At 31.2% G+C, this 142,715-nt stretch overlaps 14 protein-coding genes, 1 long non-coding RNA gene and 1 pseudogene across 31 annotated transcripts in view; 9 read left to right on the top strand and 7 right to left on the bottom strand.

The window, feature by feature from the left end:
* Positions 1-4,736, bottom strand: part of LOC114195872 (protein DEFECTIVE IN MERISTEM SILENCING 3-like) — a 5,462-nt gene extending 726 nt beyond the window's left edge. The window contains exons 1-8 of one of the 4 annotated variants that reach the window (XM_028086299.2): positions 4,556-4,728; positions 3,949-4,050; positions 3,679-3,822; positions 3,357-3,471; positions 2,708-2,945; positions 2,218-2,409; positions 1,803-2,123; positions 1,008-1,233 (exon numbers count right to left, since the gene is read on the bottom strand). In XM_028086299.2, the coding sequence (XP_027942100.1) occupies positions 1,008-1,233; positions 1,803-2,123; positions 2,218-2,409; positions 2,708-2,945; positions 3,357-3,471; positions 3,679-3,774 (1,188 nt within the window). In that variant the 5' untranslated portion in view covers positions 3,775-3,822; positions 3,949-4,050; positions 4,556-4,728. Of the gene's footprint in view, positions 1-1,007; positions 1,234-1,802; positions 2,124-2,217; positions 2,410-2,707; positions 2,946-3,356; positions 3,472-3,678; positions 3,823-3,937; positions 4,051-4,555 lie in introns of all 4 variants that reach the window. The other 3 variants (XM_028086298.2, XM_028086294.2, XM_028086295.2) reach the window with 3 other exon arrangements.
* Positions 4,737-15,974: 11,238 nt separating this feature from the next.
* LOC114196186 (protein IQ-DOMAIN 21-like) lies at positions 15,975-19,636 on the top strand. Of its 4 annotated transcripts, none has more exons than XM_028086747.2 (4): positions 15,975-16,386; positions 17,547-17,891; positions 18,201-18,572; positions 18,714-19,636. In XM_028086747.2, exons 1-4 carry the CDS (start codon positions 16,297-16,299, stop codon positions 19,335-19,337), a joined length of 1,431 nt encoding a protein of 476 aa, XP_027942548.1. In that variant the 5' UTR covers positions 15,975-16,296; the 3' UTR covers positions 19,338-19,636. The 4 variants fall into 4 exon arrangements, with proteins under 4 accessions (XP_027942548.1, XP_085522262.1, XP_027942547.1 ...); XM_085666136.1 differs by having other exon boundaries at positions 15,976-16,386; positions 17,580-17,891; XM_028086746.2 differs by having other exon boundaries at positions 15,980-16,386; positions 18,711-19,636.
* Positions 19,637-20,899: 1,263 nt separating this feature from the next.
* SS1 (glycogen/starch synthase, ADP-glucose type) lies at positions 20,900-27,562 on the top strand. Its single transcript, XM_028048611.2, has 15 exons — positions 20,900-21,326; positions 21,600-21,964; positions 22,096-22,173; positions 22,263-22,387; positions 23,208-23,289; positions 23,849-24,022; positions 24,221-24,302; positions 25,250-25,341; positions 25,423-25,485; positions 25,557-25,646; positions 25,953-26,077; positions 26,184-26,292; positions 26,367-26,422; positions 26,547-26,586; positions 27,072-27,562. The coding sequence occupies exons 1-15, from the start codon at positions 21,044-21,046 to the stop codon at positions 27,225-27,227; spliced, it is 1,920 nt and encodes a 639-aa protein (XP_027904412.1). The 5' UTR covers positions 20,900-21,043; the 3' UTR covers positions 27,228-27,562.
* A 1,383-nt stretch (positions 27,563-28,945) lies between these two features.
* Positions 28,946-30,344, top strand: LOC114164837 (SNARE-like superfamily protein). Its single transcript, XM_028049608.2, has one exon. It carries the CDS (start codon positions 29,387-29,389, stop codon positions 30,041-30,043), a length of 657 nt encoding a protein of 218 aa, XP_027905409.1. The 5' UTR covers positions 28,946-29,386; the 3' UTR covers positions 30,044-30,344.
* Positions 30,345-43,265: 12,921 nt separating this feature from the next.
* On the top strand, positions 43,266-47,457 carry TAP46 (2A phosphatase associated protein of 46 kD). The gene is made up of 9 exons (XM_028049199.2): positions 43,266-43,500; positions 43,578-43,700; positions 45,034-45,120; positions 45,252-45,356; positions 45,450-45,611; positions 46,004-46,039; positions 46,120-46,191; positions 46,535-46,812; positions 47,052-47,457. The coding sequence occupies exons 1-9, from the start codon at positions 43,420-43,422 to the stop codon at positions 47,296-47,298; spliced, it is 1,191 nt and encodes a 396-aa protein (XP_027905000.1). The 5' UTR covers positions 43,266-43,419; the 3' UTR covers positions 47,299-47,457.
* Positions 47,458-49,920: 2,463 nt separating this feature from the next.
* Positions 49,921-53,810, top strand: LOC114163812 (Ribonuclease P protein subunit P38-like protein). 2 transcript variants are annotated; one of them, XM_028048157.2, is made up of 5 exons: positions 49,928-50,171; positions 50,275-50,710; positions 50,979-52,162; positions 52,254-53,164; positions 53,365-53,810. In XM_028048157.2, the coding sequence occupies exons 3-5, from the start codon at positions 51,016-51,018 to the stop codon at positions 53,707-53,709; spliced, it is 2,403 nt and encodes an 800-aa protein (XP_027903958.1). In that variant the 5' UTR covers positions 49,928-50,171; positions 50,275-50,710; positions 50,979-51,015; the 3' UTR covers positions 53,710-53,810. The 2 variants fall into 2 exon arrangements, with proteins under 2 accessions (XP_027903962.1, XP_027903958.1); XM_028048161.2 differs by having other exon boundaries at positions 49,921-50,710; positions 50,985-52,162.
* A 10,661-nt stretch (positions 53,811-64,471) lies between these two features.
* LOC114196283 (uncharacterized protein At4g00950-like) lies at positions 64,472-66,458 on the top strand. Of its 4 annotated transcripts, none has more exons than XR_003606653.2 (3): positions 64,472-65,207; positions 65,841-65,966; positions 66,161-66,458. XR_003606653.2 is itself a non-coding variant. In XM_028086881.2 (3 exons), exons 1-2 carry the CDS (start codon positions 64,662-64,664, stop codon positions 65,423-65,425), a joined length of 609 nt encoding a protein of 202 aa, XP_027942682.1. In that variant the 5' UTR covers positions 64,472-64,661; the 3' UTR covers positions 66,161-66,458. The 4 variants fall into 4 exon arrangements, 3 of the variants coding, with proteins under 3 accessions (XP_027942682.1, XP_027942681.1, XP_027942680.1); XM_028086881.2 differs by lacking the exon at positions 65,841-65,966 and adding an exon at positions 65,363-65,425; XM_028086880.2 differs by lacking the exon at positions 66,161-66,458 and having other exon boundaries at positions 65,841-66,154.
* Positions 66,459-76,209: 9,751 nt separating this feature from the next.
* RKD4 (RWP-RK domain-containing protein) lies at positions 76,210-77,941 on the bottom strand. The gene is made up of 3 exons (XM_028049385.2): positions 77,668-77,941; positions 76,951-77,488; positions 76,210-76,590 (listed from the first exon to the last, which is right to left on the bottom strand). Exons 1-3 carry the CDS (start codon positions 77,763-77,765, stop codon positions 76,426-76,428), a joined length of 801 nt encoding a protein of 266 aa, XP_027905186.1. The 5' UTR covers positions 77,766-77,941; the 3' UTR covers positions 76,210-76,425.
* A 10,019-nt stretch (positions 77,942-87,960) lies between these two features.
* On the top strand, positions 87,961-92,560 carry LOC114196182 (protein ABIL2-like). Of its 3 annotated transcripts, XM_028086740.2 has the most exons (11): positions 87,961-88,028; positions 88,114-88,244; positions 88,913-89,044; positions 89,254-89,336; positions 89,439-89,589; positions 90,925-91,024; positions 91,306-91,398; positions 91,494-91,536; positions 91,623-91,711; positions 91,883-92,028; positions 92,122-92,560. In XM_028086740.2, exons 3-11 carry the CDS (start codon positions 88,940-88,942, stop codon positions 92,290-92,292), a joined length of 981 nt encoding a protein of 326 aa, XP_027942541.1. In that variant the 5' UTR covers positions 87,961-88,028; positions 88,114-88,244; positions 88,913-88,939; the 3' UTR covers positions 92,293-92,560. The 3 variants fall into 3 exon arrangements, with proteins under 3 accessions (XP_027942541.1, XP_027942540.1, XP_027942543.1); XM_028086739.2 differs by having other exon boundaries at positions 87,981-88,244; XM_028086742.2 differs by lacking the exon at positions 87,961-88,028 and having other exon boundaries at positions 88,206-88,367.
* A 1,717-nt stretch (positions 92,561-94,277) lies between these two features.
* On the bottom strand, positions 94,278-98,474 carry LOC114163798 (uncharacterized). 4 transcript variants are annotated; one of them, XM_028048124.2, is made up of 4 exons: positions 98,408-98,474; positions 98,222-98,287; positions 96,456-97,422; positions 94,278-95,146 (listed from the first exon to the last, which is right to left on the bottom strand). In XM_028048124.2, the coding sequence occupies exons 3-4, from the start codon at positions 97,358-97,360 to the stop codon at positions 94,666-94,668; spliced, it is 1,386 nt and encodes a 461-aa protein (XP_027903925.1). In that variant the 5' UTR covers positions 97,361-97,422; positions 98,222-98,287; positions 98,408-98,474; the 3' UTR covers positions 94,278-94,665. The 4 variants fall into 4 exon arrangements, with proteins under 4 accessions (XP_027903925.1, XP_027903924.1, XP_085522669.1 ...); XM_028048123.2 differs by lacking the exon at positions 98,408-98,474 and having other exon boundaries at positions 98,222-98,379; XM_085666543.1 differs by lacking the exon at positions 98,408-98,474 and having other exon boundaries at positions 94,278-95,140; positions 98,222-98,379.
* Positions 98,475-99,459: 985 nt separating this feature from the next.
* Positions 99,460-103,559, bottom strand: LOC114162242 (Tetratricopeptide repeat (TPR)-like superfamily protein). Its single transcript, XM_028046070.2, has 9 exons — positions 103,441-103,559; positions 102,816-103,049; positions 102,358-102,589; positions 101,606-101,756; positions 101,116-101,338; positions 100,940-101,031; positions 100,477-100,612; positions 99,967-100,298; positions 99,460-99,750 (listed from the first exon to the last, which is right to left on the bottom strand). Exons 1-9 carry the CDS (start codon positions 103,485-103,487, stop codon positions 99,500-99,502), a joined length of 1,698 nt encoding a protein of 565 aa, XP_027901871.1. The 5' UTR covers positions 103,488-103,559; the 3' UTR covers positions 99,460-99,499.
* A 14,282-nt stretch (positions 103,560-117,841) lies between these two features.
* Positions 117,842-120,932, bottom strand: LOC114163663 (carbamoyl phosphate synthase small chain, chloroplastic-like; annotated as a pseudogene).
* Positions 120,933-121,434: 502 nt separating this feature from the next.
* On the bottom strand, positions 121,435-127,062 carry RCF3 (RNA-binding KH domain-containing protein). The gene is made up of 8 exons (XM_028048912.2): positions 126,157-127,062; positions 124,869-125,342; positions 124,391-124,639; positions 123,736-123,951; positions 122,699-122,778; positions 122,504-122,612; positions 121,974-122,100; positions 121,435-121,837 (listed from the first exon to the last, which is right to left on the bottom strand). Exons 1-8 carry the CDS (start codon positions 126,814-126,816, stop codon positions 121,818-121,820), a joined length of 1,935 nt encoding a protein of 644 aa, XP_027904713.1. The 5' UTR covers positions 126,817-127,062; the 3' UTR covers positions 121,435-121,817.
* Positions 127,063-131,067: 4,005 nt separating this feature from the next.
* On the top strand, positions 131,068-133,244 carry PTAC7 (plastid transcriptionally active7). Its single transcript, XM_028046264.2, has 4 exons — positions 131,068-131,178; positions 131,265-131,312; positions 131,389-131,448; positions 132,638-133,244. Exons 1-4 carry the CDS (start codon positions 131,134-131,136, stop codon positions 132,971-132,973), a joined length of 489 nt encoding a protein of 162 aa, XP_027902065.1. The 5' UTR covers positions 131,068-131,133; the 3' UTR covers positions 132,974-133,244.
* Positions 133,245-134,075: 831 nt separating this feature from the next.
* Positions 134,076-138,208, top strand: TAP38 (thylakoid-associated phosphatase 38). 2 transcript variants are annotated; one of them, XM_028046226.2, is made up of 11 exons: positions 134,076-134,464; positions 134,660-134,788; positions 134,870-134,972; positions 135,122-135,232; positions 135,542-135,621; positions 135,734-135,787; positions 136,751-136,867; positions 137,338-137,392; positions 137,485-137,517; positions 137,611-137,657; positions 137,889-138,208. In XM_028046226.2, the coding sequence occupies exons 1-11, from the start codon at positions 134,157-134,159 to the stop codon at positions 138,010-138,012; spliced, it is 1,161 nt and encodes a 386-aa protein (XP_027902027.1). In that variant the 5' UTR covers positions 134,076-134,156; the 3' UTR covers positions 138,013-138,208. The 2 variants fall into 2 exon arrangements, with proteins under 2 accessions (XP_027902027.1, XP_085522253.1); XM_085666127.1 differs by having other exon boundaries at positions 134,648-134,788.
* Positions 138,209-142,501: 4,293 nt separating this feature from the next.
* The window catches only part of LOC146883932 (uncharacterized), a 947-nt gene continuing 733 nt past the window's right edge, over positions 142,502-142,715 (bottom strand). The window contains exon 3 of the long non-coding RNA XR_014984322.1: positions 142,502-142,715. This exon is cut by the window's right edge and continues 240 nt beyond it. This is a non-coding gene — a long non-coding RNA (uncharacterized LOC146883932).

Here is a 142,715-nt window from a genome sequence, read left to right as displayed (position 1 = left end):
CTGAAAATTATATAATGCTAAGTGCTTTGTAAAATTATTTCTTAAAGTCACTAATAAATATATAATGACAAATATAAGCATGCTTATATGATATTTTATATAAATTTTAACTATATTTAATGGCTAAAATGTATTTTGGGGTAATTATAATTTTATTTATTGGTTAATTTGAAACTCTTGTAATTTTTTATTTGTAGATAAATTATTTTAATTACAATGCTTAGTTTATTGTTATATATATTACTATTAATCTTATATCTTAAAATTCACAACCAAATTTAAAATAAAACCGATCTTAACATACACTTAAGCAAATGTCATACTTTCAGTATGCTGATTAATGTAACAGTTAAATCATATTGAAGTGTAATGCTAAAGGGCACAAATACACAGGTTAAAACCTCACAAAATTGGCTCATATATATATATATATATATATATATATATATATATATATCGTGTTAATGATATCATACGTTCACACCTAATTCATCAAGCATGTGAATCGAGAGGGGGCCAATAGTGATTACCATGATAGGCCTAACAAACTCAACCTAGGATATATTCCAAATGACTCTAATACCATATTAAATAATTTAGTTTAAGCCTAACCTATTCTCACAAAGTCAGTTTAATAAGATGAAATTTGTCAAACTATTATATATATATATATATATATATATATATATATATATATATATATATATATATATATATATATATATAATTTGGTTATATTTCTAAGTTGATGTATTACGTCTTGAAAAACACGAATTAGCATGTAAAAGAAGCCTATAGAATACTAAAAAAAGTCAGTTTATTAGAACTTCCGGTAAGCTTTCCAGCTTGGACAACAAACTAGAAGCTGACTAAAAGTTCTTGTAAAAACATAGCCTTAGTAGAAATAACTTAAACCGTTCTAAAACAATCAAAATGACTTGCGTTAGATCAAAACAACATATGAATAAATTCCCTAGAATTACATATCAAACTTCCAGATAGATTACCTGAGTTGCATTTGAGGAACTTTCCGCCAAATACTTAAGATAATCACCCTTCGTTTTGTTGAAATTGAGCCTTGCCTCGTCCAACAACGCCTGCACCCTTTTTACATCCCCCATAATATTTTCTTTCTTCTGTTTGACTTCCATCAACTGTCTGGCAATTTCACCGTGATGGTTATCAAGCTCTTTTGATCTTTCTGGTCGGGGGAATCTTACATCAATATCTTCCCTGCAAATTGCCCAGATTTTTTGACTTGGCGCATTTAACGATTGTATTCTTTTGAAAACAGATTACACCAACCAGCAGTTCAAAATGAAACTTACTTTATTAAGAAAAAAAAAAAAGGTTCTGAATTGAAAAACATAAAGCAGTTCTTTATCAGTGAACACAAAAAAAAATGTATCAGCTCAAGAACCTGAAAAACCTTAAATTCACAGACTCAATGACCATACTGTTGAGGTTCCATGTTGTGTGATAACGTATCAAGTCTTCCATAGTTCTTATCATGAGTTTGTATATAAATTACAGAGAAAGATAGAGATAATAGACATTGTTGGACCTTATTATGGATGGCATTATTATTGTATACAGCAGTTAATCCATCTGAACCACCTACACTTTGGAAATTGAAAAGTTTTCTGTGGTATACAATGGCAAGATAGATTATCCTTCTGTCATTATCTTGTGTTTTAGACCTGCCATATAATTCTAAAAAGATATCTATATATATATATATATATATATATATATATATATATATAGAGAGAGAGAGAGAGAGAGATTACACATAATGTTACCTATTGCCCAAGGTAAATACACCACAACTCCTAATTATCCCTCCATCCAAAGAAAGAGCTCCTTCACTTATGCATGGAAGTGCTTGTATCATTTCAGCCCTTGTCTTATATACTTGTAGACGAGAAAAGAGATTATAAAACAAAGTTTCTCTGAGACCATAACCATTGGGAGTTACAAAAAATAGGTTTGAGCTGTCTATATTAATCATATTCACTGCAAAGCCAAGAAACCCAGCTGGGCACTCCCCATTAGGCAATCTTGGGTTTAAAATATCCAGCTTCCGTTGTGCATCATCAACCACATGATTACCAGCATAAGGCCTAGAACATACAAAATGAAAAAATTAAAATAAAAAACTAATTTATCCAAAACAACAAATTAAAGGCATAAACACGAGACTCTAGGAAGTCATACCTCAGAGATTCAAGACATATGACTAGAAATCGACCATCCAAAGCCCTTCCAATAGAGGCACCTAGCCCATGAAGTCCATAATTTTTGTTTATGCAGCCTTCTGTATCATACATTTCAATAGCTTGAACCCCTTCATAAGTTTTACAAACAATTGCCAGCATAGTCTCCACTCCCAAATACTCTGAGAAAAGTCTGCAACCAAATAAGTAAGGTGAAACTACCTGCGTGTTCTCACATATTCATAAATAATAGTGACAACAACATGAGCATTCTCATTACTTGAGGTTGTATCACACAACATCATTTGACTAGGGTGAAAACCAAATCTTCTAAGAAATTAATTAGCAAATGATGTGAAATACATTATTTTTCATCATGTTTAAAGATAACATAAACACTCCAGAGACTAAGAAAAAGAAGCTATTACAAGTTTCATATACGTGCAAACCGTCACACAAGCCAGAAAGAAAATATCTTTTGCCAAATATACCTGCTAAGATTGTCATCCTCAACTTTTCCCAATGTAGCAACAACACCCACAACATCCTTTGTCGATGTTAGATGAGAAGTCTGAGCTCCATGATGAATCTTCAGCTCGCACAAGATACCAGCTGCAGATTTTTCATGTTGCAATATTTGTTTATTTACTTCCTCGTCATTTGTAGAGTGTGGATTGTCCATATTACCAGCTGTGGCCATACTTGAAGACTCTGATTTCCCAATAATAACTAAGAATACAAAAAGAAAAAAACATAAATGATACTTGAAAGTTTATTACATCCTAAACAGAAAATGACTGCTTTTCATATATGCACCTTAATTTTGAGTCAATACAAATTGTAAGATGTAATGCAATACGACTAACATCAACACTGCTCCATTTATAACCAAAAGTGCTGATGTTTAAATAAGCAGATAAACCAGTGATCCACTGACCAGCAACAATATAACTGAACTGAGATTTTACATTTTTATCAATGGAATACCTACTTTGTGATTGCATGCAGCCATATAAAAGCTTACAACACCGGTTCAGTTGATGCACCTTACAGAACAGGATCATAAATATTTTCTCTAAGTATCCTCTTGTCAACCAGCCAAACAGAGAACAAAACCCTTAAAATGAACTACAAATGTACCTTGCAAATGAAGAATGGAGTCGTCATATTTGCTTTTTTCAGAGTTCAAGTGATTTATTTTGTTCTCATGCTCCTTAATTCGTTCCCCTAACTTGCGTAGTTCATCTTCTAGTTTCTGCAAGTATTAAGAGGAATGAGGTAAGTTTGTATAAAGCATTGTCACTCAATTGAAACCCAGAGCATAACAAAAAAATGCACCTGACATAAAGTTGGATAAAACAAGTTGCATACACACCAAGAATTACAATGAAACTATTTTCTTAACATGCAATTAGTAGAAGAAAAGAGTAACCTTTATGTTAATAAAAATAGCATAAGCAACCTGGGTGTTTCGCATGATGGATTGTGCTAGTAGAATTTCTCCATTCTGCATTTCCTTTGCATCGACAGTATCTTCATTCAAATCCACTTGCATCATTGCTGAAGAAGCCCCTTTGATGGATAGTGCATTTGTACGAGCAGAAAGCTACACAAATAAAGGTAAATACAGACGGACAATGCTAACATGCAATAAAAAGCAGCAAATCAAGGACACTCCAATGTATCTAATTTGCAACCAGTAAAGGAAAAACAGACCTAACCTAAATATTACCGCATAAACATGCCCTGAAGGAATCTTACTATTTCTATCTTCTCTGTTGCAAAATCATCACCACCAACAATGTGTCTCATAACTTTCTACCTCAATTTTATCCTTGGACATACAAGCAGGGAGCGATGCATGTAAGAAGCAATAGACTGGGAAAACAATGTAGGGCATCTAACCTAAATTAAATAATTTGAAACACCCATTTTATCTTATTTTCAATTCTATACTTCATGAAGAGCAGGTATGAACAAAGATAACAACTCATGAATACAAAGTTCAGTCAACGTCATATAAGAGCAACATGCAACATGAATGCAAGTGTTAAAAAATGCAGGTTGTGCTTTAGAAATTTAATTTCACCTTTACAGACGAGGAATAATTATAGTTGTAATCATTACCATAAAAACCTAAAATTAAATAAGAAGAGATTGATTGTGACCACAAGACACTGCCAGAACAAAATTGCCCGGTCCATAATCTTCCAAACCCTTCTAAACATTGGGCTTGAGTTTTGAAAACAGAAAACTAGGTTGTGTATTGACAGAAAGAGTAGTTTATTTTACATTAACAGGAAAAGGAAAATTGGTGGAGAATGCATAGATAAACTAACCTTTTTGGAAGCAGTGGGTGTGGGTGGTTGAAACATGACTGAGCGAAAGAAAGTGCAGAATGTGAAGTTTAGAAATGGAAGAGAGAAGGAGAGAAAGAATCTCTCTTTCTTCTTCTGTCTGCTTTTTCAATTGTACTGTTGATTCTTCCCTCACTCATGAACTGAACCACCACTCAGACTGTTTCAAATTTATTCTAAATACTAATTTTCAATTTCAATAATTAACAATTCATTATTATACAAAAATTGTATTTATGCGATTTTTTTTTCAACAGATTAAAATAGGCATCGATCTCAATTATTTATCTAAATATGTCCACATTAACTGATACTAATTCTCAATTTCATTAATTAACAATTCATTATTATACAAAAATTGTATTTATGCGATTTTTTTTTTCTACAGATTAAAATAGGCATAGGTCTCAATTATTTATCTAAATATGTCTACATTAACTAATACTAATTCTCAATTTCATTAATTAACAATTCATTATTATACAAAAATTGTATTTATGCGATTTTTTTTTCAACAGATTAAAATAGGCATCGGTCTCAATTATTTATCTAAATATGTCTACATTAACTATATACATACTTAAGGCAATATTAATATTAATATGAAATTTAATATTATTGATTTTTTATTCTTACAAATATGCAAATAACAAACTTTTTTAATGCAATATGAGATAATTTTGTTATTAAGTTAATGGTTTTAAAACTTATTCGCAAAACAGGTTTTTAAACATCAAAAACAAAATAATGTTGGCATAATATAATATATAAAAATGGACTATATATATGAAATGTATATTGACATGGTAAGTTGGAGTTAAAAAACACTTGTATTATGATTAATGTAATTAATAATATATATATATATATATATATATATATATATATATATATATATATATTTAATGATAATAAAAAAATAAATATTCGTTATGTAATAAGAATAAGAATAAAATTGATAAGAAAATATGTAAAAGAATAGTTATATATATATATATATATATATATAAATAAAAATAATAAATTTAAATACATTTTGATTATATAATTCCGTGAATGTGCAGTTTTCGTTCCTATAAAAGTTAGTTTAATCATATATGTAATTCTTTAACTTTTTAAAATTACCCAATCGTATGCATTGGTAATATGTTTTTAATTTTTACCAGAAAATGATGATGTGTTGGAAATGATAACAAAATCAATTACTCTATGTGATAGCAATATTAATAATAACCATAAGCTTTAACATTGTTAAAATGTAAAATAAATTATTTATTTACTAACCACGATGAATGTGTTATGTTATACTAAAATTCCGTAATTTTGAAAACTTAAAAAAATTAAAGATTTCATTAAATATGTAGAGAAATTAAAATTGTACATTAAATACATGTAGAACTAAATATTTATTTAAATCAACTTTATATATAACTAATAATAATAAAAATAATAAAATTATTGCTATTATTATAATTATAAAATTAAATATAAATATTTTTTATATATAATATTATTTTATTTATATATATATTTTTTCTCACTTCTCTTGCTTTTAATCACTAAAATATTTTAATTTATAATCAATAAAAGATATTTAATTTAAACTTAAAGAAATGGTAAAATTAATAAAATAATTATCTTAATTTTAAAATAAATTTTTAAAGCATAAAAATATAATGACAAAAAAGTCTCTCTCCTCCTCTATATATATACAAAATAAAAGTATTTATAAATAACATTTAAAAGAAATTAAAAGATACATAGCAGAAAATAACTTAAGAGAAAAACATTAATGTTTAACTAATGTTTTTTGCGCGTGTTTATGTAACTTTTTTTTATAAATACTCTATAATTATGTTATTTGATTAAAATTTTAAAAACTATTTTGTAAAACATATTTAAAAAATATTAAATGTATATTTGCACAATATATAATATTTGACAACAATATAGTAATTATCTTTTAATTCGTTGCACTTAAATTAATAACTTCAATATCAAATACTATTTTTGAATATTTACATGAAAAAAATTATATAAAAATAATTAAAAAAAAATTAAAAATTTAACGTTTTTTCACTAATCAAAATAATCAGAAAATTATATAAAATTTCAATTTATTCTTAAAGTGTATCCAAAACTTTCATAAAAATATTTATCTTATATCAAATTTTAAATCCAAAACTGTAAATACTTTACTTAGTATATTAATTATGATACTTCTTATATCTCCAAATTTCAAGATAAAAAAAGAAATCTCCCTGAGTTTGTAATTTTTTATTTTGTTGTTAAAACAAAAGAAAAAGTTGTATTGAAATTTTTTATTATTACAAATGAAAACATATTTTAATTTTAATTGCTCTTTTGGATGAAATACAAATATAAATTTTGTCTAAGTTTTCACTATGATTAGAGTGTATTTTTTTTAAAACACATATTTTCATTATATATTGTCAAAATATATATATATATATGTACAGCTAATCAATAGAACATGTTTCTTCACGATGGCGATTGCGCGGCACTTGAATAGTAATATGGGGGTGCCCATAGTAGAATGCTATAAGTTAGTTATCAAGATTCTAAGACAAAAGAGAGAAGAACACTGAAACATAAGAAAATATATGGATTGTTCTTCCTGCACCTCTACAATATCTATAAACCCCAAATTTTTATTAAAATTCTAATAAAAAGATGAAAGGTATCTTGCGCCTCTTCATTTTGAATGCATTTTGTAATTTTGAATTTAATTATAAATCCAGAAGCATATTTCAAATTATATCATTTAAAATATATTTTAAAATATAAATTCAATTTGTATAAGTCAAAATATATTTTAAAATATATAATCTAAAATAAAAGATGAAAATATAAAACTGTATTTATACGAAATACAAAATTATATTTTAAATTGTGTAATTTAAAATACATTTTTATTTTAATTTATGCAATTCAAAATATATTTTTTATTTTATATCAACCTAAGCACGTGTTACTAAATATGTATATGTATGTCTTTTTAAAATATTTAAGCATTATTCAAATTTTAAAATAAATAATTAAATAATAAAATTGAAAAAAAAGTGTATAGATATTATTATAATATTTTATATTTCATGGGATTTTTATTGTAAATTTATTGAAAAAAATTATAAGAGAAAACTTTTTTTTGGCGATTCTTTTTAATAATTTTTATTGACAGTTTCTTTTTAAATAATTATTTCTTACAAAATTTTTAAATTCTTAAGTACTATAAATTTTTTTGCGAAAATTATTTTATAAAAAAAATTTGAACAAAAATTAATAGCAATTTCTTACAATTTTTTATAATAAAATTTGTAAATATTTTTTAAAAAAATTAATACAAAATTGTTTTTACGTAGTGATAGGTATAGATATATAGTTATAGATAAAATAAATATCAGTTATTAAAATAAAAAATATTATAAGTAATATTGTGTATAAAATATTATGAATAATTATTTAAATTTGAAAAAGTAATCAGTTAGAATTATTTTATAATGAGTAATTACGGATGAACTTAAAAAAAATATTACTAAAATAATAAAATTGAAAAATAATTTATTTTATTATGAATAATTATTTAAAATTAAAAAGTAGTAATTAATAGGGTAAAATTAAAAAAACAAAAGATTTATATATATCTCTCTACATATGGTTATTAATTTTGGAATATATAATTTAAAATGTAAAAGGTTGTGTTTTGAATTATAAATTTTGAAATAAAATAAATTATCCGGATGCAAATTAAAATTATGAAAATACATGGCTCATAGCAAATTTATGAAGGTAATACTAACCTAATTAGTTAATTAATATAATGTAATCCAAGGTACATCAAGCTTAAACTCATTGATTAGTAAAGGAGCAGAATGTAAATGTGAAAGGTGCATCTCACCAAACTTAATCATAACTATATCAGATGCATCAAAAAAAGAGGACACATAAATAAGACAACTAGCTTTCCCAATGCAAACCTTTTATCTTGTTCCCTTTCAATGCAAGCAAACAAATGTAACCAATATCTTCCATGCCCTAAGCCTTTTCTGTTACTAAATTTAGTTTCTTTTTTCTTTCTCTCTCTATCAACCAATAAATAAAGGTTAACATCGTCACACCCCAACAAAACAAAAAACAGAGAAAGATACACTTATGAGTTTTTAAGTAGTTTTTGCTATTCCTACAATATAATATTCTTTTTTACCATCACTTAATATGTCTTTTTTTTTTTTTCAAGTCTTACAAATATAATATTTTTTATAACTAGTTTAGATATATTTTTTGTTTTGATCCTAAAAATATATAATTTATGGTAGGCTACTTTAAAATTGTTATATAAGTAGTGTAGTGTAAAAGTAGCTCCTATATTTATGGTATTCTGGCCATGGTTGTTAAGTCCGTGAATTCTCTCTAGCACTGCGATTTGTTTGTTTTCTCTGGCACATATAATTCACACGTAAAAACAAATACAACAAAATTTAATATAAGATAAAATACAAAAGATTTAAAACTAACGTGGACAAATTGACACTTCTAACTTTGAATAATGAAAAATTCAACATTTAATAAATTGTAAAATTTTAATTTCTTTTCTTTTTGAATAAATTTTAAATTTTACAAAAATAAAATTTTTTAAAATAAATGAATTATTCTCTTAAATAATTTCATCTAACCACGTCATCAAGATGTATATGTAAAGATAAAATAACCTATATATGAAGGTGTAGGGATGGCAACGGGGCGGGGCGGGGCGGGGACGGGTTTCGCTATCCCATACTCATCCCCACATAAAAAATTCATCCCCATCCCCATACCCAAACCCAACGGGTATCAAACTTTTTTCCCATCCCCATCCCCACCGGGTAACGGGTATAATCTCGTACCCATACCCGTACTCGTGTTCTAACTACTTCAATATTAATTTTTATAAAAGAAAAAAAATTACGGTAAAAAAAACATAATATTATGAAATATTCAATATTAGGAGGATTTTCTTCGATGCCAAATACCTTAAAATAAATTATAATTGTTTATATTTTATATTAGAATACCAAATAAAATTTCATGTGAACCAAAACATTTATTAAATTTGCAAACTACTAACATTGATGAACTTAGTTGATAAAATTAAAAAATATTTCAAAAAAATATAAAAGAAAAACAAATATTCAAATTAAAATATATTTTAAATGTTTGTTTACTTCAATTTTTTAAATTCTAATGAATCTCTTTTTTATACACTAATAAAAGTTATAATATATCACTTGATCAAAATGACACAAAGAACAAATAATAAACATAATAATAAAAGGAAAACAAATATTCAAATTAAAATATATTTTAAATGTTTGTTTACTTCAATTTTTTAAATTATAATAAATCTTTTTTTTATACACTAATAAAAGTTATAATACATCACTTGATCAAAATGACACAAAGAACAAATAATAAACATAATAATAAAATTTTGACATAGATTTTGTATCTTTTGAACTTCAATATATGTTAGATAGTGAAAAAAAAAATATTCATAGCAATTACATTAAATTTTTATATTGCAGTAAATAAAAGTTATTTATACAATTAAAGTGAAAAAAATTACAGTATGATTAATAGTGAGTTATAAAATAACAAATAATTAGATAGAATATATCGAAATATTATTCTACATGATGAAAATAAACAATAAATAAAAATATTAAAAAACTAACAAATGTGTGTTTTAGAAATAATTTGAGAGACTATTGAAAGAAATCGCACAAAGGAAATCAAATGTATAATTAAGGTATGATAAAATGAAAAATACCTTAGAGAACTAATTATTAAATTACGTTTGAAGTGGTTAAAATTAAATAGAAATATCATTAGTGACCAAAAAATTTGTTAAATTACAAATAAATTAGTAATTAAATTGGTCACTAAATCAAGTATCGATTCGATCATTGAATCAGTCACTAATTTAGTCATTGATTCAAACAATAAATCAACTACTACCACCAATGACGAAAAATAGTGACTGATATGGATTACTGACTAAATCAATCACCATTTCATGTTTTTCTTGTAGTGAATTATCATATACTATTCCTAAATATCATTATATATATATATATATATATATATATATAATTTTAACCACTTCAAACAGAATTTAAAGTGAAAAAATTACATTATGATTAATAATGAGTTATAAAATAAAAAATAATTAGATAGAATATATCGAAATGTTATTCTACATGATAAAAATAAAAAACAATAAATAAAAATATTAAAAAACTAACAAATGTGTGTTTTAGAAATAATTTAAGAGACTATCGAAAAAAATCACACAAAGGAAATCAAATGTATAACTAAGGTATGATAAGACGAAAAATATCTTAGAGAACTAAGAAAACTTTTCAAATATCAACATATATACTTAATGGTTGAAAAATAACGAAAATTATTTTAATGAAACAAAAGAGTTCTTTAAATTAAACAAAAATTAATAATAATAATAATAATAATAATAATAATAAGTAAAGAATTTTTTTATATTACCTTAAATTGAGAGTATAAACATTCTCATGTGAAAGGAAAATTTATAATAAATAAAAATATTAAAAAATAATATAAATATTCAAATGTGAGGCATAATATTTTTTTTTATTAACATACATCATTTTAACATAATTACATAAAGGTTATGATAAGATAAAAAAATATATTGGAGATGAGAATGCGTTTCATGACAAATGAAATAATTAAAAGAAAAAAAAATAGAAAAAAAAAAAAATATATATATATATATATATATATATATATATATATATATATATATAGGAGTTACTTGATTAATTGTGAATATTTTAATAATTTAAACGAGAATGGAGATATGACGGGGACGGGTATTATGGCGGGTATATGTACATCCCCATACCCATCCCCATATCCAATTAAAAAAGTCGGGGATTCCCCGTACCCATACCCATACCCAGTCAATACGGGAATTCCCCGTCAAAACGGGGACGGGTTCGGGCAATACCCACGGAGACGGGTTTATTTGCCATCTCTATGAAGGTGAGTTCATAATACCATCAAAATAACACATTAAAAGCTAACCATACTGGTACAACTATTACTAGATTTTGTCTCATATTGAATTAATATTAAATTAACATCATTGCATTGTCCGGTACAATCAAAATTTCTTAATAATTTTCAATACTATAATTTATAATATGGACAACATTACATTAACAGTAAAACTAAAAAGTAATTCAATCTTTGATCTCTTATAATAAACAATAATTACTTTCGAAAAACACAAATAAAAAACCATATCAATCAATCTATGTATGCGTTTTTTTATAATAAAAAAATTAAAATTATTTTTGTAACAAATAAATATCACTGTCAATTTCTTCATAAAATCCATAGTAGTTGTTGATGAATCCCACATAAAATATAATACCATATTAATTTTAAATATATAATATAAAACATACTATAGCATATTGATTTTAAATATGTGACAAAGTATGAAAAAGACTTTAAACTATTATCTCCAAGTTAAAAAAAGAGTACAACATAATTCTTTTTTTAGATATTTAATAATTTTTTTTTTAAATAGAGAATTGTCTACCTCATGTACACTAGGTAGGTTCGTGCACCATCATGTGTAAAACTTTGTTTCTTCTGTAATTGTAATTCACATTCATTGGTTACTATAATAAGGTGTATTTGACACATTCTATATACCTCATTTTTCTCCTCTCACTTGGCCACAAGAAAGGACTTGTACCTTCATGTCATTACATTTTTACTTACCTTATTTATGTCCACCATCTTTCACATTCATTTGCATTGGAATTTATAGTTGAAGATAATCAAAATAGATTTATAAAAACATGTACAAAATACTTTTGAAAATTATTTATTCATGATATTTCAAGCAAGTTCCTTATAGTACAATGGTAATTTCTCATGAAGCTTTGAAATTGTAGAGCACTAAATACATTACCGAGAAACAAAAAAATGTTTTTTTTTCCTCAGCAGGGTAATTCAAGTTCTCCAAATACATATAATAGTTAAGTATATATAATATTAGTGCAAATTTTAGATTCTATGACCCATTTTAACGATTGTTGGAAGACAAAAGAAAAAACGCGATGACACACTTTTGTAAATAAATGTAACTTTTGATGACGATTAACCTAGAGCAGTCATTAAAAGTTAAAAATCGACAAGCAATATGTTTCTTATTATACGACTATGAAAAACGATTAAATAAAATATAATTATTTACTACTTAACAAAAAAAAATCAATGTTATTAATTAATATATAATCAACGAAGTTAGAAATTTTTTATTCACCAAGAGATATATCCGTCTAAAAAATAAAAACCCTCGATACTTAACAATATGAAAAATATATTATTCCGGTATATTCGATAGTCTCACGTCCGTTAGAAATTAAAGTTAAACGTAATTTAAATCTTTATTCATCTCTTCATCCTCTGAAACATCTTTTAAAGATGAAATTAGTAATGAAACTCCACACTCCAAAATAGATAATACTTAAAAAATACGATGTACATTTTTACTTTTTATTCCTTAAAACCTACTTACATCCCATCTAAAGAGTGAATTTTCTAACCCGCCTACAACCCAATCTTAAAGTATGTCACCTTTTGATATCACGTGCATGAATATGATCCAATGTATAAATTCGTTTTTTCTTCAAAGATTCTCAAGAGTAGACCCAGAAAGACACTAATTACTTTTTTGGTTATTATATAGTAAATTATAAGCTTAGGAGAAAGAAATGATAATATTACATATTGGATATTGGTGTCCATTCATTTTCACCTACCACTTCTTGTAATCTGTGTCTCCTTTGTGATTACTGAAATGGGAAAACTAGTTTTGGTTTGCATTTTAATCTGTGTGGTTTGGCAGATTTTTCATTAAATTGCGTGGGACCAATTGTCGAAGATGCAGAAAAAGAATGGACAAGCCAGCGTTCATGACGTGCGAGAAAGGGTTCATGCTCGTGACTAGTGACCTACTTCTCAATCACATGAACAACTACAAAAATAAATATATTAATTCATTCTTATTCACCTAAATATATATATTAGTATAAATGTATGTTACTATTATTGATGATTTCAACTCATGTGAAACTTTTTTTTTTAAATTTTCTACTATTTAATGTTGAATTCTTAATCAAGTTTCGTAGTAGCCAAATTATTGTGATATGATAAAGAAACAAAGTAGGTGCATGGATTATGAAATGCCTTCTCTAGAGAGAGAAATTTATATTCTCAAACAACAACAAAAAAAGTTTGCTGTCCTAATATACTCATATTTATTTTAAGTATAATTAAGGTTTTTCTATTTATATATTGGATATTCAATAAATTTAATCAATTTAGTCTGAGTTCTTTCTTATTTGTCTCAATTCTACAACTCATGTTTGTCAAGTTAAAACATGTGTAAAGTAACTTGAATGTTAATGAAGGATGTGTATTGAGTGTGTTTTTGTTTACTTGTACTAATAAGATACATCCCTATATGTTAAAAAAACATATAGCTTGTCATAATATAAAATAGGTTAAGATACCAAATAAAGATTTAAAAATGTTTTAAAGATCATATAAAATATTGAACACGAACAAAATATAAATAATTATTGTTTTAGAAATTTAAACTGAAATTTTATAATTTAGATATCCAACTTTTGTAAAAAATATTGGCTATTCAAAGTAAAAGTCGCGGTCATTTGAAATTTATTTTTTGTAAAAAAGTATCATCAATTAAAAATTTAGACTAATAAATTTAAATTGATTCATAAATTAATTAAACAAACAAGTAAATGAATATGGCAATGTTTTAATTAGCTTTATACATTGAATTAACTCGTGGTTTTTAGTTTGGAGACTAAATATGAACAAGACTTAACTTGTCTATTAACCTAATCAAATTTAAAGCTAATTTGAACACATTTAAAGTTTGAAATTAAACTCAATAGCACTTTTAAAAATGGGTTTGAGTTATGTTTAGATAATTTTAAGTTGGTTTAATCTCTTACATTTTTTTTAAAATACAATTTTTAATTTTGTATTCATAATAAAGTAGCATTTAATAGATAATATTTTATATTTATCAATGTTTTGAAAATTAAATTAAAGGAATTCATCGAACTAAAAAGTTTAATTGAACTAACAACAAATATAAAGAGATAAAGTAATTGACTCAGATAAATAAGTTGAACATATCATGATAAAGAAGATCCATAAAATTATTGTTTTAAAGTTTATGTGAGTTAAGTTCAGGTTTTTATTGGTATTGTCTCTCGATGATCTCTAGAAAAATTCATTAGTGGTATCAAATCTTGTTTGTCTTGGTGAGTGACTATACATGTACAATATGAATGAGTCGATGTTATAAGGGGAATGTGTCGATGTTAAAGGGATCCACCCTTGTGAAAGAGATTGTTGAAAATTAAAGTGAGTTTAAATCACATATCTTGTATGAATGAAAAAGTTGAGTATCTTGTAAGAAATAAAATCTATTAATACATTGTCTTAAGATTTTGAGTTAAAAATCATGTTTATATTTTACATAGATTAGATTCAAGACTCATTGTCATTCTCAATAAATTTCTTTTAAAAGATTCATCAAAATTTGAAATAATAAAAAATTGAATATAATACGATTTAAACCAATATAAAATTTGTCCAAAAAAATATTATTTAAATTTTTTCTTAAAAAATAACATCAACCTAAAATAATTTTAACATGAATAAAAATAACAATAATAATTTTGATGTTATTGTTAAAACGTTGATTTAAACTTATGAATGTAATTAAACATGAAATATTTTTAATTTGTAATTATTTTCTATTTAAACTTTGTATGTTTAATATGATTTCATATATTAATTTCTAATTATTTATTCATTAATATAGATTCATTTATATATTTGAGACCATTACACTGTAAATAAGTGTTATGAAGAGTTAAGTAAATAGCACGATTCTAAAACAGTGAATTTAATGAATAAATGTGACGTATTGCAAAAATGAATTTTCTGTATTAGTAAGTAAACATTGACCGCAAACCATTTATTTAATAGTTGATTAAGATTCTAATATATAAATTAAGAAAAATATTTACTTTTTTGATCATTTTAATATAATTTTAAAATGAAAATAAAGACAAAATAAAAAAAATAAAAAGATAAAAAAGTTTAATTATTCAGACAGCATTAAATGAAGTAGCTTGTTTGTAAATCGAGGAGGAGAAAGTTGAATTAATAACATTAATTAAGATTATAAATCCCATCTTATTTTTTCTGCTCCTACCTAGATTCTCTTTTCTCTCCCACTTTAGTGAATACGGTTACTAACAATCTGTCTCTTTCACTCACACAATCCCTTCTTTCTTTTTTTTTCCTCTCAGCTCTTCTGAATCACAACCACTCCTCTCTCATGAATCTCAAAAAGCCCAAGTATTGTCCAAACACCACTTCATAACATAACACCCCGCGTAACGTGTCGTGTCCTAGGATGTTTTTGGTTGTTCCATTCAAAACTTAGGATGGAAACAAATCACTCTGTGATGTTCCTTCCGGCGTGTCTGAATTTGTAATGCACGTGATGATTATGATGATGCTGCCTCTGGCGGCTTAAGAACCAGATCCTTTCCTCGACCATGGGGAAGAAAGGAGCCAGCTGGTTTTCCTCCGTCAAAAAAGTTTTCAAATCCTCTTCCAATAAGGACTCGCCGCTGCCGGAGAAGAAGGTTACCCGTTCCCTCTCTTTTCTCACAATTATTTTCTATTCGCAGTTTTTATCACATTGTACTTTTCTATTCTTTCTGTTTTCTTCTTTTTCATTCGTCTCTAAACTGGTTTTTCTGAACTACGATTCTCGATTTTCATTGGAGTTCCATAAGTATAATGAAGCACTCGCCATGCCTCTTCCTTTTTTTTTTCAAAAGAATCATTACCATTTTTCACTGTTTGTTTGAAGATTTCCAGAATCAATTACAATGGATTTTTTTTTGAAAGATTATGATATCATGTTTGTTGCCTTTTATCGCGATGGAAGACAGAGGGTGGGAGTTAACCAACTGATTCTATTTTATTTTTCTTTTTCCAACAACATTATTTGAAGACTAGTTTAAGGTATTGATTATCATACGATGAAATTCTAAGAATGTTTCATTCTTCCTAGAGGAGACTTTTTCATCTGATGTTATGTTAAAAACTAATCTGGTTAACTTTGATGAATATGTGTGCATCCGATTACCGTAATAAGATTGTTCTAATTTATTAATCCGTAGTTTTAAAACTATTAGGTCTTAATTAGGTTAATCATTTATAATTATATAAAAACACAGTGGTTAACCTTGGAGGGATTATTTATTGTATCTTAAATAGGTGGAGTTAATTGTGTGTATTAGGTCATTAATAGCGATTGAGCTTCGAAGTTATTGAATAAGTCACGCACGAGTCATGATCATGACCTTTTACTCAATCCCCAACAAACATAGAAGAAAGTAGAAACTGCATAACTGCAGCATAATTAATGCTATCACTGCGTTCTACCTTTCACATTGAAGGCTAATAGCTCCTTCGTATGTATAGTAAGCGGAATTCTTAGTTGTTGCTGTTGTCTTTTGTGCTTCCACATAAAAGGGGTGAGCGACCTGGTCCTTAGGACCATCGACCCTATACAGTGTGTAATTATGCGCATATATGGTCCCCTGTCATGTGAACATGTATCAAATAATTTTACTAGTATTCGTGTCACATACTTATCATATCACCCAACCCATCACATCATCCATCTCCACCCTCATGTGCTTCCCATGTCAGATCTCCATCATGTTAATTGAGTGCACACATTCTGTTTGATGTTTTGTTACTCCCTGATTTTTTCCAAATGATTGCTAATTAGGACACGGTTGATGTTGGGATTTTCCACTTTCAGAAAGACAACAAGAAGGAAGACCAATGGCGGCAGCAGCAGCAGCAGGAGGAGGCGCCAGAGGAGGTGTCCCTGGAGCATTTTCCCGCCGAGAGTTCTCCTGATATTACCTATGAAGGGAGTGCCACGTCAACACCGGTGACTGAAGACAGAACCCATGCTATTGCCTTTGCAGCAGCAACTGCCGCCGCTGCCGAAGCCGCCGTAGCAGCTGCTCAAGCGGCCGCTAGAGTTGTGAGATTGGCCGGTTATGGACGCCAATCCACGGAAGAAAGAGCTGCGATACTCATTCAATCATACTACAGAGGTTACCTAGTATGTCCTCCTTTGTCTTTCTCTTACAAACCGCGTAATTAGTTCTTGTCTACTTTGGGTGAAGTTCATGTTAATTGTTTCATATCAGAGTGTAGCAGGTGACTTAATTGGTTTGGTATGGACCACAGATACGCCACCCACCCCTTATAATTGCATGAATGACACTTGCAGTACAATATGATCGCATTCCTCTACTAAAACATCGAAGTTCTCGCTGATTTATGATTATAAATGATGAACTTATTGAGATATTAATTGAATTCAGTGTAGCAGAAAACTAAAGAAAACACAAAATTATGAATTGTGCAGGCTCGACGTGCTTTGCGGGCTTTGAAGGGATTGGTGAGGCTGCAGGCGCTTGTGAGGGGACACAATGTGAGAAAGCAAGCGCAGATGACAATGCGATGCATGCATGCGTTAGTCCGAGTACAGGCAAGAGTAAGAGCTCGAAGACTCCAGTTGACTCAAGAGAAGTTTCAGAGAAGAGTTGAGGAACAGGTGCAAAGAGGACTAGAGGAACAACAACAACCTAATTCTCTTTTGAGCCCCATCAAAATGTTAGACATGGATACATGGGACAACAGGCGCCAAAGTAGCCAACAGATTAAGGAGGATAATTTGAGGAAACATGAAGCTGCAATGAAGAGGGAGAGGGCTCTGGCTTACGCTTTCAACTGCCAGGTATTCACTTTTGTCCTTCCAAGAGAGCACATAACCCACATGCACCAAAATTATGAAGTAGTTTTGTTCGATCTTTAAGGAACATGTATCTAAGTTTTTCAATAATGTACCATGATGTCTTGATGATTTTGTATGCAGCAGCAGAAGCAAAATCCAAATGATGATGATATTGGAAGCTATGGCAATGAGCGTGAAAGAGCCCAAATGGATTGGAACTGGTTGGAACGCTGGATGTTATCACAATCACAGAACTCAAGGCACTTTGGGTCACGGGAGAGCCTTTATAGAACTCTTGCTACTGCAACTTCCACCACTGATGAAATGTCTGAAGAGAAAACAGTAGAAATTGACATGGCTGCAACTCTGGATTCAGCTCATGCTAACATGGGTCTCATCCACCGAGAATCTTTTGACACAAGCCCCATATCCAATAGGTACCACCAGCGCCACCACAGTGCAGGTGTACCTAGCTACATGGCCCCAACTCAGTCTGCAAAGGCCAAGGCCCGTAATCAAGGCCTGTTTAAGCATAGGGGCTCACCTGGGCCTCACTGGAACTCGTCCACGACGAGAAGTTCTGCTCTTGGGCTGGGCTGTGACTCATCTAGCTCTGGTGGGCCCACTGCAGCTCATGGGTTCCCAAGAAGTCCAACCCCAAAAATTAATGAAATTCGCCTCCAATCTAGACGGATTTCAAGTAGCAGCCCGGATAATGTTCACATTGAGGATTGGGCCCTTCCCCTTGGAACCGGTGGTTGGACTTGACCTTGTTAATTAATTTATTTTTCTAAGATCCTAATAATTAATAGCATGTTTTTCTAAATAATAGCATGCTCTGAACTTTGGTCTTTGACATGCAATGGTGCTTTAATGTGTCGTGTTGTTGTCGTGTCATGAACAATATAATCCCTCATCCTGAAACACCCCAAAACTGGGATTGTAATGTCTAGGAACCCATGTTGTTAAGAAAATGTTTGAATTTTGTTCTACCTAAAGGGAACTAATATATTTGCATGAGTGTTCTGTTTTCACTGAAAAAATGTACGCTATTTATTTGTGTTGAATACTACCATACTGGTTCTTCATAAGTCCATTGGATTAACAATCATTGTCTGAATGAAAACTAAAACGACAGTTGCATATTTCCAGAATAAAAAGCACTTTCACTTTTGTTTCTCTCGCCTTTTATTTCTTTCTTTCTCTTATTTTCAATCATTTGATAAAGAATAATTTTCACACACCCTACACCGCCAGTGCAATTTTTTTTCTTATCTAGTTGCATTGGGAATGAAACTTACGTTTCGCCTGCAAAGTTATTAGATAAGGGTGGAAGATTGAATGGATGAAGTATATCACAATAAATTAGAAGTAATTCACCAACATATACATTATGATATTATAAATATTATTTGTTATATATAATATACATAAGTAATTATTATTACAATATACTTTTTATCCCCAGAATTATTATTACAATATAAACAAATTTAAATATTAAAAGAATTAAAAAACATAAAATTTAACTTTTTAAGATGCAATACCCATTTAATTAAAGAGTAATGATAGACAAACACTAACTTTTATTCAACATCTATCCAATCCAATACTAATAAAATAATATTTTATTTTAAAATATAAACTAATTTAGAACGAATGAACTTAAAGAATAAAAAGTTTTTTTTTTCAGTGTGAATTTCCTTAATAAAAACCAATTCAATGAATGATGTAGACGTTACAATATTCTAAGTGGTTAGAGTCTTCGCGCATATTATGTTTCGATGTTCCAAGAGATGAAAAAGTCAGAAAAACAAAAATAGAAAAACAACTATTAAAATTAAAACTAATTAAAACATAGGTATAACTACATTTTTAACGTAGTTTTAGATTGTGATTATATGTGTGAAGACTAATAATATTTTAACACAGGTTACATTCATTTAACAATATAAATAAAACAATCATAAAAAATAATTAATAATAAAGAATAATTTCAAATGGCTATAAAATTTTTTCTACCTATCAAAGTATCATTATTCACGTGAAGTAAGGATACTTTAACATACATTGCATTTATTTGATAATACATATGTAAAATAATTATAAAAAAACTTTAATATTTATAATAATAATAATAATAATAATAAATGATAGAGTTAAATAAATGTAACAAATTTCTCTTTATTAAAATATAATTAACCTAAAAGTAGTGATAATTTATCACACGTTACTCATGTTTACTCGTGTAAAATGGAAAAAAAGGAAATCGTCCACGGTTGTTTATGGGTTTTTGGCGCTTTTTCTGGATCTGACTCGTCGTATCGTATCGTATGTTCCCTCTTTCCAAGCCTAAGTTGCACGTCATGTGATGAAGTGTGTGTAGTGTTTCAGAGCCTCTTTTTGTTCTTTTCTCCGCCAACTTTCCTTTGTGGTTCACGATCCCTTCCCTCTTGCATCAGACTTCTCTTCTCATGGACTCTCTGCAACTCCATGCTCTTCCACTTCTCCATCCACGCCCATCATCACCATCAATAACCCAACTGCGTTTCCCTCCTCCGTTAATACCAAATTCTAGAAATCTCAACTTCCGATCGTTTTCTGCTCACACCGGTGGTGCCGCTGCTTCGCAAGACGGACCCTTCGCCTTTGAAGAGAAAATTGTCACTGCCCCCAAAGATGATAGAGGTCTCGTGCTGGCCAAAGAAACCGACGATTTTGGCTATCTCGTTGGCTTCCGCTTGCTTCCTGAGACTGGTTTGATACCTTTCTTTCTTTCATTACTTTTTCATTCCCATATTAAAAAAGATTTCTTTTTTACTCATATTTTCATTTCATGCACGGGAAAATCTCTCTGGGCTTGTTCTAATTCCATTAAGTTAGTTAAACTCCCCTGCTTTTTAATGGGATTGGGAATATGGTGTATCAGTGTTATGTTACGATGACAATTGAAGAATAGTGTTGCATCCATCTAGTTTCATTTAGGGGATGTTATTTTTTGGTCTTGAAGAGTTTTTGAAACTGTCACAGGTCTTGACGAGTTTATGAGTGTGTCACACGAAAAGTCTATTAGCGACGTTGAAATACCTGGGATTAAGGAAACAGGTGGAGAGGAACCTGAGACTAGAGTGTGCTACAGCATTGTTTTTGTGACTGCTGAAGCTGCGCCATATTCCAAGACAGGTGGTCTTGCTGATGTTTGTGGCTCTTTGCCAATTGCTCTGGCGGCTCGCGGGCACCGTGTGATGGTTGTCACGCCCAGATATATTCATGGTACTTCTGCAGATGCTAAGTTTGCTGGGGCAGTCGATCTGGGTCGACGCACCAAAGTGTCGTGCTTTGGAGGTGCTCATGAAGTTGGCTTTTTCCACGAGTATAGGGAAGGGGTTGATTGGGTATGATGTCTAGAATTTTTGGTTTTAGGCTTTTGTTACTATTGAGTTGTCCATAACCATTTGACTTCTTACATCCTAGGATCTACTCTGTTTCTTAGTCGACGATGCTTAGAGTTGCAACCTTGTTTCAGGTATTTGTGGATCACCCCTCGTTCCAGAGACCAGGGAATCCGTATGGAGACATGTTTGGGACTTTTGGGGATAATCAGGTTTGTTCTTGTTAATTCTAGCTTTGATGCTATATTACCATTATACATTCAAGAATAATGATTAACTTCTTTCTTATTTGGTTTTACAGTTTCGGTTCACATTACTTTCCCATGCAGCATGTGAAGCGCCATTGGTGCTTCCATTAGGGGGGTTCACTTATGGAGAAAAATGTTTATTCCTTGCTAATGATTGGCATGCCAGCCTAGTTCCAGTGTATGCATTCCTAACTTTATCCACCGTTTTACCAGTCTCTCTTTTTCTCCCCCTCTCTATTCTTTTGCAAATGAAGAAATACAATGTGTTTTTCCCCAACCATATTATTTCTGTCAATGTTTTTCTTTGTTAAAAAAATAAAAGAGCAAATACACTTGCCTTGTTCAAGACTATCTTTCTTTCAATGGCTCCACTAAAGTCATGCAATTTGGTCTTTATTTTGGAAATTTTCATTTCCCTTTCTATAATTAGATGAATTATGGTCTCCTCTCATCACAGATGCTTCAATTGCACTACCTTCAAGAGATCAAGATGTGCCATACTTTAATCCATTCAGTTGTAATGTAAACAAACTTCTTAGGGACCCTTTTTCCCTCTGGGATTCTCAGCATCATAAAAAACCATTACAGGGATGTCTAAAACTTCATTTCATCTTATAAAAACCTAAAAGTAATTAGAGTTTTCTTCGTAACTAGCTTTCTGTGCCACTGAAAGTTGAATAGGAAAGAAAATGTCCTTAGAAGGCTTGTTCATAGTTGCTCACAGTCACTAAGAAGGTTGCTTATGTTAAAATGAACTAAAGTGTAGCTTGTTTCGTCACTCAAGGAGGGAAAGTACAATTTTTAAAATTATGGGAGTGGGAAAAGTAGTTTAAGCATCCCTTAGGTGGTGAGTGTAATTTGTCCATTTAGTTATAATTACGCTTCATTATGGCATGTGGCTTTCACATTTTAAAGTTTCCATTGGTGCTTCTTGTGATTTATCCAAGAAAATATTATTGTCTTACTGAGGATGAGACTAGTACTTGATTCTGGTGCAGACTTTTGGCAGCGAAGTATCGTCCACATGGGGTATATAAGGATGCTCGCAGTATATTAGTGATACACAATATAGCACATCAGGTAAGTTGTTTCGTTTTATTTTACTAGATAGAGATATTACTAAGAGCAGCGCAATAACATCATGCTTTAATCTCTCTGTTTTCAAAATGACATTTCAATTGTCACCAACAAAACAAGGGTCTCTATAAGTTCTATTTTATACTTACCATCTAGATGACAGATTGGCTGCCTCTTATCAGTGTTCATTAAGTCACATGCTAGAAATACGAAAGATGGACCCTGAATAGCCAATAATGATAAGTTCGTTGTTAAAAACTGAGATTATTACTTGTATCTAGGTGTAAGGACTTTATTAACATGTAAAATACAGTTTTGTTGGTTGTTGTCACATTGAAATGAATGATTTGAACATGATTGTGGCAGTGTGCATGCAAATCAAAGATGCTAATTTGTGTTGTGGACAGTCTTGGAAAATATTGTAGTCTTTGATATGTAATGCTACAAATAGGTTCCACAATGCTTTGTCAATTATAATGTATATTGATATTAATTCCGGAAGATTGTAATGTAATGTTTAGTCATTTATATCTGCAAAGAGGCTGATAAAATCATATGTCAGGGAGTGGAACCTGCAATTACATACGGTAATTTGGGGCTACCTGCAGAATGGTATGGAGCACTGGAATGGGTGTTCCCTAATTGGGCAAGGACGCATGCTCTTGACACAGGTGAAGCTGTCAACTTTCTAAAAGGTGCTGTTGTTACAGCTGACCGGATTGTGACAGTGAGCAAGGTCCTAATTCCGCAAACTACATATTCTGCTCTCTTCTGTTTTATCGTGTCAAATATTGGGTATTTCTTTACCACCCACCCTGAAGTTAAAACCACACATCAGCATGATATCTAACAAATTAACAATATAGAAAGACAAGTGTCTCGTATTTACTAGGTAATGATATGCAATGCATAAAGATCTGCCTCTCTTTTCCAGGGCTATTCCTGGGAGATAACTACCGGTGAAGGTGGATATGGTCTACATGACATATTAAATAGTCGAAAAAGTATTCTCAATGGTATGTTTTTTTTAACATTATCTTTCTTATGGCATAAATTCTGAAGCTCATCCTTTGAAAGATTTAATTATGACTGAAATTTTAGAGTCGGTAACATGTGGTTTATACTCCCAAAGCAACACTAATTCTATGAGAAAGTTAAACCCAAGCTTGGGCCAAATAATTATATTCAGTGCAAATTTTATCTCCTATGAAGTTTCATATTGCATATTTTATAAGCTTAACCTCAACGTTGCTGACAGTTTGACACTCATAAAAGTAGCTTTATTTCAATGTCTTAAGAAAACTAATTAATAGGGTGGTTAGTAAATTTTGCTATTCCTGTTAAACAGGAACCTTTTGATCCTCTCAATTTTACAAGCAATGCATATCTTAAGTATTTTTTTTTCTCTGTTTTGAATCAAATTCTATTCGAAAGCTCAAAGCAGTATTTTATGTTTACTCGATTTGATGGCAAATAACTAGTATCACAAGGCACTGATGTGACTAGAAGTTTTCTACTGAGTTGATTAGTATATCTAATGCAGGAATTTTTTGTTTGGCAAATGCTAATTTGTACTCACAAAGTTGAGTTTTCGTTTATTTGTTTGGCAATGTTTTGTCTTGATTTGTGCCATAGAATCTGTTGTAATGATACTGGCCTGTATTTTGAATAGGAAATTGTTGAAAGTAGCTCTAATCTATTGTCATAATAATATCACAATTTGATTTCACAAATTTATAATATCAGTAGAAAAGGAATTGTTATTTTCCTAAACACCACAAAGTCCAGAAGCTTCTTTTGTCATTATTCTTTTTTTTTTTTCATGATGTTTAATGCTTTCAGCTGTGCAAGTAGTTCTGAGTCAATGCATGTGAATTCGAAAGCAAAACAAACTATATTGTCAATTCCTTACTCAATAATGTGCCCTGATGCTCAAACTCATTACAATTCTATTATTGACTAGGGATCACAAATGGAATTGATGTCACTGAATGGGATCCAACATGTGATAAACATATTGCTTTCAACTACTCTGTTGATGACCTTTCCGGGAAGGTATTACATTTTCCCTTTGTCACCCTTCCTTTGTATCTTATTAGCTGAAATTGTTTTATCATAATTATTTGTAATGTACAGGCCAAATGCAAGTTTGCTTTGCAGCAGGAATTGGGTCTTCCAGTGAGGCTTGATTGTCCATTGGTAAGTTTGTTATCTGCCATGAATAATTAGTGCTCAGTCTTTCTGGTATTGACTATTGCTGAAACTTGCAGATTGGGTTCATTGGAAGACTGGACTACCAGAAAGGTATCGACTTGATCCGCTCGGCAATGCCAGAGCTCATGGAAGCTGATGTTCAATTTGTAAGTTATTTTATCTGTTCTATGAACACATGTTGTGGCAAATAGGCGTGGTGATATCTAAATGATAGGCTGTTTACTTGTAGAGTATAAAATATATCTTGAGACATTGCAGAATGTACAAACTAAAATTTTAACATCTTGATACTTGTCATAAAATAAATACTTGTAGAGTATTGATCATTTTTCAAATACAACCTCAATAATTTCATTTGAGATAAGTTGAGGCCATAACTTGTGAGTTATGGGGAATTGTTGTATGTTTGTGATCCTCCTATATGGTTGACAGTCTCTTGTTATTTATCGCAGGTAATGCTTGGTTCAGGAAACCCTATTTATGAAGATTGGATGAGAGCAACAGAGTCAACTTATAGAGATAAATTTCGGGGTTGGGTGGGATTTAATGTTCCAATATCTCATAAAATAACTGCAGGGTAATCAAAATATTTATGAATCCTTTATACAAAAATTTGAGGCCATTACAATTTTCCATACTGAATCTACATCAATATGCTTCTTAATGTATTCCTGGTTTGTCAGCTGTGATATCTTGCTAATGCCATCTGCATTCGAGCCCTGTGGACTGAATCAGTTGTATGCAATGAGATATGGAACTATACCCGTGGTTCATGAAACTGGGGGCCTAAGAGTAAGTCAAGAAAATATAAGAAATTGACTAGTTCAACATGATTTCTTTGCCTTAACGCCTTTCTCTTTATTCAGGACACTGTTCACAATTTTAATCCGTTTACTGAAGAGGGCAAAGCTGAAAGCACTGGGTATGTTGTCTATGAGCTTTGATGTTTTGTTCTTCTAATATCCATTGCAATGTTTTCTTAATAATACAAAAAATGAATATGCTCATCATATATTGTTTGACTTTATTTTGAACTTCACTGACAGGTGGACATTTTCTCCACTAACAAAGGAGAGCATGTTAACGGTAAGCTTGATTTCCTGCCATTCAAATTCATTGTTTTTATATTAAGCATACTTTAACAGCATCTTAATATTTAATCTTGATGATTCTATGTAATGTCTTTTGCACATTGTATATGTATGGATAATCATTATTTCTATCAAAACCTATGTAAACTTGTCTGAGCTCATCTGGTTCCTACCCTTGGTCTACTGAGAATCATGGCATGCTGCTTGGTCTAGTTTACTATAGCTGATGAAATGGTTCTTGGTAGGGATCATGAATCTGTATTTGGCATTCCTATCATTGGGTTGGTTTTCTGAATCTTGTGTCGGCCTCTAGATGTTAAAAACAGCCATATGAAGTTACTAAAACATCAAGGAATCTGTACCATGGTGGACATGTTGGAACGTGGAACTATTTGCTAACTTTTCTTATTTTTTTGTTCTGACAACATTGTTTCACCTGTTTTGTGACCATGATGTTAACTTTTTTACTACTTTTGGCAGGCTCTAAGATATGCCATTCAAACATACAAAGAACACAAGTCTTCGTGGCAGGGATTGATGATAAGAGGCATGACAAAAGACTACACATGGGTAAATGCTGCTACTCAGTATGAACAGATCATTGAGTGGGCATTCATCGACCCTCCCTATTGCTGAAATGAAGATGAATAAATGATCCACGCAAGGATTTCTTCAATACCAGGCTACTTAGAGGATTATGATGCTCATAATTAAGTGATAAAGGGTACATAAAGTCACTAGTTAGGTATGGAGGACTTTTTTTACACTGATCGAAACTCTAATTTGTAACCACGCCAATGGATAGTGCTGCTATAAGTTTTTGACCTTTTTGTTTTTGTACTACAAAAGGGTTGTAGAACAGGTGATGGGACACATTGGAATGTATGCCACGTGAGAATGTGTGTTTATTGGCACTGGTTAAAAGTGTGAAAAATTACGAGTGACCGACATGATTTGTAAGATGCGTCAAACTGTGTCTTGTGCATGCATCTATTCGGTATCATCCAGAAGCTGACCCACTTTTGCGTTAGAATCGTTTAGGCAAATCCCTAGTGGCCTGCAACCTAGTCATTTATGGAATATTTTTGTCTAATTCATTTGGCAATTATCCAAAGGGTTGAAGTTAAAACTTTAAGATATACGTTAGTCATATATAACTGGTTTTTGCAACGAAACTTGTGGGGATTGAAGATATCTAATATTTTTTGGTTTAGTTAAGGTTTAAATATCTCATAAATTTGATTATTTTAATTAAGTATTTGTTAATTTTTGTTGTACATTTGGTATTTAAGATTTTTATATAACTTAATTAAATTTATGAATTTTTTTTTAATTTCATATTGTTTTAATGTGTGTGTGTGTAAACATTTAAACTTAATTAAAAATATGCAAAGTTATGATTTTAGCATTGAGAAATAGTATGAACAAGATAAATAATGACAACATTCATGTTGGATTTTATTGGATATGAAATGTAAAACTTCATTTTGGGCGTTATGAGTATAAACGAATAACTTAAATTTAAACTTTAAAATTATTAAAATTTGGTTTCTTTATGTTTTTTAGATTTATATTTTTTCAGATTCATATTCTATTTGTAACAGGAATGAATTGCTTATTGTATTTAAATATAACATTATATATTTTGAATTAGTTAAGCAACTAAAAAACATACATGAGTATAATTTGTAAAGGTTGTTTTACTTTTATTATAGTTTTTAACTATTATAATTTATTTATATATTTGAAAAGAGAATTCAAATTATGAATATGATAATAATTATTAAAAAACAATTATTCATTCAACAAATTTTTTCTCAAATATTTTTCTTAAAAAAATAACAATTTTTAAGTAAAAAAAATTTCAAAGATCAATTGAAACTGAAAAAAAAATTGATTTGGGTTAGATTTATATTGAATTGAATTTAAACATTTAATTTGAGTGATTTAAAAAAATGAATCAAAACTAGTTGCAGACATTCACAATTTTATTCATCCATAATTTATGCATATAAAACCTAATCTAATCCAATATACTGTGAAGAGGTGTGTAACCAAACAATAGAACCATAGTTATTCTCTTATCTTCAAATCCCATAAATCTAAAATTGGTCCAACATCATTTATTCTATATTTAAATTCCTTTCTAAAAGTAGAACAGGTGTAGTTCTCTCTAAAAATAAAATATATACGCGACGAGAGAGAGACAGAGAGAACAAGAACTATTTTTGAACACAAAAGTTTTACTTGCTCTCATGCGAGCGGTTATTTGGGAACAAACAAGTGTGTGTTAATACTTAGTCATTGCATTGAAAGGAAATTGGTATTATACATTTACTATTTTGTTGAATATGGTAACACTGGAATCGTGATGGTGAAACATGTGACATAGTTGTTTATTGTTATTATTATTAAATGATAATGTAAATTGGTTTTGAAAGATTGGCGTAGTAGGGGGTAGTTTATGTTTATGTGCAGTTGATTTAGGTGTTCGATGATGGTAGATATAAAAAATAGAGAGAAGTGGAAAAGAGAAAGAAACGAAAGAAGGTGGGACAAGAGAGGAGAAGGAGAAGTTGGTAATTTAGAGGTTAGGAGAAGGACAGTTCGGTATGCGGTGTGGTTGGGCGCGGTGCATCGCATCATCGCCTACCCTCGCCACTCCTCATTTTTAGTAACCTCCATGCCCAAACCAAAACCCTAATCATTCAGATTCTAAGAAAAAAATAAATTAAATTAAAAAAAAAAAATTAAATCAAAATTCTTGATCCCAGCCTCAGAAGAATTGAATTGCCATGATTTCGAATCCGGAATTGATCCACTACGCCTGCATTGCTCGATCGGACACCATTCTGGCCCAGCACCAGAGCGAGAAGGAGCCGAACATGGAAGCCCTAGCGGCCCAATGCGTGGCCCAAGCCCCGCCCAACCACACCATCTACTCCCACACCGTCAACAACCGCAGCTACACCTTCCTCATCGACCCTCCCTTCGTCTTCTTCGTCATCTCCCACCACACCCTCCTCAAATCCCAAACCCTCCCCTTCCTCCACCGCATCCGCTCCTCCTTCCGCCAAACCCTACCCTCCTCCGCCCAACCCCACCTCCACTTCACCCCTCTCTCCTTTCAGCCCCACTTTCATTCCATCTTCGACCACGCCCTCACCAACGACTCCCAAGACCGCGGCCTCAGATCGGAACCCCCGCTCAACCCTCCTCCCCAGGGCCTCAAGAAGAAGAAGAGGCCCAACGATGCCCCCGCCACGCTCGATGTCTCCGACGACGTTACCCTCTCCCCGCCGCTCAAGCACCAGCCCCTCGACCGCCACTCCAAGGCCAAACACGTCTGGAAGAAACACGTATGGGTCCTCCTCCTCCTCGATTTGTTCGTCTGTGCCGTCCTCTTCCTCATCTGGTTGTGGGTCTGTAGCGGCTTCAAGTGCATGACCTAGTCAAACAAATTAAAAAAAAAAGGTTCTCCTTCTTGTTCTTGTTCTCGTTCTCCTTTCGGCTTCGGTTTTTTTGTCCCTTACTTGGGGATTCTTAGCTTCTTGTTTTTTTCTTTTTAATTCACACTTGACAAAGTTGCAGACTGCAGGGCATAAACATGCATGCATACCTGTTATGTATATGTATGTAACTGGGGGGTTCTGTTTGTTTCTTTCCTTCTTTTTTTTTTTTCCACTTTGGGAATTTCCTTCTTTTTCTTAATGGGATTTGCATATCAATTATGAAGATCATCTTAACTTATCACCGGCGTGCTCAATTGTGCAAGATCACATATTCCAGGTGTTGGTTATCATATACCTTTTTTTTTACTTGCTTAACATTGTTGTTACTTTAGCTTCAGCTTCAGCTTCGTTTAAGGTTTATCTCTTCAATTATTTGCTCTGAGATTTGGTAGATGTGATTGTTTCATGTGGAGGATGTAAATCTGTTTTAGAAATTGCAGAAGAGTGTAAATCTCATGTATCTCCTACCAATTTAGGGATCTATGATCGTCTCAGTTGTCAGAGGGTTAATTTCTCTGCAAGATCAGTTCTGTGATTTGTAAAAGGGTCAACAATTAAAATTGTAAAAAATATTGGGAAATGTCTGATTGGTGAGTTTAAGCACATGTTAAGGTTGGGTTAGGTTAGGTTGGGATTCTATACGTAGCTTTCATAGCATAGTGAGATAGAGCAGAAACAAAGAAATCTTTTTGTGGTAGAAAAACTGAAAGTTTGAGCTCTCCTGAACCAACCCAAATGAGATGAGGAAAGGAAAAGTTTAGCTATGGGGTCGGTGTGGTGGGACTGGGGAGTGAGAATTTCTGTGCTGGCACATTCATGTGTCCAACTATGGACATCTTTTAGGAAGTGTTCTTACATTGGTCCATGATCCACAAATGGGTTCAGTTTCAGGTGCCGTCACATTGACAAATGGGTTCGGTTTCTGGTGCCATCACATGGCTATCCAACACGTTGCAAGCGGATCCAAGCTTGGTTAAATTACTAATTATCTAACAAATCCTTAGGAAAAGAAATAAAAAAAATCTCAATTATTGCGCCAAGTTGGCACCCCAATGAACATTACACATTACCGTCTGAGCCATACCATGATCTGATTAACTTTTGCAGTGTTGTGTAAATACCCTTTTCCTTATTGATGAAGTCTTATGTTTGACATCAGTATCTAATCTCAATCTAACTTTATCTTTTCTTCATTTTTCTTTCATGTTAATGCCTGTAATATTATGCAGATCGCTTAAAATATATAATCAACTAACTAATCATGCATCATTTGGTGCTTATGGTACCAATTTCCAAGAGAGGGAAATGATTTTTCTCCTCCGATATGGAAAAACTAAACTTGTACACATATGCTGTTATTGTTCTCTAATCAAGTGGAAAAATTTTAAGATGGTAATCTACAAAACAAAATCCAGGATGTGATAATAATTGTATGACAAATTTATTTAGTTAGCTTTATTATATTTTTTTTTATCTACTTTTTTTTTCACTGTATTTTGTATTTATTATTTTGTTTCTGTTCATTTTATTTATTATCGGTCGTTTTCCTTCCACAAAATAGATCCATGGTGTAAAGTTTTTGTTTATTCTTCCTAGATTTAAAAGGGATGTAACATATATCTACTATCTTTTACAAGTACGTTAACAACTTATAGCTGCGACGATGTTAAAATATATTCAAAGTGTAGTTTGCCGACACCTTGTTCTCTAATTAAGGAATGATATGTTAACAAACAATAACTATAAATCATTAGGAAATCGCAATTTATAATGCACGAAAATAATTGAATGTGTGATTTGAAAGTATGGGCTGTGGGAAAAAAAAGCAGCAAAACTAGTTATTTTCTTCATTTGTTCATCCACAATATTAAAGTAATGATTAAAAGATAGCAAGAAAAATGCGTTTTTTCATTAAACGAAACAGATGAGTTAATTTTTTTAAAGTATGTACGCGTATATCTTAATGCTACCTAACTTCTTCGTATCCTGTGTTTAAATGACAACACCATTGATACTGCTTCATTTCATTGTGTTGCGTGCGACCACATCTTATTTAGCATATAAATTTCCGCAAATAATATCATACAAAATTAATAGCAATCGTATCTAAACTTCATCTTAATAATAGACAATAGGTTGTCTCGTAATTCTGATTTTTTTTTCTTTCTATGAATTGTCAAATAAAACTTTAGGACTATAGTTTGAGAGAGACTTTGGTTGAAATTATTGTGTTTTAGTGAGCGTACACCGACATTAACTATTTCTATTGAATTCTAATAATTTAATTCCTATAATAAATATTTGACTCTTTTTTTTGTGGACATCGTTCTCAAGTAACCATCTTCTCTTTTTTCTTTTCAAATTCCTCTAATTGGTCAAACCTAAAGTCTACAAACTTCTCTCCACCTCCGAGTTCCTCAAGACATCCTTATTGTCTTAGGTTACATGATTTTAACCTTGAATGAACCTTAACATCACACACAACAAAAGTGAATGGGTTGACAAATTCTAGAAACAAATTTGACTACAACAATTTCATTCCTCAACGTCAAATCAATTTCTCTTTCATGTCTTAATAATTATGCATAGCCAATTTGCAACAAAGAAAATGGATCGTAGGACGATTAAATTGTGTAAAATAGTTGGTATTGTAGGTTTGAAGGAAATGAAGAACTCTGATAATCGATGTGAAGATGCTTTATAGGATTATAGATGTAGTGTTGGTAGAGGTCAAAATGAGACTATTTACAAAAAAGAAGTCAAAAGAGGAACGTTCTTAGTGAAACCTATAATAATTACATTTTGTATGAAATTTGTGTTGATTGTTTATGTTTTGAATTATATGCTTGTGTATTTTGTAATTGCAATATCTATACTTTTAATACAATAGTTAAGAGCACTCTTTACTATTTTTATATATTTTATAATAATATTATTTATCAAACAATTTTGAATTCGAGGTTTCTTCAATATAAGCATGCGAAGGGATGATCTGAATTTGATATTTAAATGATCGTCATCCCCTCTTCTTCAATGGAATTCACCTTTTTTTTAATATAAAATATTCACCGATTCATCTCCACCATACAATATTAATTTAGGCAAAAATAAAAAGAACGAAAGAAATCAACTTGTTAGACAAATGTGATTATTTAAGTGATGCAAAACCCAGTCATATAAACATATTTAAATTTAAGTGCATGGCAATATTTTGAAACCAAACTTTCATTGTCATTCTTCCATGTAAGTTATAAATCTTTCACGAACAAATGTTCAAATTAAGAAATTCATGAATTCTAAAACAAAACATTGATTACCATTCTACCATATAAGTTATAAGACGTAGTATATTATTCCATGAAAAAGAATGAAAAATAAGAAATGAATAAACATGCAAATTAAGAAATAATATAAATATTGAAGATTCACATTCTCAATTTCATTAAAAAAAAAACAAGTGATTGATGTAATACGTACTTAAAATAGTTTGGACTTTGCGTCTTAAATCACAAAAAAGAAGTACTCCAAATAAGTGGAACAAAAATACCAAGTTGTCATCCTTAACATAATCCAACAACCATGTTGATAAATATTTTCAAAGCTTAATATTACAGATATATGTGATTTAGCAAATGCTATTATAACTTACAAAAAATAATAAATTTCTCTTTAACAAAATTCAAGAACCTCACTGTTGATAAATATTTTCAAACTTAATATTAGTTAAGAGATATATGTGGTTTAATGAATGCTATTGTAACTTGATACACAACAATCATAATATTAAGATATGATTTTGCATAGAGCTGTCAAAATGAGTTGGAACCTGCGAGTCAATTCAGCTCATCACGGCTTCGAATCGGATTGAGTTGAAATATTTTTACAAATTTCAATACGTGTTGATTTTTGATTTGGCTCACTTATGGTGAGCCAGGTAGGCTCACCAACGCGCAAATAAAAGATCACGGACGTATTTTTTATTAAGTTAGACTTTGCATTTTGGTCATGTTAAAGTTATTTTTTGTAATCAATACAAAAATAATTTGTAATTTTGTAATTTTTTGTAGTTAACACATATATATTTTATTTTAGAGAGCAGTAAATACAACGATGAAAGTTACTTAAAAATAAAAAATCTTATTAATATTTAATTTGTGAATAATAACAAATAAAACAAACAATAACAAAACAACAAAAAATGAAAAAAAAAATCATCAAATAATGACCAAACTGCAAAATAAATCCTACAAAAGACCTGAAATACTTTAATCTGGATCCAAACATTCTGTTCTAAATAACCTTGTAAGCTTCTTCAATTTGAAACTTGAAAGGTTGGACAAGGAAGTTTAATTTTTAATTAATTAATAATAGTAAATATTATTACATAATCAATTCTAAATATATAAATAATGGTTATCATGAAGTTTTTAAAAAATTAGTTTACTAGAAATAGAATGGATATGAATTATTTAACAATGAAAAATTAATAGTTATATGATAGTTATGTTTTAGATTTTTTAATGTAAGAAACAATTCCTGGGTTGTTAGTTAGCATTCCATATGTCCTAACAAAACATTCACTTAATAGTGTTAACGGTAAGACCTACTTTTTTGTATGCCCTTTGTTTTAAAAGGCTGTCCCAAACTATTGGTCTTAGGGCTGGCCGAAAAAGAGGAAAACAGACCTAAGTCTACCCTAGCTATAACGTCCTAAACGGAAATTACTTATAAAATAAATACAAATAAAATTTAACTAAACAACCTCATTTATTAGGAACAAATTCCTAAATGCGGGAAGAAATTTAAACTTAAAGTCCAACGCACCAAATCAATTAATCATAAAGCGCGGCAAAACCGAAATGTAATATAGGTGTCTATAAAAATTATTACATTAAATCCATAAAATGACAAAAATAAAAATCAGTAAAACTCCCAAAGGGGTCCTCTCTCCGTCTCTATGTCTCAGTCTGCCCACCTGCATCAACATATGCTCCCATGTAACAAGTTACATGATCATCGCCACACACATACAGATAGGGTGAGCTCATTTTAAAATAAACCAAACTAACAACAATAACAATTAAATACAACATCTAAACATTTTAAACCCGGGTTAGTATACTTCTCTCTTTATCCCTGTCTTCTCCATTTCCAACACTTGCATTAGGCGTCTATCCTTTCTATACCCTTTGAGAGAGATCAATGATCGATTTTTGCTGCACAAGTGTCTACTCACCCCTCCGACTAGACTACAGGCCACCACCTGATAGTCCACACGTGGGAATAACTTTGCCACAGCATCTCACTATGACACCAAGTGGAGTTCCCCAAAACAAACATAAGTTTGTAGTTGTTCCCAAACTACCAAATCTCTATCAGAATCCTCTGAAGAGGGCAATCATCCGAAACCTCGTCGTACGAGCCACAACCCACACATTTCACTGGACTTCCTAAACCACCAGGCTACAACCTAGAGTGGTCATGTGTTACCCCAATACAAGATGCACTCGTAACTAGGCCCCCAGCCAAAGCATCACATCATGATCATACCTTAAAGCGGTATAGAAAACTTTCCTCGCGCACCATCACTGGACCAAAACTGCCTAGTGCGCATCTCACGTCGCTAGGCGGAATTTAGCTCCAGACCGCCTGGCGAGCATCTCACACCGCTAGGTGCCAAGCACTAGCACAATATCACAGTGTTCCGTCACCGCCTGGCGCTTCCAACTCGCGCCGCCAGGCGCCCATCGCCTTCCAGGCCTCTTGCTTCCTTGCCCCGCTTGGCGAAACTCACCCTACCGCCAGGCGCCCTGCGCGCCAGTGACCACTGTCGCTGTTTGAGACTCTACCGCCTGGCGGCTCGCTCCGTCGCCAGGCGCCATACCAGTAGCGCAAGGCTACTGGTTTTTGACACTTTCAACAGATATCAAAGATCCTAATTCATACCACACACCAATGTATTGCTCAAGTGTCACACCAAGCACAATTCTATACCATATTATCATCCACACCATCCAATCATGCAAATAATAACTACCAATGTTGCACACACACTTCTTAAGATAACACAAACAATGTAGCATATTAGCCACACCCCCAATAAACATAAGTTTCATGTATCCAGACCTGTTTACTAAACCTAATTTGCACTTTACCTTTCATATAAGTCATTTTATTATTTGACCCAAATCTATAATCATCCAATTCCCTCTTATAGTGTCCAAATCATTGATTCTCCTGTACATGCATTCCTTATCCTATTCCAACATACAATTCTTATAGAGTTTAATGCTTATATCCCCATTATCACATAATTGGACCCAAATCAGTTTACCCCTTCAACAATTATAGTCAATTCCCTCATCTGTCAAGTTTTATTCTCACGTTCCATGTAATATCCCGGTCGGATATTACTAATTTAAGTAATAAAAAAAAATATGATGAAAACCTCATTTATCATACTTCGTTTCCCAAAAATGCGGGAAATTTTAAAACATTTATTGATCGAAAGTTATCCAAAAATCCATAATTTATGAAACTTCGATATAGTATCCAAATTCACAAATCAGTAAAATACTGTTTACAAAGTTCATAAAAACAATAATGATAAAATGCTAGTAAAAGTTTTTCCCAGCTAACCCTCTCTCTGATTCTATGCCTCACCAGCACCACCTACAACATCATCTGCTCCCATGTAACGCATTACACGATCATCGTCAAACACAAGCAGAAAGGGTGAGCTCATAAACAGTTAACATAAAAGTTAATAAAAAAAAATAAGATACACCCATCTGTTTTATTCTAGTTAATTTTAGGCCAAGACCTTAATCCTTAATGCTTTTCAACCTTCACAACACATAAATAGTTAGTCTCGGATTCAGGGTTTATGATGCTCACACGAACTTGCACGCTCGTGGTCCTGCCTCTACGAATCTCCCCGTTCGTAGTCCTGCTCTACGAACCTCCCCGCTCGTAGTCCTGCTCTACGGACCTACCCGCCCGTAGTCTAACACACGTGATCCACCAGCTACGTACCTCCCCGCACGCAGCATCTCTTAAGTGTGAGCACGGAACATACGAACCTACCTCGCTTGTATCCCCACATGAGAGTAATAGGATATGAACCTCCCCGCTCATATCATCATGTGTTCACCACCATCCATGAACCTACCCGCTCATGGCACAACATCCCCTAATCCAAGTCTCACATCACAACATGATAACGAAAACAAGAAAAGCACACTACGTTACACAAGGTACATACTCAAGCTGGTCTTAGGGATTCCAATGCTTCCACGAACATGCCCGCTCGTGGTCCAACTCTACGAACATCCTCGCTCGTAGTCCAACTCTACGGACCTACCCGCCCGTAGTCCAACATACGTGATCCACCAACTACGTACCTCCCTGCACGCAACATCTCTCAAGTGTGAGCACGAAACATACGAACCTACCTCGCTCGTATTTCCACACGAGAGTAATAGGATATGAACCTCCCCGCTCATATCATTACGTGTTTATCATCAGTCATGAACCTACCCACTCATGACAACATCAAGCATATCCCAGACGAGGACCAACACAACAAACCATGCAAAACATATCATAATGCACCCTGCCACTACACTATCGCCTAACATAGCATAAGTGCCACTAGGCGAAATGACAATACAGACCACCTGGCGGTTCCACATCACCGCCGGGCGCCACAACGTACAAGACATTCCTGTTTCATTATCGCCTGGCGGTTCAGTCTACAGCACTAGGCGCTACACCAGTAATGTGACACTACTGGTTTTAGGTACTCTAATTCATTTCCTAGAATTCAACCATTTAATTCTCAAACATCCAGAAATCAACATACACATTAATATATTCCAAATAACAACATCACAACACATATGCATCTTTCAAGTATAAGCACACATTCCTCTCTTTTATAATTCATATATACTTACCTCTTAAATCAATTCCAACACACACTCTATTTTCCCCTTCTCATTTTCCCAACCCTTTGCATGCTTACAATTCATATACCCCACAAAAGACACAATGAAAGTTATATACTTATTCTACATGCCCTCGCAATTCCATTACATTTAAAGTATAATTATCATGTTCCCATACTTTCCCAAAACCCGTCATGATCATACAACACTCGGTCATAATGATATCATCAATAGTGGCCTTATTCTCACACTTATAACATCTTACATTCGCTAACATATATAGGTTCATATATTTAACATGTCTCAGCAAGCACTACCAAAAACATACTCATTAATCATGCATATATATATATATATATATATATATATATATATATATATATATATATATATATATATATATATATATATATATACACACACACACACACACACACACACACATTCACCAATCAAAGTCATACCAGCACTTGATCACATTTAATCATCAATTAGTAATCATATTATTAGGGAATTCAACAACCAATCATGAGTGACGTATATCTCCCTCTTCAGACATCCAATTCAAATCTCCACCGTTCAAAGTGAAGAACAACATATTGTGAAACACCTTCCAAAATTTCACCTAAATCGGACGGTTAACAAAGCGGGAAATGCAATTTTACAAAAACTGCGCAGACCAGAAAAAATCGGTGGCGCCTGGCGGCATGAAACTAGCGCCGGGGGGTTCTTATTCCATGAAAAGTACCAAAAATAGCGTTTTTCGTGAATCAGAGCACCACGCCTCACTGGTATGGCACCTAGCGGCCAATGGGTTGCCGCCAGGCGGTTCCTGTTGTTCCAGGAACCCAGAAATCTTCCTCGCACCTACGAACTTTATTCCAATCCCTACAATTCTGATTCCCTTCGATGTTAGACTCCATACTCACAGCTCAAGTGTTTAGATTTGCAATTTATTTCATACAACTTCTAATTCCATTCCGATTACAACACATAATAGTCACATACAATGCATACCAACAAATTTCTAAAAATGGTGATGACTCTTATGCCAAACAACATAAACAACCAAGAACAACTTCACACCGCCTGGCGGAAATACATGGCCCGCCAAGCGGTTCATAACAGAACCCAGTAATTAGGTCACTCCTGATGCGTCGCCTAGCGGCATCCTCATGTCCGCCAGGCGGTTTTTGGGCGAAAACCCAGAAAATTACGAAAAACAGTGCAAAAGCAAGGGAAAATCCATGCAATCATATTATGGCAAGGCACATTCTTTCATACACATTACAAAATACCCAAAGTAGCTCCCCTTACCTGAAATTCACGCTCCAATTGGTCCTCTAGCCCTGGTCCTTATGATGTCCAAGAGTTTCCTTTTTCTTCTTCACACAAAACTCAATTCTACCTCTCCCAAAACGCCAATGACTCCTCTGCAATCCTCTCTTGCCAGTACTCTCAACTGCAGTCCCGTTTTCCAATTATGGCTATTCTCTACCTTTCTTGGCTGCCACTTTTGCAGCTAGGGTTTATATGTCTTTTCATTACCATGCAAAAAGAGAAACTTAGCCAAAAAGGAATTTAATTTTGTTCTTAGCCAGGTTTGAACCCACAACCACTCAATTGTCAAGTCAAGTGTTCAACCAAATTAATCAATCATGTTTCATGATAATTCTTAAAATTTTAGGATTACATTATCACGTCTCACATTCAAATATATATTAAAATAATACACAAGTTAAAATAACATACAAATGGCATATATAAGACTTGAACCCAAGTCCTCTCACATAATAAAATAATCTCAACCACTTGAGCTAGGACTTTTCCACATCATAATACTCCGTATTAAATATCTTAAAAACTCCTATTACCCGCATTTAATAAATAATTATTTAATTAATTATTTAAATTTCTCGGGTCTTACATTCCATATTTACCTACATAATTTTACATGCTATAGGTGCAATTAACTACATACTAAAGTCCTACTCGAAATAAAAACATGTGGTTCCTGCCTCTGCGATGTTGCCTGGCAGTAGTCATGGTACCGCCAGGCAGCGCATACTAATTCCAAGGCTGTCCAGGTTTCCCACCCTCATCGTGACCCCATCTAATCCCATACACACCATACAACATTGTTCATATTTAATTTCAATTGCACACCTTGTAAAGAGTTCATACTTGATCATATTGACATCAATTTTAATAAACAATGCATTCTCCATAGACATGCTTCAACCTAAACATTCCCAATTTTCCCAGCATGAATCATAACCCTAATATCATACAAGGCAACGAAATTCCATCAATTGAAACATTAAGAACCAATCACATTAAGCCAAACATACACATACGTTAACAATTCGATACAGACCTCCTCACGTCACTAACAATCCAACCAAAATTGAGAAAAATAGCAGCAACATCTACAGCGCCTGGCGGGTCACTCCCGGCCGCCAGGCAATTCATAATCCAGAAAATGTGAACCAGACCCAAATTCAAATATTTAACAGTTCCAACATGACCCATAACACATTTTCATATGAATCATAAATAAAACATGCAGTCAAAACCCTCCTCACTATCCTCAATTGCCATTCAATTTGCTATTCTATTTGATTTTCCAGCACCCTCCTCACTATCCTCAATTGCCATTCAATTTGCTATTCTATTTGATTTTCCAGCACCCTTGACTGCTCCTCTAGCTAGGGTTTCTCTTGCCCCTTCACATTCTTACCAAAACTAGAATTGATAAAAAGAAAGTTTATTGTCTTGTCCAAGCCAAGGTTTGAACCCATCACCACACAATTGCAATTCAAGTGCACAACCATTTCAACTAAGTCATCTTTCATGATAAAATTCATACTTCAAAGATTATATCCTACTTATCACGCTCCAATCACATCATCAGAACGAAAATAATAAAATAAAATAACACAAATGGCATACACAAGACTTGAACCCAAGTCCTCTCATACAATCAAAGTACTCTCAACCAATTAAGCTAGTACTTTTCCACGTTATAAAGGTTAACATTTATTGTCATAAAGGCTTCCTTTACCCGCATTTATTAAATAATTATTTATTTAATTATTTAAATTTAGTGGGTCTTACACTAGCTCACTTGTCTCTTGTACTTTCAGAAAAAAATCAGCCGTCATCCTCCCCTTTGCACTTAAAATTGAGCTCTGCTAGGGTTTAGCTTCCGCTCGTTCGTACTAGCTTAAGAGTTCGCTCCATCTCACGTAAGTTGGTCTTGAACCTTGATTTCCTTTCCGAGTTGATTTTCATGAGTTCAGTTAAAGTTCACGTGGTAACCCTATTATCCTTTTGTTCCACTGTTTTCCAGCTCCTAAGCCTCTACTCAGAGTTGTTGTGCTCTACGTTACTTGTCCAATCTTGTATTAAACCCTTCCAGGTAAGGGAAGCTAGAAGTAAGGGAAGCTAGAACCCTCCTGATTGTTTGGGGTGATTGTGGTTGTTTGGTGTAGATTTCGTGATTGATTGAGTTTTGCATGATGTTATGGATGTATGAAATAGTTGGATCATTGTTTGGGTATGCCAATATGTCTACTGCAGGTGAAAACAGTGGCGAGAACTGATAAACTCGCCCAAGCGAGCATGTCTCGCCTAGGCGAGATTAACAGGGGCTCGCCTAAGTTAATTTCCACTACGTTTTTGAGCGAGCGAACGTCTCGCTTAGGCGAGGAGAGTCTCGCCTAAGCGAGAATGCGTGCAAGGCCACTGTACTGGGAGTCGAGCTCTCGCCTAGGCGAAGGGAGCTCGCCTGAGCGAGAGTCCCTCTCGCCTAGGCGAGACCCTTCTGCCTGAGCGAGAAGCTGGGCGAGAATTGGCTAGCCCTAATGTTTTCCTTGATCTCAAATGTTGACAATATGCTTGTATGGGTATTATCTTTAAGAATATGAATTGAATGACCTTTATGAATGGGATGGTGTATGAGTGTGATTCATGAGTTTTAACAAGATGTGAGTATGATATTTGTGTGAGATGATTCATGGAATTGTAATGATGAGTTTGGTATGAGTTCGACATGAGACATGAAAGGGTTGGTATCAATGTGGCATGGTAATGATATGGGATGGAGTTCCATATTCATAGTTCGAGAATAATGAGTTGATATGGTTTGGCTGGTAATACGAAAGAAGTGAATCATGAGGAACTTGTATGTGATGTATATGTATATATGTGTGTATGCATGCTAAATCCGTTTGATTGATTAAGAATGATTGGTCCGTGTCAGTGCGTAATTCCTTGGAGTCTCTAGGTGGGACTTTTAGGATCGCGCTTCAGTGGTCGGGACGTAATCCCATGGCCCCTATTAGTGGGTGTCCATGGTGGTGCCCCATCTATATGGTCTGGTAGGATTTAAGGTAAGGTTGCATCCTGATGCTCTAAGGAGTTAGTTAGTCTCACTTAGAGCGGACTGACTCCTGCGGTGAGAGTAGCAGGAGGCTTGAAACTCATTAAGGGTTAACCTTGTGTGTGAGGGAAATTGATTCATTGTAACACTTGTAACACTTAGCTCGGGAGTGAGCCTAGGTATCCACCACAAGTGCAAGCATCCGCTGAATTCGACCAAGCTATCTGTATCTGGATGAGTTGAGTCGAGTCTTAGTGTATTGATTGAAAGGTTATCACATGCTTGGGTGGTAGATGTATATTGTATATGTATATTGAACTATGAAGGTACATTTGATTGCATGATAAAAATATAGTTGGCTCTAGCTTACCCTTCTCTTGTTGGTTGTTTTGTATGTTGTTCCTCTACCTTTGCGATGATCATCAATTTATTGATGAGAGCATATGCGAGAGGTAACCGTGGTCAAGGGGAGAGACGATTCCGCTGTATAGTCCACTTGGGCTGGACTGGAAGTTTCTTGTTGGACTTTTCTTTAAGGCTACGGCCCATGTATCAATTTGACTCTTGTTTTTTTTTATGTTCCCCTTAAATTTTATAACTTGTTTTCTTATGACTGCCTTGAGTTGTAAGGAGTTAAGTCCAAAACTTCCAGATTGCGTTATTATGTTACCTTGTGCGACGTTGTTGATAAAATAGTACGTCACATTAACTTATATTGATTTTTTTTCTAAGGATCAAGTTAAATTTTTTAAAATTAATAAATAAAATTTTAAAAAAAAAATATTGCGAGAATATTATATATCTGAAATGACGAGGTTTTACTCGTGTACCCTTCCACATACAACACAACAAAGAGAGAAAGTTCCCTTCTTTCTTTCTCGTTCTCGATATTTCTCCATAGTTCTATTTTTCTCCTTAAACTCTGTTTCAGATTTGCAAATAACACAAACAACCATCGGAGGGAATCCAAATCCTGCCGCATAATGGAGGACTTGCCGTTGCCGGCGCTCTTCGAGCAAGCTCGCAAGATCCACGCCGCCGCCACCGAGTCCGCCGTCGACCAGGTACGCTATTTGCACGCCCCTTTGTTCTGTTTCTGATTTTTGTTCTTTACTCGACATGCTTCGTTTTTGGGGTTCAGGAGGTTGTGAAGAAGGGGTGCCAGGCCCTGCATAGATGCGAGGACATGGTGAATAATCTAGGTTTGTTCTCTTCCAACGAGACCAAAGAGGATATCAGTACCGCCAATCTCAAGTACATTCTGGTTCGTACTTCTCATTATTCTCTCCCAAACCTAATTTTAATGGTTGCTTCCTTCCCTTGATTCTTTTTCTTCTTCTCCTTTTATATGTTTTAGTTTAGGTATGTCAAGTTTTAATTCAAGCGATTGTTTAATATATTCGTGGAAAATAGTGGCAGCATGAATTATCTAGTTCGTGTTTGGAAGAGTAAAGCAGGCTGTAGTGGTTTGGAGTTGTTTTTGCTTCTTAGCCAAAGAGCCGTCTGTTTAGGAGTGTTTTGGCTAATAGAATGGATTTTCTTGGACGGCCCGAATCATATTCAGTTTTTCAAACTCCTAGAGTCGTAGAAATTAAGTACATTGAGAGTGGTTAAACAATCCATCAAAACATGTGGGTTGAGGTTGATTAACTTTATTATGCTTTTAGAGTGAAATACAAGTCACTGAGCATGCTATGTAATAATTTCTCGTAACGTAATAAACTATTATACTTTTTGTTTTTCCCTATCTTTCTGCATGAGGTCCACCTTGACATTTTTAAATCTATACCCACTCCATTATAAAATATCGATTTGCAGTGCCCAAACAGTGCAGACAGTACTTTCCAATGCATTATACTTCATTGTGAAGCATCCTACTCTACTGATCTCAAAACTTGTTAAACGATAATTTATGTGTTTAACTACAACTGATTCGTACTGAGAATGTGTTAACAACATATCCAAAATGGAGGAAAATGATTAGTGAAGTTTCTTTCATTACCATCATCGAAAGTTAAAAATAATTTTTGTTGTGCCTCTATTTAAAGTTCTTGTTTTGAATGGTTTGGAATTTGTATTGCATTCTCTATTGAAGGTAGATTTCATGCAAGGTATTCTGTCAGTTTAGTAATTTAGGACAGTATTTACTCTCTGATAGAATGTAGTTGCTTTTTATAAAGTGCATTTGATAATGAAAATGTCTTCTTTTTGCAAAAAGCACTCTGCTCAAAATCTATTCAGCTTGTAGAAGGATTTAGTGGTGAATTTTCTAATGGAAAAAGTTTCATCATGGGAATGGTTGTTTACACTGTTTCCTGCTGTGCTTTACATAAAGGAATTTGCAACAATTACTAATGGAAAAGTGGTTAGTGGTTGGTTAGAAAGAAATCTATCATCACTATGCATTTCTTCAACTGATTAGTTGAATCGAGCATAATAGTATGTATAATGTGGTAAGGCTGGACGCATGCACTGCCCATGGGATATTTACTTCAAGTGTTTTAACTTCTAATTAGTACTGATTGTTAAACATAACTCAGCAGTTGAAATTGATAGCCTTTTACTATTCTTTTAATTTCATGTCATAATTTTCTCAGGTGCCATTTTATCTTGCGGAGTTGATGGAAAAAATAGCACAGGAGGACAGGTTACAGATTCTAAAGGCTTCCCAGGCAAAGTTAAAGGTGAGAGATGATGATCCATAGAAAGGAAACGCCTTTCATCAACAGCCAATTCAACATAATACGTAGCATTACTAATTAAACTTTTGAAATATTCATTTCAATCAAATCTTAGTGAAGACATCCTTTTGTAGGAATTTATCTCATTTTGTGAAGCAATGGAGCTGGTCCCAAAAGAGGAGTTAGAATCTTATATTGAAGGAGCACCAAAAACTGTTGTGGATCAGAGAGCTAGGAAGGTGTTATTTTTTCTTCATATTTTTTTGTTAGTTTAGTTATATAACATGATTTATATAGATTCAGGCACTGTAAGTTTGTATCCTGTTGTGCAGATTGCTAGGTTCAAGCGTCAGAGAGCTGCAGAATCAAAGTTGTTAGAAATAAAAGAGCGAAAGGAACGGCGTGGGCGTTCTACTAAAGCAGCTGCACTGTCCACACCTGTTGAGGCGGGAGAGGAAGAAGTATTGGATGATGACGGTGAAGAAGAAAGAGAGGTTTGTGTCTGACCTGCTATTTGTTTTGTGTGAAACTGTTAGTATTCTGTTACTACTATTTTGTGAGCATATGCTACATGCCTGTATAACAAAAAATATGTTTTAATTGATTCATTTGCTCCACACAATATAGGCTTAAATTCTTCTTACTTCTGACAGGACAACATATGTACTTAGCACCCACTGGGTATGTTTAAAGGGTTTGGATAAGTTCTTAAAAGTTGGTTGCTGGGACCTGTATTGGTTTTACATGTACTTGACTCTGGCTTGTGATTTATGAAATGGATTTTAGCTGTTTCAAAATGCCTGAAAGAATTTGTGTTTGTGATTGCAATATCGTGATTTCTATGAAGTATGAGTTATATCTGCTCATTCATTTATTTATTTTACAGGCTTGGACCACCACCATATCTTTGGCAATCTGTAAGGTTGGTTTGTACTTAGCAGTTTCTGTTTAAAACTTCTATTTCCATTGTTCTCATGTTTATCTTGTGCCATTTGAACCCAGGCACTAGATCTACTGGATATGTTGAAAAAAGAGGAAGAGATGCTTTCTGCTGTGAAGGATAGACAATCCAAGGTAGTAAAATGCTTGGTGTGTCAAATACTTCTGAAGCACTGATCTGTTACCTAGTCAGCTGGGGGCCTGTTGCTACCATTTTACATTGATATTATTACACAGTGAAATATTTAGTATTTTATGAAATGTTGTGTTAATCAAAACCTGAAGACGTGTTATAAAGTAGCAGAAATTGATACTCGTTAACTTTATTAAGACATCATAGCATGTTTCTCAAGCTAATTCTAGAACTCGGGCCAAATAATAGGCATATTTTACTTGAAATTGGAACAGAAAATTGTACATTCTTTCTGATTTAGGTTTAGTTTTATTTACTATTACTTGTGACTTTGCCATGTTTTAGGATGGGGCTGAGTTCTCCAGGGATGTTTTGGATGAACGTGCCAAGAAAGCAGAAGCTTGGCATCGTGATGCTGCAGTTCGTGCTCGGTACACTAAGCCCTCACCACCAATCACATGTGCCACTTTTGCCCAAGATGTTCTAGAAGGAAGAGCAAAGGCTTCAGAAGCACACGATCACAAGCACCAACCATTGATATTTGGACCTGCCAGCCTTGTGAATGGAAGCTTAACAACAGAGAGAGAAAGAATGGCAGCTCAGGTCTTCCAACCTAGTCATAGGTACGCATTATCCCCTTTATCAATAAAATGCACGCAGCCTTGCTAATGGAAGGCCTCGGAATGGGGAAATATTAGTGGGCTTTTAAACAGACATATATGCCTGAAAAGAGATGAAATAATTTTTATTTCCTTGTAACTTGGTTGAGTTTCACAAATCCTATGGGAACAAGGTTTAAGCTAATGATACTTACACTCTGCTTATATTTTTTGAGATGCTAAGTTGAATATTTTTTTGAAAGGATGCCAACTATGAGCATTGAGGAAGCTGGACTAAAAGAAATGGAAATAATGAATAAATGGCAAGAGAGAAATGTCAAACTCATGGAAGAAGCCAATTCATCTTGGCACAATGATAGGAAGTCAAAGCCTGGAGAAGACGATGATGAAGATGACGATGCAGCACAAGAGAAAGCAAGGGCTTGGGATGATTGGAAGGATGATAATCCACGAGGTGCAGGAAATAAGAAACTTACCCCTTGTGGGTAAACTCAGTTCTTCCCTGTCTTGTGAGTAAACGGGGTTAGGATAAATGTTTTTGGACGAAATCTCGTAATCTATAGTTGATATACTCGTAATTAGATTGTGTCAAGATTTTACGTGTACCATGATTTCATTTGATTACATGTGCATATTCTAGGAGTGCAACTATGGTCTTACTCTATCTTGCTCACTTTTTTTTTTGTAATTTGCACCAAAGGTATGCCTTGTTAATTGTTATATCAACCGAAGCTCATTATATTAACAAATCATGACCATCTTTCTTATCGAATTACTGAATAAATTTTTTATTATACCCAGAGAACCGATCCTTTTCTCGCTAAACAGCAAGAATTAACCATGGATCATATTCCCTCTCTTTGTTAATTTCTATTGCACTAGCCATCATGGTTCAGATTTTGCAGCATTGTGGCTGTAGAGTATTTTGGCTGCAGAAGACCAAGACCCTTTGGAGAATAAATTTCATCTGTTCATGTAGTGACACCTCAACTTCCGTTATCCAAAATTAGTTCTCATTTCACTGAAAAATTGTGAGAAGACAATGAAATTATTAATCCTACCTATTGGCCTACATATGTGTACAGTAAATGTGTGCGCATCTCTATGTTATAATAGAATATTGTATTTTCAAGTTTCGGCTTCAGTAGTTCTGTTCGATCATTCCACTACAAGCGTGCACAAAGATTTATGTATTTTGTTATGCATCATGATTTATTTTAGCTGATAGGTAGTGACTAAAACTACTTTTATAGGTAACCCATTTTTTTTTTCATTTTGTAGTACGCCTAACATATATTTGTTAGTTATACAAAAGTTAGAAAAGGGAATTTTAACTTATTCTCAGACCATAGAAAATTGCAAGAGATCTGCCTGGCACTTTCGCGAGATTCATCATAAAATTGTTATTTAAACAACAAATTATATAAAATAATTTATATTTAGATAAGTTAAGCACAAATGATTAACATATTAAACCGTCTAAATCTTATTGTGAAAAAAAAATTGAACGCAAGTTACTGAAGAGTATGCGAGTAGTTTTTTCTTGTTCCACCGATCATATTTTAATCTTTGAAAAAACCTTAATCTAAGCTCGTCGAGAACTAAACCTTTTACCTGCGGTGAATTCATCTCTACACAAAATACGTCTCCTTACATTTAAGAAAAAAAATTAAAAGAGGGATGTTAGTAGATTTCTTCCCAATGCCCAATTTATATACTTTTGAGTTAAATATATTTTTAGTCTTAAATTTTGATATTCAGTTTTTGTCTTCAACTTTTGATATATTTGTGTTTTCAAATTTTTAAAATAAATGAATATAATATTTTTAATTTAATTATGTTAATTTTTTTATAAAATAAATTAACATAATTAAATTAATAGAATTATAATTATTTATTTTTTAAGTTTATAAATCAAAAATATATCAATGATAAATTCTAATTTTGTATTAAAATAATATATTTTGACATTCACTCATCAACGATTCAACGCTGCTACCATATCAATTTGCATGGGCCCAATATAAGCATCACCAAAAATTCGAGATCCCTGAAGGGAACAAAGGCTACGATTTTCTTCCTCTTAGGATCAAAATTTTCTCACACTTCGTTGTCATACTAAAACTGCTGTACTCAATAAGGTGGATAAATATCACATCAGCCTTTAGCCCCTCCAATCTTCTTGTCTTTGAAGTTCTTAAATCAAAATTAAAATAAAGAAAGTACATTTCTAAAATTCATGTATGGGAGAATTTGAAGCCGGCATTGCCGAGTTCACACTCCAATAACAGATCTTGAATTTTCTGCAAAACGTTAAAATTTTACATAGAAACTGCAAAAGCTCCGGTGAGTGATCTTCAGGTCAATAATAAAGGCAAAAATATAATATATGATATTGCTATACGCAAACAATCATTGTCTTTCCTCTTGATTCCAATAAAAATAAATCTTATAAAAATATCAGTGATACTTATTATGTCTGGCTGACTCTCCTATTAATTATTGAATAATCATTGAAAGAGTCTTCTAAACAATTTATTTCCACAGGTTTATCATTGGTTGCTTCAACTTAAGAAAGTGGTTGTGACTCAAAAAACTCAAAGTAAAAAACATGACTTTAACTATCGAAAGATCATTGCAATGCATTACATAAAAAAAGAACACATTTTTACCATAAAATTCCGCAGAAGTTCTGATTTTTTTTTCCTTTAGTTGTTTTACTATGAGCCCTGACATTCATAATTGATTTAGTTTGTTGTTGTATAGCTTTTGTATAACAGGGTGCAGCTTTAACAGATCTCTACTGTGAAAAGGAAACAAGTTAAAGAGAAGCATATCCCTCTAGTGCATTTGGGGTTCATGATGACCCTTTAACAACTTTATTGCTTGGAATATGTTTTGAGAGCGACATTTATATATTTTTGCCCCACAACCATGAAGGATCTGAGATTGTAGAATTGGTGAAGAAGATATTTGAAGTTCCTAACTTGTGAAAGGTATTATATTTATATGGATGCAAACAATTGGGCAGTAATAGTGGGATTAATTGACGGATAAGATAACTGGGTGGTCCAGAAAAAGATATCAATTCACTTGTTTGTATTGTTGTTTTTATACTACATATACTACCAATCACAAGAGGGACCAATTTTTCAAATTGGGTAAACCAAGTTACGAAGCAACCCTTCTTCTTCTGGATTTGTGTTACTTGTATACTTATACGAAGAAGGGAAATTCAAAAATATACTTCTTGTACTTTCAAATAATATGATAAGATAACTTATTTATGTCAAATTTTTTATACCCTGGTCTTGCAAATCTATTATTAATTATTCTTCTGTATTTTGATCATCACTAGACAGGTAAGCGACTCTGATTTAATTGAATATTCCATAGGCAAATTGATTTTGGATATGCATTCTTTTTGTTGCTGAGTTTCTCTCTCTTGCAATTAATGGTGACAAGCATCCAGGAATCGTGTGCCTTTTGCTTGCGAAAATGGTGAAGGAGTGTGAAGAGAGGGGGTTGGTGGTGGTTGGAGAAGAAGGGGAATTAAATTAAAATAAAAGAAAGGGAGGAGCATGTGGGGTTGAAATAGGGCAGTGTTTCACTGAAAACCAGGGAGCACAATTCATAGTTTTCTTTCTATTCATCAGTGTAGAGTAGTAGAGTGCCCTTTTTCAACCGAATGTGCAGTGTTACACGTGTAAGAGGGCATCCATCTTTTATGCATATTTGTATGGTCCTTTCTTTGGAAGATAGCTTTCACATCAGTTACATGAGGTTTGCTGTTTGGTGTGACGGGTGGAGTTAAATCGTCCACTGGGATCATGCTTTTTCCCTAGCTGCAGTTTCTGCTTCAGTGGCTTGTTTTTTCCCTGGAAGTTGCAGCAGTGGAAGTGTAAGTTGCTGAATGTTTTTTTAAGGAAACTGTTGCTTTAGTCACATTCTGCACCCATCAATTTCACCGGGTATTGCTGTTCCTCAATTATTGGACTGGCAATGTACTAAGCCTAGTTGGTTCCCAATTATTGAATCATTTTGTGATCTGTTTTAAATCAGAAGTGGGTCTATGCTTTTCCCCATATATGTGGTCTGAATCATGTGAGTTGTAAGGTAATGTGGGACTTAAAGTTTGCTGGTTTTGTTTTTTAACTTTTGGTTTTCAGTTGCAGAGGTGCCAGAGAATCCGATCTCACAGGAATAATGGGTGAGGAGGAAATTTCTGTTTTGGATAGAGTTGGGTGTGACAACAAGAGTGACACTGAAAGCATGTATCCCATGTATTTTGGTGTTTCTTGTGCATTCTTTGCGCTCCAAGTGCTCGCAGAAGTGCCACAGGTTGAAGTTCAAAGATGGTGTAAAATCCGTGACACCATGCTTCAAGGGAGCGCTCAGCTCTTGGGGTTGGTAGTGTGGAGGCTTCAGAAGGGAATGCCGGAGGGAGGAGAGTGCCGACTCAAAAGGGCCGAGAGAGAAATCGAGAATCTGAAAAGGATGAGGCACGAGGATGCCAAGGCCAATGAGAAAGTTGTGGGAATCTTTGCAGCACAGGAGCAAAGTTGGTTGAGCGAAAGGAGGAGACTCCGCCAGCAGATTGGGGCTCTACTCACTGAGTTGAGAGTTTTTGAGAGAAACAAGGATGCTGCTATTTGTGAATTGAGTCAGAAATTGAAGAACATGGAGGGTTTGGTGGAGTCAAGAGACAAGGAGATGGAACAGGAGGAGCAGAGGAGGAAGGAGCTAGAAGAAAAGCTGAACAAGGTTGAGAGGGATGCTGAAGAAATGAGAGACTCCGCCAGGCGTGAAGCTCAAGAGCATTCTTCTGATCTAAGGAAGCACAAAACTGCTTTCATTGAACTGGTGTCAAACCAGAGACAGCTTGAGGCTGAACTTGGTCGCGCAGTTAAGCAAGTGGAAGCTACTAGACAAGAACTTGCTTCTGTGGTGGAGAAGAAGGAGGAATCAGATTTGATGGTACAGAAGTTGTCTTTGGATATTGCAAAGTTTCACAAAGATTTGGAACAGAAGGATAAAATTTTGTCAGCCATGTTGAGGAAGTCTAAACTGGACACTGCAGAGAAGCAAATGCTGCTAAAGGAGGTTAAGTTATCAAAAGCTAGGAGGAAGCAAGCAGAGCAGGAGACACAACGATGGAAAGCAGTTTCAGAAGGAAAACACGAAAGACATTCCTTAAAAAGCATGTTGGTGAACTTGAGTTCAAGGATGGATGTTTTCCCTAGTGCTAGAGGTATGCAGCATAGTTCCACAGGGTCCTCACACATTGCAAATGAACCAGACCAACCTCCCCCCTTTCCTGATCACTATGCGCAGCAAAGAATTGGAGATTTGTGTAAGACAAAACTCTTCAAAGTTCTATTGTATCTGATTTTATTTGTTGCCAGTATTTCCCTTGACCCTTTCTCTCATTATTTGGTGTTCAGCCATTCCTGCTAATGCTAAACGTTTGGAGGATTGGATGCGAGCTGAGGCAGAAAGGTATGCAACCTTGATCAAACAGAGGCATCATTTAGAGCTAGATGCTTTTGCTGAGCAAATGCAGCTCAAAGAAGAGAAAGTTGAGGCGTTTCGCTGGCAGTTGTTGAGGACAGAATTAGAAATGAAACAGATGCAGGCACATGTGGAGGAGCTGGTCAAGGATGTGACACAACTGAGACATGACAAGATGAGATTGGAGACCTTACTGTTGGAGAGAGAAGATGAACTGACTTCCCTGCAAGAGAAATTTGTATCAAAATTAAGACCCTTGAAAAGTAACTCAAGTTTCCCACCACAATCTTCAGAACTAGCACAAGATGCTGTGTGGTCAAAAGTGAAGGTTGTGAAGAGAAAGCCAGGTGAGAAAGTGCTAGAAATGATGGAAGCTTCAGTTGAGGAAGATTGTGAGAAGGAAGTACACTGTCTGCCCAATGACCAGCTTAACAGTGGTAGTTTACTTGTTCAATCTCCAGAAAACGAGATTGAAGAAGAAGAAAAAAATGTTTCCAGGGAGGATAGTGGTACTCCTACTCAAAACCTGTCTCCAAACAAAGTAGAAGCTGATGCTTCTGAGAAGATAGCATCTAGCAGCCAGACCCCCAGTTCAACAAAACAGTCCCTATGGAAGATGGATCTTCATGCTCTTGGAGTATCTTACAAGATCAAGAGGCTGAAGCAGCAACTTCTTCTAGTTGAAAGGCTAACAGGAAAACAAGCGAATGAAGAACAAGCAGAAACCAGTGATGATAGCAAAGTTGGTATGAAGGCATATCTGTCCTTGACTACTCTGCTGAATAAACAAGTTGCAAGATATCAATCCCTCCAAGAGAAGACAGATGATCTTTGCAAACGGATGGTAAGCATTAATTCTATATAGTTCCATTATCTTTATATTATACCCATGTGAACATTTTTGGCATCATTTTGATACCCTTTTATGAGATAGTAAAAATGGAACAATGATGCATTCATTAACTGCTATATTATAAATTCTAGTGTCCAACTCCATTTGGCATTGCGAAGAATGAATGAATGATTTGTTGCACATTATTTCAGCACGGGAATGAGCTGTATGCAAGCCGTGGAGATTTGAATGGTGCAAGAGCAAAGGAGAAAACATCAACACTGGAACAGTTCCTGGAGGAGACATTTCAGTTACAGAGGTACATAGTTGCAACAGGACAAAAGTGGATGGAAATTCAGTCGAAGATTGTTTGTGGGTTTGTTGGGGTGGCAGAAGAGATGCAGAAAAGTTCTGGCATTGACATGAACCGATTTGCCGACAGTATTAAAAACCTGTTCCATGAAGTTCAAAGAGGTCTTGAAGTTAGGACAGCTAGGATTATAGGAGATCTTGAGGGAACACTAGCTCGTGAAGGAATGACATGTTTGAGAAGGTAGCAACGAATTCATGTGTTTATTTGTCTATACTATACCTATTACTCTACTTAATAATACCAATCTGTATACAAAGATTCCAATGCAAATTCAAACTTGTATCATTTTTCTTGTCTCCTTGGTTGACTTGAACTAACTCATAGACCCACCTTATTAAAAGGTGACAACAAAAAACCATTCTAAACTTCACGTATTTTCCTTATCTTAGGGCCTTAAATATTTTTGCTGTTTGTTAGGTTGGATAAATTAATGAAGATTTTAGTGTTTCCTATTCCCATTTATAACATACTCCACCAAATATACCTACCTATCATTATGTCGCTGACACGCTCCACCACATAAAGAGCTCTACTTTTGTAAATAATTTATGCTAGGGAATAAATAATATAAAAACTCTGAGCATTTTCACTTTAAAAGTACTGTCTATGAAATACTGGAATATCATGACATTATGATCTTTCTGAATAATTAACTTTTTAGGTGGATCGGTGTCAAATGTCATTGGTAATAATTAATTTTCATATACAAAATTTAAGCTTCGGTAATATATATATGTGAGAAAGTTACAAGAATACATATACGCATATGTACGATAACTTCTAGGATTTGTTAACCGATTAAATATGTGTTTTCTTTTTTAATTTTTAATTAAAATTGAAATTAGTGTCTTTTTAAAATTTTAAATTAATTTAATCTTTATTTTTAAAGATGTGTAAATTTAATCTTTTAATCAAATTTTGTTAACTATTTAGCATTTTAAACACATTTCACGATAACATTGAAGTAAAAATATATAAAAGATATAAACAACTCAAATATTATCATGAAATAGTATTTGAAACGTTAAATAAACTTAACAAAATTAAGTTAAAAAACTAAATATGTGTATTTCCAAAATCGCGGAACGTTGGATCAATATTTTAAATAGAAACTTCACTTAAAAGTTAAAGAAAAAATCATATTTAACTTTTTTTAATAAAATAAAAAAGAGAAGAATGATAACTAAATAATAAAAAAATCAAGCGTTATGAGTTTAATATACCCTTCCACTCATAGGCCTTTGTCCCTACTTCTAACTTCTAATCACAAGGTTTTTTTTTGCTAAACTTTTGGTAATCGCATGAGTTTTGATTAGACTACGTGAAATATTTGCATTTTTATTTGATGAAATAAATAAGGTATGGTATATGATGGCTGAGTGATGTAAAAGTTTTCTCTTTTTCAAAAAAGTTGTGAGGGAACAAATCTCATATCTCTCTCTTTTCCCCGTCTAGCTTTCAATTTGGAAAGTAGAAGAAAAGCATTAAGGAAAAAAATGAACAGAAAAGTGTAAGCACCAAAATTTGTCCAAAAAAGTGAGTTTCATTTTGAGGTGGTGAAAGTGTGGAAAAGACGTGTTCATTACAACATACTAATCTCATCTTTATTGGGCCACTATCCATTGGATGAGCCCTCAAATTTATCTTCTTGGGCTTTCAAACCATACAACATTTAATTATAATATAATTTGGCTCAATGCCATGAATATCCTTCATCCTACACTTCAAATAAAAATCATGGGATATGAGGCTATTGTAGGAATTTGCTTTAAGAGAAAAACATAAAAGGAAAGGGAATATTGGATTAGCATTAAGTTGAAAATAACTTGAAAACAAACCCACTTTAATTTTTTTTTTTCTCCTTTAAGTGGCTTATCACTTCATCTATATCTGCTTTTTTTTCTTCTTCTTTATCCTCTTTGCATACAATGCTTATCTGTTTTCAGTGTCGCACTATGAAGAGAAAAAAGAAGCAATATTAATTTTGAGAGAAAAAAAAAAGACAAGAAAATAGCATACATTTATTCTTCCCACCAACTCTCTGATTATGGGTACTTTCATATTTTTTGATTAGAGTACAAAGATTTATCAGCTGATGTACAAATATATAAATGAGACCGTTTCATGAATCCTAGGCCTGTATTTAATAATATTGGTGATGTCTCTATAAGTGAATCATCTCCTCAAAGATTATTTATTAGTGGTATAGATTCATTTTAGTAACCGACTTAAACAAATACAATATGAAAATATAAGAAATATCAACATGTACAGACTCAAGCTAGATATAAAAATTGTTGGAATTCTAAGTTTAAATTTTACATCGAATAAAATATAACAAAATTGTGTACCATATAAAAAATAATAATAATGATATTTTAATATATTTTTGTTGATTCACATTTAATTCATCACTCTAATTACCTAAATTATTTATTTTTATTCTTTTAAGTTATGTGTGGTGATGATTAATTAGAATGATAAATTAAAAATAGATAAAAAAACAGGTCAAAATATTATTATTCGCAATAAAAAAATCATCGATATTTTATGTAGGTTAAATTTATTAGTGATATCTCATATATTTCTATTTCTGAGATTGGTATTTGTGAGTTATGAATAAAACTATTTTTATTTTATAAATTTGTACACAAACAAAAATTGTAATCCTTTTCAATTTTCGTCATTTATTTATTGTTATTTTATAGGTTAAGTAAAATGTTAATAATATATCATCTAAAACAATTTATTCCGCACATTCTTCATTCTTGATTGAAATTTTTTAAAAATTCAAATTGAATATATTTTACTTTTTATTTAATGAATCATCTATTCATGATTTTAATACATTTTATCTAATAATATAAGAAGATAGAAAAAGTATTGCTAATATTCAACCAGGGAGATATATTTTCTACGGTTTACTGCTAATATAAATTAAAATAATATATTTTTTAATATAGTATTGAAACTATTAAAACACACAAGTTCGCTTTCAAATGTATTCATTTTTATTTTCTTTTTATAATCATAATTTATTATAAAGTTTATCAATGAAGTAGTTGTTAATTTTTCGTAAAAATTAACGTATATCATTGAACTATATTGACAATTCGAATCATATTTATCACTTAAAAAAATTATCTCTAAATTATAAGTAGTGTCATCTAATAATAACTATTAATTAAATTATTTAATTTATGAGTATATGTGTAGAATGACATTTAAATTTATAATACTATTAGTAAAAGCTAACCAATATAATTATTTTTTATTATTCTTAGTAAATTAAGTAATGAAATTTTGTTATGACATCACTTCTACCAATTGATAACCTACTTTTAAATATATTTTGGTCATTAAAAAAATTAACTTTTATATTTTTAAAGCGAGATACTCAAAGATAATAATGAATATAAAGTGTGTATAAAATTTTATTGGATGTAAAAATAATAGTTCCCTTAGTTATTTTGTTCTTTGTTCTTATACACAGGACTACTGGTAATATTTAAAAAAATGTTGAAGCATTTGTAATGGATAATAACTTTGGTTCATATATGTAGTGAGAATCTGAACCTATAAATAGCCTTTAAAAATTCTTAAGACAGTTGAGCCGACACTATACAGGATTGTATGAAATTTTGGATCAGAATTTTCAGAATCACAAGTTAAATGTTTTGGACTGCTGAAAATTCTGGCATGGAGCTTTTGGAATCATAAAAGCATGCATGCATGCATATTTGGAGTGCAGCATGAGATTGGGAGACAGTGGTGACGATGGACTAGGTTGTCACAGTCACCAATGAATCAATAGGCATGTTCTGTTCCCTGTCGGTGCAACACTGTTTCTACTGCCATTAAGTTCTCAGGAAGATGAAGATGAAGATGAAGATGAAAGATGAAAGATGTTGTAGTTTTGGTTTACTTGTCAACCTAACCCTTATGCCACAATTAACTTGTCGGTGCTATCATTTATATTTTTAACTTGCTAAAAACTCAGAGGAAATTCTCTATATAAATAGTTGTCAGATTTATTACGATGGAGAAATTTGAAAACGAAACCTTACTGCATATGTATCTTCCTCAACTCCTATACTACTATTACAATCACTACTCTTCTCAAACTATATACGCATGTTACATCGTTATTATCACACATTTCATTGTACGTGTTGTGATTGGCTTTAATCGGCCCTTTGGAGACCTTGACGGAACCTTTACTATGATGCTCATATTCAAAAATTGAAATGTATTCTATTTTAATTGTTTATAATTAAATTTTCTTCATTTATTAAATAATTTGTTTGAATAAAGAAATTAAAATATTTTATATTTCAATCTTTTATTTGGCTAAAATAATTAATATTTTTGGGAGATAAAATTTCATTTTAATAATTTATTTTAAGTTTAAATATGTTTTGAGTTCATGATAAATTTGGAAACGGGCTTGACGATCCAAATGGGTCCAATCAGACAAAGTTAGTCGGAAAATCCAAACGGGCTAGGCTGGGTAGGCCCAACAATCCAGATAGACCTGATCAACCTGACGACCCATACGAACCGATTATGCCCGTCCAATTTATCGATCCAGTCCGACCCAATTCGTTTGAGTCGTCGGGCCTGTCCGACCTGTTTTTGTCGTCAAGCTGGTCTGATCCGTCTAGACCATCTGGCAAGCCTAGCCCGTCATGGTTATCGGACTTGTCAAGTCCGTTTGAGGTTAAGTTCAAAGTGTTAGGATATTTGAATTTCTTCTAATTTAGTTAATTGAAATATTTAAAATATATATATATATATATATATATATATATATATATATATATATATATATATTTTAAATGCTTTTTAATTTCTTTATCCAAAAACAAAATATTTTAGGAGAATGCTAACCAGTGCCCACTGGTTAAGGAGTAATAAATGTGTTTTGATATCATCATTTTTACATTGAAAGCTGAATTTATTAAATACAGTAATTAAAATAGTATAAATGTACATAATAAATTTTATAAAGACAAAAATACCCTTTTAAATGTGTAGACAATAACTTACTGTTACAAAACAAGTTTTTGGAATTTTTAAGGTCTCTACTAAAAAAAAATCAATTAAGTCTTAAATTGACACTTTAATTACTCTTTTTTTGTAATAATTTTTAGATGTTTAAGAGTATTTTATTTGTTGGTTTTTCTGTTAATTTATACTTTCTTATGTTATTTTTTTTTAAGTTTTAGATGTTTAACACTATTTTTTTGTTGATTTTTTGTTAATTTAAATTTTAACAACATTAAAACATAGTTATTTTATTATTTAATTAGTTTTTAAATTTTATTTGTGAACATTAAATAAAATATTAAATACATCTGTACAATATTTATGGACATTTTTGTCTTTTAAAAAAAATAAAGTTGCATTAATGGTTATTAGATCAAGTTTTATTTAATATTACACTTATCTATGTATTTTTGTAGGACTCAATGTATATTAATTATCCTTAACCAATGTCTTAAGGACACTGGTTAGCAAGACCCAATATTTTATTATAAAAAAATTTAAACTCTTTAAAAAAATAATTACTATAAGTCACACTCTTAGTTACAAATTCATATTTTATATATATGTATGTATTTAAAAATCTTGCATATTTGTCTAGAACCAAACAATCTGTCAATACACATACAATGGATTTTAAGAAAAATTTTGCTTAGTTTAGGACTTTTGGGGATTCTTTTGGAAATAGGTTTGGTTTGTCATAGCTAGGTTTTCTTGATTTGTATGGATTTTGATTTGGTCTATCATACGTCTATATAATTTTTGTAATATAAATTTATTCTTTAAAAAGTATATAATTATTGAAATATAGGATGTCGTATATGTTTATAATGATATTTTTGTATGAAAAATTGTCCATTAATGTGTGAGAATCAAGCTTTTCTAGAATAAGAATTGAACAAGTATGTTAATTATGAGATATTGTTAAGGGAAACTTCTAAATAGTATTAGTAATTAAAAATTAAATTTTTTATCTTATGGTTGACATTTACTTGGATTTTAAAAAATTATTTTATACACCAAAATTATCTGGTAAAGTACTTACTATTTTATAGAATATATAAAGTTCTATGTACTTGATTTATTCAATAAGAGCTTTATTTGGATTGATGAAATTCAATGTCTATAAAATTAATTAATTTGTATCTTAGTGTTCACATAATAATGTAACCCTCACAATAACTAAGAATACCACATGCAATGTATTTATATAAGAATTGTTACTGTCAACATCACATGCTCATGTGGTTTTCTTACTAATTTTGTAATCTCCAACACCATGTCTTGCTTTTATAAGATTCTGAAACGTGTTCTATTTTGTTTCTTCTCAAATTTATTTCCTTGTTTTACACTTGCTAAGTAAAGACTCTTATGGAAGACGAAGCATAAATTTGAAAAGTAAATTCCGGTTCTCGATCGTTATCGTAAGTAACAATGCTTAAGATCATTCAATAAAAAATGGAATCTTCTTCCTATTCATGGTTTTGTAAGATTGTAATATTGTGTTTAGTTTAGGATTGAGTCTTAATTCTTTTTTTTCATGAACACTAAATCTATAAATAGGACTATAATAGACTTTACGTTCTGATTTAGATTTTATTTTACTTTTGTGATTACCTTGTCATTTGATTTTCTTTTCCTGAGCATTCATAGTTAATTAGTGGAAAAAAAAAATCGTAATGTCAGGAAAAGAAAGAAAGAATGTCACGAAAAGTAAAGGGACGAAGATTTATAATACCAAAAGAAGAATCACTACAAATATATCCAATTAGCAACGAAAACGAAAAAATAACGTTGACTACAAATATTGGAGTAAATAATATTGGTTATGTGAACGCAACACGAAAATAGCCACTACCTCATTAACCTATATAGAATATAATAAAAATGGTTGCATGATCCCATAAAAAATGTATTTACTTTCTTAATCTGTATACATACACATGTAAAGTGCTCTTTTTTGTATAAAAATTATTCCCTTTGCATGTGAAAAAAGGAATGACTAACACAAGGAAATTAGAAAAAAAAAAAGATTATTTGTTGTGCATATGACAACTGATAAATGAGCGGAGATTATTGGACTTTTCAGCAAAATTCTGCATTATTATTTAGAACTAAGGTTGAATGGTTAAACATAAGTGAAATATTAACCCATGATTGATTTTTTATTTGCATGAATTTAATTAATAATTTTCTTCACTCTTGCTATCTTTGTTTAGACTTACTATAAAAATTAATCTTTTCGTATGCGTGAATTCAATTTTACCTCTAGATGATTCCAATCACTTTATTTATTCTTATAGTTACTATTATTTGTATGCTAATTCATTGTCAACTACTTGCTTTTTTTTCGAAATTTTATTAAAAACCACCAAACTTTACTTCCTACTATAAAAAAAAAGAAAAAGAAAACCCAACACAGAATAATAAAAAAGGTTATAAAGAAGAAATAAACATTAAAAAAATAACATTATAACATAAAAAAGAAGACTAAAATGAATCTAAATTATTTATATATTTTAAAATAATAAAATTCTATCAAAACATGGTTTTTGGCCATCGCGTGGGAACCATGGTTACAAATTACAATAATAAACCATCAAAAGATAACAAATAAAAGAAATAAAATTAGTAAATTGTGAATTCATCATGGAGTCTTTATTATCTCTTTGTTGTTGTGATCCTGTGTGGGATCAATTCGCACTAATTATTGAGAAATTTATAAAACCAAATTTCAATAATTTTGTTATACAAAGAATATATTTAACTGATTGAAAAAATTTATAAATTAAATTACTTTTCATAAAATTAAAATATCAAACCAAGTTTTATATTTTTCTATAATTTTAAAATTATCATGTTATATATAAAATAATGGTGCTAAAGAAGATAGAGTGAAAAAGACCTAGTATTAGTGCGTTGGTATTCTCTTATCCCTTCCTTTTGTTTCCTTTTCAACTTTTATGAGCTGGAACTTTTTTTTTTGTCGGATCCAACTTTTTTTCAGTGTTTATGTTACGTACCTTCCATCAATTCTTTTTGTAATATATATATGCCTTTTAATTATTATAGAATTTCAGATATATAGGATCGTGCATCTGCATTATGCTTAATAATTTAAAATTAATTTTATCCCATTTTTTTAAAAGAAAAAACACACTCATTGTCTTCATATCCAAAATCTATTAATGAAGCATGTAAAGTATTTAAAAAGATTCTGCTATCAACAATAACAAATTCAAAACTCCTTTACAGCCCTCAGATGAAATGAATAATTTGCATAAATTTTATTTTTATTTTTTCATTTCTACTTCATCATAAAGGCATGTACTTTTCTTTGACTCTGCTTGTGGCCATTTCATTTTGACAAGCTTCTCTCGTAATAATGGCATTCGGTCTGCATGCACATTAAGAATAAAACTCTTGTGTTTCTAAAATGTATCAAATAGAATTTGTCCACGTCTCTTCCTTCTAACTCAAAAACTATATAAAACTGGATCTTCTATTTAGATTTAGTACATGCTAAAAATCAATATATGAATCATTTCATACTTTAATTTATTAATATGATGTATAGTATATTTTTCATTAGAATGATTGTTCTTTTCTTTTTAAGCGCAACTTGTAATAAATTGCGGAAACATCTTAATCATCTTTATAATATTATTGAGCTGTGCGAAAATATAATCATATTAAAAAAATACATAAATTTTATTGAGTGTAATTAATTATAATATATCATGTCCAACATACCTTATTTTAAATTAATTGTAATATATCTTTATTTGAGAACATTATTATTTTTTAGATGGAATTGGTTCACCAAGAAAATAAAACTCCTCAGTATACGTATCTAGCTAACTCATCTTTAGGAAGATGTGTGCCTAACCTCATGATAATGTATCTTACAATATTCATAATTCAGTTTCATATACACTATTTCAACATAAGGACAAAACACATTTAAATAAAGAAATGGAGAAACACTAATTATACACCTACAACTATTCTTTTGATTACATTTTTATTATTCATAAATATTATTTAAATGGATTTTTCTTCTTAATTAGTTTTGCTATTTTAATTTTAAACCTTTGACAAATTTTAGTCAATAATAAAATATATATCATTGAAGTTGTTACTCACGTTGAAATATTTTATGCATTAGCCTATCGAAAAGGACAAAAACGTGTGAATAAATGTAATAATAAATTATTCATCCACCCTTCTTTTTCAACAATTGATCTGTTTTCTTCTTTTTCGAGTCACCAAATTCAACTTATAGCATTTTATTATCAATATTATTGCATAAAAATTGTTTATATTCATCATATGCTCTTCAAATTTGATCAAAAAATGTATTTATCCAGAAAGATTTGAACCTATGTCTCTAAGATGTAACTGAATTGAAAAAAAAAAAAGAAAAGAAGTTTAAGTGTGTGTTTAGTTCTACGTTAAATTGTTATAAAATTTATTAGAATTGATTTTCAAATGTAAAATTAGTACATGTTTAATTTTTAAAACAAATTAAAGAATAAAAAATTCATGTTGAATGAGAAGTAACAAATTATTACTTTTGTGTTAGAAAATTGATTCAGTCGAAATCAATTCTTCGCTGAACCAAACACATCTTAAGTTACAAAGAAATTCAATATTTTTGGACCGAAATAAGCTCCCAATAAAAAAATTGAAACCCTGTGAAAAAAAATGAGGATATAACCAAAATATTTTGAACCGATAATTATTTCACCGGAATTAAACCGACATTATATTCATATAAACATGGTACTCTCAAAGAAAATATTGTCATTGTTTGGGTACAACAAAATTTTATTTCTCTTGTTGATCAAAATTGATCTTGGGTTGAGGGCATCTCATAATCCCAATTCCTTCTTAAAGCCCACTCTCTAACAATTTTCATAATTACAAAAATCAACGGCAGTGTCATATTAAAAACTCCACCAAAACAAGAAAACAAATATCATCGATTTCGAGTATTTGGATTATAATTAGAAAAGTTTTAAATTGCACTATAGTTTAAATAAAAAGTTGTGTTTTATAGTAACCTCCTCTGCATACGGAGAAAGATTAGATTCACACAGAGAATCAAGGAAAGGCAAAGTGAAGAGAGAGATAAGGATTCATTTTGACTTTATAAAAAGAAATCATAGATGTAGTATTTAAGTGTTTGAAATTTATTTATAAATTACACACTAAGATAATCTCTTCAAGCCGAATCATACCTACAAATAATAAAAAAAAATATAAATAAAATTACACAAAAAAATTTAATGTAGTTCAGCACCTCAAGGTTTACGTTCATAGATACTCAAACATAATTTTTTGTAGACCAACCCTACAAATTCTTCATTGTACAATTTTTTTAAAAAAAATTACAAATTTTTCAATAACACACAATTATCGAAGTTTCCTCGCACCTAAAAAATTGATTAGGTTGGGATGATAATTCTAAAGCAACTCTTTATTTTTTGTAATACTTTTTTATTATTTTCTTTTTCATAGTACTCGATATAGAACTTTGATATATAATCACATGAGAACCAATAAAATTCAATATTATTTTTAATTTTTTTTTTCAAAGTGAAAGTTATGAAGGTGAATTATATATGTAAATGGTGAAAATTATGTAGTGATGTGAGTAAGGTGAAGAATTATGAAGGAGAGAGTGAAGAGTTGCATCTAGTGGTAGCTGCGGTTACCCTAAATTGGGGTAGAATAGAGTGTGACTTCTTCATTTCCTTTCTACACTTCTCATCTTTACTACCAAAAAGTCCACAACTAGGTCGCAAACCAAACACACGTAATTTATGTCATCTCCATGACTTTTCAAAGGACCATATTACACTCCTTACACTTCTCCACATCTCCATGATTCACACACACAAACACCCCTTTTCTCTCTCTCTCTCTCTCACTCTCTCTAACCAATTAACTCAATGACACGTTTCCATCTCTATAAAACCACACATACCCACTTCACTATCTCATCATAAGGTGCCCCTACCACCACGCTAGTTAGCTACCTCCACACTCTCACTCTTTGAGAGATAGAATCAGTAACAACAACCAATGATGGAGTCAGACTCGGAGAAGAAGTGTGATCATGTTCACGAACCAACCTACAAGCCGACAAAACTCCCTCTCTTAATCTCGCGGCCAAGCATAGCGCCGGGCACTCCTCCTCCGCCGTCGCCGCCGCAGACCACCATTTCGGTTCCTTTCCAGTGGGAGGAAGCACCGGGGAAGCCCAGGCATTCCCACACCGAATCGGAGCCCGACAACAGTGTTAAAAAAACACTGGAGCTGCCTCCGAGGTTGTTGTTTTTGTTGGACACCAACGTGGACGGGCCTTCCCATACAACCGTGTTGGATGGGCCTTACGTGGGCCGAGCCGTCTCCTTCACCACCTCCTATAGGACTCCCAGGGGTTACTGGAATTCCAACTTTGGCTCCTCCAGATGGAGCGGCTACAAGAAGATTACCACCGACGACGGCGAGGGCAGTTTTGACTTTTCACCTCACTGTTCTTCCACTACAATGCCAAACGTCAAGATCACAAGGGTTCCCAGAAGAGGAACCTTCTGGACTCTGTCCAAGCAAAGGTCACAGTTGTGGGTAAGTCATATCGCTTCGTTTTACCCTTGCCGGATATTATTTACAGTTATTTTCTTCATTTATTCTATATATTTCCAATCATGGATTATTGTGGCAAACTTTTTTAATATATATAAATATTTGTGTACGTTTAAACAACTTACACATTTTTCTAGTCGCTTAAAGGTACATGTTATCCAAATCATGCATACATAAAGCAGAGCCAGCTAAGGTATTAGGTATGCATTATGATTTTTTTTGTGGACAAAACTGCTCTTTGACTAAGACTATATAAATATTGATGTTTGCTTTAATCATATTATATAGGTAGCATATAACGCCACCGAAATTATAAAAGCTTATTGTCTTGTATTTTCACACTAAGAAAGAAAAAAAAAAGTTGGTGATTTCGATTTTTGAGAGTACTTTCCGTCTTTGATTTTCTTAAGATAAGTGTACCTTACCCTACACTTACGCAAGAATGGAAAGATTTGGTTACTTTTTGTGAGACGAGAAATTAAGACAGTCAAACGATAACAACGTTTGTGCTGGCCGAAGAAAAAGCATTGGTGTCGTTGCTTGTGCCACTAAAAAACACCTCAAATAAGTGTAATTGTTACAGTGCACAGATCATAAAGTTATTTCTACTTTCAGATATCCCTGCTACTTGCGATCGAGAAATTCTTGTTGGCTATGGGAAAAAAACAAAAAACATTTTGAGAACATCCCCATCATAATACTTTTGAAGATCTCGAAAATCATACAAGTCAATGATGACAGGTGATTTTGAAGGAACACTGTTTTTTCTTGGTTTAAATTTGAACTTATGAACATAAATTTTTGCATAATTGATTCGTCCATGTTGGTTGGTTTAGATTTTTTTGCTTGCACCGTCTGTGTATTTAATCGTTCTCTGTGGCAATGACTGGGTTAGGTTGATATCTCATCATCTAATTATAATTTTACAACTGCAGGCAAGCATTTATGAAAGCTTTAAGCAAGTGGTCCCATGGAAACGCAAGCAACAAACGCAGAAAAAATGTGCTTCCAAATTCGACACTGTTTGATCTTTTAGATTTTTACTCCTGTCAAATGTACTTATTCCACAAATTATATCCTTCTCACAAAAAAATGCTATTTATGTATAAATAAAAAAAAAATATTTTACATGTTGCACTCCTATCTCGCACCGTAGCGTATGGTCAAACAGTTTGTAAATATAATTTTGGTGGTAAACTTGTATATATATAATTACAAATAATTACTGAATTATCATGTTATTGTACAGCCATGTGTGTTCGAGATTAGAAATGAAAATTAATTAACTCTGTAAAATTGTATAAATAATATTTATGACAGTCATAATAGCAAAGCGAAAGTGATTGGTACTTATATTCTACCATTACGATAGCCATATTTAAGTAAATTTTACGCATAATTTATTTGGATTTTGGATCTCTGAATTATGTGCTTTTTTGTATTTTTGGATCGTTTTGATCATGAATTTGTAAAATAAGGTCGGTTGAATTTTTTTTTTAAAAAAATGGGTTAAGTTGTCGTGGGGAGGACGACTTAATGTCGTCCTCCCCCTAAACCGGTTTTAATTTTTATTTTTTGAAAAAGTGATGTCGTCGTGCCGGAGACCGGTTTTAGATTAAAGTCGTCAGAGTGCATGATGGTTTCACTTTTATTTTTTTTTAAAACGTTATTTTTGAGCTGTGACCAGTTATTTCAAATGGTAATTAATAGTATAAATCATAATGAAATTGCTTTTCTTGTTTGGGAATATTAGAGTGGAAGAAAGAGTGATAACAGACTGCCAAAAAGAAAAAGGTTGTGAATAAGGGTTGAAGTTCCAATTCACTATTTTTTTTACCATTAATTGCTTAAAAAAAGTTTAAAAAAAAAAAACATAAAACTGAAGTCGTCAATCATGAAGACGACTTCACTGTGTAAATTGACAGAACCGGACTGCTCTATGACGACATTGCCTTTTCAAAAAAAAAAATGAAACTGGTCGGAAGGAGGACGACTTCACCTTTAATGTCGTCCTCCCCCATGACGATTTGACCATGTTTTACAAAAAAAAAATTCGAAGAACCCTTTTTTACAAATTTGAGTTAGAATAGACCCCCAATTACAAAAAAGCCCTGAATTATGAGTAGGATGTCAGCGGAGGCGGGCGGATAAGATACAGGTAGCAGCTCCTCTGTACTCTACCTGTTGGATAAATATCTGTTCCATACACGTACTCATATTCGTCGGGTATTCATTATGTGGGTATCTGCAGAATTTTTTAATATTCATGGGTGCACATGAATATTTACAAAAAAAAAGAAAATAAATATTTAATAACATATTTTAATCTTAAATTCAAATAAAATACAATACATAACATTTATAAATTTAGAACAAAGTCCAAATAACTCATTTAAATAGTGTTGAATGACCGTTTACAAAGAAATGAATTTTTTTTAAAACTAATTGATAAAAAATAACTCATTTAAAATCAATATGTTAATATTTTTAATTATGTTTTTTTTCAACTTAAATTAGAGTATAGCGGATACCGATATCCACGGGTACGGATACTATGATACTCGTACCCGTTCTGTTAACATGTGATATTAAAAATATGTGTACCTGTTACCTGTGGATATCCATTTACAATATTTATTTCTTATCCGTTATAAATTTTATCTGCTAATATATGCAGGTATGGATTCTTTTGACATCCCAGTTTATGAAAAAGACTTAATTTTGGTCGCTATTTTCCACCGTATCATTGTAATGTTATGTAGTAAAGTTAAGCGTTGACTTTGTTTACTTCGTATAGTTTTTTATTAAATGAAAAATAAATTACCAATATAAATAGCATATATTTATACCAACAGTACTATAATGCAACGTACAAATAAATAACTATAGTAGCATATACGTTACTTCGTTAAAAGTGTTAATAAAACAAATAACATAAACTACAGAAAGATATACGCACCAAACAAATAACATGAGTATTAGATGAAAAAGTTATTGGAAAAATATAGTATGACTCTCACTTTTTTTTACTTTCTTTTTTTTATTTTATGTGATTTAATATAAAATATTAATTAATATATTATTATTTTTTAAAAAAAATTTAATAATTTATACTAAATCACGTCATAAAATAAAAAATGAGAATCGTACAATTATTTTCAAAAGTTATTCCTTTAAGTTCTTTAATGAAAGTTATGTCTAAAAATTGAAGTCACACTTTCAACCCAATGCAGGGTTGATGGGAAAAATCATGTTAGAATCAAGTTAAGGCGTGTCAAACGTACATCCAGAGTCTAAATACACTTTTAATAGGCCGAATACTTAGCTGATACCTATATAAAATGTAGATATGTGTTAAGAACAAACTATTATTTAATAAAAAATTTCTTTAAATAAAATAGAGATCTTCTTAAGTATCTTGCGACCAATTATTAATGTTTTGTTAATTACTTTTTATTAATTACCTACTGACTTTGAAATCAAGCACTTCTGTTCAATTATGTTTTACTTAGTGTTTCATTATAATAAAGTAATATGAAGCATCATTCGCTTTAAAAATTAATATTATGGGTTGGTTATAAATTTTATTAGAAATCGTTAAGTAGACGAAGAGAATGAGTTATTATTGTGTTTTTGAAAATTGAACATTTTTTATGTTTTTTAATTACTATTTTGGTCGGATTTGATTCATTTTATCTTAATATTTTTTTTCAATTAATCTCATTATATTTTAAATAGTTAAATTGACATTATGATTAAATTGACATTAACGTCATCATGTTTAAAAGATGATTGTGTCGATATAATTGGACATACTTCTTTCCATATTTATTCTGATTTAGTTTTTTAAAATAATAGATGAGGTAAGATTTTTTTTTTAAAATTATAAATATATTTGATTTAAGCGTAGAATAGGATGATTTAGGTTGAACCGTACCCTGTGGTTTTTATTGCTGAAATTACAGGTCTGGTAGCTTGTAATGGCGTGTATTAGGGTATATTAGGGTCTCAAACGTAACTCACAATTCAAACTATTTCCATTTCTAACTCCTCTTTGTTAGGTCGGTCCTCACCACAAGCCATGAATTAAGAAATGAAAGTTAAAATTATATTCATTTTTCGATATTTTACTTCACTAAATTCTTTTTATTTTATAGACAATCAACTATAACAGTTAGCTAAATAATTAAGCAAAATCACATCGTAGAGGATGCGATATTAATGATTAAAAATAATATTTAAAACAATCAATACATGTATAAGTAATTTAAAGTATAAATAAATCAAGGAAAAAGCTTTTTGAAAACTACGCATAAAATAAAAGAAATAAAATATGTTTTGGTTCCTCAAGTTTGACTCAATTTTGAAAATGGTCCATAATCAAAATTTGATTATTATTTGGTTTATGTACTTTCAAAATTATTATTTTTAGTTCCTATTTTTGGATGACGTTAAAAATAACAAACGGCGTGTTACGTGTTTTGTTCTTTTTAATAATAGGGACTAAAAACACGTGGCACGACATTTGTTATTATTTTTAACGCCGTCCAAAAATAGGAACTAAAAATAATAATTTTGAAAGTATAGAGATCAACAATGACTAAATTTCGACTAAGAATCATTTTTAAATTTAGATCAAATTTGAGAGATAAAAAACATATTTTTTCCAAAATAAAATGCAGGAGATAGGGGAAAAAGTTCTCTATTATTTTTTTATTGCCAGACTTTAAATAACTAAATATTAATAATGCCTACATAAGTGAGGGTATCAATATGTTGAATGTAAGAAACTTGGAATTGCAGTAATTAATCTGACTAAAACCTAATTCAAAGTCAACAGTGACCTTCACAGATAAGATTCAAAGCTTGCAATTACGGTTCGACTTAACAGCATAGGCTTAAATGGCGTGTCTTGCACGTAATTTTCTTCAGTAATTATAAAACGCTTCTAACTGTTATTTATTAATCAACACTTATTAAGAAAATATAAAAAGTCTGAATGTTATACTTTCATAATTAATTAAAACAAAACCCTCTTTTTAAAAAAATAATTAAACTGTGTTTCCCCCATTTAATTATTTTCATGCTAAAACTTGCGAGTATAATGTTTCTAAAACTTTAAAAAACACGGAAATTTAAAGATTACATTATTATACATATAAATTGTTATTTTTCAATTTTTTTAAAAAATGTATGCACTTATACATATTACTGTAGAACCATAACAAATTTTAATTTCAACAGTGACTTTTCAAACACAAACGCTCTTGCATTGGGTTAATTTAAACTCGTTGAATCAAACTATGATTTTTTTTTTCTTGATCGATATACTCTTGAATACTTTTAAAGATTACATAATGTGATCAAGATATGTCATTTTTCCTTCACCAATAATCTATACACCATGGACACAAGTACAACAAGTATAAAATTAATAATAATAGAAATAATTTTCTTTTATACAAATAATTGAATAAATAAAATATTTAATTTTATTTTATTTTTATTATTTATACATATTTCTTTAAATTTTAAAAAACATGATATTTAAATTAATACAAAATAAAATAAAAATAAAAATAATATATATATATATATATATATATATATATATATATATTAAAAAACTGTTATCTGGCTACAAATATCATAGCTAGAGAGAAATAGTTGAATTTAATAAAAATTAAATAAAAAATGTATTTTATTTTTGAGTCCTAATATTTTTATTAAAAGTGAGATACATTAATTAAAACATAATATAATATTTGAATGAAAGATAATTTTTAGATTTTTTAAAGAGTGGAAGACATTCAACTTACTTCACTTTTAACATATGCAAAACAAATTGTATGACCAATGCAAATAACAAATCTTGTAGTTGTTTTGCACACTTAAAATTAATCATATTTCCTCTTGAGTCATATCAATAACGTCTTCAAACAATTATTATTTTTTTCATAAAAAAATTGTAAATATATAACTCGATTAATCGTCTGAGTATAAATTTTAAATCAATAATACCTATTTAAATATGATCTCTATTTAGTTAATTTTAATGTGCTTAACTCTAATACAATATTAGATTTATAGAAAGACTAATTATAATATTATTATAACATAAAGCAGGAATATTACTCTACTATTTGATTCTTAATCCATAAGATTTATTGTGAAGAACAACTTACAGTTGATTAACAGTGCATTTAAAAAATTAAATACTAATTATTTTTCGGTTAAAAATTCTTCAAAAACTAGTTGAAACCAATCCATTAAAATACTTGGTTTTTAGGTTGAGTGTATTTAAACGAGTAAAAGACACTAAGTAACGAAGGTATTGTATGTTGTTGAAAATATAAATGAAAAAAACATTTTTTGTGAATAACTTTTAAAAAATTGTTAAATTCAAATTTATTTGTTACCATGATAGCTGAATTTTGATATAAACAGTATCTAATAAGATCAAAATTGAGCGAAGAAATAAGTCCTATCTTATTCATAAAAAACAATTAAAGTTGAAACGGAAACACAATAAAAGAGGAGTCTTTCTTCCTGCACCTCCAAAATTTCTTCTACACCTCCAAACTTTCTTAAAATTCTTATAAAACCCTTTCACCATTTAACAAACTCCACAAACACTACACCCCAAAATTATGTAAACTTCTGGAAGTCAAAATATATGATTTTCGGAAATCAAAATATATCACCGGAAGTCGACTTCTGAAAGTCAAAAATCATCACCGAAAGTCAACTTCTGAAAATCAAAAATCATCACCGAAAGTCGACTTCCGGAAGTCAAAAATCATCACCAGAAATCAACTTCCGAAAATCAAAAAAACATTACGGAAGTCAACTTCCGTATATAAAAAAAGTTATATATTTTATTTTATTTAATTTTTTAAAATACGTATACAAAATTATAAAAATTTTAAATTTTAAAAAAATTACTTTAAAAACTAAAAAATAATACTAAAAAAATACTAAAAAAAATTGAAAAAAAAATTGAAAAAAAAATTGAAAAAAAAATCAAAAAAAAAAAATAAATTCAAATAATAAAACTTTAAATAATTTAAAATATATATATATAAACGGAAGTGGGACTTCCGAATATATATACAAACGCAAGTCGACTTCCATATATATAAATATATATTAAAAAAGTTTTATTATTTTAATTTAAATTAATTTTTAATTTTATTTTTACTTTTATTTATTTTATTGATATTATTATAATTATTTATTTTTATTTTTTATGTATATTATTTTATATTTTATTTGAATTTTTTAATTTTGTTTAAAATATAAATATTTCATTTTAATTAAATTTTAATTTTTTTAATTATATATTTTTTGATATTTTTAAATTTAAATTTATTTTTGTATAATTTATTAAAAATGTAATAAAAATACAAAAGAATTAAAAAATGATATTTAAAATAACATATATAAATAATCAAATTTAAAATAAAAAAATTCGAATATTCTTAAAAATCAATTTCCATGATATGTAGTTTATTTTTAATTTGATTATTTATATATTATTTATATATGTTATTTCAAATATAATTTGTTTTAATTTTTTTATATTTTTATTAAATTTTTATTAAATTATATAAAAATAAATTTAAATTTGAAAATATTAAAAAATATATAATTGAAAAAATTTTAAAAATTTGATTAAAATTAAATATTTAAATTTTAAGCAAAATTAAAAAATTCAAATAAGATATAAAGTAATATACATGAAATATATAAATATAATAAATATAATAATATCAATAAAATAAATAAAATTAGAAAATAGTTTAAATTAAAATAATAAAACTTTAACTAAATATATATATATATATATATATATATATATTCTAAATTTAAAGTTTTATTATTTGAATTTGAATTGTTTTTTAATTTTATTTTTTAATTTTTTATTTAGTATTTTTATTACTTATTTTTTTTAAATAATTTTTTTAAAATTTATATGTTTTATAATTTTGAATATGTTTTAAAAAATAAAATAAATTAAAATATATAATTTTTTTTTATATATGGAAGTCGACTTCCGTAATGTGTTTTGACTTCTGGTGATGATTTTTGATTTCTGGAAGTCGACTTCCGGTGATGATTTTTGACTTTCGGTGATGATTTTTGATTTTCGAAAGTCAACTTTCGGTGTTGATTTTTGACTTTCGGAAGTTGACTTCTGGTGATGATTTTGACTTCCGGAAGTCATATATTTTGATTTCCGAAAGTCGACATCCGGAAGTATTTTTGGGGGTGTGATGTCCGTGAGTTTCTTTAAATGGTCAAAGGGTATTTTGGAAATTTAAAGATTTTTTGGAGGTGCAGAAGAAATGCTTGGAGGTGTAGGAAGAAAGACCCTAAAAGAGCGGGCCCTATAAGTTAAAACCCACTCATTCTATCCAATTACAAAATCCAAATACACAAATACTGATATGGATAGTAAGAATTTTATGTTAGTTTATTTATTTGGATAATGGAAAGAAATATGATTTTTAAATTCAAAATTAAATAATATAAAACATAATGCAATATATATATAATATAAAATAGAAGATTTATTTATTTATTCTATGCATATACACATTATTTAATATGAGATAAAATGAAATACATTTTTAAGTTTTTATTATCTTGTTAAATTTCTGTTTATATATTAAATTGCATAATAAAACATGACATTTAATATCATTATTTTTTATTTTACATTTACTAATTAAAATGCTTAAAGATATTTTTCTTGATTGGTTTGCATGGATTAGGCTAACCAAACTCAATTCTTTTATTGCATATTATCGTAAATATATGCGTTATCTTGTGTACAATAAATAATTATATTATAGAAATAATAATTATGGTGATGAAGATTTTTTTTAATAACATAATTCTGACAAAGACTTTCTATATCATATAGTATTTATAATATTTATCCTAATAATATTATTTATTATTTATGGACGAAATTCATTTTTTAAAAATATTGTGAATATTATTAATAATATATTATCTAGGTAAGTCCAACTTTTATTGTTTCTACTGTAGACTACAATACAGTATTTACATAAAAGCAAGTATTTTAGTTTTTATTTAAAACTATAAAACTGTAGTTGGTAACTGAAAGAAGTTAAAATTAACTTGCTAAATTATGAACAGTTAATAAAATTATACGATAAAGAAATGGTACATTTAAATTGAAAAAAAATAATATTGATATGGTATTTTTATATAAATATTTTATTTTTAAATTCGGTCGACAAAATTGTGTATATTTATAGTTTTAGTTTTAATTGATTTTAACTTTTCTATTTTTTTATCTTGATTAAGTGTTAAGTATAAAATTGTTTTAATTACGTTTTATATATATATATATATATATATATATATATATATATATATATATATATATATATATATATATATATATATATATATATATATATATATAACATTGTCTATTTTATTCATCTTATATAAAACTAAAATATTTTTCAATCAAAAGTTCAAATAAAGTAAATAAGAAACACTTTTATGTAAATATTATCTTTCTTAATATTAATAAATATTATTGAATAAGAAGACAGTGTAATAAAAAAAAGTACCATTTATCAATATACCCGTGTATTGAAGCCTACAATTAAAATAATAAAATATTGCAATTAGTATAACGGTTAAAATAAATTAAATGGTATAAAAAATAGTTGAAAATTAGTAATAACACTATTTATAAAGTAAAATAACTTGTTAACTAATAACGAAAAGTAGAAAATAACCGAAATATTTAATGAATTTATTTAGTCAGATTTATTTACTGGCTTAATCGATCTTATTCAGATTTATTTAATCAATAAACATAAATTTAAAGTAAAAAATAAGAGTGCGTAGTTACTTTATGAGGTAATTTGTTTGTATTGTAAATGTTTTTAGACCTAATAAATTTGAGAGTTCTCAACATCAAATTTCAATTTGTTTGTTTGAGGCAATATTCCATATATATAGGTTTTATTTAAAAACTAAGTTGTTTGTTTATGTGGTAAAAGCATTTAGACCAAATGACATGTGATACACTATAATTCCCAAGTCCCAACAAAATACATCTTCATCCAACATCATAACTATCAAACAAAAAATCACATTCAAATGCATCAAAATAGAGAACCATCATGCAATAACTCACCACACATTTATGCCTCTCTATGCTAAACAACTCACATGAAATTAAAACCACTCTTTGTACTCTTGTCACATTTTTTTCTATACAAACCCTTCCAAAACTATATATACACTATCTTTTATAAACCAATTTCAGGATCATTAAACTCATAAAAACAATTTTAAAACCTTTTTTTATAACCTTAACATTTGAGTGAAAATTTCCATACTATAACAAAGTGCATGTTACAAAAAAAGATGTTCCTAAAATAATTGTACTTTATTATTAATTTTTTTTTAATTTTTAGCATTATATCATATCAATGTCACTAGAACGGAGTTAAAAATATCACAACTAATTTATGTGCAGTCGAATGAGTATTGAAGCTGTAAAAATGTCTTCTACTCAATATCTTTGCCCTAAATGAGTAGTTTTGTATGAACTTTAAATTTTCTTCAGAAAAAAAAAACCGTAAATTCAGCCAACAATTTTATCCTTAAATATTGTCGGAAACCAGTTTTAAACAAATTTGATAAGGCGTCAAGATTTTGTCCTTAAACATGATTTTTGTAAATTAATTAAGAAACGTATTTGTAAGATACTCTCCTAGAAGCAGGAATTTGGTCATAGGATTATAAAAGATGTTAACAAATTGCATAAGCTTGGTTAATTAAACCAGTGGTGACTCAGTTATTTTGGGAAGAGAAATCAGTTAATCGTTTTAACCGGTTTCTGGGTAGTTGTAGAAGAATAAAGCATATAATAATAGTAGGAATTAATGGACAATAATACTTCACAACAATAGCAACTCATATCATATAGGTTCCAAAAGTAAGATTGTAAGTATTAAAAGACATGATGTAAAGAGGTCATGAACAACATGAGTTGTGAAGTCAAATCAGTTTCCTAATTCACAATATGAACCTATGTTACCTAGTAGAGTCTCCAACATCCTATTTTATGTAATGTTTCAAATCTCTATATACTCCTATTCCTTTCATGTTCATCCTCGAATTCCTGGCATAACCATGAAGGTCAAGCTTGGAGTGTCATACCCATAAACCTTCTCCTCTTGTAATTAGCTTTGAAACAAGCTTGCCTCAGCTTCTTGGCTTTTGCATTTAATTCCAGACCTGGTAATTTTTCCAACAACCTTTTATGCTTCTCCAACATGGAAACCTCGTCTGCCAAACCCAATTCCTGCACCACATACCAACCACTTTCAGCCATTGACCACAGAAAAGTAATAAAATCAGTGGTTAATTAGTTTTCACGTTGGTTTTCTTGTCACCTTCACTGCCCTTTTATGGGGCACAAACTATTCCAAAACAGTACAACCTACAAAGTTCTTAATTATGATTCCGCGTGGGGTCCAACTCCTACAATTGTAAACTCAGGATTTCTCAGCAAACAAAAGCAACATAGTTTACTGGTCCAGTAATTAAGACACGGGAAATAAGGTAACAAAAAGATAATGTTGTTTCAGTCGATGCTCATTAAATGGTAGAGATATACTCACACTCATACATAGGACATGACAAGCATGTCTAGGTACATTACCTTAACATTCTCGATGAGTAATTGCAAGCTCTTGAGTTTCCTATGGGGCCACCTCATGATGTTAAGCTCCCTGCACCTTCTCTTCAACATGGTTAACCCCACATTCATTTGCTTAGCAGCTTCATTAATGGGAACATCAAAATGCTTCATTATCTCCTCAAATTCCAGAGCACATGGCTTCTTCTTCTTCTTCTTCTTACTGTTACTACCAGCACGAGGCACTAGCATCTGCTGAATATTCTGCACCTCCTCTTTCTTCACACAAATCGCAGACCCATTTTCAATCGCCAATAAAGCATCCCCAAAACCCTTCTCGCGACCGCAATGATGACTTTCTTCGGGAACAACAACAATGTTCAAGGGCTTCTGCTCCACCTCCTCCAAATCTTCACCCAGGGGTGGGAGGCTAAAATCGAGGTCTAGGTTTTCCAAATCTGGGAACTCGTTCAAGCAAAGTTGCTTACTTGAATACGGCAACTGCTGTGTCCAATCGTGACCGGAAAAACCCTCTAATGGTGGAAGTGAAACCTCCGTCGTTCTGAAGTCAAATACACCATTAAAATACCACTCATCCAAAAAAAAAAAAACAATATAGTACTGTTTATCGTATAAGACAAAATAAAACAAAGAAAGTTCCAATCAACCTCGAAAGTCACGAGAAACTGTTCCATAGGAATAATACTAAGCAAAAAAGACAGTGAAGAAAGAGGAGCTTACTTATCTGTAGGGCATAGTTGAGCAGAGAAAAAGCATGAGCTGAAAGTCTGAGGAATGATTTCAAGATTGGGGAAATCATGTTCGGAGACAAAGTTCATATTGGAGAGAAAGAGCAGATTGCAAATGGGTTTGGAGGGACTAAGGAGAACGCGGAAAAAAGAGAGTATTTATAAACGTGTGTGTCTGTGTGTGAGGGGATGTGTGGTTTGGGAAAAGAGGGGGTTACGATTTTCAGACCAACTCTTCTTCAGTTTAATTTTGGAGACATTGAACCCGCTACCTTAGATACATCATACTCATACTCATATTCATATTCATTTGACTTTGCATTAACCTTAATTACTAATCAAACAAGTCATCACAACCAGCTTTATTCATCCAATCTCACTCATCTCCTACATCTGCTGCATGCTTATCTAATTTTAATCACAGATTAATAATTTCGTTATAGAGATAATGTTCAGAATCTGAAACAAAACTTTTCTTTTGAAGAATAATCTTCCTAACAAATTCATAATTAATTATCAAGAAAAAAAAAATCAAACCCATATTTGTTATCATGTGATGGAAGTAAGAATGTTAGTGGTGCGAGATTTGTGATTGTTGTTTTGTTTGTACGTGTATGAGGTGTTGTAAAAACGTGTTTTTCCATACATATTTTGTCATCATTTAGTGTTTTAGGAAATGATGCCATGTTCATTGCTGTTCCTACGGTAACGCATGGAAACTATTATAAAATAAAATGAAACTATATTCATAGCTTTCCATAGCTTTGTGTGGTGCAGTGACCATATTCTTCCACTGATTTTGGGTATACAAGGGTGAGAAAAAAAAAATAGTAAGAATGAATTTGATGTCAATCAGAAGTTTCACATTGATTAAAAATTTTAGGTTAATTTAGACATGTATTTTTCGTTTTTGTTCAGTTTTGTCACCAGACAATTATATCTTAACAGTTAAATTTTGACAATTTTCTCTTACCTTAGATAATATATTTTAAGTGATTTTAAAATATAAAAAAATAAAAAAAAAAGAATAAATGAGTAGCTACTTAGAAAATGTCACCTCAGATGGTAAGAGTAAGTTGTCAAAGTTTAGTTGTAAAAAAAAATTTCTTTGTTAATTTAGTCTTAATATATGTTTTTTTAATCAAGTTCTAATTTTTGTCAATTTTAATCAATTTGATTTTTTTTGTTAGTATCGTTTAAATAATTAACTAATTAACTAGTAATGAATGTGTCTTTCATGTGTTAATTCGTGTTTTTTTTAATTAATTTTTTAACTATTTTTTTATATTTCTTTATTTTTTTTAATTAAAAAAATGTACATGTGTCAAGTCGACATCGTGCCATATGTCAGGATTAGTGTCCGGGTTAATATTTTGTATTCAACTTGGTCTCTGTATCCGTTATTTATTTTTTTCAATTTAGTCTCAATTTTATTAAATCGAACAATTTTGTCCTTTTCCAAATGGAGACCAATTTTAATGTTTATATAAATTTTATACTCATATTTTTATTAAATATTTTTTGTTTAGGGTTAGGATTACAATTGATTTAAAATTAGAATTAAAAATTGAAGAGTGAGGATTAATACTATTGGTTTCAAATTTTAAGACGATAAAATGTTAATTTTAATATAAATACTAGTATAACATTTATATAAAAATTAAATTTAGTTTCAATTTGGAAAGGATCGAAATTGTTTTATTTAAAAAAAACTAAATTGAACAAAAATAGCGAATATAAAAATTAAATTGAGTATAAAACATTGATCTTGACATGTAACACTGATCAACCTAACACGTGACATAATGCTCGTTTGACACATGAACATTTTTTTTAAATTAAAAAAAAATCCAAAAACTTGCAAATTGATATGTGATAGACATAGTTTACCGACCATTAATTATTTAAACGATGTTAAAAGAAATTGAGAAAATTTGGGACTAATTAAAAAAAATGTTAGAATTGAATTAATAAAATTGGACGAAAGTAAGGATCAAATATATAATTTAACCAAAATTTTAATATATTATTATAGATGTATAAATTTATTATCTTAATATTTTAAGTTTAAATTGATATTTTATCTTTTATACGAATTTATTTCTGACTCATTGGTGCGAAATTTTCTTAATACATTAATAATGGGGTACAAATTGTGGTGTGGATAGTAAAATAGGTTAGTCTGCTGTATTTTTGGGCACAGAATATAGTTAGGACTAGCTTTAGGTCCGCCCCCATCACGTTGTCAGTTCTTTCTTTTAATTTTAGTTTTGTATTCTATATTTTAACAATAAATATATTTAATTATATTAATATTTTTTAAGTCTTTAAATAATTAATTAATATTTTGAGTTCAATAAATTAAAAGATTATTATTTTATATATTAAATTATTTAATTATTATTAATAGTTACAACTTAACTGTTTATGATTTGAATTATAATAATATAACACATTTATATTTCAAACAATAATACAAAAAAATTAATTCTCAGTTATTTTTAAAAAAAATTGTCTTAATTAAAAACAGATCAGGCTAAAATTTAATTCTCAGTTATTTTCTTAATTCTCATTTCCAGTTAAATTAATGACAGGTGGATAAACAAGCTTTCTTAACTTAATATAAAAAATAAAACGTACATTTTAGTTATTTAAGTTTGCTTATATTTTTTAAATAAATTGTCATTCAAACTAATATAAATTATTGAAAATTTATTTTCTCTTTGATATATATTATTTATGTTGTGTCATCAAAATATATTAATAAATATTGATTTTGATTTTTAGAATGTATTAAAATAATTAATAATATAACACTATTTAGTATATATAAATGCAGAAGAAAAAAACATAAATTATTACATTTAGTTATATAACAAGATAGAATATTGTCAATGATATTAGTTCATTAAAAGCAACCATCTTTGGTATCTTATAATTATTCATAAAATCATATACAGATAGTTGTATCGGTAGAGATACGTAATCATGGTTTAAGTTAATGCGTAAGATGTATAAATAATAAAATAGTAAAAAAGTAAGAATATTTTAGTAAAAAAACTATTCACTGTATAATTTAGTATTGTTTTCAATATTAAGAAAACCTTAAACATAACATAATGAGATGAAAGCAGTACTTCGGTACGCGCTTATTTAATCTACTGTTTTTAATATTAAGAAAACCTTAAACATAACATATATATTTTAATCATTCTAAAAAGTTAAACCTGCACCCATCGTATTAAGGTGATCAAAGAGGATGACAAAAATACACAAATACTTAGATTTAAGTCGAAAAAATATAAATGATTAGTAAAAAAACTGAGAGAAAAAAAACGAAAAATGTAGTTAGCCAAATATTTTAATTGATATAATGATATAAATTTTTATGCATTATTATTTTATAGAGTTGAAAGGGGATATTAAAAGTATATGAAATTGAGACATTTAATCTTATATCATATGCTAATATAGCCCACGAGAGTAACACACCAAGACAAGATTTTTTCTTGTTTGAAACATCACAACCTTTAAGACTTGTTCTTATGAATTGATTTACTATTGACGAGAATTAGCGAAGATGGATTTGCGTTGATTATGGATGTTCGTTTTCAATTATTTGCGAGTGATGTAAAGCGTGTATTTGCGAGATTGTTCCATTCTCCCATCTTACTTGTTGAGCGCAGATTTAAAACCATATTTTACCATAATAATCCTATTTATCATAACCTTATTTTCATGTGTATGCAGAAAAGATTCTGGTTGACGGTAGAAAATCAGCAAGGGTGGGATGGCTTTGGCACCTCCATGATGAGATTGTGGTTTTCTTCTGAAAAAAGCGACTAAAACATTTTCCAGACATGTATTTCCTTCGCTGTCAAAAAGTTTTGAATTTTTTAATTCATATGTTAATTTCTAAATAAAACGAAAAAATAAATAAATCAAGATGAAAACAAAATTATTTTAAAAATACATTTTAATATCTAAATATTTTAATATTTATTCTTATACCAAATGCATTTTATTCTTTATTTGTTATAATAATAACTTTTATTCAAAACTATTAATTAACATCTTCTCTAAAAAATATTATTTCAACTCTTCCAAAGATTATTTTATATTATTATTTATTAATAAGGGTAATTTAGTAATCTTTAATTTCTATTTATTAAAATGTTTTTTTATCTATTACATCAATCAAATCCTTTCACAAAAATTATTCTCAAATTCACTCTACAATCATCCCCAAATCCATAAAAAAGAACAACATACATATCACCTTCTAATCAACCCAAATAAATCCTCTCCCTCTCCCTCAAATCATCACTCCCATGAGAACACACCCTAGATATAAAGTTTAACACAACTTTAGAAACACGAGCAAGTACACTACAACCACAGAAAAAGGTAAAGACATCTCAACTTCCTAAAAGACAAGATGAAACAATAACAACTTCACTGAGACTCTTGATTAAGAATATCTTGACTTTGAGGACTAGTGTATATATATTGGCCAAGTATATCCCTACAACTATAAGGTCAATGACGTATCAGCCTAAACCAAAAGGACATACGTGTGTCACTATTGTAATACGGAGCCACCTAGACAAAAAGACAAATCACAGTGATTATGAATAAGTAAGTATATTAAGAAAACCCTAAGACAACTTAATGCTGCATAACCTAGGGCCAACAACCAGGACTCATCCAAGTAGTATAAAAGACATTGTTCATGAGGTAAGTGATGAATCTCATTTTATTACAATCACCTTATAAATTGCAACAACTAACTTGAGCGTCATGTCTTTGCAGACATCTCTACTGTCGAGAACTCTAAGCTCTCATCCAAAAAGGACACCTCGATAAAAAGAAGTGAAGAAGAATGATGACTTGAAGAAAAGACTCAAGAGTGAACCAAAATATTGACATAAAACATCTAGACCTTAATAAAAATTTGTTCCTTAAAATATATTTAGTCTCCATATAAACAAATCTTATTACTATTTTTGTAAATTATTATGAACGGACAAAACACTAATGTTATCTCAGTTAATCATGTGAAGTGAAAAAAAAATCCTGATTATATGAATAGAAAACTAAATTAAGAAAAAATTACCGTATAATTTTCTGTTGAACAGACATTATTTATATTTACCTGCAATAAAAAAAGTTTGAAGTTATTTCAATATATAGAGAAAATAGTTGTAGAGTTTGTTGTTTAAAAAATATTTTGAAAGAAAATTAATATTTACTTCCCACTCTCTTTTCCTAAAATAACTTTTCAATAATTTTTTATTTAATATAAACAATTTAAATTTTTACGCTTTTATTTTCTTTTTTACTTTCACATTTTCCCTTTTCAAACCAAACAAAGTTAAACAAATTTAATTAATCCATGTATATTATAAAAACACCGAAACATAAAACAACAAGCTAGCATATTTTAGCGTTACTTATAGAAACACAGTTTAAAACTATCCATGTATTTTGAAATCGAATAATTTCTTATTTAAAATAAATAAAAAATATATTATGACATATTAGTATTATGATATAAAGAAAATTATTCAATATTTTTAACTAACCATTTGAAAAGAAAAAAGAAAATAATAAAAAGTGTTTTCTTGTTCTACCATTTCCTCGTTCTGATTGAATGGACACGTCTTTGGTTTATGGACCTAAAAGACAGCAAACATGAAGAATGATGGGCCTCTCAATGTTAACGAGGGTATCTTCTTTCTGCACCTATCATTTCTTTTTATACCCACCTATGAAAATGGTACATTTAGTAAAAGGTGGTGGTATTTTGAGACTTGGAAAAATTTTCACTTAATAATTTAAAACAACACCTTAATTATATATATATATATATATATATATATATATATATATATAACTTTTTTAACTTAATTTACTATTACAGTTCATTATATTATTAAAATAAGTTGTCAAGTGAGTGTTTTATTTTCTCTTGAGAATTTCAAAATGTTTCCTTTATACAAATATCCTTTCATTATTTAAATATAAAAAAAATTCATTCTTTATTCACATAATAGTCGCACATTTTATCAATTTGATGACCTTTGACTTTATCCACTAATGATTTCTTACGTTATTTATTATTACTCGATCGACAAACATTGACGTATGTAACTTATCTTCTTTTCTTCTCTAAGTAAGTTATTTTCTTTATTAGTTTTCTCTTTATTGATCTTATCTGTTGTTTTTCTATTAATAACATGTTGAATATATTATAAATTACTTGGGATAATATTTTAGATAGGTTCCAAAACAATCTATCTGAAAATACATCATGGATTTGTTATTATTAAAAGAATGTAATTAATGTCTTAAGAAATTAGTTGTACAAAATCAATTACTGAGATTTCTAATTTACATAATGTATAAGATTATTATACATTTCCAAATAAGTTATCCAAAATAATGACCCATAGCAACCACAAACTGAACCATATAATCCATAATATTGGAAGAATAAATATTGTTTTTCATTCTTCCAAATTATGTCATTTAAAACTTAAAAAATATAACTTTGGATTTGGTATTCGAAAATTTAAGAAAAAGACAACATAGCATGAACACCGGAAAAGGAAGGGAGAAAACCTGAACCTACACTAGTTTTATTTTTTTATCAGCAAAAATAACCTACACTTGTATATCACTGAAACCTACAAACCAACAATGAAGAAATATAGTTCAGAGGTAGAAGAAACTATGAGAGTTTTTTTTTTTTTCTTCTTTTTCTGCAGCTTAATCCAAAATAAAGTGTTATTTGCTGCTGGACCCACCTATTTCCGTAAATCACGCAGCTTTTGCAGACCGATTCAATTCCCACAAATCACGCACCTCATTATCAAAACAACAAATTCATAACTAAATTATTTTTTATTATTACTTAATATCGCCTTCAAGGACGCCGATACGATCAATGCATAAAGTTTGTGGAACAATTATATATTTTAATATTAACGTAATTCTTACATTAAATATATTTAGTTAATTGGGTTTCTTTATCAATTTGGAAAATTTAACACTGAAATAATCCATCTAGTGTGGCTTGTTAGCATGACGCCATTTCAAAAATTGTATTATTATGACACAATTTCAATATAAAGAAATCCGGTTAAGTGATACTACTTTGGTTTAATTATGGTATAATCATATTACACTAATCCAAAATTTTCATATTAAAATCATGTTACGACTTATAACTATTTTTCTATCTCATGTCTTAAAAAAAAAAGAGAAAATGAGCTTTAAATCCTAACTTAACAACTTCACCGAAAACTGGTAGGATAAATGGTTTGGTATTTTATTAACTAAGATTTGAATTTAAATCTTAAAACATCAGTTTATTCTAAATGTGGAAAGATTGAGTATATTATTCCTTTTTTTTGTACTAAAAATAATTGTGAAAACAGAAGTGTTTGGACTTTTGGGCATTTGTGGTTGTCACGACAACCACCCTGTCGTTCGCCATTGTCTCATTTCCTTCACCAATCTTCAAACCCTTGCCTTATCTTTTCCAACTAAATTACTTTTAATTTAGTGTCCTTTCTGTATAAAATAATTTGACAATTCTAAGTATTATAATTTTGGTTAAAATACTCTCATAGTTCTCGTTTTTGTACCAAAATCTCAATTTGATCATCATATTCTTATTAATCTCAATTAGGTCTGAATTTTTTAGAATGAGTAACAATTAGGTCATTTTCGTTAATATGAAATTAACACCGTTAAGTAGGTGTCACATCTTCTCGTTTTTTTGAATTTTTTTAAAATTTTTAAAAAATATTTATGTCACGTGTCAATTTAATATAGTGTCACGTGTCAATCTAATATGGTGATACATGTCAAATTATTATATGAATCTCAATTTGATCCTCATATATGTTAATTTGATTTGATTTTAGTTCTATTTTTTTTTAATTTTCAATTTTATGTGCTACATATTTAGACCAAATATAATTTTTATATAGATGTCATAATGATACTTTTATTAAAAGTGATATTTCTTTTAAATATTTTTAATAATATTAAGTTTATTTAAATTTATATTTTACATTAAACTTAATTTAAATTTTATTTTAATAAATATATAGATTGATAAATTTATATTCAAAATATTTGTATAATATTATATATCAACAAATTGTATACAAATCTTAGAGTTGACTTAAAAATAACAATTTTATAAATTTAAATGTAAAATTTTAAAACAATTTTATAACAAATTAAAATAAATATATTTAAAATTTTAATATTAAATAAACTTAATATTATTAAAATATTTAATAAAAATAATCATAATATTATATAAAATTTAATATTATATAAAAGTTAAATTTGGTTTAAATTTGAAATTCATGAAATTGAAAATTTTTAAAAAAATTTGGGACCAAAATCAAATCAAATTAACAAATATGAGAACGATATTCATGTAATAACTTGACGTGTGTCACCATATTAGATTGACATGTGTCACGTATAATGTGACACGTATCATAAATATTTAAAAAAAAAATGAAAAAAAAAACGAGGAACTGACACGTGATATCTACTTAATGACGTTAGTTTCCTATTAATGAAAAAAAAAACTTAATTGTTACTCATTTATAAAAATGTAGACCTAATTGAGACTAATAAAAATATAAGATCAAATTAAGATTTAAAACGAAGACCAACGAAATATTTTAACCTATAATTTTCTAATACTTTATCTTAAGGTTTAAATATTAAATTGGGTTTTCTAGTATATCCATTTTATTGTTTTAGGGTATTTTTAATACAAGAATCAATCCATGACTTTAAAATTTAAGTTTTATAACACACCCTATTATAATGTGCAGGCTTAACATAAAATTTACGAGTCAAGTCACGAAAAAGACAAATATTTTTCAAACCTTATGAAATTAGAATTTAAATAAAATTTTATTAAATTATAGATGTTCTTGTGTTAAAATTAAGAGAATATGATCTAACAAAATTAGATCTACTCCACTACATGATTACTGCATTAAGTTTTTCATTTTGTTTATTATTTTGATATTGCAATATAGTGTTATTCTATTTTGGACCATATTGTTAGAGTCTTGCTTAAGTAATAACTTAAGAAAGAAATGTTACATAATTTGTACACATGATATCGTGTCGCCTTATGAATAATTTTAAGACCAACTAAATAACTACCAACTTATAAATTATTTTGACTACCATAAAAGTGTTTGATAAAGGTAATTATGATATTATTTTCCCTATTTATTTTGAAGTATTATTATTATTGTTTTTAATTCAAATTAAGAAAAAATTAACAATATAAAGGTAAAAATATTTTAAAAAATAAAACTGATATTTATTATATAAAGACAAAATTGATTTGATATGGAAAGTTTATCCTATTATTCAAAATAGTATTTAATATTTTTGCATTATGTATGTATGCGTACGACACATACCAAAAGAAAAAAAATAGGGAACAGAGGAGGTGCATCATAGCATAGCATAGGATGCAGGACAGAAGAGTAACACTTGCGTGGGAATGAAGAGTGTGGCGGTGGAGCAGTGAAGGAGGGACCCTTCGTAACGCATAAATAAATACACCAATTCATTTTTTGGTTTTTTTAATAAATCTCTCACATTCTTCTTTTCATAATATCATTTTAAAAGTTAGAAATTTACACTAATTAATCTATTTCTTCAATTTTGTGATGATTTAGATTTTTAATATAGTTAGTCATCCATGAAATTGTCAAATTGTCAAATACATCACCCAATGGAAATGATAAAAGAAAAAGTCATTCCTAGGATTAAAAGTGATATTTAAAATGTGAAACATGTCTTAATTAAAATAAAAAAGTGGTTCTTTTTAGAGTGCTTTGTAACAAACAATAGTTAACACTAGTTATCGGCTTGTTGCGTGTGGAATGATGGTATGTGTTAAATTTTGCATTATTCCTGTCACTCACGTCATCCACTTTGGACGAATACAAGTCAGAAAACCCGCAAAGATAAAAGTAAAACCTTGTGTTTACTTGTTACTCCTTTATGAAAAACCAAACACGCCCTTCCAAAATTAAAGAGAAAAACAAAAGGAAATTTAAAAAAAAACAAACTGGGGCCATCGAATGACAATGATGCGAAGTGGGGTTGTCTTGGTCAGTTTCTGCTTCCCAAAGCAGCAAGGACTCATTTTTTCTTTTTCCCTTTCATTTTTTTTCAAAAAAAATTGATTTTTTTAAATATCAGGGAATGACATATAATTAAAAATTATGTGGATTCCTCGGCCAATGTTCCGACGTGCTCTCCTCTCCCTCTCTTCTCTACTCTCCAACTGTATGTGTTGCAAAACTTGACCTGTCCCTTTCCTTTTTTGCAGTCAAAATCCCAACACCTAACCGTTTTAGTGTGAGTGCTGTAGTGAAGGGTCATCGCAGTGTCTTTTATTTGACATTTGGTTTCCAATGGCAACTGGGTTTTCAAACTTTCGCTTTCCATGTTCCTCTTCACCACTGTGACTGCAGCAAGAAACTCCTTCAAAAGGGTTGCTAGGTTGGTTTCTGCATTCCCGCTGTCTGGTTTGTTTTCTTAACTGCTTAAAGTCAGCAGCTTGGTTTCTTGCAATTGGTTTTTGGGAGCTGTTTGGAGAAGGGTTAATTGTTTGAGCTTGGAAAAGTAACCACCTTCACTTACCCATGTTTGCTTCCTTGTTATGTTGGACTTGTTTGTCGGGAATTTTGCAACTTTCGATGTTTTTAAGGATTGGGTCGGGTTTGCTTTTGAGGGTTTATTTGTTTAGATTTTAATACAATGTGAGTGTTGCAGAAGATTCGGCAAAAATTGTGGAATTTTGCCTTTTAGTTTAAAATTTTCGCTTCTGTTGTTTCAAAATTGTCTCAGAGAATTGTGTTTAATATGTATATTCTAGTTCAGACAACTATATGCTTTGTAGGATAATCAGCTTTTGGTATCTTATTAGTTGTTACAGAAGAGGTTGTCTTCTTCTTTATCTTTCTTCTCAGCTTCCGTTGTTGCTATTGTCTATTTTATCAAGAGCTTTTACCTTTCACTGTCTTGGTCTAAAAGGTGTTTCTGATTTTGGTTTGATCTGTTTCTGTTTTCCTTTGGCAACACCTTTCTTTTTTATCCTCTTCACTCTCACAACTTGACTTTGAAGTTGTTATCGTTTTTTGTTTTTTAATCTTTCCTTTATGGACTAGGTGGTCCTTCTTCCTTTACTTTCATTTATGGGGAAGATCACAACTTCTGCAACCCAACCTGTATCTCAAGAAGCTTCCAATTATGATGAGGTTTTTATGCAGCAGAGCTTGCTCTTCGATGATAGTTTGAAGGTACTTTTATAATTTTGTACTTGCTGTTTAGTTGGGGATATTGGTTTCATTTTTTGTTAGAGCTTTTGGATTCAAGAGGCCTTGTTTTCAATCTTAATACTTAAGATCATTGTCTAATGCATCTGTGGCTTTAATTTAGAATATACTTCTCAATTAAGTGCGATAAAGTGTTTTACTATTTGTTTTTATTGTTGCATCTCTGTTCCTAGGATTTGAAGAATCTGAGAGCACAATTATATTCAGCTGCTGAATATTTTGAACTCTCTTATACCAACGATGACCAAAAGCAAATGTGAGTTGCTTTGCTAGAGCTGGTCCATATTTATGATGATGCTGCCATATCCTTAGTATCATCTCTTTATTGTTGATTTCTTTTTCTGTTCTATGTTGGTAGAGTGGTAGAAACATTGAAGGATTATGCCATCAAAGCTCTAGTAAATACAGTGGACCATTTAGGTTCTGTGACCTACAAAGTAAATGATCTGTTGGATGAGAAGGTCGTTGAAGTTTCTGTTGCAGAACTAAGAGTATCTTGTATTGAACAGGTATACCTAATGATCTCCATTTCGCTTCAGATGGAGAAAGTGCACTAAAGCAATTCTTATATAATTTCTAGGATTAAAAACTGATAGCACTGTCATATTGAATGAGCAACGTGACTTGTTAGTCACACTTTTCTTGAGATGAAAAACTGATCTTTATTGCATGCATAACTCTTCTTATTTCACTGATAACCTCCAGGACGTTGATAAATATCTAGTTATCTAAATGTCTTTATTGCTTGGTGCTGTATGTTGTATTCATCAGAGAAACTTCTACTAAAAGTTATCTGCATATATGCTAATTGAAAACTTCAATTCAATTATCCAAAAAAGAATTGAAAGTGGAATTTATACAATCTGAGAGCAGTTTCAGGTCTTAAAGAAACTCAGAAAGGTTTTGTTCGGTACTATAAATAGTAATTTTGTAATGAACTTGATGATGTGTTAAATTTGTTAAAACAGAAAGAAGACATTCCAACAAATACTTGTTCCACGTTTGATTTAAAAAGTGGTCAAGGGAACCATAATAGAAGTAGCATAGGGCAAAATTCTCAATAAATCAGTTGATAACTTTTCAAGCAAAACAGCACCAAAAAGCAAAAAATATCTACTACTTTTTTTAAACCTCTCTTATACCAACAAATAACAACCGCTGAGCCTAATAATTGAACTCTACCCAGCACTACCCTCTCCTCCATCAAAGCTGCTTGTGTTGTGCATTAACTACAAAGCACCTCATAAAACAAGTTATGCTATCACTCAGCTTCTTGTACATGTTGTTTTACTTGTCCTGTCCCTCGGTATGTCTCAAATTCAATCTTGATAAAGTTCATTTTTGTTCTCTTGCAATAGCCAGTACAATAAAAAATTGGACAGTAAAATGATTTAATTACATTAGATAATGGTAGTTGGTGAATTTACCTATAGAAAACTGTATCTGGCAAGAACGTGATAGGTGGTCGGTGGCTGATATTGATGACCACAGTGGATCTATACCTGTCTAAGAATTATCTATATTTTATTCTCAAATTTTTGATTAAGGCATGCTTTGAAAATACCAAGCCCCATTCAATTCTAAGCAGAGTTTTTCATCTGCAGCTGTGACTTTGAACATTGTCCTTTGTTGATATTAGGCTTAAATTCACTGAGTCTTAAAAGAAAATGTTAGCCTATTTTTTTAAATAGCCATGTCAAAATTTATTATTTAAACGTTACTATTATTATAACAGTGGAACTAGATTGGTTAATTTTAAAAATATTAAAGGACTAAATGTGCAATTAATCCTTAATATTATTGAAGCTTGAATAATAATGTGTTTGCTTAATGTGGTACAACAGAGAATAAAGACTTGCCAAGAGTATATGGATCATGAGGGGCGTACCCAACAGTCATTGGTGATTAGTACTCCAAAATATCACAAGCGTTATATCCTGCCAGGCAAGTACCTTGCATTTTCATCTTCTCTTTCTTCTTATGGTGCTGTTTCCTTTTTCCATTTCTATTATATTTTGTTTCTTTTACCATTACAAAGTGTTTTGTTCCCAAGTCCGATGAGATAGCATCGTTAGGGTCAATCACCGCATTCAAGATATTGTCGGCTTTGGAAGGTGGAGTTTCACCCCTGATGATGTCACTCGACTGACTTGGGATCGGAACACATAGTATGTTTATGATGTTGAATGATCACATATTCACATTCCTTAAATTCAAAAGTTCAGTTGGGGAGACCATGCATGGTGCCAACTACACAAAGTCAAAATATGAGGGTTACAACCTAGATGATGAAGATGACTGGCCTCACTTTAGGAATGGTATCTCTTTGTATCCTAATATTTTAATTCCCCTTATCTAAGGATTAACATTAGATATAAGCTCATATTCCTCTTATTGATTTTGTATCCCAAAGCTGTTCGAGCAACAATTAGAGAAACACCGCCATCTACAGCAAGGTAACTACAAATTCCACATCTTATTATAGGATTGAGTTGCTCATTGTCACAATAAGATCCTGAGGCAATTCTTTATTTTGATGCAGAAGAGGGCGTTCTCCATCACCTTCTTTACAACCTCAGAGATCTGGAGCTTTTTCATTCACTTCTTCATCCACGCCTAAAAAAGATTTAGGTTGTACGCACATAGTACACTAAGATATCTTCTTGATTCTTGAGTTTCTTTTTATTACATCTAACGTCTTCCATATTTGATCTTTCTATTTCTTTGCCATTTTCACATAAAAGATGAAGATATAAATCTCACCATGTCTGTATTTTTACAATCTTGTTGCATGCACTGAAGAGAGGCGATCGGTTTCGCCATATCGGTTCCCCCTTCTGCGCACCGGATCTCGGTCAAGTAGGCCTACTACACCCAAGATAAGTAGACCAACCACACCAAATCCGAGCAGACCCACCACACCAAATCCTTCCAATGCTAGACAAAGGGTGAGTTACACATAAATCATGGTTCTTTGCTTAGCATATCACCAATAACCTCAGAGTAGCTTATCTAACTGTTTCTGTTTATGCTTTCACCAGTACCCTTCAGAGCCACGCAAATCATCTTCAATGCGATTATATGCCGAAAGAGACCCTGCCAAAGACGTAGAACAGTACCCCAGTAAGAGTAAACGTCTCTTGAAGGCCTTACTAAGTAGGCGCAAGTCTAAGAAGGATGACATGCTATACACATACTTGGACGAGTACTGATACGGTAGAACCTATAGAAAGCAAGGGAACTATTCAAATATGTCATAGAATCTTTGAAACAAGTCAAATTTTGCTTGCTAGTTTGATAGGCTGCACTTCTTTGTCGTTTAAATCAACATTTTTATACAGTACTTTTCCTTTGTCTTTGTTTTACTTTCTGTAACTAAGCACCTCAAATTATGATGTGTGATAGTGTAATAGCTCAAGCGTTGTTCTGAACAATGAATGTTGTTATATAATCAAGTAAAGTTGGCACCATTTATCTTTTCTTCTTGTAGCAAGTTGAAGTTCAGGGCTTTATGACTGTTCCTGCAACTTTTTAGCCATAATGGCTTATGGAAACAAAATTGTGGTGTAAGCAACAAAATGAATGGAAATTGGATTTGTAGTCGTTGATCTGGAACATGTAATGTTGAGTGTGTATATTCTGTTTCTGTTGTTGCTCATAAGAAACCTCTAACAGATGGGAAACTTCGCGGGTCAATTATTTTCACTGTTACAACTAATCTTGTGTATGTTAAATGCAATTTAATGGACTTTTGCATTTGTTTTCGCTATTAAATATTATTGAAAAAAGTGAAAAAATGCCAACATGTCCTTGTCAATGCGCATTATTTCTTGCAACTAAAGTGGATGACGTGTGTCAATTCGGATTCGAAGTTCCAGCCAACTACTACTTAAAACCTACTACCATTTTCGTTCTAAATAAATGCATCTAGGAATTATCGTTATTTTCAAATAATGTTTACACCAAGCGATGTTCTGCAACTTTCATTTAGCTCAACTGAAAGGAGAAGCTGCATTTCAACAATAGCTTTTAGGTCCATTAATGCAGTTTACAACTGTGAATGAATACTTCCATTGCCAACCAGTAATAGTTTTTGTTTAAAATAAACTTTTCTTAGACATTTCTAGAAAACAAAAAACAAAAAAATTAAGTTTATCTATCAAATGAAATTAATTCGTAGATTAAGCAAATTTGTAAAACTTTTCATATTCACCTGTTAAAGATAATGACAAATTTTGCAGTTAACACAGGAAAGGGTGCTACTCATGAGGACATTCAACTCCATCCATTAAACATCATCATGCATCAGTCACTATGTTGTGTTGCAATTGCAGGATTGAACTCGGTGTGTGTTTGAATTTGCGTCAAATTGATATAAAATTTATTAAAATTGATTTTCTAACGCACAATCAATATGTGTTTGGTTTCCAAAATTATTTAAAAGGTAAAAAATTCAGTTGAATGAGAAACAACTAATTCTTACTTCTGCGTTGAAGAATTGATTTAACTGGAATCAATTCTTTAACGCTGAATTAAACACACCTTGAATCGTAAACTAGTTGAGAAATAACTGGTGTAGATTTTGAGAGTTTCAAATTTCAGACTAATTACCTAATAATCAACTGCTAAGGTTGCATATGCATGTACAATGAAACCATTTCTTCATATCTACAATCCATTTCGAGGTCACTGTAATTGTCATCTTAGTTATTCAATACAAATTTGTTCTAACTAATTATTGCTTTAAATAAAATTTTCAAATAAGAAGATAGTAAATAATCTTCACAGACATGGACAAAGGGAATCTTTCATGCAACACGGCAAATCTTTCCGTTCCCCATTAGAATATGTGGTGTGTAGAGGTCATATGTGTTGTATAATATTATTAGTGATGGTGTAAGTTACAGAAAGTACAGTGAAACCCCTCTAACAACATTGGTAACAACATTATTATCACCGGAAGATCATTGTTTTCTAAATGTTTATCAGTGTATAACCGTAACTCTCCTTGAAGATCAAGTTGATAAGAGAAGTCAAAGACTAGTCTCAAATCACAGAAAAAGAATTAAGGACTGCATTTGCAAATACAAGAATAGGATTGGAAGAAAAGAGGAAGACACAAATAAAAAACCAGAAGAATAATAAAAGGAGTTATAGAAGAATTGAAAGCTAAAGGATGAAGAGATACAAAACAAAGTGAGAGAGAAACAGATTGAGCACCTAATATGGGAATGCCATTCATCTATGACCCACAGACCTGACAAACTATTTTGACCGTTTACATATTTCAAGTAACTAAGTACATTTGGTACTTAAAGCAAACTTTATACATGTCTACTTAACGTATTCTTTCTGCACTACAACCACGACTAAGCCTTTTCCCAATAGGTGGACGTGGATCTTTCTACACTATATGTTCTTGAATATATACAACTAATGGTCGCAAATGTTTGAGGAACATGCACAAATGTAGGCATGGAAACCATGGATAACATTATATATCCACTCATGTGAATCTTTTCGGCACAACAGAACTCTAATTCCAGAAAAGCATAGCAGAAGTATGCGCTGAACCAAGATGCAATTTATAACGTTGGAAACATCCATCCCATGGTCCAACCGAGAAGCAAGCCAGCACCGGCAAGGCCTACTCCGACCGCAAAAGCAACAACACACTTTGCAATCCCACATCTTCTGTTACTATTCTTCCGCTTCCCAGCTTTGTCATGATTCTTCTTAAGCAGCATTCCCCTACATGGGGACCAGGGTAAGGATGCTGGAAAGAGATTTAGCAATGACTGGTTTTTGTTTCGGAGTTGCAGGCAGAGGTTTTCCAGCTGCAGCATGTTGAGCCACTGCTTGTAAGCAAAGAGCTGTGATGCCTGTCGAAAAAACAGACTCAGGATGTGCTCCTTCTCGCTGTAAGCTCGCTGTGCTGCTTTCTCAGCCTCTCTTGCTCTTGTTTGAGAGTAACACAAAGCTTTTAATAGCTCAGACATGCTACTGTTCTCAGAATTTGTGTGGCATTCTTTGTTGCTTGAACTAGAATCTGTGCTCTGGCTGAAACTGAACATACGGAGCATAATTTGTTAATAAATTGATCATAGAATACTCATGAAATTTCAACTCGATAGTATAATGGTTATAAGAAAAAATTCCCAAAAACAAAGTCACCAAGTCTGTGTTTAGTATGCTTCCTAAATTCCTACATAATTAATAAATGAACCCGCGTTTCATCATGAGTCAGGAATTCAATATATCTACTACAACAATTATGTTCTATCATTGTATCTTAAATTTCCAAGAATGGAGCGTCTGTGCACATCTTTGAAGGTCATAAGGAAAAACATATCCTTTAAGGGATCGAAATATAGCTTGAAAAGAGAGCATTCACATATATTTCTAAAAGCTTAGGAAAAACCATGCTTCAATTGTTGAATTAAATGAGTTAAATATGTTTTTAGTCCTTCAACTTTTAGTGAAAATTGGAATTAGTTTCTCTTGAAAATCTTAAACCAATTTAGTCCTTTATCTTTAAAAATATGTGAATTTAGTCCTTTAAACCAAATTTTTTAAAATTTATTTGATGTTTCAAATGCGTTTCTCAATTAACATTGAAGCGAATATGTGTCAAACAGTGTAAACAAACTAAAATACTATAATGAAATGTGTTTGAAACGTCAAATAAACTCAATAAAATTTGGTTAAAAGAACTAAATTCACGCATTTACAGAATTGAGGGACTAAATTGGTTCAAGATTTCCAAGAAAGACTAATTCCAATTTTCACTAAAAGTTGAAGGAGCAAAAACATATTTAACCCGAATTAAATTCATAAAATATGTTATTTCCAAAACATGTTGGTAGTTCTATACATTCATACAATTAGTTGGTTATCAGATACAAAAATAGGTTTAAATTCAATTAAATTTGTATATCATCAAATTCCCTGATAGCATGAGATAGATAACTAAAACTACTTTGAAATCGGTAACGGCAAGCAGTCAGAGCCAAACATAGGTAGAAATAAATAAATAAAATCTAAAACCTGCCCACATAAGTAATTATAAGATGGCATCTTCGTGATCCTTATCTGATATATATCTGATATATCAAATGAAAAATGTATGGTTTGGAACCGATAACTAGCTTCAGTCTCCAATAAATAGCAGTGGAAACAGCATACATACAAGGTACCTCAATGTAGTTAGCATCTAAATAACATTGCAAACACAAGTCATACTTAATAGTTAATTAGGAAGTTCAATATTTTAGACACGAGAAAACATCAAATTTCTCACAAAATAGACCGACCATCATGGCAAAGATTGCAGAAAACAAGTAAAAAATTGTAAAGTATGGGCCCTATCCATTACCTGGAAAGCTTGCTTGAATCCTGAAATGAGCAGTCAGAAGTGGATATTCCCGTTGTATAATCATCTGCAACAGAAGAACCGGACTCGGTTTTACGATTCAAAGATGATGGTAGAATGTTATCATGGTCAACACCTTTAGGGTAGGGAGGTCTCAGACTAACATGCTTAGTATGGGGATGAGGGAGATCACAATTCTCAATATGCTCAAGTGACTTCCGAGCAACCAAGGAAGCCAATTCATCTTTTCCGGCAGTGCGCCACCAAGGGCTAGTTTCCTCAGCTCCCATCAAATGTGATTCTAGATCACATGATGTCATTTTAACTTGTTCAGAGACCAAGAAATTGGAAATATCACAATCCATAAAACGACTGTCTGAAAAACATAGTTCCCCCTGATCTTTTTTCTTAGGAGTAAGATTTAAATCAGTATTCAGTGAAGCCTCAAATTTTGGCATTCTGGTATTGCTGTTTTTCATACACGTAGGAGAAACATGCCGCGGCTGCTCTACAGATAAATTATCAATTTCCAAATCAGACAAAGTATCTAAGTCTTTGATCAATTGATCTGTCCCACTCTTCACGTTTCTATTAAGCAATTCAGCATAGAAGGCACCAAATTCAGACTCGTAGGAATTCAGATGTTGACATGTATAATTTGTTTCATCACCCAAATCACTCTTCACATGTAGCCACCATTTCATTTCTGGTAGTTTATCAGAATTCAGATCATGGGGCATGCAAACTGAATGGGCATGAATGTGTTCATTAGTAGAATCACAAGGAACCCAATCAGACACTAACTTTTTTGAAACTGGTGAAGGATGATCCGAAGTATTTAGGGGAATCCGGAAATCTTGAGTAAAACACTTAGCTGCATAAGGTGCCTTCCCTTCTGCTGACGCCATTACTTACTACTAGTCTCTGATAATGACCTTTTTCAAGAGGCAACTTTTGGTGGATCTAGCATCTGTTGATTCAGTAAGACAAACTCAAAACATTACAACATTACAAACAAACTACGTACGAGACCAACAAATTACCAATCTTTCAATTTAGCTGAAAAGGTGTGTGAAAGCAGAAGAAACACAGGAAAATTAGGTCCACCAGCTCTTACAATTCTTGCCAAAATCCCCACAAAAATCATTGTAGAATGTTGATTATTAATCATATTTCTATTTCCCTATCATTAACAGAGAAAGAACATTCATCTTCAAACACAACTCAAGCAGGAAAGCAAGAAGACCAAAAGGTCAATGACTCAACTAAAATTTTTGTCAGTAGAAAAGAAACCCAAGAAGAGCAAACTTTCCCAGGAAGAACTAAGTTACAACAAAACTAATTGTCAAAGAACCGTTAACTGGAGTCATGAAAACCCACAATCATTAAGTAGCTTTTGACAAGAAATATAACCAATGCAACAGTTAAAAAAAAAAAAAAAAACTTTGGTTGGTTAATTGAGAGACAAGGAACATGTCGATTTTGGGTGTGCAGAATTCCGCTTACAGTTTCTGGAAGAACTGAATGCCTCAGATAGAACATCACATACATGTCAACTTTCTCGAATTCTCTTGTCAGTTACAGGCCTAAACTATGAAACCCCATGAAAGGGAAACAAAAAAGATCTATCTGGCATAAATCCCAACAAAAGAAGATAAAAGGTCCAGCGAAACTTGACAGTACAAACTACATGAGATCCCAAAGAAGCAAGGACAAGAATATTCAGTTAACTGGTTATAGACACAGAGAGAGAAAAGGAGAGAACTTGCCTTGATTATCATCAGAAGTGAACTTCCTTGTAACACCGAAACATGTTTGAGACTTTGCTTGTACACCTGTCCAACATAGTGCGTGTTTTGCATTTGCTAGAAATATTGATGTAAAAGCATGGTCTTTGTATTTCCAACCATGTCAAAAAAAAAAAAAAAAAGAGAATCAATAATTGTGATACTTACACCCCATGCTCCCAAATATCTTTCTTTTTTGTTCCCTTGTCACAGTCCCATCCCATGCTTTTTGAATTTTGTTCCCTCATCCTTCTATTCCACTCTTTATATAACATCAATTGGTGTGCCCTCAATAAATATATTTGCTTTTTCTATTATTATGATGATTGGATTTTTTTATAATTATATAATTGATTTTAAAATTATTAAATCAAACTAAAGAACATAAAAATTGTATTTTTTTTTTCATAACTTCTTTATTCTCTTACGTGTCCAGTGTCCAGATTTTCTCGGAAACTTTGTCGCCATCGTTCTCAACGTAGTTTGCAAAGGCTTCTAACCGTGACACCTGCACAGTCCCTTGTGACTCTTCTTTGAAAATATTTTGCTTATTTCTGGTAAATAATTTTAATTTCTCTTACATCAATTTTTATTAGCTTTTATCATTTTTATGGTAGGCATTCAACATATTTTACATTTTAAGGCATTAAATACTTCATCTCTTTAAATGTACCACAATTATTTATGCCATTACTTGTTTCTTATTTCTGTTCCCTTCCAGAAAATGGGATCATTATCATCCACCTACTTATGTTCAATCGTTTTATTTAATCAGTTATCCGTTTTTCCTAATTAAGAAAACGATGCTTAGATTTGCATCCTAACCATTTAATTAGTTGCACGTCACTCTCGTATAGGATAATGTCCACTCAGGACTTTATCTCCACAGTCCTCACCCACCTTTTGCATTTTACTAGTCAAATTCAACTTCAAACAATTTGTTAAGCTCTCTCTTTAAATCAAACGCATGCTTATCAATTACTTTTATATCCACAATAATTTGTAATTAGATGGAGTAAAATTGTTTCACACTACACAGTTAAACTCTTGTTTTAGGAGAGTCTGAATTGGCACACTAAACCCCACCCAACCGTGAGTCTTATGTGAATGTTGGTTAAGCTCCAAAAAGAAGCACTTAGGATTAGCCATCCGTATACGTTCCTCTCACCTGAAAGTAACATGGAAACACTTGGAAAAATACTTAAAGCACGAAGGAAGGATAATCATCAAAAAACAATCATAATCATCATATAATACCCCTTAATAATTAACCATCTGGTTATATTTTTTCCTAAGCACAGACAATCTTCTGTGAAGGGTAAGCTTTTCATCTTTTTTCCCTAGTTTATCCAAGTAATATACAATTTTTTTCAGGGTAACCAAAACCTCCTCACTTTCATATCCAAATTCTCTTTCTTGGATATTCAGGATCCTTCTAAGCAGCTCGAGTAACTCACTGTCATCCTTACCAAGTCTGGTTTGAATAGACACCAAACAATCCAAAGCCTCCCCTGCCATGCATAACATAGGGTAAATATCAATTTCATCCCAAAAGATTAAAATAATTAGGAAACTTAAGCCTCAGTTTTTCCCTTTGGTGCAAGAATTGCATTACTAAGAGCATCAGTGAAATGCGTCACAATTAATTGAATGAATTGAATAATGAATAACTTGATTATATTAATTTGAGCCTGACCAGGTTTTCAATGAAGTAAGGGAAGGCTTACCAACAGGGAGGGAATTTTTTCCAAAGGCCTTCTCACGGATGCGCAAAACCTCCAGAGCAAGTTTCTCTGCTTCTTCATCATTTTTCAAATGGTAGAGTGTAACTGCAAGATGTAACATAGGAAAGCTGATGGACTGGTCATCAGTTCCCTTTTGCTTTATCATGATTTGCAAACTTCTTCTCAACAGGTGCTCGGCATCTGCATAATTCTTTGACCGTGAATACGAAGTTGCAAGATTTATCATGTGTGTCACCAGGATGGGGTGCTCCTTTCCTTTGTACCTCTCAGTGATCCACAAACACTCCTCTAATACTTCTCTGCCTTCTTGTCCTCTTTGAATTAAACAAAACAAAAAGCTTCAATTCAAAACCAACCAGCTTTGACGTTTTAATCTTGTTTTCCTTTATGCTTCCTTTTTTTATTTTTGGCTTTTTAAAGAGAAGGGGATTTTAGGAGGATGATATAGAAAAACCATTTATATAAAAACAAAAGGTGATAGGGGAAGCTTACCTCCCAGCGGCATGAAGTAATTCAGCTAGATCCACCCTCATCTTTTCCAATATACTGTCATCTGGTGACAAGTAATTTGAATCCTTCATGACCTGAATAGCACGTTTAAACAATTGTATTGCTTCATCTGATTTCCCTGCAAAATTTATCGTACTCACATCAATAAGTACATAGGTTTCAACTCCCCAATTCTGAAATAAAAAATAAATAAAAAAACAAGGACCATGCATGCGTTTACATGTAAATAACAAACAAAGTAATTTCCATATATAAACTTGAGACCAAATAAATTTGAATGTGGGTGTTTATTCCACCACTTCTACAGATACACCATACATGAAAGAAATTCAAATCAACACTAAGTTGATTGTGCGACCCGGAGAGAAAGCAAAATAAAGGGATATAAATATAAATGGAATATACAAAGAACAAATAAATTGTTTGTGCAAGTTTACAAAGTTACCTTGGGCACTCTTAACACGGGCTAGGGAACTCATAGCAATTCCAATTCTTCCATCATTTTGTCCATATAATTTGGTGTATATGTCGAGAACTCTAGAAACCAAACAAAAATATAAGTAATATAGAAGACATCAGAGTCAATAATGCACTAGGAATGGAAGGAGAAACTAAATTAACCTAGTAAAATGAGTTTCAGCATCATTGGCTCTCCCTTCTTTGAGTAAAAGATTGCCAAGGCTGAGTAAAGGTACGACCAAATCCTTACTTTCGGCACCTCTACTTGATCCCAAAAGAGTGATCACACTCTGGTAAATCTCTATTGCTTTTGTTGCTTTTCCGAAAGAGCCAAGAACTTTTGCCATACCCAAATAAGGTGTGATAAGTAAAGTACTATCCCTACCTAAAAGAAGACATATATTATTGAGAATATTAAAATTTTGACAAAAAGTGAATTTAAAAGCAAAGTTGGCTTCACGACAGATAATTTCTGCTAAGGTATCTCGAGATAACTTCTAGCTAGACATGCACAACTAAAAAATCTCAAGAAAATAGCTCCAGATTTGTAATCAAACAGATAAGCAACACAACATAACCACAGTCATAGTCCATAGGTAAATAAAATCAAATACTAAATAAACTAACATTACTAACTGAAAATTGTTCTCACCGTAGGTCCCCTCCATAATGTATACAGCCCTCTGATATGTGTCCAATGATTTTTCAAACATGTTCAACGTTGCATACATACTTCCCATATGCATAAGTATTGAATCCAGACGAGGTGCATCATCCTTCAAATTGTCAACAATTTCTTTCATCTGGCCATCATTGAAAATATAAGAATGCACTCCACAGAGAAAAGGGAACAACAGAAAGAGGTGTGCAAATGTAACACTTAGCATTTCAGCATAAATGTGAAACTTAATTATTTTCAATTTTCATTTGGGTATATACAAACTAAGACATACACTGGAAACTATTTCATTACAAGGGAATCAAACATGTGATACCGATATAAAATTAGTAGCCCTAACCCCACTTAGCCTCATGCAAGAATGTCAATTAAGAAGAGCGATAGAAGATAATTTAACTGCATGCATTTTTGGTAAGCAATGGCCTGTTATTCATTCTAGCTCCAGAAACCATGAAAAATTCATTAACTCATGTTAGAAAACAAAAATAAACAGACAATTGACTTCTTCATTGTACTCTTACACCATCTCATTATAGTAAAATCTGGTGATGTTAGTTCTTCAGAAATTGGTACGCCGAAGTCTTACTCAAGAACAGTAAAAAGTCATGCAGAATCTGAGAGTTCAACTAATGACATACCATGCAGACGTAAGTTAAGTTACCCAATCAGACAAGATATGAAACTGACAAAAGAATGCACAATAACAGAAGGAAAGGGGGAAATACCATATCCAACAAAGATCCAACAAATTTTAAGTCTCCAACAGCCATGTAACCTAGTGCTATGACATCCAAAATTGCAGCTTCTTCTATGCCTTTAGTACCTGCATTCAGGCTCTCTTTGACTGCTTCGTAATTCGCAGTTAGCAGGTCAATAGCATCACTTTTATTTCCCATCCTAATCATTCTTTTAACTTCATCAAATAATTCTTCCAATTCTCTTTCTAAACTGCCAATTCTGTAGGATGTGAAATTCCCAAAGCCAAGGGACATTGTCAATTAGAAAAACGAACAATTTAAGTAATAAAGATGGAACAAAGATGCTGTATCCTTAGACGATAAAATTCCCATGTATTGGTAAGAAAATTAAAGAACAAAACTGAAATTTGGAAATACTTCAAAATACAGCAAGCATAAACAGTAGAAGAAATGGAAAAGACAATATCATTTGAACCAATTCCCACCTCTGCTGGTCATCTGGAGCTGAAAATCCAGAATAAGCATCACTATGTGGGCCTGTCCCACCACATTCCAATGACCCAACTGAAGATCTTGAGATGCAGACCCGAACAGAAGCAGTCTTAATGGGAATAAAGTAAAGCTTTTGACTGTAAATTTGCTTTTGATTACAAACTGAGAAGCATGATATGCTTTTCAACTCACACAATGATAGCACATGCGGAAGCTTTTTGCTTGTCCTAATAATAGAGAGCAGAAGGCATTAAACCAAACCATCACAAATTATTGTAATCTGATATGAACTTAAAACTAAGAGTCGACAACCAAAAAAATGAGGATAAAGTAACCAGAAACCATTATTTGCATTCATGGATTAAACATGCATCCTAGCCGAAAACTCACCTGAATTATTAAACGAAATTCTGCACTGAACAATATTCATTTCTTTCAGTATTGGTATGTTTTTGAGTTAGTAAAGTGCACAAGTTTCAATTAATAAAGTTGAAATTGTTATCCCAAAGTGATTCATTGCAGCGAAGAAAGAAGTGGTAAAGAACGGAAGTAGCATAGTTGGGAGAAGCAGAGCATTAGCACAACACAACTTAAGAACGGAAAGTGTAGAAAGATAACCTGATTCCGGTGAGAGAGTTCGAAGGAAGAAGGCATGAACCTTTCATCGTCTTCCTCTTCCTCCTAGGATCAAAGCTTAGCAATTAATGTGAGAAACGGATAAAGCGCATGGTTTTTTTTCTGTGGGCTAGTTATGACATTTTGGGCCTCTACTTAGATATTCAACTCAAAATAAATTGTTGTTTACACCTCCCAACTTTATTAATGTACACTATCTCACATAGTAAGATCAGACTCTTGTTCCTTCAGGCCACCAAAATATTCGTAGCATTTATCTAATTTTTATTAAGTAGAGAAAAGTTACAATAAAAACATTTAACCTTCTAATTTTTTTTAACTGATTCGTAAACTGATTCGAGCTCATAAAGAAAAATAATTTTTTGACAATTGACAACTGATTTTTAGATATATATGATTATTATAAAAATACAAATTTAATTAATGAAAAAAAAAGGAACAATATGCGAGTAAAAATTGATTAGGTGTCCAGTGTTATTATTATCCGAAAAGACAGATAAATGAATGACCTTTTTGCCTCCATGAAACTCAACCCGAATGATTGAACTAGAGTAATTTTATTCATTTTCTATTTCATATTTTGATGCTTATGTTTTTCCAGTTTTTGAAGTTTAGTCATTCACACGTTTGATGAGATGATAATCATTGAAAATCATGCAATAAAAATAGTATGGTATACTCATGACGGCCAAAATACTAATTCGTTATTTTTGTTACCAAAATACTAGTTCATTTAGTTACAAATTTCTTTGAATATAAAAAATATAATTTGAATAAGAATGGACGACGTGTTGAGATTTTACAATGTCACTAGAAAGAGTTGTTTAGTATTTTACAAAATAAAATTTATATTTACTTATATATTAAAATTTTGATTTTATTTTCAAAACGATATAAAATCCTAAAGAATTATATTTTAATATCTATCTAAATGTGTGAAAACAAAACTCTTAATTATCTAAATATTTATTAGTCTTTTTTGGATATGATAACTCCTATTTGATTGTACTACAAGTGACTTGATTCACTTAACAAAAGTCACACAACTTAAATACCTATTAAAATCAAATATGTCATTAGCCATCTGTGTTATGTATGGTAACTGTCCACCACAATGCTTGTTGAGCATGCTTTGGTATTTAAAAAATATACAGAGATGTCTCGTTGGGAGAGAGAGGAAGATTTTGTGTATAAAAAAAATATCATTATTTGAAATTTTGAAATGAAAATTTGTGGTGTGTGGCCAAATAGAGCCGGGGTGTTTAACCACAATCTATTATTTTATGTGGGTGTGTGACCAAGTATACATAAGATTTCACTATAATCTTCTATTAGTATGTATGTAAGGTTGAGTAGAGGTAGACATATGCCATAATCTACTGTGAGTTGTTGCTTTTATCTATGTATAACTATTTTTAAGAAGGAAAGTGATTTTAGGATATGTATTAAATAGAAATTCCTTAATGAGATTAGGTGGTGAGAGTTTATGGAGGTTCCTATAACTTGGATCGGTATGAAAGAGAATCGTATCATGCAAGTTGTATGGAGTTAATCATGTCATATAAAGGGGGCTTAGTTCCCAAGATGTAACTTTGTGTGAGTGGGTGATTATATGATAAATGCATAATCTTTGAGTCTAGTTCAACATACAAGTCTTTTGAAAGTAGAGTCAACCATCAATGATGGTTAAATGATTTGATTATGGAGTAATGTTAATTAAATGATGTATGTGTGATTTTGTGTATGGTTATTCATAGGTGTATTATTTAAAAGAAGAGTGAAGTATATTTTTAGTCCCTGAACTTTGATCTAAAATTGGAATTTGTCCCTGTCCAAAACTTCAATACGTTTTGGTCCATAAACTTTAAAAATGAATGAACATAGTCCTTTTAACTCAATTACGTTAATTTTTTAGGTGTTGAACGCATTTCTCAGTAGATATTGAACCATGAATGTCTCAAACAGTGTAAACAACTCCAATACTAACATGAGAAGCGTTCGACACGTAAAAAAAGTTAACATAATTGGGTTAAAAAGACTATATTCATTCATTTCTAAAGTTTAGGGACCAAAATATATCGAAATTTCAGACAGGGACGAATTCCAATTTTGGGTCAAAGTTCGAGGACTAAAAACATACTTAACCACCCTTAAAAGAATGCTTTGTGAGTTGTGTCTTTTAATATGTGATAATCATGTTTTACATGAGAATATATGATAGTTAAAGAGGTATAATTTGTTTTGGTATACATGTATAAAATTTGTTCGCAACTTCATTTCTTAAAATTTGTCGGTAAAATAACATTTTGATTCCTAACAGGCTTTTTTGTCGATAAATCCCTTGATAAAATGAGCATAAATTATTTTGTCGAATGAAACGAAATATGTTTATACATTAATTAGGTATGTGTGAGACAAAGAACAAAAGTAGAAGAAGGAGGAAAATGAGAAGGTGAAGGAGGAAGAGAAGAAGCAATAGAGTCGGAGGCGATGCATCAACATATATGATAGCAATGCAATGACAACATCAACACAATAGTGGAATGACGGTAATCCATTGGTAATTTTGATTTACTAACGAATTTTAGGCATTACTGAAGAATTTTGGTCGTCAGTAATATTAGTTTTTTTTTTGTAGTGGATTTTTACTCAAACTTCAACATGTGTTGTGATTCACTTTGTTCCAATATGTGGTCTTAAGATACAATAAACCTTCTTTTAATTTGTCAACACTTGATATTTTAGTTTATGTGACTTAGACCATAAGTGAAACTAGAGAATATTTGTTACATCTTATTCTTCTTTTCCCTTCTCCTTTGTCATCACATTCGTCGTGAATGTCGACAACGACTCTTCCACCTTATCTTTCTCCTCCTCCTATTCTTCTTCCTCCTCCTTTCCCTCCTCCATCTCATCTTCCTCCTCTTCTTCTTCTTCCTCATTCCTCCCAATCCTCCTCTTTCTCCTCCTCTTTCACCATTGGCATTTGTCACTCCCTCGCTACCATGCATTGTTGCCTCCATGATTATCATTGTCACTATTGTCGTCATCATTCTTTTGGCTACTGTCACCACCTTGTCTTTTTCTTTCTTCTGCTCCTCCTTCTTCTTCTTCTTTTTATTCACTTCCAATTAATTTATCTCAAATATTTCGTCAAATTTAGTGAAAGAATTTATGTACATTTTCCTTGCAGATTTATCGACATAATTATCAATGAATTTTAAAAAAATATAATTACTAATATATTTATTGACCAACTTTACAAAAGTTGAATTACTAACGAATTTAACCTCAGATTTTTTAAAAATTCAATAAAAATATAATTATCAACGAATTAAAAAGAAAGTCATTACTAACATATTTATTAATGGATTTTATCAAAAAATGTTACGGACAAATTCATAATTGACGAATATTTTTATTGATAATAAAAATTTTAATTCATCGACAAATTTTACTAATAGATCTATTATGGATAAATATTTCCTTCAATAATTAAAAATTTAAAATATATGAATAAAATTCATTAACAAAATTTATTTTATTGATGATTTTTTTTAATGTTAAATTGTATTTTCTTGTTGTAAAATAGTTTATAGTAGGCCAAATTAAACTCATTCATAGATGAGTTAGGTTGATTTGTCCATCAAATAGCATCAAGTGGTGGATTAGATCAAGTCATAATTCCTTTTGATAACTATATTATATTTTTCCTTTTGATAATTATATTATTTTTCATTTATTAATGAAAATTATTAACATAGTTAACATGTGGACCTAATTGAAAAAAATGAAATTTGTCTTTGTTATTAGATAAGAATTTTCATTAAATAAGTGTCACGTTAAGATTTCTTTTTGCAGGCTGACTATCACATTTTTAATTTTTTAGGAAAACTTAAATAAAATTAATAATTTTCAAAATTAATCCATTTCCCTCAATAAATATTTATACTGTTACAGTTAAAAAATTACTTTATTTATTAATTTATTAGTTCTGAAAATGATAATTTTTCCTTCCATTTTATAATATGATAATAATAAATGTAATGATTTCTACAAGTAACATATAATTATTATTATGTTTTCTAATAACTTCTCCCTTTCTGAGTTATATTTTTCTATAAAACTTCTATGTATAGTTTATGAGTACCTATTGACTAACTCTAATATAAGTTAAATTTGATACATAACAACATATATGTATTGCATTGATTACATTGATAAATATTAATGATATTATTTTATGGTAACTTCCTTTTGTTTGGCTGAGATATTTTATACAAATTTCATTAAATAAAATAATAATTACGAATTATTATACCTTTCCTGCTCTTACTCTACATATATAAATACTGATATATTGTAAAGTAGAGATATAAGCATAAAAAGTCAAATAAGAGAAACTCATCTTCGTAACCTCATCTCAGAAAAATGATGTCTAGAAGAATCACTATGAATTCTATCTTTGGAATTCTGTGTATTGCTTTACTTTTGACTTCAGGTAAAAACTTATAGGATGCATTTGTTATTTAAAGTAAAGTGTTGATTTTACTTGCATTTTGTAATGAAATTGCATTGATTTTCAGTATCGGCGAACGTAGTGTGTCACAAGGAAGGGAATTGTCCAGATGCAAAAGCTTGTTTCAGTTATTGTGTAGGTTTAGGGTATAAAGATTATGGTGGTCTTTGCACTAGTCAACGCTTTAATCTATGTTGTTGTGTAAGTGCGGAACGTCCTCCTGCGATTGTGTAATACAAGTTACCAAATAAACATTAATAAAATGTTTCAATTTATTGTATCATTTTATCATTGTTCAATATAATAAGAGATTCATGAGGGAAAGTAAATTATAATCGGATTTGTGTTACATGATTATATCACATATTTTCAATAGAATTGAGTTTAGAGGATGAAATTTCGTTGCACGACTAATCACTTTTGAACCCAATTTAAAAGAAACATGTTTGCTTTCAATTTTCTTTTTAACTATTACTTCTATTAAAAAAAAGGTAAAATATCAATATTTTTAATAATTATGACTATTATATTTTATTTTATTTTTGCAAATTTTAAATTTCTCAAAAATTCAGGAACCTTTTATTCATTTTCTATTATGCGATGTCTAGGAATTACAACGGGACCATGACGAGTTTTGTTATCCCATTGTATTCACTTTTTTAAATATATATATATATATATATATATATATATATATATATATATATATTACATGCTAAATAAAAGATTTATGCAATTGGATACTTAAAATTCAAAGTCGAACATTCTCATTCATGTAAAAAGAATGTCAGTAAATAAAAACATTAAAAAGAATACAAATGATATAATTTGAGACTTAAAACTATTTGATTAACTAAAATTAATAGTACACTATAAAAAATAATCACATCCAAAAAAGTGTAACCAAGATTGTGATAAGATGACAAGTACCAAAATGTGATGAATTTTGTAGATACAGAATAAGTCATATCATTAGAAGAGAGGAGTAATGTGTAACAAAATAAAAGATTACAAACAAATTAAAGACTAAAATAATGTTTCTTCTTTTTCTCTTATTTTCTAAATTTCATTATTATGTTTTTTTATTAAATTTGATTATATTACTTTAATAGATTATTTTTAGATATTAACCGATATTATGATATAAATAAGCATTTATTTTACAAATATGGAATATTATCATAGTCTAATGTTCTCTCAAGTCATTAAATGACAAAGCAATAATAAGAAAGAGATATGTCAACTTGATACAAAAATGTTGGAAAATTACATTTTACAAAAAAGAAAATAACTATATCCCAAAAAATTTATTTACTACATCGGATGCAGAAAAATAAGTAAAGATGATAACAAAAAGAGAAAAATATTAAATAATATATACTCAAATGTACTTTTGATCATAATATTTTTCTGAAATAATTTATATTTATATTTATAACTAAAATTATGATAGTAGTTTTCTATTGAACTTATACGATTATAAATGGCTTAAATATGCGGTAACATCTTATTTAATAAAATTATTTTACTAATTAAAGTATTATATAATTAAGAAAAAAAGTACAAATAATAAGTATATAAGCATCGATCAGTTTGATCGTATCCTAATTCAAATTGATTAATCCAGTCTAATTCAAATTTAATATTTTAGGATTTAAACTTGACTATTTAATTTATCGGGTCAATTCGGGTTGTTCAAATTGCAGGTTAATTTAGTCAAATTTTTTGGATTGCGAACTTTTTTCAAAAAAAAATAATAATTTTTTTTTTGAATAAATGACATAAATGTAATGAATCTTTAACTAAAAAAATGACATGTATAATTTTAATAATGACTATTATAATAGACTATAATTTTATATAATTTACTATTAAATTTTAATATAACAATATAATATTAAAAATAGGATAAAATAACAAAGTGTTAGAAGTAAGTTTAAAATCTAACTAAATCCCAATAAACCGATTTGTAAGATTAGGTTTGCACCTCACTTATATACTATGAAATTGTTTTATCTCTAGTCAATGTGAGACTTCCAACCCAAAGCATTATATATAAGTTGTGATATTTGATTTAAAGTAAAGTTGGAATTATACTTGCATTTTGTAATGAAATTGCATTGATTTTCAGGATCGGCGAACGTAGTGTGTCACAAGGAAGGGCATTGTCCAGATGCAAAAGCTTGTTTCAGTTATTGTGTAGGTTTAGGGTATAAACAATATGGTGGTCTTTGCACTACTCAAGGCCTAAATCTATGTTGTTGTGTAAGTGCGGAACGTCCTCCTACGTGTGTAATACAAGTTACTATATAAACATTAATAAAGTGTTTCAATTTATTGTATCATTTTATCATTGTTCAATATAATAAGAGATTCTTGAGGGAAAGTAAATTATAATCGAATTTGTGTTACATGATTATATCACATATTTATCAATAGAATTGAATTTAGAGGATGAAATTTCGTAGCACGACTAATCACTTTTGAACCCAATTTAAAAGAAACATGTTTGCTTTCAATTTTCTTTTTAACTATTACTTCTATTAAAAAAATGGTAAAATATTAATATTTTTAATAATTATGACTATTATCTTTTATTTTGTTTTTGCAAATTTTAAATTTCTCATTAATTCAGGAACCTTTTATTCATTTTCTATTATGCAATGCCTAGGAATTACAACAGGACCATGACGAGTTTTGCTATCTCATTGTATTCACTTTTTTAAATATATATATATATATATATATATATATATATATATATATATATATATATATATATATATATATATATATATTACATACTAAATAAAAGATTTATGCAATTGGATACTTAAAATTCAAAGTCGAACATTCTCATTCATGTAAAAAGAATGTCAATAAATAAAAATATTAAAAAGAATACAAATTATATAATTTGAGACTTAAAACTATTTAATTAACTAAAATTAGTAATACACCATCAAAAAATAATCACATCCAAAAAAGTGTAATCAAGATTATTATAAGATGAGAAGTATCTAGATGTGATAAATTTTGTAGATACAAAATAAGTCAGATTATTAGAAGAAAAGAGTAGTGTGTAAAGAAATAAAAGATTACGAAACAAATTCAAGAGTAAAATAATGTTTCTTCTTTTTCTCTCATTTTCTTAATTTCACTATTATGTTTTTCTTTATTAAATTTGATTATATTACTTTAATAGATTATGATTTAGATATTAATCGATATTATGATATAAATAAGCATTTATTGTTTACAAATATAGAATATTGTCAGAGTCTAATATTCTCTCAAGTCATTAAATGACAAAGCAATAATAAGAAAGAGATATGTCAACTTGATACAAAAATATTGGAAAATTATATTTTACAAAAACAAAAATAACCATATCCCAAAAAATTTATTTACTAAATCGGATGCAGAAAAATAAGTAAAGATAATAATAAGAAAAGAAAAATATTAAATAATATGGACTCAAATGTACTTTTGATCATAATATTTTTTTGAAATAATTTTTATTTATATTTATGACTAGAATTATGATACACTATTAGAAATTCTCATATTATATGAGATTTTTCTTGCAAATTTGTTAAAAGAATTTGCAAGAAAAGACTTTCTTCTGTCATTTTTTCTAAGAGTTTTAATTGGCAGGTAATTCCTTTGTGGGTAATCATTTCCTACAAAATTATAAAATTTGTAAGTATTTTCGACAAAATTTGTTGCAAAAAGTGTTTTATACAAAATATTTTGCAAGATAATTTCTAGCAATTTCTTGCATATTTTTTTTCACAACAAAATTTGTAGGTATTTCCTACGAAAAAAATTTCAAAACAAAATTGACAGGAAATATGAGTTTTTTTAATAGTGATAGTAGTTTTCTATTGAACTTATTCGATTATATATGGCTTAAGTACGCGTAACAACCTATTTAATAAGATTACTTTACTAATTAAAGTATTATATAATTAAGAAAAAAGTATAAATAATAAATATATAATCATCTATCAGTTTGATCGTGTTCCAATTCAAATTGATTCATCCAGTCTAATTCAAATTTAATATTTTAGAATTCATATTGGACTATTTAATTTATCGGGTCAATTCGGGTTTCTCAAATTGTTGGTTAATTTGGTTAAATTTTTTGGATTGCAAACTTTTAAAAAAATATATATATAATTTTTTTATTTTAAATAAATGACAAAAATGTAATGAATCTTTAACTAAAAAAAATGACATGTATAATTTTAATAATGACTATTATAATAGACTATAATTCTATATAACTTATTATTAAATTTTAACATAACTATCATATTAAAAATAAAGTTTTAAATTTTAAATGGATTAAGTTGGATATCCACAAAATTCTAACTCATTACCCAAATATGACCACCATTATCCATTTTATTCAATTTTTTTATTATCTAACATTATTCGCTTATCTAATTCAACTTGACCATATGCTTAAATTTATGAGTACTTATTTAGTAACCCAATATAAGTTAAATTTGATACATAAGGTATATGTATTATATCGATTACATTGATAAATAGCAATGATATTATTTTATGGTAACACTTCTTTCTGTTTGACTGAGATATTTTGCACAAATTTCATTAAATACAATAATAATTACAAATTTTTATACCTTCCTTTCCCTGCTCTTCCTCTACCTATAAAAGTATTGTAAAGTATAGATATAAGCATAAAAGGCGAAACAAGAGAAATTCATCTTCATAACCTCATCTTAGAAAAATTATGTCCAGAAGAATCACTCTGACTTCTATCATTGGAATTCTGTGTGTTGCTTTGCTTTTGAATTCAGGTGAGAAACTTATAGGATGCATTTGTTTCTTAAAAGTAAAGCTATATATGATGAAATAACAAAGTGTGAGAAGTAAGTTTAAAATGTAACTGAAGTCCACAAAACAGGTTTGTAAGATGAGGTTTGCACCTCACTTATATACTATGAAATTGTCTTATCTCTAGTCAATGTGAGACTTCCAACCCAAAGCATTATATATAAGTTGTGATATTTGAGTTTATTTAAAGTAAAGTATTGATTTTACTTGCATTTTGTAATGAAATTGCATTGATTTTCAGGATCGGCGAATGTAGTGTGTCACAAGGAAGGGCATTGTCCAGATGCAAAAGCTTGTTTCAGTTATTGTGTAGGTTTAGGGTATAAACAATATGGTGGTCTTTGCACTACTCAAGACCTAAATCTATGTTGTTGTGTAAGTGCAGAACGTCCTCCTGCGACTGTGTAATACAAGTTACCAGATAAACATTAATAAAGTGTTTCAATTTATTGTATCATTTTATCATTGTTTAATATAATAAGAGATTCTTGAGGGAAAGTACATTATAATCGGATTTGTGTTACATGATTATATCACATATTTATCAATAGAATTGAGTTTAGAGGATGAAATTTCGTAGCACGACTAATCACTTTTGAACCCAATTTAAAAGAAACATGTTTGCTTTCAATTTTCTTTTTAACTATTACTTCTATTAAAAAAAGGGTAAAATATTAATATTTTTAATAATTATGACTATTAACTTTTATTTTGTTTTTGCAAATTTTAAACTTCTCATAAATTCAGGAACCTTTTATTCATTTTCTAATATGCGATGCCTAAGAATTACAACGGGACCATAACGAGTTTTGCTATCCCATTGTATTCACTTTTTTAAAAATATATATATATTACATACTAAATAAAATGATTTATGCAATTGGATACTTAAAATTCAAAGTCGAACATTCTCATTCATGTAAAAAGAATGTCAATAAATAAAAATATTAAAAAGAATACAAATGACCATCTAAAAATAATCACATCCAAAAAAGTATAATCAAGATTATTATAAGATGAGAAGTACCTAGATATGATAAATTTTGTAGATACAGAATAAGTCAGATCATTAGAAGAGAGGAGTAATGTGTAAAGAAATAAAAGATTACGAGACAAATTCAAGACTAAAATAATGTTTCTTCTTTTTCTCTTATTTTCTTAATTTCACTATTATATTTTTCTTTATTAAATTTGATTATATTACTTTAATAGATTATGATTTAGATATTAAGCGATATTATGATCTAAATAAGCATTTATTGTTTACAAATATAGAATATTGTCAGAGTCTAATATTCTCTCAGGTCATTAAATGACAAAGCAATAATGAGAAAAAGATATGTCAACTTGATACAAAAATATTGGAAAATTATATTTTACAAAAACAAAAATAACTATATCCCAAAAAATTTATTTACTAAATCGGATGCAGAAAAATAAGTTAAGATAATAATAAGAAAACAAAAATATTAAATAATATGGACTCAAATGTACTTTTGATCATAATATTTTTTTGAAATAGTTTTTATTTATATTTATGACTAGAATTATGATAGTTGTTTTCTATTGAACTTATACGATTATATATGGCTTAAGTACACACGTAACAACTTATTTAATAAGATTACTTTACTAATTAAAGTATTATATAATTAAAAAAAAAGTACAAATAATAAATATATAATCATCGATTATCTTAAATCAAATTGATTCAACCAGTCTAATTCAAATTTAATATTTTAGAATTCATATTAGACTATTTAATTTATCGGGTCAATTCGGATTTCTCAAATTGTTGGTTAATTTGGTCAAATTTTGTGGATTGCGAACTTTTTAAAAAAATATATAATTTTTTTTATTTTAAATAAATGACATAAATGGAATGAATCTTTAACTAAAAAAATGACATGTATAATTTTAATAATGACTATTATAATAGACTATAATTCTATATAACTTACTACTAAATTTTAACATAACAATATCATATTAAAAATATAAATTTTAAATGGATTAAGGTGGATGTCCACAAAATTCTAACTCATTACCCAAATATGACCATCATTATACATTTTATTTATCTAGTATTATCTGTTTATCCAATTCAACTTGACCATATGCTCAAATTTATGAGTACTTATTTAGTAACTCCAGTATAAGTTAAATTTCATACATAAGCTATATTTATTGCATTGATTATATTGATAAATATCAATAATACTATTTTATGGTAACAATTCTTTCTGTTTGGCTAAGATATTTGACACAAATTTCATTAAATAAAATAATTATTACAAATTTTTATACTTTTTCTGCTCTTATTTTACATATGTAAATAATGATATATTGTAAAGTATAAATATAAACATAAAAAGCGAAATAAGAGAAACTCATCTTCATATACCTTTTCTTGTTTTTGAATAATTCGCTAAATGTAAAATTGCATTAGGTTTTATGTTTTGTTCAGTTTAATTGGCAAGTTATTGGGCTTTTATTTTGGCCCAAATTTGATTGTTGTTTCTTTTATATTTGTTTGCAATCCTTTTTCAACAGTGCACCATCTTAGGCCGAGAAGCCCAACTCCTTCTCCAGCAAGAGTTCAGCAAGAAAGTTTTGACCTTTGATCCTGGAGTGGGCCAATGACTTTAGCAGCCATTCCTCCAACGTTTACCGGGGCTTCTCCCTACACCTCCAACAATCTTTCCTGTACCCCCAAAATCAAATTTATTTTCATGTTTGTCTATGGTAAAATATAAGAGTTACTGTCTCTTTTTAGCAGCATACCCCTGCACCCCAAAAGCGCCCTCACGGTCTGCACCCCCAAAACCACTCTCACGCTCTGCACCCCCAAAATAGATTCTGGAATCCGTGTCGGACGCTGAAACGGAATACACAATCCGTTTCCTTTTTTCTTTTTATTTTTACAGAAACGGATTCTGAAATCCGTGTAGTATACGCTGAAACTGTAAGACCCGAAAAAAAAAATTAATTAAAATAAGGAATGAATATTTAATTTATATCTGGGAAGAAATAAATAGCGTTAATTGGACTAACATGATGTAGTAAAGTACTAGCTCAAGTGGTGAGAGTACTTTGGGGTTGTGTGTGAGGACTTGGGTTCAAGTCCTATGTATGTAAATTGTGTGAGTTTTAATGTTTTCTTTTAAGTAAGAGAAAACGAAAGTATAATTTATATTTTATTGTATACGCATTTTTAGCAATAAAAGTGGACTGGCTAAGTGGTTGGAGCGTGATAGGGGGAAACCCATGGTCCTTGCTTTGAACCTTGACCAGAGAAGTTCAATTTCCATTTTTTTTATTATTATATTCAGAACCTAGGCATAGATGGGGTGGCATTGATGAGCCTCCATTGCAGTTGGACGAAAATGGGAGGGGAAGCCTGAAAAATGGAGGGCAGAAAAGTGTGGAAGAGAGTGAGATTTGAAAATTTTGGAGGAAAGGTGTGGAGAAGAAGAAGAAAGGAGACCCTTAAATTGCTGTTTAATATCATGAATTGTATGATTAAATTGATGCATGTACAATCATGAATTGTATGATTAAATTGATGCATGTACAATGTCCTGCTGTGTGTAATTCGTGTTTCTGGAATTTTCCAGAAACTGCCTGGCGGACGATGAACTGCCGCCAGGCGACTCATCCAATTTTTATCCTTGATTTTCGTTTTTAACTTGCCAATAGCCTAGACCTCCAAAAATAGTGGTTTAGTAGTCAAATTAAAGCTACGGAAGTCTAGTTTCCAACCCAACAAGAATCAACTCATTTGGATGTCTATGGAAAACGTAACGATCGAAACAGTGAGCAGACGTTGGGACAGGAAAGCTGGAAAAACGCTGGAGGATCCCTGATTTTCGTTTTTAAATTGCCAATAGCCTAGACCACTAAAAATAGTGGTTTAGTAGTCAAATTAAAGCTACGGAAGTGTAGTTTCCAACCCAACAAGAATCAACTCATTTGGATGTCTATGGAAAATGTAAAGACCGAAACAGTGAGCAGACGTCGGGACAGGAAAGTTGGAAAAACGCTGGAGGATCCCTGATTTTCGTTTTTAAATTGCCAATAGCTTAGACCTCAAAAAATAGTGGTTTGGTAGTCAAATTAAAGATATGGAAGTCTAGTTTCTAACCAGAAAGGAATCACCTCAATTAGACATCTGTAGAGAAAATTATTGATAAAACTGTAATAGGTGTCGGTTAGTAACGTTGACATTGTTTTGTAAATGAGTATTCTAAATTCTGGACTTCCTTAGGCCAGCGCCTGGCCTTAGTGGTTGGTCTCGCCAGGCGAGATTCGATGTTTGTATTGTTGTGTGGATGTGTGGCGCCTGACGGGTTGTTTGTTACCGCCAGGCGAAGTGAGGTTGTTTCTGATTTGGTACCTGAAACCTGGCGCCTGGCAGCGCTGAGTGTGGCGCCAGGCGGTCAGTGATGTTGTTCCACTTGACAATTGCCTAGGCAGTGTCGGTGTTTTATTTTTTGTTGCGGCAGGTTGTTGTGCTAACCTTTGGGCTTTAAGGACTAAGTTCTTAGTGGGTCCGGGATGTGTTCGGATGAGGTCACGAGCGGGGAGGTTCGTGATGAGTTGGGACCGCATGATGGGATATTGGACAAGTTAGTCCTGGTGCTGCTATGGGCGGGGAGGTCCATAGTATGGTGATTGCATGCGTGTCATGGTCCGAGCGGGTGAGGTTCGGATGGTTTGACTACGGACGGGGAGGTCCGTAGGGTAGGACTACGAACGAGTTAGGTTCGTAGGTTTGACCATGAGCGGGGAGGTTCGTGGGAGCACAAGAAATCCCGAGACCAAGAGCATGTGCATGTCACTCATAATGGATTCTTGAGTGAGAGGGAATTGAAAGGTTTAAATATAAATGATTATGAAATTCTTTTTGGGTATGGGTTTCTCATATTTATTCATTTTGTATGCATAGCTCACCCTATCTGTTTGTGTGTGTGGCGATGATCGGATAAATTTTTATCCGGGAGCAGATACTGATGCAGGTGAGCCAGGAGCTGCATAGGCACGGAGAGGGGTCTATGGGATGTTTCAAGAAGATTTATGTTAAATGTTTTTATTATGTTTTAAAACTATAAGTGGTCTGTGATAAATTTTAAATCATGTGTGGTGTAAGATATAACTGAAGTTTTAAATTTCCTACCTTTTTGGGAAATTATGTTTAATGAATATGAGTATGTTTTCCTTTTATTATTATTTTTTTTAAGTAATATTCCTGGAGGTATGTTACAGAAACGGAACATGGAACCCGTTTTGGTTCCATGTAGATATTTTCTTTTCAAGTTTCTTGGTCTTCTGCTGCTTCATTAGTTCTATAAATTCCCCGAAAGCTGCATAATGAACAACAATATTTGAAACGATTGCAACTGAAATAATTATAGCAGCAATTTATATTTCATACCGTAATTAGAATCATGAGGTCTTGGTGAGGCTTCAGGATGGTATTGAAGAGACATTATTCTTTGAGCAGGGAAAGCAAGGCTTGCGCAACTTCCATCATTAAGATTAACATAAGTAACTTCCACTCCTTCTGGCAATGTAGCAGGGTCAACGACGTAGTTGTGGTTCTACCATTATTTTGAGATCAAATGTTACTAACCTCCTTTTTTTAGTGTAGAAAGTTCATTAGATCGCATACCTGAGCACTAATTTCAACATGTCCTGTTCGAAGGTTACGAACTGGATAATTCCCTCCATGATGGCCAAATTTCATCTTGAAGGTTTTGCCTCTTAAAGCCTGACCCAGCAATTGATGGCCCATGCAAATTCCAAAAACAGGAACCTTTCCCAGAATTTTCTTCACTATCTCAACTGCATAAGGAACAACAGATGGATCTCTAGGGCCATTGCTGAAAAGCACCCCATCAGGATTCATCTTCAATGTTTCTGTTGCTGGCCACATCGATGGTACAACAATGATTTTGCAGCCATAAGACGCCAAACGCTTAAGTATATTATGCTTGATTCCAAAATCATAAGCAACAACCTCTGATTCATTCAACGACATTAGATAAGGAATGTGGAAGTGCCTAAAGAATGCTTCTTTCTAACTCTTACATGGAAAGACTCTCCACTCCCTCTAGAACTAAAATCTCATTCTTGCTTTGTTTTATCAACCCATTCATGCACAGTTTGACATGACACTCCACTTATTAAATCAATACCTGCAAAATGAAACAACAGTCACACGCTTCTACAATGTTTCCAGAGCCTCAGAGATTCATATTCATACCAACAATGTCCCAAGAACGAGACATCTTAAGTAGTTCCTCATCTGTTATAGAATTGTCGGTACTCAACACACCAATGAGGCTGCCATCTTGCCGTAATTTGCGTGTGATAGCCCGTGTGTCAACATCATCTGTTGCATTACAAAGCATCACCAAAGTTAAAGGCAAAAGCTACAAACGAATTTATCAAAGTAACACTTGCAAGGTTTATACATTCGTATAAATTACTCACAAATTCCCATTATATATATATATATATATATATATATATATATATTATTAATCGGAAGTATCACTATTAGTTTATACAAATAATTCAAAAGTTTATCCTAAAATTACATTAAAATATATACTGATTATATCATTGGCAAGATGTGAAACGGAATTCAAAATCTGTTTCACATCTTTACAAAATGGATTATGTAATCCATTTCGGGAAAAAATTCAAAATTTTTGGGAAACGGAATACGAATTCCGTTTCATAAAATTGTGAAACGGATTCTGTAATCCGTTTCAAAAAAACAACTTACGTAATCCGTTTCGTAATGGTTTGAAACGGATTCCATAATTCGTTTCATAAAAAGATTTCGTGTTGCTTTTTTGAAACGAAATGTGGAAGCTGTTTCATAGTTTCTGAAACGGAAAACGAATTCCGTTTCACATCATAAACGAAAAAAAAAAAGTTAAGCTAAGGCTAACCTGGACAGAAGGACGGGAAGTACCACACTTGGAGGTTACTCAGAATACAACCTTCCTTCAAAGAACCAACAAACAGAGAACCTTCAACCACAAGAATCACAACGCACAGTGAGACACCGAGAGAATAAACAAGAGTCCTTTAAAAAAAATTAATGAAAGTTATACAAACCTGGGAAGAGGGACCACCACCCACCAAAGAATGAAATAATGAAGCTCAGAAAAATTAAAGCTCAGGGACTTCTTTAGGGACCACAGAGAATGAAACTGAGAAAATTTTAAATGAAGGCACCAGTGGAACGGAGAAGGAACGGGAGAAGAAATAGTAATGGGAGTGCAGAGAAGTTGGCGACGCAGTAAATGAAATTTACTGCGTCTCTACCCACTTTCACCTGTAAGTTAAATAAGGGCATAATAATAAATTTTGGAGGTACAGAAGAACTGTTGGAGCTGTAGAAAGAAGCGCCCACGTTTACAGGTTTATTGGGCCGTGACTACCCACACTTTCAGCTGCCATCTTTGGGGCCAGCATGATGCAACCCAGCGGCTTAACTCCTTCAACCCGCACATCATCTGCTTAATGGGCCAACACGTGTAGGCGCTGTCCAAAATGATGTAGGCACAGCTCACACATGTTTTATCATGCTGATATGAGTTGATGCTTATAAAGTTTTATTTAGTCCCTGAACTTAAATTACTTATTTTAACAATTTAATAAGAAATTTAATGCTTTTAAAAAAAATTATTCATGTACTTGTAAGAAATAATGACACGCTATCTCATCAAAATTAAATGATAATTCCTCCATTATTTTTAAGTAATTACTGCAGTAGTGGTAAAGAGGGATCATTTATGTCCTAATCTTTATTGAAAAAAACAGTAAATTACTTTTAGTTAGTTGCCTTTCTCTATTACATTTTATTCTGTCAACAAAACTCAAATTAGAGAATTTATTTGAAATAATCGAATCTACTTACCATTCAAACTAGTGCTTTTTTTAGTATTTTTGTACATATTATAATATAATAATTTTTTGATTTTCATAAAAAAAAATTGTAAAATTTGTTGTTTAATTCTTTTTATTTATATCACTATAATAAACATCTCCAATTTCCTTGACTCAAATAATTTCCTCGCCCTATCTCACCTTTTTCCAATCTTTGTTGAAGGTGAAAAATAAGTTTTCATTCCCATTAGTTTGTCACATTCTTTGTTAAAGGCGAAAATATGTATTCATTCTTATCCTGAAGATGAAAAACAGGTATTCATTTTTACATCTTCATTGCTTCTATTTCTCCAACATGATCATTCTTTATTGAAAACCTGAAGTCCAACAGCACCCAAACTCAAAGTAGCTAATCCCATTGTTACTTGCATCTGCATCTGCAAGGCACATCATTACTGTTCATCCTAAACCAAAATTGAAATACCCATAATTCCTAGTTACACTACATTACTCGTGACGACATTATTGTTCACTGAATTATTTTCTGATCATTCAAATTATTTCACCCTTCTAAGTTGTTTTAAAACAGTAGATCTTCCTTAATTTGTGTCTCAGCAAATATTACATATCCATGTGCTGATTGTAGAAGGCATATTCGGAAGTATTTAACTTCAACTCAGCAATTCACCACTGTTCAAACTTGTGATTTGGATTTGTTAAATGAGGTAGCATCGTGTAATAGAAACCCCATATTGAGAGGTTGAAGCCCCCTCCCAAATTTTGGGCTTGAATAATAAAACCTTGTGATTTACTTACTCAAATTAATAGATGAGATCAACTAGGAAAACAGCATGTAGGGTAGCTAACAATTGCTCCCATGCACTAGCTAAAAGACTAACAAAACTAAAAAAGAAGCTCTCTTAGTACAACATTTACACGGAGATGCTTCTCTCGTTGAAAATTTCAACCCTTGGCCACAACAATCTTGTAAACACATGGAACAAAATGCTTCAGGCACTAAATCATTCTTCCCTTTAGTCTAACCAGCTTTCGGGATTTCAGTAGTTTAAGGGCCGTCTTCTTGTGCTGTTAAAACAACAAGTAAATATCGATTCAATTTTTTTATTTATTTACAGACCATGGGGTTTATCTCTTTAAAAATCAAGACAAAAACAATTGCATTCACGAGAATAAAAATCAGGTCTGATACATAAGGACTTACTGCTCAAAATAAACCCTTGCAGCAAGCTCTGGGCTCTCTCTGCCTGCTCTGGAGTTCCAGATATCTGAATAATCTTCTGCGTCACGTCTGGTCTATCCTCTACTAGGGTTACATTGGCTCCTGATAACTGTTAGTTACCATGAAACATTAGTGAATATAAATTATTTATTTCTAGAATAAAATAATAACAATTTCTAGAATCTGAATCCAAGAAATATCGGGTAATTTGTTTTTCATTCTTGAAGCTAAATAATAAAATAAATCTAGTATGATCTAGATACAATCTACAAGTCAAATAATGTAAAGAAAAAAAATTCTCTCATTGTCGTTCTATGAGTAATTAATTAAATTGCTATTTGTTTTTCTTTTTTTAATTTGGTTTGGGGGAGTGGGGAGCTACTCAATTATTATGCAAGAGAGTAAATAAAAAGTAAACATGGACACAAAAGTAAACAACTTGGAATAGGTATGCTTTTTCTAGCACTTCACAATCCAAATATCAAAGGTACTAAAAGATCAAATCAACACACCTCACTTATTTGGGCAAGCTTGCTTTTGGACTTTGCTATAAGCTTTGGTACTGCATACTCTGGTATAACAACCTCAAGTGTACTCCTTGTGACAAGAGGTACAGCAATCCTAACCAGAAGGAGGGAACATAAAACATTAGAGAGGCACACAATACAGTACCACGTCCTATTGTAAAATTAGGAAAAAACAGTTACCTATTTAAACCACTAAGCACGTCATCGCGGCGATCACTTTCTTTCTGCTTTCCTATCTCAGTGCTAGATCCTCCAGTTTCCTTTCGATAAAAAAGAGAAAAACATTAAAACTTCGTATTTTTCTTCAAATAGAAAAAAAACATTCTTTATACAGTAGCTATTGAAGCCATAACTTTAATTATATGGTTTGGCCACCGAAAATTGAGAACACCTGAGATACAAGACTATACTTAAATAGCCATTGCAAAAATAAAAAATTGCTTGATCGATAGATAACCTATGTTTCAAAAATAACTTGCTCTATATCAACAGTATCAGATAAATTCCATTTTTATGATATAACTTAACTCCTTATGATAGGAAATTAGGTATTATCGGGTGGTTAAGTCCAACATTTAGTAAGGAATACTCAGTGGAATATTTAAGTTTTTGGTTCACACCCCTTAATAGCTAGCTTTTGAAGTTAGATTCTCCAAGTTCTTATCAATTGGTATGATAACTGATTTCAGGATCTCACTACCTACGGAGATTCTGATCAATGGGAGAGTATAGTAAGTGTCATTGAATAAAGTGTTCTAAAGTGAAAGTAGTTGAGAAGTCAACTCTTAGAAAGAGTTCTTTGATAGGGAATTTGGTATTATACACGAAGCCTATATCTCACATCAAGTAGTATGGGTGCTTAGTGGAGTGTTTAAGTATATGGTTCTTTTCTTCCCCTTAATATTATTTAGCTTTTGAGGGTGAGTTTTCAAGTGCGTAACAGTAAAAGGTACACAGTATGAGAACAGAACCTCATCCCTTCCCAAACAAAGAAAAAGGGTATAGCACCCATGAAAAAACCTCCCCATTACTGGTTAAAATAAGAAATTTTCATGGGACAACGAAAAAATAACTTTTTTAATTCCTGTGCTCAAAAGTTATTTTCAGAGAAGACAAGAAACAAACTAAAAATGCTAATCATTTAAATAACAGATCAATAAAGATGATGGGCAATATATTGAAGATAATAAGGCAATTTTCATCACATCAAAGAATACCTTTGATGGAAGGGCTGCGGCAACAGTTTGCATATTTTGATAGGTCGTGAGAGTTTCTGTAACTGGAACTAAATTATTGGAAGAAGATGCCTCCACACCAGGCAAGGAAACTTGTGGTACTATGTCCCTTTGAAAGAAATCCCTGTACAAGTAACTTCTTAATCTTGATGTCACCTCCACAACAGCATCTCGGGCTGCTTTAATCTCTCCTACAATCTGTAATGCCAATAAAGAAGCAATTGAGAAACAGAGAAAGCAGATTTTGAGTGTCCAGGTCTTTGTTTTAACATTACAGAACAGGAAGGTAAGGCTTTGGATCCTCTCTAGACTGGGTGCATGAGGCTTCTGCCTAATTGGGGGTCATGGGAGGGAGGGTAAACATGTCCACAGTGTTACCCCACACGGGACAAAAAGTCTATCATTGTGTCCAAGCTCATTCTCATCCGGATCCTCTCTATACCATGTATTGGAGAATCATTTTAATAATGAAACAGTACCTTCTTTAGTTTGTAAAGTATGCACCCAGTATGATGCTTTAAGGAATAACATCTATCATCATTATTAAGTTATACATTTATCATTTAACACTTATAAACTACATTTATCAAAGGAATCTGATAGAATATATCAGCCAGCTGTGGGATAAATGACAAACCTGTACAAGTTCATCGGCTTTTGCAACACATGGAGGTAGCTCGTCTCTTGGCAAAATTTGAATATTAGCACCAGTCAACCTCCTTATTTCTGAAAGTGAAGCATCCTTTCCGTCTAAGCATTCAATTTCGCTGGATGGGACAACAAGCCTGGTGGTTATAGTATTGTCTTTATCTAGAATAAGATCGACAATGCGGGTTTGTATATGTAACAAAGCTTCTTGAGCTGGGAACAGCTCATCATCAGGACCCTTGAGTACATAATTAGAAACAATTAGAATTTTAAACATGTGATGTATCATATCTAAGCGGACATATGTCAACTTGCACCAAAAAAAATGTTGAAGTTAAGCAGGGAAAGCAGTGTGCCTAGAACACTTGAAACTTGAACTAGTCACCTAAAAGAATTTGCACTAGTTGTACACCCTACACATCGGATAGAGAAGCAAAAAAATTTAAAAATAAGGGAAGCAAAAGTACCTCCTCTGAAGTAATGATAACTATCTGTTCATCAGAACCACCAACAGGATCAGTGACCTTAACATCTACACCAACCTCATTCTGAAGGAACTCTACAATTCCCCCTGATTCCCCAATTATACGATCAACTCTCTCAACGGGACAGAGTACACGGAAAACCAGTTCCTCCCCATAGTAGCCCTGCACATCATCGGCAACAGGAGCAGCCCCAGGCTCCATTAAGTAATTCATTGCAGAGTGACTATTGTTTCTGCTAGTTGTGTTAGAACCTCGTGATCCAAAAGTGGCCCCATCCACAGATGATCTACGAGATCCACTAGTCACATGAGGAATATAATCATTGTCGGGAGAGAAAAATCGCTCTGGTGAATGTACACGTCCATGGAAATGACTTCGGTCCCGGTGCTGACTCTCCCTCAACCGTGATGATATATTAGCTATAGCATCCTTTACAGCATTTACATCACCTACTACCTGCAGAAAACATCACATGTTGGCAAACCTTTAGTCCATATATTTTTAAAATGCGTAAATTTCCAGATGAATCACACATTTCTACAGAATGACCAAGCACAATCCTACATCTCCATATTTCTCATATCAACATCATGAATGAAAGCAGTATAAAAGATGTTATCTTCAAATAGGCATGGTAATGCCTGCTTTCTATTTCAATAAACAGACTAAATTCACGCAAGTATCAACCAATAAATGCATACTCGATCTAGCCAAGTTCAACCAGATCATCACAGATGCACAGGATCCACCACTAAATCAAAACAGATTACTAAAAAACTTGGGTGAATGCAGCACAAATCCAATGATCCAACATAGAATAAACTCAAAAACCTACAATGCAAAGAAAGATTGCTTTGAACCCCAACATCATTCCTCCTTTCCAGCTTTTTAGCTGAAACTTGAAAGTAACCTTAAAAAAGGACACTTCATAAGCACTTCAAGCCTCAGCCAAGGTCAGTTACAATCGATGATTTATTACATTAGTTAATTAGTTTACGCGAAGCTTATCAATGAAGGGGTAAATATGCAAATTGAAGAGTGAAACTGAAAAAAAAAAGTCATTAATATCTTCGGTTCTTGAATTTTAATAAGTATCCTCCAAATTCAGCTAGGGTGGATGAGAGTAACTTGCTCCCTCACAGTCCAAACCGAAGTTCACCAAAATTAATGAAGGAGGTTTCGTTTGTCTTTAGAGCTCAGAGCATATCATGCATGTAATTTAAGTATGAGATGAAAAACAGTCCAAGCTTATTTTTTTCTGGTTGGGCACCTGAACAATCTCTTCAGACATGGAAACACAACGGGGAAGGTTGTGATCTCTAGGGAGTATCCTAATCTGCGTCTTGGTTTCCATCCTCATTTGTTCAATAATCTTCCCTCCCTTCCCCAACAAACACCCCACATGCATTCTCGACACCACCAGCCTCGTCGCCACGCGGTCCCTCCCGCCGCCGCCGCCCCTCCCGTTGTACTCCTCCTCCTCCTCCGCCACACCAAAAGCCGCGTCGCTCTCCAGAATCCGCTCGTGGATCAGCAGCAGCGCCTCCTGCGCCGGCGAGAACGTTGGCATTCTCCCCTCGGGGTCTCGCCGGCGCGTGTCCGAAATCTCGATGATCCGCTCCTCATCCCCAGGCATGAGCTCGTGCACGTTGATCCACGCGCCGGTGTGCTGCCTTATAGACTTTATAATGCTGCCGGACTTTCCTATCACGCCGCCGGCCTTCATGTCGTGGCACAGAATGCGGTAGCTGGTTGTGACGCTGAGCTGCGAGTCCTGCGCCTTTGCATGACGGGCGCCTCCGCCGCGGTGGCGGTGGTTCCCGGCACCGGCGCTGTAGTGGTGATTATAGCGCGGCCTGGTCCTGGCCACGGTCTCAGAATCATAATCTTGGTCATAGTAGTAGTTCCTCTTAGATCTAGAACGTTCCATGGTGTTTGATTGGGTTTTCTTGGAGTTCGAAAGTAGAAATTCAAAGTTGTTTATGGCTGCGCACGCTTATCCGCAGCAGCGTGGTGAATCTAAATCAACACAATCCAGTTGGCATTGTTTGTCAAGAAAAATATGGGATTACAGAAATTTTGTTGACTTATTTGATTTTGCAAACTCCATCGGAAACCCTAGAAACAACCTCCAGTATCTTTCCTTTGCACACTCCAGCAGCAACGTGAGCCAAGTGAGTTACTGCTTTTCTTATATATATGTGCTATTATTATTATTATTATTATTATTATTAATTTATTAATTAATAATAATACTAATCTTGATTTATAATTATTATATAAATATACCTAAAAAAATAGTATGCTATCGCTGCCACTCAACTCAACAGTCAAGCTTCAACTCCCAGCAGTTCTAGATAAATCTATGAACAAACTTATTTTTAAATATTTGTATATGAAATTTGTTATCAATTAATCAGATACGCTGCTTAATACATGATTTTAATATAATTAATTTCTATATATAATATTTAAATAAACTGTTTTTATGAGTTTAATTTCTATATACAATGTACTCCAACTAGTTATATATTATGACTTTAAAGGTAACTATTACAAAAATTAATAAATTTATTGCAAATGATTACGTGATTTAAAATGAAATACAAATAATCTATATATAATATTGTCAACTGATTGATAACATAGTTAATATACTATTATCGATAATTATGGTAAAAATTAAATATTTTTTTAATGAAAGGTAAATAGACTGTTTTCTTACCTAATACTGCTATAAAAAAATCGCATTCCCCTCGATTTTGTATATTATAAATCAATATATATAATAAAGTTTGAGCATTAGTTTGTTTAGCTAACTATAGTGTTATTAGGAGTGATTCTCATTTTCTTGGAAGTAATCACGTTGTTTATTGGTATTTAGGGTTCTTTTAAATGGATACATTATGGGAAGGATATGATTAATTATTATATTATATTTTAATTAATTGTTTGGGGTAAGTTAATAGGAGTGAGGGCATGCTTTTTATTATATTTTATTTTTAACAGCTACTTTATATCTTGTTATCAAGACTGAGTTAGATTTTGAAAATATATTTTTACTTATTCTGGATACACGTGTCATCCAATTCTATATTCTTTCCTTCTCTATTGGTAGTTTTTTATTCAAAATAAATGGAAGACAAAAGAAAATGAAAAAATTGAAGTGACATGATTCTATAACTTCTACAATAATATATTAGTTATATGAAAAATTTAATATATATATATATATATATATATATATATAAAATATGAATATTTCTAATAAATTAAGTAAAGTCCAGAAAATAAGGATATTTTTATTTTGTAATTATGAAAGTCATTTTACTATGAGTTTCTCTTGAAAACAATAGTGAATTGCAGAAAAATCTTTGTCTTTCTCACACTTTATAAGGTGTATGAATATGAAACAGTGGATTCTCTTGATAATAAAGTTGTCTTCATTTAATTTTGGTAAAGAGATCTATAGTATTGAATTTCGATTATTTTTCATTTGATGAGTTAACTGTGTATGTTTGTAAATGAAAGGTGGAAGGTATTTAACCACAAATGATATTTGATTTGTAACTAGTTTGTAAATGAAAATTGGAAGGTACTTAACAACAAATGTTTGATTTGTAACTAGTTTGTGAGTTACGTTGTATGTAATATACTACAAAAAAAATTAAAATTATTTACAAATAATTACATGTGAATTAAAATTTGTATATAAATTAAGTTTTACATACAAATTTTATATACAAAATTCTTTCTACATATAAAATCTCGTTACATACAAATTATTTTTGTATTTTTGTATGTAACAATAAACAAGTTTCATTCCCTTTTTTCGTTTGTAAAATTCGTATATAAATGAAATTATACCTTTCATATAGAATTTACATACAAATTTAAATAAAAAAAATAAAAAATAAAAAAGCTTTGAAAAGTTTAACAAAAGTTTTTTTTGTGTGAAAATGAACATTGAACTCTTTTGTCGAGGCCTTCTACAACTTCTCGAGCATCTCTTTCAAATTGAAGAGTTCATCTCGCTGGTGTCCATCGTTGAAATTGAAGAGTTCATCTTGTTGGTGTTTACAAGCCCGACAAAATCAGGCATCTGAAATAGGTAAGAGTTTGCATACAGGTGGATCCATTACTATACATGAACATGCAATTTGCATGGTAAGTGTACCAAACAAAGTTTGTTTATATTTCTTTATAACCTATATTAATCATGTTATTTATAAGAGAAGGAATTGGGTCGTAGACCACATATTGATGAAGTTTGTAAGCAAACTCATATACAAAAGGGTAATGGTGAATTTGTGGATGAACAATCTAGGAAAACACATGTAAGTCTAGTATTTTTATTTTTTGTTGTTTTTTTTATTAGGTTATGAATTATATATATGAATTAAATTGTTTTTTTTTTAAATAATATGAGGAATTTGAGAGCAAATATTCTAAGCTAGACAAGAGGCTGCATCATGTGCTAGATGTTAAAACTTTGGCAAGTGTACCAAGTCGTGCAAGTAGTAACCGGTAAGACCGGGATATCGTTTCTCAAAAGACTCGTGTATACTAATTAATTGTGTAATTAGTGACTAATTTAAACTAATGAATAAATCCATATTTTGAGTTTCAATGTATGAAATTAAATTTTGCATAAATAATTAAAATTGAACTTTGGAAGTTAAAGGCACTTAGTGAATGGAAAAGATTAGAAATGATATGACTTGCTATTGCCAAGGTTAGAATTCACCAACTATGCTCTCATGCAACTACAATTTAACATCCTCTTCATTAATATGCTAATGTCAACCTACAATTTTACTCAAACCCTCCTTAATGGATTGAGCCTAAATTTTCTTATTAAAAGTCAATTCCTTGAACTCTTAATAAGCAAATTTGCTTTATGCACTAAGGTTTAAGACAACCAATGGGTCAAGCCCCATTCCTAGGTACAAGCTCCATTGGGTTTTCTTATTTCAAATCTAGGTTTCAAAAGATATTTTCACACCCAATGAACCAAAAATCATGCAATGGATGGCTAAATCAATGCAAGCATTAAGTGAAGAAACAAGAAGATTAGCCATTAATGAAAGAGTCATATATATAATCAAAACATTTGCATTTACACAAAAGTTTCGTGGCTACATCTAACCCCAACAAAAAATGGGTTTAGTTTTCCATTGTCATGAAGAGCTCAAGCTTGCAAATGAAAGAAATGGAAGAGAAAGAGATACAAAGAGGAAGATGAAGTTGTTCCCACAAGCCCTAGCACTCCTCCAAGCTTTCCAAATGTGTTCTTAGTGCTTCCAAAATACCAAAGATGAGTTTCCTCTCGCGAAAACAGAAAGAAAAGGCCAACTTGCCACATCAGGAAAAGCTGGTGCCTGGCGGAAGTCTCTCACCAAGATTATTTATATACAAATTTGTTTTTGTATGTAATGCGTCAAAAATATCTAAATTACCTATGAATTTTATATATTACATTTGTCCATAAAAAAATGTTTTTTTTTTTTAAGACAAACAATAAGAACACGTATTAGTTTCGTAGGCTTCATAAAGAAAAAAAAAACTTTATTTTTATATATGTTAATCACTTAAACCACTTCTTGATAGGTAGAATTTTTAAACTATTTTTCCACTTCTAAGATAAGAGGCTAGCATCTTTTTTCTTTACAGACTTTATGGAAGGAAAATTTTTTTTGAACGTTTTTAAATTTTTTTTTTTCACGAAAATATTTAAAATTATTTTAATTTATTTCAAAATAAATTTAATTAAATTTATACTACAAATTCTCATATAATGATAATCAATTAATTCAATATTACATGTAAAATTGACAGATTGACAGAGTAAAATAATTTTATATTACTATTAATCATAAATTCATTTATAGTAAAAAAATATTATACTTTTTCAATATTTATCTTAAATCTCTTATTAATTATAACCTCTAATTAATTCAATTATAAAGATTAAAAATGCATACAAATCAAACTTAGATAATTAAAGAAATTGTTTATTTAAAGTCTAAACATAAACTAAAGACTAAAGAGATTATTATTTTGAGATTGTATAGAAATATTCATTAAAAAATATTTCTAAAATAATTATAAATTTTAAAAATTTATGTACATTTAAGTCTGTAATAGTTTTTTTTAACGGAGTTAAAAAAAAAAAGTACAGTTTTCTTCTTATAAAGTTTTTTCTTTTAGTTCAGATAAGCCGAACACTCTCGGTTTAGTCTCATCCATGGCTATCTCCATCAACTCGTTCAGTCTCTCTTCCACTTTACCTGTAATTTCATATTTCTCTTCCCACTGACAGTATAATTCAATTTATCTTCTGAAATTTGATTTTATGATGCACCTTTTTGTTTGCAGAAGATGGAGTTAAGAGTTGGAAATTCGGGACTCTGTATTAGCTCGCAGGTAAAAGAAATTCTAGAAGTTTCAATTTTTGTTTGTGCCCAACTGAACTTGTTTATGGGTTCGTTCGTTTTGCAAGATGATGCCTCAAATGAGAAAGGAGGGTCGTGGACGACGAGTGTGGAGGCGAAGAAAATTGGTATCTTTGCTCCCAATTTCTATTTCTTACAGTTATTGCTTTCCACGATTGCCTCTTACCTGTTTGTCTAAATTCCCAAATTAAAAGAGGTGAAAATGATGGGGTTTGCTCGTGTCGTTGTACTTGTTTCCCAGTCTAGAAAGTTTTTTCTATATGTAAAGTGCCAGTTGTGGGAGTATTGTTGTGCAAAGTGTTGGTTAGATGCTTGAATTTATTTAGCCTAAAGGGTTAGTTAGGATATTAGAATGAGATAAATTTGTATTTTTGGTTCTCTTGGCCACCAAACTCAATTGGAAGAGGTATTAATTTTAAGTGCAACATGATGAGTCGGATCGTAGTAAACATTTTCTCATGGTTGCTCATTTGCTATAAAATAAGGATTTTAGTTGAACCATTCTGAACTTTTTCTAAGTTAGATGGATGAGAGAGTTGAGGTTATCAGAGACTGATTTATTGCATTGTAGGATTTGAAAATAGACTGATTGGAAAAGTGAAATAGAATTAGCAGTCTAGATTTTATGCATTGCATGTGATTGTTTGATCTCAATGCTATGACATTTACACCTATGTTACTATCTAAGAACGTAATTGTTTGCAAAAGATAACTTCTTCTTTTGTTCATCTCCTGAGGTAAATATAAGCCAATTTAATTTAATTTAATCCATGTCTGTTTCTTTTTATTTTGGTTTCCTTGCGCATCTCCCTGTATCTTTTACATTGGTCTCAACTCTCAATGGATACTCATCTTCTGATCGATCTTGGTGCACATGAAGCTTCTTCAATGCTTTTTAAGTCTGTCAGAATGGTGAATATTAACACTTGTAATTGATGCGTTTGGAAAAGCTTTTTTTGACTTATGATATAAAGTAATTATGCCACTGTTCGGAAAAGCTTATTTGGACTCATCTTTTGATCTTTTTATTGAAGTAATTATGTGAGTGTTTGGGATAGCTTTACTGATCTGCTCATACTGTTTTTGATCTTATTTCAATATACCCTCCAAAATATCTGATAAAAATAATTTAACTTTATTTTCTTCAATCGCATAATATTCTTCATACGTAAGTAGTACTTACAGGTAAAATACTTATTCAATAAAAGCTTAATGTTATTGACATCATACAGTCTTCTCAAATAATATCATATGTTACTGTTCTGAATGTTTAAGCAAAAGTTCATTTTGTTGCAGTTAAAAAAGGATGAGTATATGGAACCCAAAATGGAGCGCATTCCTTTCATGGAGGAGCAGGTAAGGAAGATTAGGGAACAGGGAAAGCTGTTGACGTTGGACATAGAGAGGTTAATGTTATCAGAAGACAATCGTTTCGAATTTGTGAATGAGATAGCAGCTGAGGCCAATGAATATGTCGAGAACAACAGGGATGAGTATGGAGGTGAGAAGAAAGCCATTCTTCATGTTTTGAGCAACCGAATGAACGATGCTGGAATTTACAGGCCAGAGGCATATTATGAACCTGATCATTTTAAGCCCGGACCCCATTATTTGAGGGAAGAATTTACTTGAGCGCCAAAGAAGTGTTGTGCTGATATCTTAAACTAGGGACAAGAATTTACATATTTTCTTCACTTAGTCTAAGTTATTTCCTTCTAAACTAGCTACCTGTGTTTGTATCTATTCAATCAGAGCCAAGTTCAAACCGAAATGAAATAGCATTCAAGGGTATTTTTCTACTCATTTCTAAGAGGTTCAAAACGGATTCTAACTAGCATGAGCTGGACCAGGTGAACTGGTATTCTTGAACGAAGAAAAAGATTAACTTTGTTCTTGATTGGAATTGTTTTACTTTGTGTATTGAATTTAAAATTCTTGTTGGGTAAGTAAAAAGCTCTTTGCACATATCTTTTTATTTATATATACATGATGAAACACAAGTTGTAAATTGGACATATTTACATGAATATTTATTATTATTGAGTTTCATCAACTTAGACATTCTTTATCACAAAACTTTATACTTCATATTAATTTTCTCTGATATTTTCACTTTACATAAATCCTTTGTTATTAAATCGTATCACCATAATTTTTCAAATTGATTGTAATTTTATACCAATACTACTTTAAATCAATATTCACGCCATTTTTTTCAATATTAGTCATAAATCAATTAGGTGAGAGAAAAATATTATTCAACAATCATTATGAATCCTTAATATTCTCCTTTTATTAATAAAAATATGCATTTTGGGGGAAAAACTTCTATTCATTAATATTTTTTTCGAAGAATACACGCTTTATAGAGAAGATAGACGCAGAATGAGAAGAAAAAAAGTAACATGATGAATAATGAAGAAAAGGGTCGAAAAAGAATAATATTTTAAAAATGTTATCTTAAAAAATGTTTATCTGATCTTAAGCACAACCGCACATCATGTTGAAATAAACAAGGAAGGTATTATAGTTTGACCAATAAAAAATCCAAACATTAGTGTTTGTGTTACGTGAGTAGGGCCCGGACCATGACGTTCCACGTTCATGTTCTGCCACGTCAGTTGTGGGTGGGCCATATTTTAAGGTTTCACGCGTTCAATAAGGTTGTGAAGAATCTAATCCCATCGTAGAATCCAATCCGTTAAAGCAGTTAGAGGCTTCAATTAACTCTCGCTTATCTATATCTCTCTATCCAAAACTCAACACAAGAACACTTTCTTTCTTCTGCTTCCCTTCACTGTCCGAATCCTCCATCATGGCCCTCTCAACTCCACACTTGCAAAGATTCCTCTTTTGCAAGCTCCATAGTCGCGCCGCCTCTAAGACCACGCAGAGAAACACTTTCAGCACCACCAGCAGGGGCCGCTGCTGCTCTGCCATAGCCATTGATGCTCCATCTTCTTTAACTGAGGTGCCCGGTGTTCGATGGGGCTCCATAGCCTTGCAGGGTCTCCGTGAAGAGATGGAGGATGACATCATTGTTCGACCCGATGGCCTTCAGGGCTTCTCTTTCGCCGCTGTCTTCGATGGCCATGGAGGGTTTTCTTCTGTCGAGTTCCTCAGGTCTTTCAACACATTGTCTTGATTATCTTGGTTGTCTTAGGATGCGATTACTTGAAAATAATTGAAATGCTTCACAACATAGTTTTATACGATTACTTGCTCAGGATTCTGGATGGAGTCTGGTAAATGAATTGTTGTTCTTTAATGTTTACACAATCTGAATTGTTGATTTGGTGTGCCAAGTGCTAACTACAGGGATGAGCTGTACAAGGAGTGTGTCGAAGCTTTACAAGGTGGATTACTATTAGTGGAGAAAGATTTCAAAGCCATTAAAGGAGCATTGCAGGAGGCATTTCTCAAAGCAGACACCAGGTTATTAAAACGGTAAACCAATGCACTAATCTCCAATGGATAATCTCCATGAAATTTGTCTTCTTAAATGACATCAGTATTTGATTTTTAAAGGCTTGAAATGAATGGAGAGGAGGATGAATCAGGTGCTACAGCAACTGCCATTTTCATCGGAGATGATGAGCTTCTAATTTCACATATCGGTGACTCTTCTGCGGTATGAAAGAAATGTACTTCTTTATACATGTTTCTCTGCACAATTATGACTTGGACTATTCTTATATACATCTTTCATTTAGGGTATCTGGGGGATTGAATGTCTTCAGAATTACTTGACTTGTATTTAAGCTTTTTGTATTCGTGTAGGTTCTATGCAGATCTGGAAAAGCAGAAGTTCTGACCAGTCCTCACCGTCCATATGGGAGCAACAAAACTTCTCTTGATGAAATTAGAAGAATAAGAGAAGCAGGTGGATGGGTGTGTTTTCCTTGTTCCTTCATCTTTTACATACCTTTTCACCATCATCCCAAGTCAATATGACAATTTTCTAAACACTAAAAACCAAGGTTCTGATTTGAAATTGTCTCTTTCGAATATCATTGATGTTTTCAAGCGTTCATTTTCAGGCTCAATTGTAGTTCAGATTTTCAAACTAGGCTTTAATTCAACAAATTGTTTTCAATTGGGATGTTTTTGAAGTTTTTTCACCAGAATGGTGGGAGCCTTGTGCACTTCACCAACATTCTTTACATGGCTAATGATAACACAGATGTATGTTGTCTATAGATTAGCAATGGTAGAATTTGTGGAGACATTGCTGTATCTCGTGCATTTGGGGACGTGCGATTCAAAACGAAGAAGAATGAGTATGGTCCTTAATCTCTTCACTATTCTTTCTGGTCTAAAGGAATTTCTCTTAACTACCATTGCTAAAGTGTGTCCTAAAGGATTTTTCTACCTTTTTTTGCGTGTGAAAAGGATGCTGCAAAAAGGAGTTCAGGAAGGAAAATGGTCAGCAAAGTTCATCTCTCGGTAGGTAATCTTATGTGTCTTAAAGTTCCTTACTTCTTCTCCAATGCGGGTTGTGAGACATTAACATTTAGTAAAAAGAACGGAGATGGTTAAGAAGTGGACTTTAAGTTTAATTCAAATTCACAAAATCAATTTATAAGATGAATTACTCAAATTCACAAAAATTAACTTGTAAGATAAAGTTTGCACCTATTTATATACTGCGAAATCGTTTTTTCTGTAACCAATGTAGAACCTCCAACATAGATAAGATAAGTAGTTTTACCTTGATTCATATGCTTGTATAGGTTACCTTAGGCCTAATTTCACATTTTGAGATAATATCAAAGTCTAATAAGATTTGTTGAATCTGTTAATGCTATCCGTTATTGAACTCATCCTAAGTTTTAGTCTCATGTTTGAGATATCTCGTCATCAAATTAACATCAAAGTAAAAGGTGTATGGAAGGAATTTGAATTTCTATTAAATTTTTCTATCTTGTTCTTTTGTAGAATCTTCAAAATACATTAATAAACATTAATTTTGATATTTTTACAATATATTAAAAAAAAAATTTAAAGTACCAATACCAAGGTATTGTTAATGCTCAACAAAAAACAATACCAAAGAGTATAACAAAAAATATGAACTCTTATTGAAGATTTCACTTTATCTAAATAGAACTAAAATAGAGTTTATAAAAAGGAACAAATTTTACTCTAAGTTGGTTTTTTGGGATTAAAATAAGTCTAAACCTGCATTCCAAGAACTAGAAAGAAAATTGGTGGTCCTGATTGTTACTGAAATACATAATCAAAAACAGAATGAAAGCTGCTATTTTTGTTAGCTCTACCCTGCTTCTGCAAAATACAATGAGGACATGATATTTTTGGACTGTGTTGCACTGTCACGTTCAAATTTTCCCTTATCTAATTTTATTACAAAACTATAAACTTTGACGTAAGAATGCCTTCACGACACAGTGTACAGCTCAACAATGACTTGGTCGTAGCATACCCTGATATTTATCAGGTAGCTCTTGGCTCAGATGCAGAATTTGTAGTATTAGCAACCGATGGCTTATGGGATTACATGAGCAGGTCTATTACATGATCCCTTCAATCAGTTGTGGCACATTTCTTTATTCTTTTTGTATGTTAAATATGTTTTTAGTCTTAAACTTAGATATAAAATTAGAATTTGTCCCTTTTCCAAACTGATACATCTTGATTTTATATTTTAAAAATGAATTGATATAATCCTTTTAATCTAATTGTATTAATTTTTTTTTACGTGTCAAACATATGTTGACATTTAAGTTGTTTACACGACTTGACACATTCCAACTCAAATGTCAGTCTAGAACAACTTGTAACGTATCCAAACAACTTAATTTCATTGGGTTAAAAGGATTATATTTATTCATCTTTAAAGTATAGGATTCAAAATTTATTTAAGTTTGGGACGTGGACGAATTCTAATTTTGCATATAATTTAAAGAGCTAAAAAACATATTCGCCTTTGGTCCTGGTCCGTGAGAAATTACTTCACATTCTTGTTACAATTGCAGCTCAGAAGCAGTTTCTTTTGTTAGGGATCAACTACGAAAACATGGAAACATTCAGGTATGCACACTGCTGTATAACTGAAACCACAACGTTAGTATCAATAAGCCAATGTGGCAATAATATTTTGTTTTCTCCTGTTTCAAATTCAGCTAGCATGTGAATCGCTTGCAGAAGCCGCTTTGGTAAGTTTTAACAAATCTCATCTCAGTTATCATCTTTGAACTCATTATATTGCCACTTCAAAGTTTATAGTAATATAATGATATTCTCTGCAGGACCGACGTACACAGGATAATGTCAGCATCATAATTGCTGATTTAGGGTATGTATTTAGAAAATTATATTTAAGCTGAAACTTATTGTATAGGTGTTTGTTTATAAATTTCTTTGGTCTTTCAAGATCACTCGAGTTTCTCATTTTTATCCAATGCAGGACTTAGATTCACGTTTGGATTCCCATAGTTAAATATCATTGACATAAAATAAATAAATTTTGTTAACCAACTTTGTACCCATAATTGATTGTATTGTGTCTTATTTTGAGTGGTTTCAGGCGAACAGACTGGCAGAATGTGCCACTGGAGCGACAAAATACTATAGTCGAGCTGGTTCAAGCTCTTGCTACCATTGGAATTGTGTCTTTTGGAATCTGGTTTTCATCACAGCTTTCTCTATAGATGCAAAAAATACCACCAGTCATGTACATATAACAGACAAATATATATATACTTCTGAACTTATTGCATGCATAATCTTTATCTTAATTGTACATGCCTCACATCTTAGAATCTACTTGGTTTAGGGCACCAAGGAATTGTTAAAATAAACATGTTTTTTAAGGATTCAAAAATTCAGTTATAACTTTGCATGGTTTGTCCCTTGTGCAAGTGGGTATCAACTGCTTCTTCCATTCCACCTAAATTTGATACCACACTTTCTCTTATTTTCTGAAGTCCACAATGCTCAAGATTATATTGTTAATTACACCATGTGAATGAGTTTTGACTTCTTTAAGTTGAACATGAACAGTTTATGCACCTTGGTTGTTTGTTAACTAATTACCCAAATAACTTTTTACTCAAAAATATTCTTTTGAAAACCAAGCATTTGACTCTTAAAATTTTCTACACTGCAAGACATGCAAAATTATCTAGATTTAGATTTTCTTTTGTGTTGATCCAATTTGATAGGCAAAAGGGTTGTTCTAATTTCACAACTTTGGATGAAATCTAGATTTTTTAGTGTGTTCTTAACTGGATCCAATTGGAAGGGCTGTTCTAATTTCACAAGTTTTGGATTGTGATATTTTGAGTAAATTGTTGAAGGAATTGACATGATTGCGAAGTCGAAATGGAGTTTGTGTGGGTTATGAGACAAATGGTAGGTTTCAACGTGTTGGGTAAGTAGGACAGACTAACTTTTAAACTGAATATTAATTGACCAAAATTAAGGAAGAGAAAAATGTGATGTCATTGTGAATGTTTACCACCAAAAATGCGTGTATGGAGGTGCACAATTAGAATCATCATGAACCTAACTTTTTTTCCTTCTTTTATCTATGAATCAAGTTCTTTTTCAAACGCTATGTCAGCCACAGGAATTGGAAATTCTTTGATGTTGATGTTTGTCAAATGAGTAAACAAAATGGATCGCAACTTAACCAGATATTTTACTAATTTCTATCAAATCTATTAACTCATTAAAAAATTGGTTAATTTAGTTAATAGTATTGAATATATTTTAATTTATGATTTCTTACAAACTATCTCCAACATTGTCAAAAGATTTGCAAATACGTAACATTTCATTCATCACTTATTGAATTCAAAAATAATTTCAACTGAAGATTTTTCTTTCGTAAGAAAATTATTAGTGCATAAGATATTTAAATTGTTTCTTACGAAAAAACACTAATTATAATTTTTAGTTTGAGTTTTTTTTTTTTTTTGAAAGAAAAAGGACAAAATGAAAGGAAGAGTATACTTTATCAGACTATCTCTTACATGATTTGTTGAAAATCAAACTGATAGTTTGAAAAATAAATTAAAAGACAAGAAATTATTAGAGATTAGCTAAAAGCCGGAAGTATCAAAAGTTAATCAATTAATTAGAACTATGGTATATTAATATGTAGTCACACAATATGATATGATATGATAGAAATAAACATATATATATATATATATATATATATATTCATATTTGAACATACTTTTTTGACACAACCCATGTGGTATTTCTAAAATGAAATTTGATTAATTTTTTTCAGGAGGTGACTTAACCCTTTTTTCTTCCAAAGTGGCGTTCCAAATTTCATTGACACAACACTTTTGAATAAATTTTGAAAAAACTTAGCATTTCTCATTCGTTTCATTGCGCCTCCCTCTATCAAAACATTGGTCATAGTTTGGCTCAATTGCTTTTGTTGTCGGTTCTTTGCTTCGATGTGGCTCCATTGCAATAAAATCTTGTGCTTTTTTGTTTATTTTCTATGAACTTTGGTATCCTTATTTTGTTGCCACTATTACGAAGATGTAATGAAAAACACAAGTTTTACTGATTTTTAATACGGAAAAGGTTTCTTTAACATGTTTAAACAAAATTTCCTTTAAACATCAAACACAATTTATTACAACGTAAATTTACATCTTTTACAATATGCATCACTATCTTCGAATAAATAACAATTTACATTAGTAAGTTGGAATAAATAAATCTAACTCTTAAAACACGGATTCTTGTGGATATTGTCTTCATCTAGTATCTAATCACACACATATTTCTCCCTAGTCTGTTGTAGCTATTCCTGCACAAACAAACTTTATTTAGTCATACAAGGACGTACTAAACAATGAAAACACAAAACAACAGCGTCTAAATATTTAACAGCAGTAGAAAACATTTAATATGGTCCTATTTACATTGATGTATTCAAGCATGCTTTTGCCATCATATTTCAGAACACCATCCCACAACTCAATCATCTTTAGAACAATGACCCCACAATCATATCTACAACACTCACACAGCTATATACACACATAATCACAACCTTCAATATGAAAATGTAGATACTCAAAGAGCCAGTACTATGGCAAAAACAAAAAAAATCAAGCAAACCACTTACATGTTTGGTTGAATGGGAGTAATCTCGTGCCATACTTGAAATGTTAGCTTCATGTCATTAGTACACTTTAACAACATCAAAAAATTGTACAAAATGTAATAAATTGTTCATTACTTAATTGTGTTATGTGCACCCGTTATGTATCAGACTTGGTCGCCATGGCTTCTACAGATCATATTTTGTAAAAAAAATCAACCTGAAATCAATAATATAGTCAAATTAAAACATCATTCAAATAAAAACAACTCAAACCACGAAATCACTTTAACTACAAGTACTCATCACTTCACCCTGTTTAAAACTTTGTTCAACTACAATACATCAAACTCACTTACACAAACCGAAAACCATTACAATCATAACACTGAAATCACCAAATATATCCCAATCCCAAACCACCAAAGAAAAAGAAATTCTTTTTTAATATAACCATCACTGGCCATGGGTTATATGTACCTTAAAATTAGAACCACTTAAATCCACATCACTCACACAAACACCAAACACAAATCGTGAAACAATAAAAGGAAGGAAAAGAAGGAGTCAAAAAATGCAGTGAGAGTGACGACGACAACAAAGCAACCACAACGAACCAAGGAATCCAACAAAGCAATGGAGCCAAACTGCAACAAAGCTTTTCACAAAGGACAATACGTCAAAACGAAAGAGTGAAATGCTAGGTTTTTTCAAAATTTATTCAAAAATGATGTGTCATTGAAATTTATTAATCAAAATTCATTTTAAAAATGTCACATGAACTATGTCAAATGAGTGTAAAAAAAGTGTGTTCAAATAACATTCTCGAAATATATATATATATATATATATATATATATATATATATATATATATATATATTAATTACATCGGAGCTATTTTAAGAAAGTATAGATTTTACCATAAAATAGTAGTAAATGCTTTACAATTCAACTGTTGAAGTGACCTTATATTTATATTGAATCAAAATCAAGTTTAGACGATTATATTTATATTGGATCAAAATCAAGCTTATCAAGCTTAGTCGAGATGACCTCGTCTTTAGTTAAATTTATATTATCTTACTCTTCAATCCATGATGATCTTAGCATTTAATAGTGATGTCGGCATCTTATGTACAAGGTTACTTTTAATTAAGCAACAGGTTAAACACTTTGTACTAGATGCTCTTAGTTTATGGATTATTTTATCTTTTCATATCTTAATCTTACATTAAAGTTTAATATCTAACTATTCACTATCAATTTGACTTGTGATACACTATTTATTTCAGTGTTGATAGAGTTATAAAAGCCGTGTTATAGAATGTCCCACGTTACTTGCAAAATATTTCTTAATAATAAGACTTTGCCCGATTCTTTTAACTTTGGATAATCCTTTCTCACAATTTATTACTTAAATGAATTGGATAGAATCCCTTTTAATAAGTAAGAATAAGTTATAAATGAATTTCTTCTATAGGAATTGAAAATGAAACGATATCTTATTTCGTGTTAATTTAACATTAATGTATTTGATGAGTAATGAAGATGACTGCAACAATACTTTAAAATATGAAAAATCATATTTTGACACTCTTTATTACATTTATAAATAAAAATATAACTTAAAATATCAATATAAGTAGTTTTAAAAATATCAATTACCTCTAAAAACAATTGTACATATGGAAGTTATATTGAAACCATTTTCTATACACGAAAATATGGAAAAATGAATCATCAACTTCCACGATATTAATTAATACTAGATATATACATGGATAAAGAACAAAAAGCATATGATATGATAATAAGAAAGATAAAATAAGTGTTTTAAAATGGGTATATAAAATGAAGCTTTGTAGATTGTCCAAAAATACATATGGAAAGAGGTGTGATAGAGAAGAAGAGACACATATTTGAAGTATTTTTTGCAGCAACTTCCTACTTTTTCTTTCTACGAGGTTGATTCTATGAGACGACAACAAAATCCATCTTTTAAGTTCAAGAACGAGACTTAAATCTTGTAGTTATGAGAACTTCCACAAAGCACAAACATGATTACTAAAGCAAAAACTTTATTATAATATTCCTGGTCTGATATTTCATAGCCTATTGATAAGCATCTGGTGTACATATATAAAATAAAATATGATGCTAATTTATTGCCTCATAACACACACAAGTAGTGACTCCGATGAAGAAACTCGCTTACATATCTCCTCATACACGACCAAAACATTGAATACGAAGAGAGATGACAGTGTATATATAT

The sequence above is a fragment of the Vigna unguiculata genome, chromosome 9 (assembly GCF_037176805.1).
Source record: "Vigna unguiculata cultivar grain cowpea cultivar isolate G323 ecotype 2 chromosome 9, ASM3717680v1, whole genome shotgun sequence".
In the NCBI taxonomy this organism is placed as follows: domain Eukaryota; kingdom Viridiplantae; phylum Streptophyta; class Magnoliopsida; order Fabales; family Fabaceae; genus Vigna; species Vigna unguiculata.
The sequence above is the reverse complement of the archived record's forward strand: the minus strand, read 5'-3'. Positions and strand labels throughout refer to the sequence as shown.

Excerpts from the sequence above, each read along its gene's own strand:
- PTAC7 (XM_028046264.2), top strand. The coding sequence starts at position 131,134 with ATGGCTATCTCCATCAACTCGTTCAGTCTCTCTTCCACTTTACCT. Across the intron at positions 131,179-131,264 it reads GTCTCTCTTCCACTTTACCT|AAGATGGAGTTAAGAGTTGG; the intron begins GTAATTTCATAT and ends TTTTGTTTGCAG. Across the intron at positions 131,313-131,388 it reads GACTCTGTATTAGCTCGCAG|ATGATGCCTCAAATGAGAAA; the intron begins GTAAAAGAAATT and ends TCGTTTTGCAAG.
- LOC114164837 (XM_028049608.2), top strand. The coding sequence starts at position 29,387 with ATGATTTCGAATCCGGAATTGATCCACTACGCCTGCATTGCTCGATCG.
- SS1 (XM_028048611.2), top strand. The coding sequence starts at position 21,044 with ATGGACTCTCTGCAACTCCATGCTCTTCCACTTCTCCATCCACGCCCA. Across the intron at positions 23,290-23,848 it reads TACACAATATAGCACATCAG|GGAGTGGAACCTGCAATTAC; the intron begins GTAAGTTGTTTC and ends ATCATATGTCAG. Across the intron at positions 25,647-25,952 it reads TGGAAGCTGATGTTCAATTT|GTAATGCTTGGTTCAGGAAA; the intron begins GTAAGTTATTTT and ends TATTTATCGCAG.
- LOC114163812 (XM_028048161.2), top strand. The coding sequence starts at position 51,016 with ATGGGTGAGGAGGAAATTTCTGTTTTGGATAGAGTTGGGTGTGACAAC. Across the intron at positions 52,163-52,253 it reads GCAAAGAATTGGAGATTTGT|CCATTCCTGCTAATGCTAAA; the intron begins GTAAGACAAAAC and ends TTTGGTGTTCAG. Across the intron at positions 53,165-53,364 it reads ATGATCTTTGCAAACGGATG|CACGGGAATGAGCTGTATGC; the intron begins GTAAGCATTAAT and ends ACATTATTTCAG.
- LOC114163798 (XM_028048124.2), bottom strand. The coding sequence starts at position 97,360 with ATGGCGTCAGCAGAAGGGAAGGCACCTTATGCAGCTAAGTGTTTTACT. Across the intron at positions 95,147-96,455 it reads GATTCAAGCAAGCTTTCCAG|TTTCAGCCAGAGCACAGATT; the intron begins GTAATGGATAGG and ends CCGTATGTTCAG.
- LOC114196186 (XM_028086746.2), top strand. The coding sequence starts at position 16,297 with ATGGGGAAGAAAGGAGCCAGCTGGTTTTCCTCCGTCAAAAAAGTTTTC. Across the intron at positions 17,892-18,200 it reads CATACTACAGAGGTTACCTA|GCTCGACGTGCTTTGCGGGC; the intron begins GTATGTCCTCCT and ends TGAATTGTGCAG. Across the intron at positions 18,573-18,710 it reads CTTACGCTTTCAACTGCCAG|CAGCAGAAGCAAAATCCAAA; the intron begins GTATTCACTTTT and ends TTTTGTATGCAG.
- TAP38 (XM_085666127.1), top strand. The coding sequence starts at position 134,157 with ATGGCCCTCTCAACTCCACACTTGCAAAGATTCCTCTTTTGCAAGCTC. Across the intron at positions 134,973-135,121 it reads ATATCGGTGACTCTTCTGCG|GTTCTATGCAGATCTGGAAA; the intron begins GTATGAAAGAAA and ends GTATTCGTGTAG. Across the intron at positions 137,658-137,888 it reads ATCATAATTGCTGATTTAGG|GCGAACAGACTGGCAGAATG; the intron begins GTATGTATTTAG and ends GAGTGGTTTCAG.
- LOC114196283 (XM_028086879.2), top strand. The coding sequence starts at position 64,662 with ATGATGGAGTCAGACTCGGAGAAGAAGTGTGATCATGTTCACGAACCA. Across the intron at positions 65,208-66,160 it reads AGCAAAGGTCACAGTTGTGG|GCAAGCATTTATGAAAGCTT; the intron begins GTAAGTCATATC and ends TTACAACTGCAG.
- TAP46 (XM_028049199.2), top strand. The coding sequence starts at position 43,420 with ATGGAGGACTTGCCGTTGCCGGCGCTCTTCGAGCAAGCTCGCAAGATC. Across the intron at positions 43,501-43,577 it reads CCGAGTCCGCCGTCGACCAG|GAGGTTGTGAAGAAGGGGTG; the intron begins GTACGCTATTTG and ends TTTGGGGTTCAG. Across the intron at positions 46,813-47,051 it reads GTCTTCCAACCTAGTCATAG|GATGCCAACTATGAGCATTG; the intron begins GTACGCATTATC and ends TTTTTTTGAAAG.
- LOC114196182 (XM_028086740.2), top strand. The coding sequence starts at position 88,940 with ATGGGGAAGATCACAACTTCTGCAACCCAACCTGTATCTCAAGAAGCT. Across the intron at positions 89,590-90,924 it reads GAGTATCTTGTATTGAACAG|AGAATAAAGACTTGCCAAGA; the intron begins GTATACCTAATG and ends GTGGTACAACAG. Across the intron at positions 92,029-92,121 it reads CTTCCAATGCTAGACAAAGG|TACCCTTCAGAGCCACGCAA; the intron begins GTGAGTTACACA and ends TGCTTTCACCAG.
- RKD4 (XM_028049385.2), bottom strand. The coding sequence starts at position 77,765 with ATGAACTTTGTCTCCGAACATGATTTCCCCAATCTTGAAATCATTCCT. Across the intron at positions 77,489-77,667 it reads CAACTATGCCCTACAGATAA|AACGACGGAGGTTTCACTTC; the intron begins GTAAGCTCCTCT and ends ATTTGACTTCAG. Across the intron at positions 76,591-76,950 it reads TACTCATCGAGAATGTTAAG|GAATTGGGTTTGGCAGACGA; the intron begins GTAATGTACCTA and ends TATGTGGTGCAG.
- LOC114162242 (XM_028046070.2), bottom strand. The coding sequence starts at position 103,487 with ATGAAAGGTTCATGCCTTCTTCCTTCGAACTCTCTCACCGGAATCAG. Across the intron at positions 102,590-102,815 it reads GCTCCAGATGACCAGCAGAG|AATTGGCAGTTTAGAAAGAG; the intron begins GTGGGAATTGGT and ends CACATCCTACAG. Across the intron at positions 100,613-100,939 it reads CCGTGTTAAGAGTGCCCAAG|GGAAATCAGATGAAGCAATA; the intron begins GTAACTTTGTAA and ends TAAATTTTGCAG.
- RCF3 (XM_028048912.2), bottom strand. The coding sequence starts at position 126,816 with ATGGAACGTTCTAGATCTAAGAGGAACTACTACTATGACCAAGATTAT. Across the intron at positions 125,343-126,156 it reads TGTCTGAAGAGATTGTTCAG|GTAGTAGGTGATGTAAATGC; the intron begins GTGCCCAACCAG and ends TGTTTTCTGCAG. Across the intron at positions 122,101-122,503 it reads AGCTTGCCCAAATAAGTGAG|TTATCAGGAGCCAATGTAAC; the intron begins GTGTGTTGATTT and ends GGTAACTAACAG.